The sequence below is a fragment of the Trematomus bernacchii genome, unplaced genomic scaffold, assembly GCF_902827165.1.
Source record: "Trematomus bernacchii unplaced genomic scaffold, fTreBer1.1, whole genome shotgun sequence".
Classification (NCBI taxonomy): Eukaryota; Metazoa; Chordata; class Actinopteri; order Perciformes; family Nototheniidae; genus Trematomus; species Trematomus bernacchii.
In genome coordinates, this window is record NW_022987797.1 from 3,081,599 (window position 1) to 3,217,536 (window position 135,938).

The 135,938-nt window shown below is 40.7% G+C and overlaps 5 protein-coding genes and 3 long non-coding RNA genes across 11 annotated transcripts; 4 read left to right on the forward strand and 4 right to left on the reverse strand.

Moving 5' to 3' along the window:
- The first annotated feature begins 17,503 nt into the window (after nucleotides 1-17,503).
- LOC117497907 (tubulin beta-1 chain-like) lies at nucleotides 17,504-21,990 on the forward strand. The gene is made up of 4 exons (XM_034149941.1): nucleotides 17,504-17,599; nucleotides 20,300-20,408; nucleotides 20,500-20,610; nucleotides 20,701-21,990. Exons 1-4 carry the CDS (start codon nucleotides 17,543-17,545, stop codon nucleotides 21,759-21,761), a joined length of 1,338 nt encoding a protein of 445 aa, XP_034005832.1. The 5' UTR covers nucleotides 17,504-17,542; the 3' UTR covers nucleotides 21,762-21,990.
- A 4,192-nt stretch (nucleotides 21,991-26,182) lies between these two features.
- On the reverse strand, nucleotides 26,183-72,343 carry podxl2 (podocalyxin-like 2). Its single transcript, XM_034149890.1, has 13 exons — nucleotides 72,092-72,343; nucleotides 62,536-62,879; nucleotides 61,093-61,444; nucleotides 39,560-39,651; nucleotides 37,427-37,634; nucleotides 36,161-36,334; nucleotides 35,309-35,526; nucleotides 35,155-35,229; nucleotides 34,124-34,280; nucleotides 33,819-33,880; nucleotides 32,984-33,163; nucleotides 32,040-32,252; nucleotides 26,183-30,326 (listed from the first exon to the last, which is right to left on the reverse strand). The coding sequence occupies exons 1-13, from the start codon at nucleotides 72,120-72,122 to the stop codon at nucleotides 30,264-30,266; spliced, it is 2,169 nt and encodes a 722-aa protein (XP_034005781.1). The 5' UTR covers nucleotides 72,123-72,343; the 3' UTR covers nucleotides 26,183-30,263.
- Nucleotides 72,344-73,374: 1,031 nt separating this feature from the next.
- On the reverse strand, nucleotides 73,375-85,085 carry mcm2 (minichromosome maintenance complex component 2). The gene is made up of 20 exons (XM_034149891.1): nucleotides 85,001-85,085; nucleotides 83,357-83,550; nucleotides 83,101-83,273; nucleotides 82,339-82,469; nucleotides 82,085-82,223; nucleotides 81,904-82,001; nucleotides 81,534-81,655; nucleotides 80,649-80,856; nucleotides 79,914-80,048; nucleotides 79,597-79,788; nucleotides 78,786-78,879; nucleotides 78,618-78,696; nucleotides 78,301-78,472; nucleotides 77,975-78,101; nucleotides 77,155-77,267; nucleotides 76,363-76,527; nucleotides 75,975-76,049; nucleotides 75,343-75,525; nucleotides 75,094-75,249; nucleotides 73,375-74,178 (listed from the first exon to the last, which is right to left on the reverse strand). The coding sequence occupies exons 1-20, from the start codon at nucleotides 85,004-85,006 to the stop codon at nucleotides 74,068-74,070; spliced, it is 2,673 nt and encodes an 890-aa protein (XP_034005782.1). The 5' UTR covers nucleotides 85,007-85,085; the 3' UTR covers nucleotides 73,375-74,067.
- A 795-nt stretch (nucleotides 85,086-85,880) lies between these two features.
- Nucleotides 85,881-94,887, reverse strand: pigu (phosphatidylinositol glycan anchor biosynthesis, class U). The gene is made up of 12 exons (XM_034149892.1): nucleotides 94,730-94,887; nucleotides 93,478-93,542; nucleotides 93,281-93,340; nucleotides 92,280-92,342; nucleotides 91,752-91,861; nucleotides 90,723-90,823; nucleotides 90,029-90,126; nucleotides 89,490-89,644; nucleotides 89,084-89,227; nucleotides 88,858-88,982; nucleotides 88,158-88,300; nucleotides 85,881-87,728 (listed from the first exon to the last, which is right to left on the reverse strand). Exons 1-12 carry the CDS (start codon nucleotides 94,857-94,859, stop codon nucleotides 87,615-87,617), a joined length of 1,308 nt encoding a protein of 435 aa, XP_034005783.1. The 5' UTR covers nucleotides 94,860-94,887; the 3' UTR covers nucleotides 85,881-87,614.
- A 1,656-nt stretch (nucleotides 94,888-96,543) lies between these two features.
- Nucleotides 96,544-100,361, reverse strand: LOC117497862. Of its 4 annotated transcripts, XM_034149894.1 has the most exons (4): nucleotides 99,791-100,342; nucleotides 98,232-98,410; nucleotides 97,905-97,998; nucleotides 96,544-96,603 (listed from the first exon to the last, which is right to left on the reverse strand). In XM_034149894.1, the coding sequence occupies exons 1-4, from the start codon at nucleotides 99,848-99,850 to the stop codon at nucleotides 96,598-96,600; spliced, it is 339 nt and encodes a 112-aa protein (XP_034005785.1). In that variant the 5' UTR covers nucleotides 99,851-100,342; the 3' UTR covers nucleotides 96,544-96,597. The 4 variants fall into 4 exon arrangements, 2 of the variants coding, with proteins under 2 accessions (XP_034005785.1, XP_034005784.1); XR_004557486.1 differs by lacking the exon at nucleotides 96,544-96,603 and having other exon boundaries at nucleotides 97,351-97,998; nucleotides 100,322-100,361; XM_034149893.1 differs by lacking the exon at nucleotides 96,544-96,603 and having other exon boundaries at nucleotides 97,351-97,998.
- A 7,884-nt stretch (nucleotides 100,362-108,245) lies between these two features.
- On the forward strand, nucleotides 108,246-110,024 carry LOC117497913. Its single transcript, XR_004557507.1, has 4 exons — nucleotides 108,246-108,334; nucleotides 109,010-109,051; nucleotides 109,158-109,210; nucleotides 109,974-110,024. It is a non-coding gene; the product is annotated as an uncharacterized LOC117497913 (long non-coding RNA).
- Nucleotides 110,025-110,077: 53 nt separating this feature from the next.
- LOC117497844 lies at nucleotides 110,078-111,331 on the forward strand. Its single transcript, XR_004557477.1, has 3 exons — nucleotides 110,078-110,138; nucleotides 110,227-110,307; nucleotides 111,249-111,331. It is a non-coding gene; the product is annotated as an uncharacterized LOC117497844 (long non-coding RNA).
- A 4-nt stretch (nucleotides 111,332-111,335) lies between these two features.
- LOC117497845 lies at nucleotides 111,336-112,317 on the forward strand. The gene is made up of 3 exons (XR_004557478.1): nucleotides 111,336-111,378; nucleotides 111,494-111,559; nucleotides 112,274-112,317. It is a non-coding gene; the product is annotated as an uncharacterized LOC117497845 (long non-coding RNA).
- Nucleotides 112,318-135,938: the final 23,621 nt, after the last annotated feature.

The following is a 135,938-nucleotide window of genomic DNA, read 5'->3' on the forward strand; positions in this document are numbered from 1 at the left end:
GACTCCAGAAACTACTGGACGCTGTTTTACAGCCTCAGCTTCGGATACACAGAGCAGGTCTGTTCCCTTTACTCTTAATTAACACTTTAAACTCTTCAGTAACACTTTATTATCACATTAATAACACTTTAGACCAGGGCAGCGCCATATAGATGGAAGAGTTACGACAACGGAAGTCCAAAATGTATGGGCATAGATATGTCTCATAATTATTTGTGTGAACATAAAAATTATTTGTGTGTAAATATGTGATTTGGAAATGTAAAACACAATCCACAAATGCATTTAAAAGATTTGCAAACTCACAAATACATTTGCAAATGTAAAACGGATCTGCAAATACGCTAAATATGTTCACAAATATAAAAAAGATCTGTGAATATCTCTTTAACATTTACAACTTTCGATCAGGCATTTGTGAATCCATTTTGTATTTGTCGACCAAAAATGCGCTTGTGGATCTCAACTCTGCTCGTGGATCTCAAATTTCTGCTTGTGGATCGTCTTTTTACACACACACAATTTTGAGACAAACTTTCCTCTGGTCTCAGCTAAAATCTACTCGTGTAATTCGGTTATTTTCGGAAACCACGTGATGGCCTGCTGATGACGACATTTCCGCATGATTTCAAAGTAAGAGCATGATGGCTTGTTTAATGCTCTGTTTTTTTATTATAATGAACAGCGAAACGTTAGATGCATTCTTTTTCACCATCATCATCATCATGTTATGCTGATACAGTTAGTTTGTGTTAGTTTATTGGTTCAATACAGCATATATCGAGCACTTTCGTAGGCATTGAAGTACAGGCTACGCCTTTCTACTGTATATGCATATATTCCTGTCTATTGCTTTCATTTGTATTTCATGTTATTATGTTTATACTTGTTTCCACACATTTCACAATTTGGGATGAATGAAGTATCTATCTATCTATCCATCTATTTATCTGCCTGTCTGTCTGTCTGTCTGTCGATCTATCTATCGACGCAGCGTTCTAAGCCCCGAGGGTACTACCGCCATCTACTGGCTGCAGTGTTTTTGTGTTATGCATTATTGCATGAGTAAAACTAGAACACTCAGTAGCTATAACCTATCAGCATTTGGTTAAATCAGATGAAAGAATATAATTACTTATATTTATATTGACTGTGCGTGGGCCTGGCAGTGGCAGATTCATTTCAGGCAAAAGTGTGCACAATCAACGGTAGGGCATGTATTTTAATTGTTTGAATAATTTATATGGTTATAAAATATAACATCGAAACACTGACGCAAAGAACACGTATTTAGAATGTGTAAGTAAGTTTACTTGACTACAGTCCAGTTCTGTATCCTACATAATAAAATATGACAATCGTGAATTTCTTTGTCTATTACTTTTATCAAATGAATATCCCACATTTGTTTTAAGCACTTTCAAATTATCTGTTAGAAACAAATATTATAGGATTGATATAATATGTACAATGTATAAAGTCCTGTACTCTGCAGGTGCAGATAGATAGATACAGACAGACAGACAGACAGACAGATAAATAGATGGATATGATAGACAGATATGATAGACAGATAGATATAGACAGACAGATAGATAGATATCATAGATAGATACTTCATTCATCCCAAATTGTGAAATGTGTGGAAACAAGTATAAACATAATAACATGAAACACAAATGAAAGCAATAGACAGGAATATATGCATATAGAAAGGACACGATGAATATTATAACATTTAATGTAGCCTTACTATGAAGGCTGACCTAAATACGGTGCTTTTCTACAGATTACTTTATTACTGCACTGGTAAGGTAAAATTAGGCCGATTAATGAAATGTGAAGTGCTTTGTAACTTTGACTGAATACACAAAAAACAATGAAGAAAGAGTTTCCTCTGGGCTGCTTCGCTGCCAGCTGCTCCCCCGGGACCCGAAGTGGCGTAGTCTGTACTTCAACATCAATGCCTACGAAAGTGCTCGATATATGCTGTATTGAACCAATAAACTAACACAAACTAACTGTATCACCATAACATGATGATGATGATGGTGAAAAAGAATGCATCTAACGTTTCGCTGTTCATTATAATAAAAAAACAGAGCATTAAACAAGCCATCATGCTCTTACTTTTAAATCATGCGGAAATGTCGTCATCAGCAGGCCATCACGTGGTTTCCGAAAATAACCGAGTTACACGAGTAGATTTTAGCTGAGACCAGAGGAAAGTTTGTCTCAAAATTCCGTGTGTGTAAAAAGACGATCCACAAGCAGAAATTTGAGATCCACGAGCAGAGAGTTGAGATCCACAAGCGCATTTTTGGTCGACAAATACAAAATGGATTCACAAATGCCTGATCGAAAGTTGTAAATGTTAAAGAGATATTCACAGATCTGTTTTTTTATTTGTGAACATATTTAGCGTATTTGCAGATCCGTTTTACATTTGCAAATGTATTTGTGAGTTTGCAAATCTTTTAAATGCATTTGTGGATTGTGTTTTACATTTCCAAATCACATATTTACACACAAATAATTTTTATGTTCACACAAATAATTATGAGACATATCTATGCCCATAAAAATGCTTCCCGGAAGTTCGTGGCGGGCCAAATCACGATTTGAATGCATTAATAACAGGATAGAAATGCAATTGTTGGGAATTAGTGGCCATTAAAGGTTTTGATTTGCAATATTTATGCAACATATCAATATGTGTATGTAGTTACATCAATGTTGTTTTTTTAAGTAAAATGTGCTAATATTTGAGGATTAAGATAAAATAAGTACTTTATTGATACCAATTGGGGAAATGTTTACACTGCAGCAGCAAAAGACAAGGCATTGTACATTAGACGGTTAAAAGACTAGAGTTAAACAATCGAAAATGTAAACATCTTAAATAGAAATAAAATAGCATTACAAAAAGTAGAAAATATACATAGATAGTGTGAACAGCTATTTTACCTGTTAACATATACATGTTAGGCTAAAGTTGCCTTGGTTAAAGAGCCTGTTGCTGTTGTTTATTGCTTTGAATTCTTTAAAACAAATATTATCTTCTTAAACTTGTATGGTAGTCAAGAACATCACATCCTAATGTTTATTGATATATTTAGAGGGATGGGAAGGAAGGTTTCAAAATTCAGATTAGAATAATTTCTTTCATTCATGGTTTCAGTAATCCCATGGTAATTGAGGACATAAGTAATCTAAATGACTAATGTAATCTTTATGACTTTCAGAAAGGACAGGAGACCGACAGGTGCCTATCAATGATTGTCAACTGACGGCACAATGAGTCAAAGGACTAGCAGCAGCAGCATGATGATGATGTTAAATGTGTTGTTTTAGGAACATCCATTGTAAATAAATGGAATTCAATAAACATTGAATAGCATGTCATGCAGTTTGTCTGTGCATTTTCCTCCGTGTTGTCCTGGCATATAGTCTCCACCATGGTTTGCTGTGCTGCCTGGGGATGCTCCAATCGCTCAGAGAAAGGAGTATGAATGTAAAGTTTCCCCACTGACACAGAGAGGAGGAAAGAATGGCTGGCTCAAGTCAGCTGGAGCAATTTAACTATCACAAAAGACAACAACAGCAACAAAATATGTGAGGTAATCATATTTTTCACAAAACGAAGACCACACCATTGGGAAGCTTAATGTCTGTTTAATCAAAAATAAGGAACAGGGAGAGGCTTGCAAAAACTCTGGGAGTTGAGACTCAGGGTGAGGGTCTCATTGCAGGTCTTCAGGCTCCATTGAATCCCCCCTGGGGTTCTTGTGCTGTAAGAGGGAGACAAAGACAGGAGAAAGGGTTAGATACATCTATATAGCAATCTATAGGATGGGAAATTGCTGACCTATTTTAAACTTACCTTGTGTTTTCACTCTCACTTAAGTCCCTCTCCCTTTGCCATCAATCCAAAATCAGCTGAGCTGCAACATAATACAGACGGGTAATAATCAACAGAATCACAAGGACATTATATGGCTCTACTCACCCATAAATTACGTTTTTATTTACTGTTAGGAAGTCTCAAATATGCACTCTAAATCCATATCAATAGCGATGTATCACAAAAATAGCTCTCTTCCTTATTATTGTGTAACGTTAACTATATTATACTAGCTTGAACTCTAAAATGGATATCCTCATTTCACCACTTCCACCCACTACAATCACATGCCCCAATGTTATATTTAACTCCCTCCACCCCGGATAAAAGAACGTTAAGAAGCTCTTTTTCTCTAATTCCACAACGTTGGATGAAATAACATTAGGAGAACGGATTAATAGGCTGTTCATGGTTAATGTGTGTTGCTAACTTTATCCGGTATCCTAGCCTAATCTGTTATCTGTAAACGTTCTCTAAATCTACTGATTTAGAGATAATCCACTAACATCCTTTAATACACATGTTCATTTGACTCAGATGTGCTGATAATATCCGCAATATAAATCTTTAAACGTCTTCTTACCTTTAAAAGTCCATCACGAACGGTCTATTATGCTGCAACTCTACTGTGCTGCTAGCCGCAGATCGTGGAACTCTCAATAGTTCGCCGGAAGTCAGTGGCAAGCTAACTTCTGGGGAACTATTGAGGGTTCCACGATCCGCCATTGCTGTAAAAAAACTGGTCCATTGGAGTGAACGGAGATGTCGTAACCAGTGGCGGCCGGTCCATAGGGGCGCCGCCCCACCTCTTCCCATATTAAAAAAAATATATATTTTTTTATTTTTTATTTTTAATGAACAAGGTAAATATTATATAATTGGTATCAGTAAAATGTATAATCTACAATAAAATCTCGTTTAAAATTGTGTTACGATGTCTAAAGTTACTGATGAGTCACATGTTTCCTGCCTGGCCTTGCCCGTGTATCATTACCTTCTCTCGTTTGGGCGCTAAGAGAGGAGCCCTCAACCAGTGCAGCAGCAGCCACTAGCAGCTGACTGTTGCTATCTGTAAAGTGTAAACTATGCCGCCGAAACATAATTTCAGCCAATCAGCGTCGTCAAATCTGATGGTCACCGGGTTTGGACAGTGACTCGTATCCGGGTGACGCAGTAGTTGATGAGGATGGCTTCGTGTGCAGGTGGAGTCTCCGGACCTCGGTCCCCGCCTAATTCCGTTCAAGAGCTAATCTCCAATCCTTTAGAAAGGAGAAGTTTGGCAGATAAATTGTTGCTTAAAGACCTTGGACCGGACCAACCCGATTTGAATATATCGCAGCAATCTTGTGAAGAAAAAAAAACGTATACACGAGGCTTCGCACGTAGCTGGTACACCAAAAAGGCTTGGCTAGCTGGATGCAAACAGGTAAATGCTGTCTTTTGTTTCCCATGCTTGCTCTTCAAACAAAGAGTGTCGCTTAAAATCTGCTTCCCATCGGACTAAAACCTCCATGTAATCTGAAGACAGATACTTGAAGTTATTTAAACCTTTTGCAAACTTTATGTTCTTTCTTGCTCTAGCCTTGCCAGTTACATTGTACATAACACATATTATCATTATGCTAACTGGTTGTTCGTGTTAGACGATGTAGCTTTTTCATTTCTGAGTTATTGCTATATGTAAATAAACCTGTTTGTAAATAATCCTCAGAGAAACAAAGAAAAAAACACAATGTATGACGTTTTGTGCTGTGGTTCTTTTTTTTAAATTGCATTTATTCACAGTTCAGTTTGAAATGCTGTAGTGACTTGTATTGAACCACTTAAATATTTATAATTAATGCTACTGAAAAGATGCTATTAATGACCAGAAACACATTATCTACAGTTTTTATATCCCACATGCAGTTCACTGTAAAGCCACTTGGTGGAGGTGTTGGTTCATAAAACATGAACAGTTTTAAGAAAGAAAAAAACAAAGACCAGTTCTGAGAATACAAATTCCTGGTACATTCCTTGGTAGATGTTCAGGTTGATAAATAATATTTTCCACACTGAAGATTATGGAGGTATTGATCAGTCTTCTCATATTTTTAAGCCTCGATTTCTCCTTTCCCCCCCCTCTAACATCACCAGAAGTCATCATTTAAGGGGTTATTTCTCGGAAAATTTTGCCGGGGGACCTTCCGGGTCCGTTTGATTCTATATGTCAAGAGCCCCACCAAAAAAAAAGGCCACCAGCCGCCACTGGTCATAACTCTTCTATTATATGACTCTGGACCAGGGGCGCTGGAAGGGGGGTGCTGAGGGCGCTGCAGCACCCCTAGCGTCAGGCAGGCGGAGCTCCTCTGCCTGCACATTTTATTTTTTTATTTTTTGATATATATTTTTTGATTACATTTCATTGTGCCTGAGATATATTTTATATTATATATTATTATTAAAATGATAATTTTAAACTATATAATACATTATTTAGCTTCAGGGAAGAAAAATTAAAAAAATGTTTTTTTAGTTAGTTTTTAGTCGGCTACTTTTAACGTGACGCACAACACAAGTGACGAGTAACTGACATGGCACAAAAAAGTATCTCGGAATTCTTTCTCACTAAAAACGCTAAATCTGCAAAAAATATTGAAATAGACGATGCAGGGGCAGGGCATTATTACGCAGAATCTGTGTAATATGTAGCCAGGAATTAGCAATGCCTTGATAGCCTACTTCAATTAATGTAATTTCCACATTGTTGGTAAAATCATATTTTACATCTTAAAGGTGGGGTAGGTAATTCACTTCAGAAACACTTTTTGTTATATTCCATGGAATGCTCTTAACATCCCGATAGCAATGGATATATTAAATGCTTTGACAATAAATACATAAAAAATGTCATCTGTGGAAGCCGTGGCGCTGTAAAAAGCACGACCAATCATTTTAGCCGCCCCGGCTAAAATAACTGGATGGCCTACCTGCCTGTCAGCCTTCCATCTGTGCACAAACTTATCTCGTGCCCTCATTGGTCATGTGCGCGTTCGTGTGTGTTGGAGGAGGGGCTCTGTAAGGAAGTGGCAGATTTTTTCCGGCTGTGTATTTTCAAATTCTAGCGCACTCAAGCTGGTTTCTCCAAAATTACCTACCCCACCTTTAAGTTTCCAGAGAAGAGGCCCCATCGTCTCCCCCCCGTAATTATTAGGGGTGAGCGGAAGTACAAAGAGGCTCCATAGCTCTGTCGGTAGAGCCTCAGGTTATAATACAGTTAAGTCTTTGTTAGTTAAAGACGTCATGAGATCGTGACCTTTCGACATCTGAAACATATACAAGTATGGCATTCATAGGGGAAAATGTGTGTGTGTGTTCATTACAGTATGCAATTAATCGTATTTTAATCTCTATTACGATTTTGGCTTGCAACGATTATGAAAACAACGTAATCGAAAAAAACAAAACGATTATTTTGCTGCATTCCCCCCCCCCCCCTCATTTCACCTAAATCAAATGAAATGATGTTGATGGTTAAATTAGCTTCACATGTAGGCCTACTGAGTTCTGAACTTGCCATTTAGATCTATAAAGGCCTTGGGGCTATGTTGTTTGATTGAATTAAACACAATATATGCACTCCACTATGCTGTTGTACTGTATCTGAAGCTCTTAATATGATTGCTCATATTTCAAGCCATCTTTTTCCCGGCCCCTTGCTTTGGATCATTTTCATCAACCGGCCCCCATTCCAAACTAATTGAATAGCCCTGGCGTGGTGTATCTGTGAACAATCCCAAAAAAAATAATTGTTTACATTGCGGCTAGTGCTAAACCAGAAGAAAAAAACCTTTTTCATTTTTAACTGTAAGTGGAAAGGGGCTGGGCTACATGAGGTGAATTGAGCCAACATAATTAGACCATTTTTTCTGACTGTGTTGTGGTGGCAATTCAGCACTCAAAACAGGAAAGAATAAAAACAGAGAGGAATCAATAAAACACAAACACAGATATAGTTGATTAATTATTAATTAGTTGTACAACAATTAATAATAATGAGGAAACATTACCTTGCACACAAGCAGTCAATAGTGGTAATGCTCCAACGAGTACAAGTCTTTCACATCATATATAGCAGCTGTAATGAACGCACGCACCATTTCCCTTACATTAGCCAACACACCCACATATGTTCCAGATGTCGAAAGGTCATTATCTCATGACCTCTTTAGGTGTAATTCATACCCTGTCAGGATATGAACCACCTAACTAACAACACTTAACTGTATTATGCTGAGGAGGGCCTCTTTACACTTCAGCTCACCCCTAATAATTGCGGAAGAGACGATTGGCCTCTCTTCTCTGGAAACTGTAATTCAATAACATACCTAATTATATTGACTAGGTCCAAGACTGATATAACTGTGTTTCCTGTTTCCTGCAGATGTCCAGCAGCTGGTGGTGGTTAAAGAAGAGCCTCTCCCTGACCAGCAGGAGTGGAGCACCGGTCTGGACCAGGAGGACCCAGAGCCCCCCCCACACCTTAAGCAGGAACAGGAGGAACTCAGGATCAGTCAGGAGGGAGAGCAGCTTCAGGAGCTGGAGGAGGCTGATATCACCATGTCCACTTTCACTCCTGACCCTGTGAAGAGTGAAGATGATAAAGAGAAACCTCAGTCCTCACAGCCTCATCAAAGACAAACTGAACACATGGAAACAGAAGCTGATGGAGATGACTGTCGAGGACCAGAACCAGCCAGGAACTCAGATCCAGAGAGCAGTTTACAACCAAAGACTGAGGACGACACTGGAGACTCTTCTGAAGACACTGATGACTCTTCTGAACCTGAGGCTGAACACAGTGCTGATTGGAAGGATACCAGAGAACCTGCCTCAGGCTCAAACTCACTGAAAAATAGACAAGAATCTGTCAGTGATCCCCGACGTAGTGCTGAAAAGAAACGACTCAGCTGCTCAGTCTGTAAGAAAGCTTTTAGTAGAAAAGATCTAAATCGACACATGAGAATCCACACAGGAGAGAAACCCTTTCGCTGCTCAGTTTGTGAGAAAGCTTTTTCACAGAATATACATTTAAAGAAACACATGAGAATCCACACAGGAGAGAAAGCACTCAGCTGCTCAGTCTGTAAGAAAGCTTTTTCACGGAGTGAAAATGTAAAGGAACACATGAGAGTCCACACAGGAGAGAAAGCACACAGCTGCTCAGTCTGTAAGAAAGCTTTTTCACGGAGTGGAAGTTTAAAGACACACATGAGAATCCACACAGGAGAGGAAATATACAGCTGCAATGTTTGTGACAAAAGATTGAAATGGCTTGGTCATTTCAAAAGGCACAAGTGTGTTGGTCGTCAGTCCTCACAGCTTAATGAAATTCAAACTGAGGATAACGGAGAGGCAGAGCCTCCAATCAGCAGCTCAGCTGAACACATGGAAACAGTAGCTGATGGAGAGGACAATGAATAAGTCTTATGACAGTTCACACATGAGAGAAATCTGTCTGACTGGATCAACATTGTTGTACAACATCCATATAAGACTTAAATGAACTCCATCTTTATCAACATAAGTGGGCAATATGTTTAATGTTTTTGTCATTCTGATGTATACGTTAACCACTGACTGTTGATGAACCATTTTATTTTGGATTGAGGGCTCCAAGTTTCCATATAGAAATATAGGATGATTTGATGTATTGTTCTTTATTTCTATATGTTTTGTATCATTGCTATCCTATTAATGAGCCCTGTTTTACATAAATGTACCTGTTATCGGATTGTTTTTGCTTCTGTAACTGTAACGGCCCGTCCACACAGCGGCGTGCGTTGAAGCTTGCCGGCGGGGGGGGGGCTGAAACTCGACCAACAACCAATCACATGAATCTCCCGCCCCTGACACACAAGCAGCGGTTTGATTGGCTAGAGCTTGTACTGGCATATGATTTGATTGGCTGACGCTTCTGCCGAGGCTTCAAAAGTTGAACATTGCTCAACTTTTGCAGCGAGCCACGCTTCGCTTCCCACAATGCAGTTCGGCGAAAAGTGACGTCACCCCATTCAAAGTGAATGGTGAAGCTTTCAACGCACGCCGCTGTGTGGACGGGCCGTAAGGGAATACATTTTCCTATTTTGTATCCTGATGACCTAATGCCGTTACAAGTAATATGTTACTCCCTAAGCCTGTTTTCACCCATCTCCAACCGATTCGCTAATAATCACAAATGTTCATTTCTTTGACCCCTTGACTCGACTATTTCTTGTTTAATAATCGTTACATCTCCTCAGGACCAAGTTCCCGTGTCCTGCCTTTCACCTGCTGATCACCCACTGCTCATTTAAGGTGGTCTGACCTTTACAATGGACCAGCTAGTCTTAGTGTCTTAATGCAAACGTTTTGTAAAATGACGCTAGACCAACAACGTGCTGTTGGGCTGTGTGCTCTCTGCAGGACGGTGTCTGTACTCAAAGATTGTTTATGGTATGAGAGCTTCACTCTGTTTTTGTTGTCCAAACGACGCCAACAGAGCTATACGTCTTCTTTCCAGCAGATGGCATACATGTTACATCATCCAGTTCAACTGTCATCCACATATTAGTGATTCAAAACAGCAATGTGTAAGATATAGTAATTGACTCACAATTTCAACAGAATGCGAAGAGGTTACAGTCTTGCGGTTATGTCCAATATGTTGTTTTTTGTTGTTGTAAGATATAATAAGGATTGATGCAGAAAATAACCAGAAGATAGTCTGGATAGAGCCTTCAAAGAACCAGAAAGGGTTTTGAAGATTATCAGGGATATAGAAAGAATACAAATATTACAAATGATTATACTTTTTGCAGTATTAACATCTAAATACCGAATTTAAAAGTACTGATTTATTAATAAATCATATTTATGTTATAATTATGTATTTATCAATTTGTTCATCATTTTAATATTTAAGCTGATAAAGTTGGAGCTATTTTTAATAACATTATTGGCTATGATGCTTGGTAGTTTATTTTTTATTGAAATACGAAATAATTCACGAGTTGATTTTATTTTGTACAAAAATCTGAATCTGTAAAATAAGCTTTAAAATAAAAATTGTGCCATAACAAGTTCCATATTTTCCTCTGAGATATAATGTTGAGGTGTTAAGTAGCAGAAAACAATTATATAATAAACAATTAGGTATAGTATAAGTTCCTTGAGTAAATAATACAGCAATTGAAGTGTGTACATGTAGAAGAATATACCATTAATCGTCCCACAGAGGGGAAATGTACATTCTGCATTTCACCTATCCTAGTGTTATGAGCAGTGGGCTGCCATATGTACGGCCCGGGTAGCAGTGTCGTCAAAGGTGCCTTGCTCATGGACACATCGGTTGCACTTGGTCTTTCGGGGACTCGTACCGGTGACCTTCCGTTTCCCAAGCCAAGTCCCTATGGACTTCGGTGCTGGACAAAGTATTCCTGGATCACATCAGTTACCCATTGAGGATGTCTGAACCCAAGCCAATACAGTGCAGACTGTAAGTTTGGTCACAGTTCTTTGGTCTGAAGACATGCCTTGGTGATTTGTGGCAAATATAGGGATAAGTTGTGCAGCGGTAAACTGAGAAGGAACCAAAGTATAGTCAGTGTGGGAGGAATCACAAAGCATGGCGATCAGATTGTCCAAAGAGAGAGATTAAAATAACCAAGAATAGGTCCAACAAAACAATGCATGAGGAAGAAGAACCAAAGAAAGGGAAGTGTTGGAGCCATAATGTATCTTGTTTGTTTTAATTTTATCTGCACAAGTTGAATATATAATGCAGTTCCAACATTGAACACAGGATGGAGCATTCAATTTATGAGTGCATCTGTTGTACAGTGTGTAGATGCAGCGGACAGACAGGTCTCAGTTGGTTTGGTGTCCTATGCTTATACGTGTAAATAAAACTTTTGGCCCGTAATTTCAATTCCCCATTTCAGCGACCAGAGAGGCCGCTGAAATGTGTGTGTATATGTCCGCATCTGTAGCCTGTTATTGTCTCATTATACCGCACTGTGAATGCATTAAAAGTAAATATATAAGTCGTCATGAACACAGTTCTGTCCATCAGATAGAGGCCGTTTCTCAATCTCGAGGAAACTGGCTTCCAAGCCAATATTTCAAGGATGCTACGTCATCAAGTGGCGCAGCAGGACCGTTCCAATGTCCAGCATACTTGGAATTCCACCGAGGCCGCGTCCTTGGTTTGGGGGAAATTTCTAGGCTGCACATGGGTAGACTTTGGCCGTGTCTCAATTCAGGGGCTGCACCCTTCGGAGTACGCAGCCTACGCGGTCCACGGAGGACCCAGCCCACGTAGACCGGGTAGGCTGGACCGAGCGGCCTACGAAATGAGACGGTCTAGCCTACGGAGCGCTTCGTATTTATGTCACGTGATACGCGCTGTTCGGTTGCGCTGCTCCAGCAGCCTGCTAGCAAATTAGCTTACAAGCTAACTCAGCTGAAAAGGATCCAGAAACTTTACTTTTACTTTTACATTTTTTGGAGATTGATTGATTGATTGAAAAGTTTATTAACAGCTTGTATATTGGGTACAGTACAGTACAGCTCAAAACATACAATTGTTAAGGGGATGCAGACCAGAGAAAGACTTTCGTCTTGTTTACATCAGGGTCCCCCATTTCCAATTCATCATATCATTTAAGACATATAAGACATATTTGACATACAGATGGCTTATTTACAATTTACATACAGGTGGTTTTTTACATACAGATGGCTTATTTACAATTTTCATTTTAGATTTCGTTCTAATACATCCTAACCGGACATTTAAGACATACCAAGTCTACAGATATACAGTTAGTAACAGAGTCTAAAATGCGAGTATATACATAGATGGGGGGGGGAAGCTGTCCATTGTACGACAGGTTGAGATTTGTACCATTACCGGGGCCAGTTTTGCAATGCTTTCCCCCGAAATCACCGTCGGCGATGAATTAAAGAGGACCATGGCCAGGTAAATAAGATGAAGCTGTTCCTTTAGCCCCCAGTAATGTTACATTAGTAAGTTAACAAGTAAATGATATATAGCTGATGTCATTTAATCATATTATTTATTTAAAATAAGTCTTAATTGTTCTGTACTAATAAAACAATATGTTTTTTAAATGAACCAAAGCATGTTGTATAGATTGATTCTTAACAATATTAGTGTTCTAATCTTAATAGCTGTGATCATAACAGTTTATATTCTCCTTCTTCCCCTAAACCTGCCCAGATGATGTCCCACTGACCCCAGGTCAGCACCTCCAGCAGCACCGTGATCCCCCGCTCTGCTGAAATACACAATTAAACATTTTCTATTACCTATTTTTTGTATTAATAAAATTAAACTGAAGACAGTTTAATGACCTAGAGATATCCTATTATTCCACTGCTTATGTACACATGTTGTAAATAATGGTTAAAACCTCAGTAAATGAAATAAACAATGTGTTTAACAATTACAATTTAATATTGTATTTTCATCTTATCACAAAGTAGAGGTAAGAATATATCCATCCTCTCTCTGCAGCTTCATGTCTTCTATTATTATAACTTTCATCATTGAGACAGAGCAAATCAATCATGTTATTTAACATCACCAGCAGTAAAACAAATATCAGCAAAAGTGTGTTTATGCAGTTGTTTATTTGTATTATATGTGCAGCAAGTATATAGAAGCAGTTGTTTGGGGAATCAGACAGACTCAAGCTATAATCGTTACATATCTATTCAAAGAAAGGACACATACAAAATCATATTCTGAAACTAAGACACACAAGTATGTAGGACGGCAGTAAGCAGAGGTCTGGGTGGAGGATGTTCCTGATCGCCGTTTTGCTTTCTTCAGCACCACGGGGTGTCCAGGTGGATGGCAGCTCTGTCCTGATGATCCGCTGGGCACTTTTCAGATTAGGGGTCCTTCTCCAGCAGATCCATTTCTCCAGAATTTTACTAATTACAGAGAAAAACAAGAGAAAAATTAAAAAGTGAATTAATCATATTAAACACAGGGTTGCAGAAGTATTATTGCAAAATGTAACTAAGCATTTCAGAGTCAGACAAACAATCCCTAAAGGATCATTTAAAATTATGTACTGTTCTGGTTTTTAAAAAACTAAAGAGATGAAATGACAGTCACACGTGCATCCCTTTGACAGCACTGCACAAACTAACATCAAGCAAAAGGCTGCTGTCTATTTTTGATTGTCTTATTATTATGGGATTAGGATACATTAAATCAACTTTAACCTTATAAAAGATGATCAAATCTGGTGGAAATATTTAAAATAGGCTTTTCTTTTAGCCCTACCTCAAAGCAGCATGAGCTGAACACAAAGGTTGTAATGGTGTCCCAAAGTTTAATAAACAGTAAAACATTGCAACATGTCAGAGAAATACATAAAGCTAACAGCAGCTACACGTCAGGGTAGCCTTTTATAAATCCCACCGTACTGTAGGCTATACCGGTCTAAATGTTTTCACTTTGGTCTATTTATGTAATATAAAGTATAACTTATCTATAACAGAGCCACGATCTCTGTATGACTTTAGTAAACTTCTGAATTGAATTAAAAATAAGTGTAAACAACAGTGCAGTACGTCCAGCTAGCTAGTTAGCGTCACATATTTATCCGTATTATTTAACGAAAATGTACGTTTTAATGCCCCTTGGGTTTGACGTGTGTGACGTTAGTTAATTTAACGAAGTCCCTCCCCTTCCGTCCACCGGAAGGGGAGGGACTTCGCCACTCTATAGAGTGGCGAAGTCACGCCCATCTACTTCCGCCCCATGGGACCTTATTTCGGAAAAATAATGTATTGAAGTCAATGGAGAGAGAAAACGTATATTTCGATCCCGTTCGAATTGTGCCATGAATTACACATATGATGTTTGTCAATCTTAAAAAATCATTTCCATGTCAAAAAAGTCACAGTTTGTCGTAAAACTGTTGAAATATAAGACTATGAAAAATATGCAACTAGAAAGACTACAAATCCCAGAATCCCGGTCCTGCATGCTGGCTCTTGGAATCGACTAACTCCCCTTTTGTGTATGTACAGCTCTCAACATGCCCAGACTTGTAGTGATTTTCACCTCTTTTAATACTTTTCGCCTCATTCTGAAAGAAAGAAGTGAAATGTGCCACGTGACGGCCGTCTTGGTATGTGGTGCGAGACGGGAGATGTAGTTCATTGAGCGGTTTCACACAAAAAAAGTGTTACTTCACAGTTTTACAACACATTTTTATTTTTTTGACTTGTAAAATTATCTTTTAAATTGACAAACATCATATGTGTAATTCGTGGCACAATTCAAACGGGATCGAAAGATAATCTTTCTCTCTCCATTGACTTCAATGCATAACTTTTCCGAAATAAGGTCCCATGGAGCTCAACCGGAAGGGGAGGGACTTCGCCTCTCTATCCTCCCTTTCGTCTCCTCCCGCACCCCTCCTCCCTCACCCCTCCTCGACTCCTCCGTGTGCATTTCAGCTATAGAGTGGCGAAGTCCCTCCCACTTACTTCCGGGGTATGGGACCTTATTTCGGAAAAATTATGCATTGAAGTCAATGGGGAGAGAAAACTTATCTTTCGATCCTGTTTGAATTGTGCCATGAATTACACATATGATGTTTGTCAATCTTAAAAAATCATTTCCATGTCAAAAAAGTCACAGTTTGTCTTAAAACTGTTGAAATATAAGACTTTGAAAAATACGAAACTAGAAAGACTACAAATCCCAGAGTCGCGTAAGTGATGTCACAATTGAGACACTACGATACACGTATAATACCGTATATATACGATCAGCGCCATATAGATAGAATCTATCTATATGGCGCTGGCTAAGATAAGATAACTTTGTGCCTGTGTGCTTAGTACCAGGTTGTTATTATACCAGCAATGGGTCTTGCTCGTTCTTTCGCTTCCCGTCTGATGAAAGAGGAGTGTGTGGATCAAGTTAGCTACCTAGCTAGTAGCTAGCACGTTAGTTAGCATTACAGCCTTGTCATTTTTATTAGCCTTAACATGAAGTAACATTAAGTAACCCAAAATGTTAAACAGTAAGAGTAGTAGTCATATTTCGTGAACCCTTTGAATAGTACTGTCACCGGTGTGATCATTCTATAATACACAATTTAAGCCCGGGGGAGAAATGCTAACGCTAACGCTAGCGATCTTCTCTACTTCATGCTATCTGCACAAATGGTTGACATTAAACATTAAAACGACCAGGCAGTTCAGAGAGAATCAAAGGAAGGAAGGCAGGCAGCTTTGCATGACATTCTTCAGGACGTGTTTCATTGTAGTGATAGTGAGGGTAGTCTCTTGTGTTGACAAGACAGTAGTGACGGCCATCTTGGTGACGTGTGTTGTTGACCAGAGATCAGATGTAGTTCTTTGAGCGTTTCACACAAACAAATGTGTTACTTCACAGTTTTACGACACATTCTTTTTTTTTTGACTTGCAAAATTATCTTTTAAATTGACAAACAACATATGTGTAATTCATGGCACAATTCAAACGGGATCGAAAGATAATCTTTCTCTCTCCATTGACTTCAATGCATAATTTTTCCGAAATAAGGTCCCATGGAGGTCCACCGGAAGGGGAGGGACTTCGCCACTCTATTGGGACGTCCTTCAACATGGCGTGTCTTGATCGATTTCCGGGTCAAGTCCCGGAGGAGGGGAAGAGAGGAGTCGAGGAGGGGAGTCGAGGTCCGAGGAGGGGAAATTAGAGAATTGAGAAGCCTTCATTGAGTCAGTTTTGTGGTGCTGTTGCTTTGGTCTGGATCTGTGACCTAACCACGCCCCGTTCATTTGAATATAAGAAATGGAAATGTAATGTGGCATTATGAAATAAAAGTCCCCTGAAATATATATAAATGTGGCATTATGAAATAAAAGTATTTTGAAATAAATAAATGTGGCATTATGAAATAAAAGTCCCCTGAAATAAATAAATGTGGGATTATGAAATAAAAGTCTCTTGAAATAAATAAATGTAGCATTATGAAATAAAAGTCTCTTGAAATAACTAAATGTGGCATTATGAAATAAAAGTCCCATGAAATAAATACATGTGTATTTAAATGTACATTAATATATATTTATTGCCTTATTTATTTATTTCAGAATGTATTTCATAACCATATTTATTTATTTCACAGGCATATTATATATGTATTTATTTAATTATTTATTTAATTTAGGCTTAAACGGCATTCCATACAAATACTTAACTATGATATAAGAAATACATTGTTCACTGTCTTTAAAAGACGCCAAGAGCGGCTGTGAAATGCAGTGGTGAGTGTCGCATATATTTTCAGCCATGATAAGGGAAATCGGCCAACGTCTGCAGAAGAGAAGACACGTTTGAGGTGAATGTGATTGGCAGGCGGATTCGACCAATCACGGAGATGCATTGAAAGCTTTTATTGGTTTAAATGTGTGTCTGTTAAAGATGCGTTCGTAAATCTGCCAATAGATATTCGAGTTGGGGAGAAAGAGGTGGGTCTTGTTTTTGTATATAACCCAGGTTTGAGCCGCTAGAAGGGCGTTGTCTTCTTTGAGATCTCTAACCAATATCCAGAAAGAAATATGAGGGAAATTGTGCATCTCCAAGCCGGCCAATGCGGCAACCAGATCGGTGCTAAGGTTAGTACAATTGTATTAGCCATTTTTCTTCTAAATTGAGTAATTTTCATTCAGAAAGATCTTGTTCTCTGCTCTGAGAGCCGGTGCTTTGTGCTAGTTCGCGTCCCATTGACCCAACCCTTGGAACATTTAATGGGCCCTACTTGTGAACATTGAAATTAAATTATTTATATATTGACGAATTAAAACGATTAAAATGTTTTTTTGACATTTGTCTGTCCGTTTGTTGCTAGCAAACACTAAAACTGTTAACGGTTACCGTTATATCAATATTGGTCGTTTGACAGCCGTTACTGCACATCAAATGGGGCCCTACTTTGTGAAAATTGCATGTCAATGTTTAATATAACGCATCAAGAGAAGTATTATGTCAAGTTTTTGACGAATACAAACTATTAAACTTGTTTGAGATTTAAAAAAATGTTTTGATTGAGATAAATAATTGGCTGTCCGTTTGCTTTCAAATACGTACAAATGTTAACGGTTACCGTTATAACCAGGGGTGCACATAACTGTTTTAGTGAGTTACTCAGATGAGTACCAGGAGACAGCGTTTGGTACTCACCCCACACGAAGCGTGGTGTTAACAAGTGCAGTATTCCTCACTGTCCTCCTCAGTGTCTCCTTGACTGTCCACTATCCTCTTCTTGCGTGGTAGATGATGATGATGCTGCAGTCTTCCTCACTCTCCTCCTCAGCAGTGGCGGTTCTAGACCAATTTGACTGGGGGGGCCAGGCTGGGGCCAGTTATTTTCTGAGGGGGGCACAATAAATGCAGGACGAAAAAGACAAAGACAGTATGAAGTAATTGCGCATAAGAAAACAATGCAATACAGTTATTGGTATTTGTTTCATTACACATATTTATTTCAGATACTTATAGTTACAGTCTTTACGCTCTAATGCTCTAAGGTCTCCAACTTTTTTTAGGATGAGAGCTACTTTCAAAAAATAAAACAAGTCGTGAGCTACTTTTACTCCTTTTTTTTTTTTTTTTGCAGTGTATATATTTAGCACATTTTAACATTATTATATGCTTACCTTTAACCTTTGTGTGCTGTTTGGGTCTGTGGGACCCGTTTGCAGTGTTTACTAAAAGAAAATGTATGCAATCTAATTATTTTAACCTGCTGGGGGTGGACCTCACATCCTCTACGGGGGTCCGGGGGCATACAACCCCGGCAAGATTTTCTTTTAAATGTTGAAGTGAAAAGCATCAATCTGGTGCACTTTGAGCACAAAAGGAATTTATGGATACAGCTCTCAACACTCATATGAAAGAGAGCTGTATACTTTTCAATAATACTCACCTGGACTAAATTCACAAGCTACCCTGCAGTATACAAAGTCATTCAAACTAGCTGCACCTTTACCAGCTTTGATAACACTTTAATGATCAATCATTATAAAACATATCATATATATTATTCTGAAATGGACCAATCTGCACAATGACTACTTTTACTTTTAGTACTTTAACTATATTTTGATGCTTATACTTTTTTACTTTTCCTTGAGTAACATTTTGAATGCAGGACTTTTACTTGTAACAGAGTATTGCTACACAAGAGTACTTCTTCCACCCCTGTCTGATTTTAAACTCTTCCATTAAGACCCTGAGTAAGTTTGCAGCTGTGTGTTTTGCTCCTCCTTTTAAAACTGCAGCAGCTTGACCACAGATCGATTAAAAGTCTCACATTAAGGAATGTTGTGATCAGCTGATTTTGCGCTCACAACGCAACAACAGAATGTGCACAGGGGAGTCTCCCTCCGCAGCCAGTTGGCGTAGTTTTGGTACAATTCTGTTGCAGCCCTGTCTGTGTAAACGGCGGCCAACTCTGTCGTCCAGTGATCTAAGCCTCTGCCTCCTGTAAAGCTTCACAGGTCCGTCGGCTATGGCCTGCGCGGCTCGGCCACGTTCAATCAGTCCAAGAAAGTTTTTATGCAGGGAGCAAAACGCCAAAGTGGCTGCTTAATGTCTTTTGTTTTTTTGACATGTCTAGTATTTTACTCCATTGAGTGTTGACAAGGAACACGTGTAGATGAAATATGTGTTTTGTTTTGATGACCTATCAGGTACGCAGAGTGGCGTAGTGACACAAGTGACATTACGCATTTCAGATGTTTGCCGTGCATGCGTACCAGCAAGGTGAAGCCCCACGCAGTCTGCGTGATCTGCGTGTAGGGAGGGGCGGCCCTGCATACCAGTTATGTGCACCCCTGGTTATATCACCATTGTTCGCTCGGCAGCCACTGCAATGCGTAAAAATTGAGCACTGTCATTGAAAAAGAGAAAAGCACCACAAACTAGTAATGTTGTATTAAAACGTCAATGATATTTGTAGTTAACACTTTTTTTGTATTTAATTGATGTTGTTTACATTTATAACGGGCCCGTTTAATTGAGGCCTACTGGGTTATGCTATACTGAGCTGCGCCGGGCGTTTGCCTGAATTAGGTGGAGTTATTGCATTTTTTCAATTTCATAACACACGAGTCACAACAAATAGGGGATCAGGGCGCGTGTCGAAGTCAGCACGGCGGGAAAAAGAGTTTAATCCATTACCATTTATCAACAATTATAACAGGCTGCAAAATACACTGGTAACTGTAAATACAATTCACTAATGAGGAGTGGACTGGTGTTCCAAGTCCTTTTGTTGGATGTAATAACTAAACATTTTTGCTTCTGTTCTATAGTTTTGGGAGGTGATTAGTGATGAACACGGTATTGACCCGACTGGTACATACCACGGTGACAGTGACCTGCAGCTGGACAGGATCAATGTTTACTACAATGAGGCTTCAGGTAACATCTAAACAGACATGATTTCTTAATACATTTTATGTTGAATCTTAATTTTGGCCATGTTCCCTTACTTCTAACCTGTGGTTTCTAGGTGGTAAATATGTGCCCCGTGCTGTGCTGGTTGATCTTGAGCCAGGCACCATGGACTCTGTAAGGTCTGGACCTTTTGGCCAGATCTTCAGACCAGACAACTTTGTGTTTGGTAAGTGATATTTATTGGATTTGTTCAGAGCATGGCAATTGATTGTTTGCACAGAGTGCCACATCTTAATTTAGGATTCTTGTCTTGCAGGCCAGAGCGGGGCTGGCAACAACTGGGCAAAGGGTCACTACACAGAGGGTGCAGAGCTGGTGGACTCTGTCCTGGATGTGGTGAGGAAGGAGGCAGAGAGCTGTGACTGCCTTCAGGGCTTCCAGCTCACACACTCCCTGGGTGGTGGTACAGGGTCTGGAATGGGCACCCTGCTCATCAGCAAGATCCGTGAAGAGTACCCTGACCGCATTATGAACACCTTCAGCGTGGTGCCTTCCCCCAAAGTATCAGACACTGTTGTTGAGCCCTACAACGCCACACTATCAGTCCATCAGCTTGTAGAAAACACAGATGAGACCTTCTGCATTGACAATGAAGCCCTGTATGACATCTGTTTCCGCACACTCAAGCTCACAACTCCCTCTTACGGTGATCTGAACCACTTGGTCTCTGCAACCATGAGCGGTGTCACCACCTGCCTCAGGTTCCCTGGGCAGCTCAATGCTGACCTGCGTAAGCTTGCTGTAAACATGGTGCCATTCCCCCGTCTGCACTTCTTCATGCCAGGCTTCGCCCCCCTGACCAGCAGAGGCAGCCAGCAGTACAGAGCCCTTACTGTGCCCGAGCTCACCCAGCAAATGTTTGATGCCAAGAACATGATGGCTGCCTGCGACCCACGTCACGGCCGCTACCTGACAGTGGCTGCCATCTTCCGTGGCCGCATGTCAATGAAGGAGGTTGACGAGCAGATGCTGAACGTGCAGAACAAGAATAGCAGCTACTTCGTTGAATGGATCCCCAACAACGTGAAGACCGCTGTCTGCGACATTCCTCCCCGTGGCCTCAAGATGTCAGCCACCTTCATCGGCAACAGCACGGCCATCCAGGAGCTGTTCAAGCGCATCTCTGAGCAGTTCACAGCTATGTTTAGGCGAAAGGCCTTCCTCCACTGGTACACCGGTGAGGGTATGGATGAAATGGAGTTCACTGAGGCAGAGAGCAACATGAATGACTTGGTGTCAGAGTACCAGCAGTACCAAGATGCCACTGCTGAGGAGGAGGGAGAGTTCGAGGAGGACGGGGAGGAAGATCTGGCCTAAATATCACTTTCCAAAAATCTTTTAAATTAATGTAAGAGAAAAATGTAAGGTTGCAAGTCCTTTCAGCATTCAGTGTTATGTCTGCTTTTAATGTTGGCTATAACTGTAATGTTCTTTCAGCTTTCACTGTTCTGCTGCTGTTAATGTTGGCTTAAAATGTAATCTTCCAAATTCTTTCAGTGTTCTGGCTGCTGTTCCGGTTAATAAAGGTTAAACTGTATACAAAGTCTTTTAATGAATTGACTCACTTGATTATGATAAGAACAAAATGGAAGAGGTATTGGAAATGCATGTAGGCTAAGGTGTTTTTTGAGCTGATACACTACACTGTACATAAAGTCCACCTGCCTAACTTCTCCAGAAAGTGCACTCAAGTGTAGCCACAAAGATATCAATGTGTTTGTCTATCATACATATACTCATATTGCTGTATGAACAAAGGAGTAACACAAATGCATTTTTTAGTAAGTAAACCAGCAGAACATGACAGTTTAAAAAGAAAAAATATTCCAGATCACAGTTCACATGCTGCAGCATAAAGTAAACAATGGTTTCCTCGTGACTATTCCAAAGGCTTAGATGTTCTTTAAATAACAGACTTGTATACAATAGTATACCTTATCCCCTGGAGTAATGAATTATACTGATTTCTATAGGTTAATTACCAGAGGTGGGAAAAGTACTCAGATCTTGTACTTGAGTAAAATAACTACCCAAGTGTAGGAATACTACAAGTAAAAGTCCTGCATTCAAAATGTTACTCAAGTAAAAGTAGAAAAGTATTACCATTTCAGAATAATATATATGATATGTTTTATAATGATTGATCATTAAAGTGTTATCAAAGCTGGTAAAGGTGCAGCTAGTTTTAATGACTTTGTATACTGCAGGGTATCTGCTTGTGAATTTACTCCAGGTGTAATTTAGGGTGCATTCACACCTTACCCCTAGATTCCACCGGGTCCGTCTGCGGCGCGTAATAGTCCGCTTCTCTGGTGCGCACCAGACCACAGTTTGTTACATTGTTTCATTTTTCAGAAGGTTCGGTTTGCGTTCACACATGGTTCACACAGGCAAAATTCAAACGGACTATAAACTTTAAACACAAGTCATGTGCTCGGAAATGCTGTTCAACAATTGGTCAGACATTAAGGGGGTAAAAACGCAAATCCCGGCAATTTCTACCGGAGCCTCCACCATGGAGCATCGGCAGGTTATTTTCATGCTGTTGTTAATCTGGAGAGCATATCAACAGCAACGGCGCATATGATTATATAATCAGACAACGTGCGATACAAAACATTATAACACATATAATGAGAGACGTTCTGCAGTAAGGAGGGGGTTTCACCGACGGCAGGTGGCTCTGACTTTTATGTATAGTTTTTAGTTTGATAGTTGTTTTTACTTTACACAACACTGTTCAACACTACATTCTGCTTCACTCTTTCGCTAACGATTTTGAAGACACCCGCGTTCTTGTGACACGTAAATACTACGCCACCTATGTGTTGGTGTGGACTGCGTTCACACCAGCGATGAACCGCTCCAGAGTTCACTAGCAAGCGGCCCGACTCCGAGACCACCTATTTTAGCGGACCAGAGTCGTCTCGGACTGTGTTCACAACGACCCAAACGAACCGCACCAAGCGGCTAAAAGCACCAGGGTTCGATTATACCGGACTATAAAAGGCTGGTGTGAATGAGCCCTAAAGTCTGATTTAAGAGTTCTTTGTATTTCACATCATTAATCCAGATCTGTAAAGTAACTAAAGGTATTAAATACATGCAGAACAACAGACTGCTGCAGCTCCTCTGTACAGGAAGTCCTTCCTGACTGTCCAACACTAACCTCTGACAGCAGAGAACACACAGCTCCATAGTTTCCTATATGTTGCTTTGATAACTGGATTTTTACATTCAAAAATTATAATGTGTCCCTCTGTACATAGTGTTTTCACACGGTACATTGATATTTAATTTAATTTCCAATTTTTTGCACACCATGTTAATAAATATGATACTGCTATATTTTGTTAGCTGTAATTGACCCCGCATAGTGTATATTTGACAGACAGTCTTTTGATTTATATCTTCCACAGTCATTATGTATATATTTTACTTTAAAGTTAAAGTTCTGTTTTTATTTTCTATTTTTAGATGTTTATATTTTATGCTTATGTCTGTTCATTTAGTACTCATTTTCATCTTCACATTGTATGCAATGCCTTGTTTACATGCTGCTTAAACAAAAACATTCCCCAAATTGGGATCAATAAAATATATCTTATCTTTTTATCTTTATCTTAGGGGAGTAACAGTACCTGATTTACCTATGAAGTGTAGTGGAGTAGAAGACATGTAAACACTCAAGTAAAGTACAAGTATCTCAGAATTGTACTTGAGTAAATGTACTTAGTTAATCCCACCTCTGTAAATTACTGATTGACATGTTTTTACACAATTTTAAAAGAGAGATGAAGTGACTTTCGGATGGCAGGCAGCTCACTCCTGCAGTTAGTGTGAACAGTCACTAGGTGGCAGTGCTGGCTAAATCATTCTCTTCCACAGGAAGTAGGTGAGGATGCTGAGGGCCAGCAGAGTCCAGCAGCTCTTCACCTGGCCCTCCAAGCCCTGCTTCTCTCCAAAGCGTGATACAAAACCACTCTGTCAGAAGCAAAAGAGTAGATGAAAGTTTCAAGTGAGAGTTCATATTTCACTACAATATTTACAGTGATATTAGGATTTCTTGTTCAAAGGATACACCATTAGGATCCCATTAAAAACAGTGTTTAGGGAGGATCTGCTTCATGGATAAGAGAGCATTCACATAGCGTGGAGCGTTGGGCATGAACTTATTTGGATCAGTGGTTCTGTGAACATGCAAATAGTGGCGCATTACAAACCTCACAGCCGTCCTCGTCCTCCGTGGAACACTATGGAAGTGTGTCTTCTTTCACATAAGGGTGCGCCTGTGGAAATGAGGATGTTGGGGTGTGCTAAATACGTTGCACCTTTATCATACAGTTACTGTAAAGACACCCTTTACATGAAAACATCTCGGTTTGACGGCCCATCAGAATTTCCACTTTCTTCTGAAGCCTTCAACAAACCCAGGAAGCCATTTTATTTATATAAGTGAAGACTACCGTAGGGCCCAGACTCACTTCAGAAAACCCCAAAAGCACCCCAAAGGGGCCCTGCACATCAAAATCATTAAAGCACAATGTAAAGTGAGATTACAGGAGCCTCATGATTTGCATTTTCTATATCTCGAAGGGAACCTACATCTCTAAGACTATCGAGATTTGTCATCTCTGGAAAAATTACCAAAGTTACTTTACTTGATTTGGCATGTAGATAAATGTAAATTAGAAGACTCTCTGATTTAAAAAGAGAACTATAATAGAGATGTATGCTTTTACCAGGTTCTGAAGAAATATTCTACCCAGTTCCGTTGCATAGGAAGATTCAATGTTTTGGAGCTTGGTCGACACTATGCACTAAAAGGATATTGATTCAAACCATTAAAATACGTCTCTCACATGTTCCTGATATTAATAGAGGTGCATTGTTTAAAGTGGGGTGGTATGAGGTACTTATAGTCAGAGTATCACCCACAGTATGCCTGTCAAGCCACCACTGCATGGAGCTAAGTGCTGGGAACAGGTGCAGCAGGGAAATGTAGTCGAGCCACCAAAAGGAGCTGGTAGGGATCAAGGCAGTGGTAGCCAAGCAATATAGAAAAGTACCAGAAATGTAGTGTACACTGAAATTGCAGTATAGGCTACATTACATTTTCCCCGGGCGCTGTACAATAGCTGCCCACTGCTCCTAGTACTGGACTCCTTGTACTAGGATGGGTTAAAAGCAGAGGCCAAATTTCACTGTGTGTGCTGTGTGCTCTGCATGTGTGACCATTAAAGAGGGTTTCATCCCTCCCTATTCTATTCTATTCTTCTATTCTATTACATAGCCTCTTTGCTATTATGGATAAGTACTTCGCCCAACTCTACATGAAGTTAAAAGAATACGCTTGTGTTGTATTCAAATGAATGGGGCATGCTCTTATTTATTTATTGATAACAATTCAAATTTGGACTCAAACTCCAACTAGTTTGCAATAACATTTCTGTCAATGAACTGATTGAAAACAAACTAACCCATTGTTGATTTTGGAATTTTCAGGGGATCCAATTAGGTCATTTTATATGAAGGAAATGATAGGCCCCTATATCAGAACATAGCATGTTTTCTCGTAGTTCATATATTTATGAATTCTCATATTTGAATTGAATATTTTACAAATGAAAATTACTAGGTTTCATGTACAAGTATAGAAACAACATGTATTGATTTTGTAGACCCAACTAACCAAAATGTTCAGGGTTAAAGGACAAAGAAATGGCAACAAATCACAATTTCTCCCAACTTTATTTCTCACATTTAACTTATTACACAGACAACCAAATGAGTGTGACATACATACATAGAAAAACATTAGTAAAATAAATTAACAGAAATAAAAAAATTGGAGAGCATGATTAAATACTCAACAAAATGTTTGACAAAAACCTAGTTACAAAAGTGACCAGGAAACTAATGTTGTTGTCTTTATTCAGATCAAGGGTCATTGTTTTTTGCCAGAACTTAATGTCAACTGACTTGCACTTGCTAACAAATGCAAACAAACACGAGGTTGCTCTCAGATTCTGTAAAGGAAAAAACATCTGAGAAAACTATTTTAAATCCTCAGAATCAAAATCAGAATACTTATTTATCCGAGGGGGATATTGGTTTCTTTGTGACAGTTGCTCCATTTTGAAAGATATGTCTTGAAAACAACAATTATTTAAAAATAAGATTCAGACAATCATTGATTGCATATAGCTCTAAGCAACACAATTCCTCTGGTTCAAACTGCTTTTCAGCAAATAAAAGTTACAGCTTGTTGCAGTTTTGTACGTTATATTAGTGCTCGCTGCAGTGCTGAAAGCTACATGCTCATTTGTTCTGTTTCCCAGTGGAGGACAATATCCCTTCACTTTTCTCTCAGAAGCAGATCATCTGCAGCAGGGAGTCATTCAGAATGGACAATTGTGAGTTCCTGAACGCTCCCTATATCCCGCTTAGCTGACAAAGTGCGTATCACTCAGCGTAGTTTATAGTGAAGCCATATACAGTATTGTTACAATGAGAAAAGTCAGAGTAAAAGAGCTGAAACACAGGCAACATCTTGACCAAATGTAGATGGGCAACACCTGTAACAGGGATGGAGAGTGACAACTGCAGAAACAAATGTTACATTTATTTTAATTGATAGCATCTATATTAACTTAATATAGATGCTATCAATTGTCTCTCTCCATTTCAGTTAATTCAACAGTATTCTGCCCATTTGATGAGTGTTGTAGGTTTGTGCTGTTTGGAAACTAGACTTTATTATGCCCTGAACTTTTCAAGTCCCATACAAGTCACACATTTGATGATTTATAGAGATAATTTTGATTGAAATGTTGGTCAATCAAATTGTAGTGACAAGGGCATGATCACAACTTTAGACATGATTGTATTTATTTAGAAAAATATTAGTCCAAAGTACATTTTGTCAGTATGACAAAGTAATTGATATGTACATCATTATCACTCTTCAGATTGAGTTTGCCTTTCATGCCCTGCAAGATTGGACTAAGTTGCAAGGCATACTTAACCTGGTCTCCTTACCCTCTCTTGACATAAGATAAGATAAGATGGAACTTTATTTATCCACGTGGGGAAATTCAGGCGTGATTTATTCTTTAAAAATGTTTGAAGGAACAATAAGGTTGCTTATAATATATAAGCATATTTGGTGTTTGTTTGCTCTTTTTTTTGCCGTCTTGCCCAGAAGAGATTTTTATTTTTGTATGGCCTTGAGACCTTTCTGGTTAAATAAAATAAAGGCATGTCTGCAGTGACTGTTATAGGGATGGGACGATATAGCATTTTTATGGGGATCGCGATAAAAACACGATTGGGGCAATTTTGATTATGGGGATGATTGTAAATATCCTCACGAGTGACCATGACCATGTTTTAAAAAAAATACAGGAATTATCATGTTAAGAAACTAAATCACACAATGTTGCTTATAGAACAATTTATCCTTTATTAATGTAAAGGTAATTTATGATTTATGATTAGTTCAGATCAATTTATTGTGTTTCACTAAAAAGGATGTGTGTCCTGTCTATGATGCAATATGCAAAATGTAAGGTGTGTGATTTCCGTGTGTTTTATTGTACATTTTAAGAGATTAAGCATGTTTTGATGCAATAAATGTGGGACAATATTGTGAATCACAATTATTTTAGACAGTATGATCCTAAAATGAAATCTATATATATGGTCCCATGCCTAGATAGTGACTCAAACATGACTGTATTGATTCAGACATGATTGTGCTGACTCATGTGAGTTAAACATGGTTTTAGAGACTCAAACTTCAACATTTAACATTAAAACATAAAAAACTCGGGGCTCGACTCGGGATTATATTTTGATTAATCGACTTCAACACTGTTACTAGTTTTGTCATGCTGTCTGCCTCTTAATGTTGCCCATGTGTCATCGCCTCGAGGAAAAGCCCGTAGCGTACAGCAGCCATTGCACCACTATTGAAAAAAGCATATCAGGCTAACAGGTAGTAAGTATAGCAATCACATGACTGATTGTAGAGAAACATCCTCAGCGGCTACAACCATTCCTATGAGCAAAATAGAGATATCTCAGTCACTGTATGTAATACATTTAACATGATGCAGCATTTCAATGATGATAGTCGCCATTTCCAAGAGGAATCGATAAAGTGCCAAAACCTTACTTCACGCTACAGGTTGTACTTCCTGTTTGGAAAAGTTAAGAGGAGTCGCTGTTGTCTCCGGATTCAGACACCAGGGGTAAACTACTGAACATCTCTGAAGTTTTAATAACTACTAGCAGGGCCGGTTCTAGCCAATTTGATGCCCGAGGCGAGATTTTAGCTGGTTTATTGTCCTATAGTATACATTGAAAATGATTCTAATAAATGAAGTATAAAGTATCAGAAATGTGTAAAATATTGGTCAGTGTTTCCCCTATATACAAATAGCGGCAGCGCAGCCAATTTATTTTCTTTTTTATTAAAATAATAATAAGTAATAATTTGTTATGTGGATTTGTAGTATTTGCTACTGTATGTTCAATAAAGGTGTATTTTGCTAAATCTTGAGACATTGCCACTGTATGTACTGGGCCTCCAGAGCCTTTCTTGTGCTGGCAGACACATAGAAACATATTGGCGGGGCGCACTTTGCACGCGCACACACTAAAAAGTTCCACGCGCTCCACGCTCACATTTTGCTGCCTTAGCACCGCTGCTATGACTCCATCCTAGGGGACACACTGTTGGTACAATATTTGAGTAAATATTACTTGAGTAAAAGTAAAGAGGTGTTGGTAGAAAAATGTACTTGAAGTATCAAAAGTAAAAGTACCTGCAAAAAACTATTCTGTGAAAGTGTTATTTGATTATTATTATGAAAGAGGCCTTAATGTGTTAATAGCCTTTTATCATTGGACTGTAGATTGTGTCAATAATTAATAATTTGAAATACTTGAAATACTTTTGAGTAGTTTCATCAGTAATATTGCACTGTTGTTTGTAAGCTCATCAAACATTTTGTATGTAAAATAATAACAGTACATGTACAGTATTAAGTAGTATAACCTTAAGATAAATATATTGGAGTGAAATAAAATCTGAGTTTGTACGTAGGTCAAATATTTGAAACGCGCTTAGGTACATTCCATCACTGGTTATCAAAGTCAACAACGTGTTCTTCAGAATTAAACCTACATCAGGTGGGAAATCTTAGTAATTATTTTAGTTTCCCTAAATATGTTTTAGCCAATGATGACGCTGCAGCTGTGGACGCTTCAGACTTTGAAGCCTCGTTTACATTCAAATGTTACGGTGGATAAGGTGCTCTCTGCTATGATTGTGTCGCTGGTATCAGGATTATTTTTCGTGCAATGCAAAAAGCTGAAAGCATAAGGCACAATCAACAGATTGTGACATTATCTAACATCAGGTAAGGGTATGCAGCTTTAGGAAATGCTTACCTTTCCCAGAACTTTTAAAGAGATCAGCAAGTTAAATGTCTTTTTATGCATTTCAATTTGAAGCATGAAATAAACCCTGGTGTCTAATAGCCATGGATATGTCAGTGACTCCTGCTCACCTCCTACGAGCCTCTTTAACTCTCACTGGACAACACATCTTCTACTCACTCCTTATATCGTTTATCTCCTATCCTCACTACTTTTTCTTTTCTGTCTCTTCCTCCTCTCCTCTCCACCATTCTTCCTCCTCATTACTCCTCTGTTTTCTTCTTCTTCTTCTTCTTCTTCTTTCCTGTAGGCTCCATTTATCACCTGTCTATCAAAGACCTTCATAACCTGTCCCCTCCTCCTCTTCGTCCATCAGAGATGTGTGTCCTGCTCCTCCTCTCCTTCCTCCTCAGTCACTGCCTGATTGACAAAGACCTGCAAAATGCAGATTAAAATTAGTTTCCATAAAATTGTGATTGTTTTTGTCCCAGCAGCATGTAAACAGGCATGACACATGAAATAGAAATATAAAGAAATGAACAATTATAAAATAATTACAAGGTACATAAACATTATATATACAGTAGGTACGGTAGAACAGATATAAATCAAACAGATATAGATACTCTATAATAGACTAATCTATGACTAAGTGTCATGCGTAAATAGTGTAAATCCTGGTTATGGCTAGTTAAGGAGTTGAGTAAAATTAAAAAATGTAACATCTAAAAACATCCAAATCAGGAGTCTTGAAATATATATTTTTTTCATAGCATACTATTTAATTGAATCCAAGAAAAAAACATGAAATATTCAGAGTTGTTCCCATGGAAAGACTCAGTTTCAAAATAAAAGGAAATAGGTAAGAGCAGCTTTAAAAATGTATGGCAGCCACTGATCAATTCCAGCACAATGTACATTTCCCCTCTGTGGGACGAATAAAGGTCTTCTGATTCTGAAATCTCCAGAGGCTTTTCTACAAATCACTCAGTTAACGATTTGCATGTAAACAACAGTGTTATTACTAACAGTAGTAGTAACCTGTTTTACTATGTTATTAAGCTCAGGCAGTAACAAAGTCATGATGTTAAAGTTAATTTAAAAAATAAAAACATGTTAACTATCAACAACATGCTTTTTCCAACCCCCCAAACAAAAGACAGCAGGCAGTTTACAACTAAGCATTTCAACCTTGACTTATTCATTTATTTCCTCGTCCACATGTTCATTTAAAGCAGGGGTGGGGAACCTTTTTCCTCTCAAGGGCCATTTCAATTTTTACAACATCCTCCGAGGGCCGTACAAATTATTGAACTCAACCTATGCTTAAAAAAACTAAAATCACAGCCCATTCATTTCGCCTTTCTTTCATGCTGTGCAAAGAAAAAGCTAACTTTTAACCCAGATATCTTACCATGACTCGCGCATGCATGCACGTGCACGGTTGTGGCATGACCACCAAAACAGAAAGATATGGACACAAGATGTGTGCAAATGTATTTAGTTTCCTATCGATGTGAACATTATTTAAGTGGGAAGATTTTTTTTAACATGTTGAAGTTAAAAGCATCAATCTGGTGCACTTTGAGAGCAACATTAAGAGATCTATGGATACATCTCTCAACACCCATATGAAACAGAACTGTAAGCAGATTTCTTTTTTTTTATGATCATATAAAGATGTGCCTTTACCTCACTGCTTGTAGAAACAGCTTCTTATATTCGTTGGCATAGCTAGCTAACCAGATGCTAATAACAACAAAGTTATTGACTGTATGATCAGTATGTCAGATGAACAGATCAACTAAAGACACAGCCACGCACAAACTGCGGCATGTGTACGGCTCCTTATGGGTACTGCCATTTTTGGAGCGGCGTTCCGGTGCTCTCCGGCTGAACTGCACCCCCGTCAGACGAGACATATACCACGTGATGACACGTTAGGCTCGTGTTGTGTTCAAGGACCCTGACCTTGGCCAGGAAAAACAGGCACTCGCTTTTTTAATTCTTTTGCAGTCTAGATTTCTTAATTTTTTTTTGCGTGTGTTTATAAATGACCTCGAGGGCTGTATCAAATGGTCTTGCGGGCCGTATACGGCCCGGGGGCCGGAGGTTCCCCACCCCTGATTTAAAGAGTCGTCCAATCACCTGCCAGCGACTGCTCTCCTCCCCGCCTCCTCTTCCTCCTCCAGTTCCTCCTCCAGTTCCTCCTCCCCCTGTTCCTCCTCCCCCTCGTCCTCCTGCGAGCCCATTGGTGCTCGGCTTCTTCTCCTGCATCTCAGACTGGTTGTCATTGGTTACGTCCAGCATTGGGTTGTCGTGGCAACCGTTCTCCACGAAGTGAAGTTCCTCATTGCGAAACTGTGAGATCAAAGAAATATCTTTATATTGCATTTTGTCATCATTATATATTTACAGAGATAATATATATATTTAGCCTTACCAGAATTAGTTAGCTTGTAGCTTGCTTGTGAATGTTAGTTCAACATTTTTACAAAGTTTGACTAACGTTAGTTCAACATTTTTACAAAGTTTGACTAACGTTAGTTCAACATTTTTACAAAGTTTGACTAACGTTAATGCTTTTTGTTGCCAGATCTCATGAGAATATGTTGCTGTGCAAGGCAAATCAGACAAAATGCGATTATTGTGTCAACGTGTTAGGATGATATGTTCCTTGTAAAAAATGTGTTAAATACTTATTTTGGTGACAGTGGGGGAAATAGTCAATTATAATCTTGACCTATTTTTGTTTCATTTCTTGTATTTGGGAGCCATGAGCAAATTAATGAGGGGGACATTATGTTTCAGAATAATAATTACAATACTGGATTATAATTATTAATTCATTTATGTGTTTATCACTTTAATGTTGCAGCTGGTAAAGGTAGAAGCAGTTTTTAGGTACAATATATACTGCTGCCTAGGTTAACTTGTTGTAACATATTGTAATGTATTAGTTAAATTATATGTTGCATTGAGTTATGAAATTAAAAGATAAATAAATGGAGATACTCAATACCAAAAAACAATTGCCTCAAAGTACTTTAGTAAATGTGCTATTCACATTTCCCGCCTGAATGTTAACTCACCGTGGTCTTGGTTGCAGGCAGTCTTCTCTGCCAGCAGATGTAAATGAATCCAGATGTGATGATGACCATGCAGATGGAGCCGATGATCACCAGAACCACGAACAGCTTCCCGTAGTCGCTGCGTGTCTGACTGGGGCGAGACGGGCAGCTGCTGGCCGAGCTGTAGTTCTGGATGCCCAGCTGATCACACACACACACACACACACACACACACACACACACACACACACACACACACACACACACACACACACACACACACACACACACACACACACACACACACGATGTTTACATAAATAAGACACTTTTTTCATAAATTGTTATCTGTGCAAAATGCTGAAAACTTCTGCACATTTCTCAATATGTTTTCGATTTGAATTACCTTTTTTTAAACAGTATTCAGCTCTTATCAATTTTAACACTTACATTGGATACATTTTATTTTTGGAAGGGTGTAGCATGGGCCAAGCTACAATCCATACATTTTTTAAGTTGGAAAATATTTGTTTTACTAATGCAAACAGCGTTGGCAGAGGTTCACATTCTTTGAGTTCCATCCTTGAGGAAAATATTTCTATTTTATATTTATGATTCATGTCTCATGTTTTTTTCTTTCCCTTACAATGTTTTTTTATGCACAAACACAAAAAGTCCATACCTACTTATTGTGATTAAGCTTGAAATTCAACATGCTTAAACAGGTTGAAATCACAATGTGTTCTATATGAGCAGAAATCTTGTAATTGCTTACTTTCATTTATTGTGACAATTGTTTGGGCTTTGCAATACACAGACAGTAGTACATATCAAAAGACGTTACTGGCCTGTGTACCTTATTCAAATGTTTCCTGATTTCTCCCAGCATGCCCAGCACATCCTTGGTGGCTATCACTCCTGGAGGACGCAATACGTGGAACAATGTTAACATATTTTAAAATATATACTGTATATTGTAAGCATGTGAATGTGTTAAGAAGCACTCACAGCACCGTTAAAATCAGAGCACCTTTTACTTAATTATGTACTTTAAAATAAAAAACTGAAAATGTGAATGTGAATAGCAATCGAAGTACCTCTTGCTTTCTGCACAAAAATGTGCATGAATATGTGTGTGTGTGTGTGTGTGTGTGTGCTTACCGCGGTCAGACGCCACGTTCATCAGCAGCTGGTGTTGCTGGTGTGTAGGTTTGCTGAGAGAGATTAACCATGATCCCTCTGGGCTGTTCATTCTCCGAGCGAACACGCGCTCCATGACCTTCAACAACCGTACACCCTGGTCCACGCGAAACTCCTCCTGTAACACACACACACACACACACACACACACACACACACACACACACACACACACACACACACACACACACACACACACACACACACACACACACACACACACACACACACACACACCACACACACACACACACACACACACACACACACACACACACACACACACACACACACACCTTTATACCACAAGCAACAGCTTGATTTGAAGTAGACATTTACAAATTACAGTTCAGTTTTCTGCCTTTAATTCAATCAAATAATCATTCATATATTATGTTGTTGTAAAGAAATATGTAAACATAACAAAGTTATAACATCTATTTCTCTAGCTTTCTCTTTCTACGCACAAATATCACTATGAACACATAGAATATATTCACAGACAAAGTACCAATATAAAGACAACTTCTTTAAAAAAATAGGTGCAGGAAAACAGGAGCACATCAGTGGTGCCATAGCAACTATAAGGTCAGTACGGTGGTGGTGAGGGTTTGTGTTATTGCCATGACGACAGACATTATGATTAAGGTACCTTCCTCTCTCACTTGAAAACTCCAGTTCACTGTCTGTCTGACAGCGTGGGAGAAAAATGGAGTTAAACTTTTCACGACATTTCAACTCTATTTTTGAAATGCTAAATGTTATAAATTATTTCTCATCTCATTACCCATCATTGTAACATTTCCCTCTTCGAGGATGCATCAAATAGAAATATGTAAGTGAAGTAAGAGTACCTCAAACTTGTACTTGAGTATAAATGCTTTTTACTGTACATTCCACCACGTTGAATATTAAATAAAATCCCATCAATATCACAAATGAATCTTGTATTGTTGAAACCTTTTATCTAAATATTTCCCCCGTGTACTTACACAGTTTAGGTTTTGCGTCATGTTGAGGACGACGTACCCACGTCCGACCAGCTCGCTCCACTCCAAACACACCACCTTTAAACAACAGTAATATCAATATGAATGAATTCATTAATAAAGGTTAGAACAGAGACAGATTTAGATTTGAACAAACCTGCCGTGCTTCCTCCATCTCATACACATCGTGGACCTCTGTGACCCCGCCCCCCCTGACATCTGACCTCTGGGTCGGCAGGACAGTGGTCTTCTCCAGTAAATCCCAGTCTGTGGTGAGCGGGACCATGTGTCTGTTGCTTGTTCCCTCCTCTTCCTCCTTCATTTTTCTCCATTCCTCCTCCTTCATCTCGTCGCTTCTGTCTGGCAGTATGCCCCCTTAATCGGGATAACCAGAATAATCCATTTATAATGCATTTATTCAACCCACCCTTTAATTAAAACATTAAAACAGGTAAACAGGCCCGATAATGCTTTTTGGGGTTTCCCTATCCTGAAGTGTGTTCTATAGGTTTGTGTGCATGTAAATGGTCTGCAAAGGCTCAAATCTCTGTGTTCCCTCCAGAGGGAGTTTCTCTCCCACACACTTCCCCCCTGCCTGAAACGCCTCCATTGGACTCCTTTGTTTACTGTAACATAGTGACATCACTATGTAACACTCTTCTATTGGCTAGCGCTCCAACACATTGTACGTGAAAGGCTAAGGGGCGGGACATCTCTTAGAGGTTGACCAATCACAACAGATCTGGCCAGCTAACCAATCAGAGCAGACTTGGCTCTGGTGTCAGACAGAGGGTGAAAAGAGGTGCTGCAGCACAGGCAGTATGAGAAAAATAAAGAGCTTTTTGAACATTAAAGCATGGAAACATGTCACAGGCACAAATACAGAAAAATAATTTGCAAATGACCATAATAAGTCTTCTTTAAGATTAGCCATTGAAATTCTCAGTACTTTCTTTGAAAGTGGGCGCTTGATTTCAAAAGAAAGAGACACAAACAGGCTGTTGCTCACCTTGTGACTGGTGTTCCTTCTCTTCCTCCACGCTGGGCTGCAGAGGCTCTCTGCTGGGAGCCATGCCAACCTCTGCTGCTGTTAGATTCTGGGTAAAAAGGCCTTTGTGTGCAAGCTCCGTTTCTTCCTCTTCCTCCCTCTCTGTCTCTTCATCCTCTGTCTCCTCTACAGAGACTAACCAGGGGAAAGACAACAAGCAGCAGAGACTTCATCTTCATCTTCTTTAATCTCATGTAGGTGGAGTTAAAATGCAGAACAATGATAGGCATGCCACAAAGTATTATTTTCATTAGAAATGAGTTGGCAGATAAAAGAAAATGTAAGACCCTTTTTCACAACTTGATAACATTTATACATTATACAGACCAATACAAAACACGGGAAAGCTGTGAAGCCTTAGTAAACATTTTTTGTTTAATCATAGACAAGAATCCAGTCTACAACAAGAGAAAATACTGTATGTGAAGACAAAAAACAATGGTCTTTGTTTTCTGTTGGGAAGCAGTTTGTCAGTGTCTTAATATCGTCTTACGTTTGATTTCAGCTCACGGTAGAGTAGGGAAAAGCAGCAGCTGAATTAATGATTCTTTTCATTATCATTTAATCTGCAAATTATGCTCTCGATTACCATTGGGGCTATAATTCCAAAGATATCTAGTTTAATATGATACAAATTTGAGAAAATCTAAAATGGTCAATGTTTCAGAGGCTTAAAAACAGCATTTTTCTGACTTTTCTTTTTAAATTAATTATCCAAACATTTGTTGTTTATTTCTCTGTCGATCTACTGAATAATTAGACGACTAATCATCACAGCTTAACAGCAGACCAACGATCTAACGTCAGTAGTGTGAAACCCATACACTGCACAGACCCGACATTTTTCAAACAGAAATAGTTTTTTTTATTCAACTTATTATTTATTTAAGAACATGTTGATGCTTTTACTTTTGTTCAGAGTATGTATGCACTAGTATTACTACTGGTACTCACTGTAGGAAAGTTATTACAATTCATTGTGGTGCCAACATGAATCAAAATTCATGACATCCACCAATTAGTAGATGAGATATTAGATTTAAATCCAAATATCTTCACCTCATCGTGACACCAGAGTAACATTTAAAGGACCCCCACTTTCATTAGAATGAATGCTAAGGGTTATATGAATGTATGTACAAGATTTCATGGCAATCCATACCATATATTTAGATATTTCAAACAATATCAAACTAAGTCCATCAATATTGGCTTTGTTTTGTATACCTCTTGTGTAGCTTCCCAGCAGCCCAAAGTCTGTGCCTGTGTCCGTCTCAGGGGTGGATGTTCCTGCAGCGTCTCCACCAGCAGCAGCAGTAGTAGTAGTAGAAGTAGTAGTAGTCGTAATGATGGAGGAGAGAAGGACTCCGTAGCCACTTGAATGACCGCCTTCCTCCCCCTCTGCCTCCCACAGCTCTCTCTCTAACGGATCCACCTGTAGGGGAGACGTCAGGTAAAGGGAGACACAAGAGGAGGTGACAGTCAAATATGTCATTTCCACTGGAAGGCTGTTTCTGGGGTTTAAACTTCCTGAAGCCACATGAGGTGAGGTGACGGAGTCTGATACACATTTTCAAAAAGCACGCACAGAGATGTTGTTTGGTTCCACTTGAAAAAATATGACTTATCAAACGATGAACTCCAGATCTCTTTCCAGAAAAAAAATATATATCCAAAATCCCAAAAATATCATTATCCTGATCAGGCAATCCTCAGAAATATGTTGACAATAATGCACTAAAAGGTGCGCCAAAAGTACTTAGAACAAGGTGCCAAATAATGTGATCTACTGTATTATAGAATAATATGTCTAATAATGTGGTCGGAAAACTGTGGACCTTCCACCATGTAACCAGAAAACAAAAAGTGTCTCGTCCATTTAAAGGTTACCTATTATGCAAAATCCACATAAATAAGTGTCCCCAGTATGTTAAGATTCGGAAGTTTCAGGAAAAAAGTTTCTCTCTCTCTGTTTGCTCTGATCTGGTCTGAAAATGAGCTGATCACATTTTGGCCACTTTGTGATGTCACATTGTTTTTTTGGGTTGTGCAACCATTAGCCAATAACCAACCCTGAATCTCCTCCTAGAGCAACATTTTTTTTTTTAAACCAATCACGTCACAGAGGGGCGTGGCCAGCAGCAGCTCATTAGCATTTAAAGCTACAGACACAGAATCAGCTCTTTTGAAACAGGGCTGAAACAGAGGGCATGACAATGGCATGCTACAATGATCTGTTTGGTATTCCAACCAAACACTTCAGATTCAACTTGGATCCAGTTTTTATTTGTAAAAAATATCTCTGTCTATTGATTTATATATATAAAAAGTAGTAAGTAGTAAGTATACTACATGTACTTTATATTTAAGTAATTCAGGTAGCATTTTTCCGGTTTTTATGTAGAATATCTGATTACTTTTTCCACGCCAGTATAATAGCTTAAGTAGTAGCATTAATAATACTGGTAGGAATATAGCCCCGTATAATGATAGAAGCACTAGTGATAATCACAGTAGTGTACAAACATACTACTGGCAGGAATAGTAGTAAAATTAGAAAGTTTATAATGGCTATTAACATGAAAAGACCCAATGACTTGCGTAAACTGTCATTAATTTATAGAGGGTTAAAGAGAAACTTAACAAGTCTTCTCTGTGTCTCTTATCCCCATTTGCTCACATGAAACAAAGAGGGGCCACTAATCCCATAAAGGGTTTAAACACTAATTTAATTATTCACTGCAAGATTAGCAGGTGAGCCCTGTGGATTACTGGACCTGATTTACTGCGATCTAATTAAAGACAAAATGGAGCTGATAATTACTTTTTATTCTGACTCTATCTGCTATAATAGATAATAATGTAGTTAAAATAATAATAATAATAATGTAATGATATAACATATAAAAGTGTATCAGTCACAGGAAACATTGTTTTTACTTTTAAAAACGTAGTACAATTTCCTGATTAAAATTACAACATCAAATTTGTAACAGAGTATTATGATATTGTTGTATTAATAATTCTACGTTACATTTAAGTTAAGGATATGAATGGTTACTGCACCAATGATAATATTAAGTGCCTTATTTCCGTGACCCAATAATAAGTGAAAATGTCAAACAGTAAAAGGATGACTTTATGGGGCTTTTAACTTCTGTCATAATAAGGTAATCAAATCTGGACGGTTGTGCGTGAAGTTTTTTAAATGTTCTATCTAATCTTCATTTTTTGTAATATATTTGTTATGGAACAGACTGTTATACTTATAACTACTGAGAAAATATCCAACCCTAACAAATTAAATAGGAAGACATTAACAGTAATATGTCAGTATCCAAATCTTTTGTCCATCCTCACCTCCAGGACGGGGGCTACACGGTGCTCCTGTAGCCCAGAATCATGCACCTCAGGTGGGGAGGAGACGCTGGGCTGGAAGGATGGACTGTAGCCTGTGAGACACAACAGACATGTCAGAAACATGTGTGTGTGTGTGTGTGTGTGTGTCAGCTGGTCCTCTTTGTACTGTTTTCACAAGGTTTTGACATGGTTCAAACATAAAAAAGAAACACGTAGTCGTAGACACTTAGTCCCCGGCGTAAGCATGCTAATATAAAACCCAGTCTCACGGCATTTTGTGTTATAGTCACGACATTTAATCTATTGATTCGTGTTCACCAACACGATTTCCCCCTTTTTTTCGTGTCACACAGAACGATTTTAAAAGCAATGTATTTCTATTGGTAGTATGTTTCGTGCCTGCACCACGTCTTTTTGTCTGGTCGGGTCTTGGAAGACCGGAAGCTGTGTGGTTCATAAAAACATTTTCTTACTCAATATCAAGCCACGATTATTGTTTTTATTTTAAATTGTATAATGTCTCACTTTTTTTGCCGTCCGTGAGGAAAATAAATGGGGCTCAGAATACTGAAATCAGTATTTTTAAAATCTTTTTTTCCTTCTAATTTGTTATTCTTTTCTGAATAACACACTGTTATTTACTCAACAATAACACATAATTATTCTTGTTTTTATTTATTTGTTTAATTCTATAATATCGGGCTTTTTTGCCGTCCGTCAGGAACTGAATTTCAAAATAAAGTCACAGGAAACAGACGTAGGCGATAGAGTGGCGAGGTCCCTCCCCTTCCGGTGGACCTCCATGGGACCTTATTTCGGAAAAATTATGTATTGAAGTCAATGGAGAGAGAAAGATTATCTTTCGATCCCGTTTGAATTGTGCCACGAATTACACATATGATGTTTGTCAATTTAAAAGATAATTTTGCAAGTAAAAAAAAAAAAAATGTGTCGTAAAACTGTGAAGTAACACATTTGTTTGTGTGAAACGCTCAATGAACTACATCTCTGGTCAACAACACACGTCACCAAGATGGCCGTCACTACTGTCTTGTCAACAAAACGATTGACTACCCTCACTATCACCACAATGAAACACGTCCTGAAGAAAGTCATGCAAAGCTGCCTGCCTGCCTTCCTTTGATTCTCTCTGAACTGCCTGGTCGTTTTAATGTTTAATGTCAACCATTTGTGCAGATAGCATGAAGTAGAGAAGATCGCTAGCGTTAGCGTTAGCATTTCTCCCCCGGGCTTAAATTGTGTATTATAGAATGACCACACCGGTGACAGTACTCTTCAAAGGGTTCACGAAATATGACTACTACTCTTACTGTTTAACATTTTGGGTTACTTAATGTTACTTCATGTTAAGGCTAATAAAAATGACAAGGCTGTAATGCTAACTAACGTGCTAGCTACTAGCTAGCTTGATCCACACACTCCTGGTCCTTTCATCAGACGGGAAGCGAAAGAACGAGCAAGACCCATTGCTGGTATAATAACAACCTGGTACTAAGCACACAGGCATCTTGTTAAAGTTATCTTATCTTAGCCAGCGCCATATATATAGAATCTATCTATCTAGCTGATCTTAGCTATCTCTTAGTGTCTCAATTGTGACATCACTTACGCGACTCTGGGATTTGTAGTCATTCTAGTTGCGTATTTTTCATAGTCTTATATTTCAACAGTTTTACGACAAACTGTGAGTTTTTTGACATGGAAATGATTTTTTAAGATTGACAAACATCATATGTGTAATTCATGGCACAATTCAAACGGGATCGAAAGATAAGTTCTCTCTCTCCATTGACTTCAATACATTATTTTTCCGAAATAAGGTCCCATGCGGCGGAAGTAGATGGGCGTGACTTCGCCACTCTATACACACCCACTGAACTGATTACCCAAGATCCTCAGCTATGGTTGAAGCTCTGTGATTGGATGTTTTAGCCGCAATGCACGTTGGGATATGGTGTTTATGTGATATGAAAAGTATCTATAGTAATTCGGCTGACTTTTATATTTGATCCAATTGGTAGATAGGTTGCGGTGCACAGCTGATAGGCAGGGACTTGTAGTTTTTAAAGATATTACTGATTTTCTTTGAATATAAGAATGTAAATACTGAGTTGAGAGAATAGTCAGGGGTTTTGGGTGATGGGAGACACATCTATGGAATCAGAATTGCAATAGCTTACCATTAAATGACGGATATACCTTTCTGTCTGTGATGTTTTACAAATCAGATATTAATGTGTAGAACTACAATATGTGAAATATTATAGCAATATCCTGTAAAGTTATGTGAAAACATGAATAAAACTACATATCTTCAGATGTTATACATACATAAGTGTCCTACACTAATAATAACAAGTATAATTTGTTGTGTTAACACCTTAAACTTGACAGTTTTTTAACCCGCACCGCCTAGTGGTTAAAGCACGTTATTTAATTTGTTGTTGAATATGTTATATTCGATGAAACAAATATTAAGAGTAGAAGGTCAATGATAGAAATACAGAATATAAAATATCAAGAGGATACTGTAAGTGATCTCTACAATAAAACAGTTTAGTGCCGGATGTACAAAGATATTAATAGGAGGATGTGCAAAACAGACAAACTAATTAACCTTTATTAACACATTAAAGAATACTTTAGGTTAAGGTCTTCTTTTAAATAAGAAAAAAGCTTTGGGGGTATCTACAGATACATATTAAGCCTGACAAAGTACTTAACGTCTAATATATTGCTTTCCTGCAATGTTAACTATGTTGAAGCACTTATTTTAACTGATATTATACATATGAATTATACTCTTATAAGATGTATGTAGATAGTATAAGAAATGTGCAGAATATGACAGTATAATGGTGGAGGTATACACACATATTGATAGATGTCTTGTTGAGGAACCTGTGACCCAAGTTTTTCATTCATTGCATAACCACACCGTAGTTGTGTATATGATATGTCAATAAAACTTAGAAAATCTTGAAATCTTGAAAGGGATGTGCAAAATAGCCATTATATACAGTTTTAAATTAACCATTAAAGAATAACTAATGAATATACTTTATAGGGATCTGCAGATAAATGTTTAGTCTTCTCAACTACCAACTATCAAATATCTCGCCTGATTGTTGGCACTTGACAATCACCTTCCCTGAATTTTACTCAGGTGTAACTAAAGTCTGATTTAAGGGCTGTTTATATTTCACATCATTAATCAGAATCTGTAAAGTAACTAAAATAAATGTAGTGGAGTGAAAATACCAAGGTTGGACCCGTTCAAGTCCAGTTTTGGATAGTCTGCCGTGGTTTCATTCCATTTCATCGAGCTGTTTGACGCTCGGCGTAACTTTGGCACACTGCCACTCCAACATCCAATCACAGAGCTTGAAGATTAATCACGGGGTTTGTCAAGCAAAGGGATTGTAGTCCCAAATGATAGCTGAGGATTATGGGTAGTGTAGTGTCTTCGGCCATCCTAAACTGCGAAAAAACTATTTGTTTCTCCGAATCGAAGGGGGAAAACACAAAAGCATTGTACACAATTTAAACCAATCAATGTTGTGTAATTAACAAGGATAAACTGATGTTTTTAGTTGATGAGTACTGCAGATTACTATGCAAACTTCGAGACCGGAAATACTGTTTTCACCCCAAGCTGTTGCCTGGCAACGCAATTCTGTTGATAGTTATTTAATATCGCATTAACACCATATCCCAACGTGCATTGCGGCTAAAACATCCAATCACCGAGCTTCAACCATAGCTGAGGATCTTGGGTAATCAGTTCAGTGGGTGTGTATCGCCTACGTCTGTTTCCTGTGACTTTATTTTGAAATTCAGTTCCTGACGGACGGCAAAAAAGCCCGATATTATAGAATTAAACAAATAAATAAAAACAAGGATAATTGTGTGTTATTGTTGAGTAAATAACAGTGTGTTATTTAGAAAAGAATAACAAATTAGAAGGAAAAAAAGATTTTAAAAATACTGATTTCAGTATTCTGAGCCCCATTTATTTTCCACACGGACGGCAAAAAAAGTGAGACATTATACAATTTAAAATAAAAACAATAATCGTGGCTTGATATTGAGTAAGAAAATGTTTTTATGAACCACACAGCTTCCGGTCTTCCAAGACCCGACTGGACAAAAAGACGTGGTGCAGGCACGAAACATACTACCAATAGAAATACATTGCTTTTAAAATCGTTCTGTGTGACATGAAAAAAAGGGGAAAATCGTGTTGGTGAACACGAATCAATAGATTAAATGTCGTGACTATAACACGAAATGCCGTGAGACTGGGTTGTAATATAGCACTTAACAAAAAGCAAGCTGAGGCTGATGGGAATGTCATTCATTTTGCAGGTAATCAGTGGTGTAGTGGGGATTCTTTTACTGGGTGGACGCTATTTTAATTAGGTCATCCCAAGCAATCCCAAGCAATCATGCTTCAAAAAAGTGGGGGCTCCAAATAAGTGGGGGAACGGCGATCCCCCGCGTCCAACGACCACTACAGGTAATTGACCATAAAAAAATATGTTGGAAAGTTTGATCTGGTTATGAATGTTTATCAAAGTTTTATAATTTATCCTGAGGGGAACATTATTGATTGTACCCACATTTCATGCCAAGACATGAAATGTTTTTTTGAGATATTTCGGTCAGAACCAGAGTGTTGGAACGATAAACCAATATTCAACCATCTCTAGAGCCATGCTGGACGCAAATCAAACATAATTTACCTATAATCCAGCATCTTCACAGCTATTTGTCCTCCACTAGGAGTCTCTATTTACCCGGTAATAAATTCATGTTTAAACCCAATATCTTCAGACTGTTCCAGGCTCTTCCACTTACATAATGTGTGTCCAGCAAAGAGCAGCAGAGTGATCAGTCTGTAACATGTTGGACTGAATCTGTGGTTTTGCCCTGAACAAACATTTAAAGCTCCCATGTCATGCTTTTCCGGTTATTACCCGTCCCCTTGTGTGTTATGAAGGTTTTTATGCATGTAAACGGTGTGCAGAGTCAAAACCCTCAAAGTACACCCTGTAGCGAGTAAAACTCTAACACAGAAAATACCTCCCCAAAACGCCTCGTTGGAGATACGTCACTGCCCATTTGATTCTTCCGGGTACCGCATGATGTCATGCGGTACCCGGAACGAAATGGACCAATCCCGAAGAGCTATGGCCACACCAGCAGCGGCGTGTTCCTCCTCCAGAGGTTCGAAGAACCGGCATTTCACAGACGAAAGCTTCCAAAACATTGCCCAGTTTGAGGCCGGATATGCACAGCTTGTTTGGACCGTTTGGAGCAGGGGAAGATCTGGGTATACAACCTGTAAGTTTGCATTGTTATTTGTGTATTTATCAAACAAGACTGTTTAAATGTGTAAACTGTGTTGGACTGCTAAGCCATTGACACAGTGCTAACTAAGTTGCTAGAGTTTCCATATATCAACTCTAATATCAGCAGATGGCCTTGCATACATGTATCTCATAGCAGGAGAATGTCTGCATTCACACACAAAATACCTATTGACAGTATACTCCAGGTGATTTGCCGGTCAGTCGCGAAACGTAATTACATTATAGCTGGCGTAGCGATCTAACACACGGAGCTAGAGCTAGTTTCGGTCAGAAAAACATTTTTGTGATGCTACGTTGCTAGCGTTTAAATATATCAACTACAATGTCAGCAGATGGCCTTACATGTTTGTCATGGCAGGAGAATGTCTGCAGTCACACACACGGAATACTCATACAGTATACTGTACTGTGATTTACCGTACATTGTGACCGTACATATACTGCATGTAGCTAACGAGGCTAGCTGTATGCTAGCGCAAAACAATGTATTCATGCAAGTTACATTGTATGGTAGCAGAATACCCGTATACGATTGCAATTATAAACACGTTATTGCTAGCCTAATATGAACCACTAGCTTTTGTTCATAGTAGTTTATTACACTGCATTATAGTTGCCTTTCCTCCAAGCTAACGTTCATATCGTGTTAGCTACCAAGGTAAACAAAGCTAGGTTAGCATATTAGCAGGCAAGCTGTTCATTACACAACTACTACTAACTAATCTAAAACAACTAAGTTTCTCTAATATTTTGTGATTTGCATTTGATTTCGTCCAGCCAGATCCTGGCGGACAATCCATGACGGGGAAGGGATTCTACTACTACTGAGGGTGCTAAAAGGCACCGCACCGACTGTGCGCAGGCAAGATGCGAGGAGGAGGAATGAATGATATACCGTGTGTATATATGTATATTTATGTTCATTTTGTACATTTCTAAAAATAAAGTTTAATGGAAATACTTAGTAGGCCTATCCTTTCTTCCCTGAATTCATATATAGCAAACCATGATTTGATTTCTCATCAAACAGTAGTAGTTTATAACGGGTAAAAATAACTTACTCTTTGTTATGAGAGTAGCTCGTAGGCCACAACGGAAAGACAAGGAGACATACACGAGTTTACAAAACCACGGCACATTTATTGTGGTAAATGCAAAGATAGGTGGTTGAGAGGATCGCAGAGTTAGTCTTCCTGCAGCCGCTTTGGAGAGAGACTGTGTCCGGAGGTGTCCGTGATTGTGCTGATTAGCCTCTTCAGCTCCACCCCATCGTAAGACAAAGGCCCTGGGGCCGTCACACTCTTCTATAACAACAGTTAAAAATATATATGTATATAAAATATACCGCTGTACCGACGCCATGATAAGACTGATGTTACGCTGAGAGCAGCCGGGAAAAGCACTGACATGGGCGCAGCCTCTCTGGTGGTTGACTAATCAGAACGAGTGGCCGAGCTGACCAATCGGAGCACACTAGGCTCACAGGGAGGGGGGGGCAAGAGCTCCAACGAGTCGTTTAGTGGAGAAAGTGAATACTGCTGAATACACATGCTTGACAGAGATGCTGTATGCGAAACCAATGTGAGTTTGGAAAATTGCACAGTATAAATCTATTTTAGTATACCTCAACAATGTAATTATGATCAGTGGAAATGGCCATGACATGGGCCCTTTAATAACTTCAAGGAGACAGCAAACATCTTCATCTCAAATGATGCCTGTGAAGATGAAACCTCCCTATGTGTAACAGCAGGTTTTTACTAAAGCTTGTGACCAAAGCTCATAAGGTTGTCTGAGGGTGTTAAGCATGCCCTTGAGCAAGGCATCAAACCAACACCCTGTAGATATTGCCCACTGCTCCAAATACGAGGATGGATTAAATGCAGGGACTACATTTCACTGTGTGTGGTGCTGTGAACATGTATCCAACCAATAGAAAAGGATTTCATTAGAATAAATCGTTTTTGAAAATGGGACTGTTTTGGGATATTGCAGAGAATTCTTACATTTACAGAAATTATTGCAAACAAATGTTTATGTCAGAAGTAAAAAGCTAACGTTAGGCGGTACCACTTTACAATAAGACTACCCTTATAAAGGATTCATAAAGGGTTAATAATTATGGTATTAATTAGGTTGTAAACACTTTATTAATCATTAAGAACCATTTATAAACCAGTTCTAACATAGTTTTCATACATCAACACAGGCTCACTATTTGGCAAGATGACTAAGCCATATTGGCTACCTAGCTTACTTTGTCTTCTTCATCAGCCAACATCCTTGGTATTTGTTGTTCACTGAGTTGATTCCCCCCCCTTCCATCTTGATGTTTCTTGGCATCTCTTTATGACCATTTATTTACGAGTTACTAACATTTATAACTGCCAAAAGGGAGCCTTATTGTAAAACAAATCACCATTTATTTATGAGTTACTAACATTTATAACTGCCAAAAGGAAGCATATTGTAAAACAAATCACAATTTTTTCACGAGTTACTAACATTTATAACTGCCAAAAGGGAGCCTTGTAAAGTGTAAAACACATTCCCATTTATTAATGAGTTACAACCATTTATAATTTGTTTAAGTTATATTAAGCCTTAAAGTTATGCATAAATTAGAGCGTGGTCACATTGAGTGACAGGTCTGTCCAGTGACTGCTGTTGTTAGCTTCCTGTCTCTCTGCTAGCAGCTCCGTGATGCTACAGGGGCTCTGCCTGCTCAGCTCATCCGGGGAACATAACTTGAACTCTGCCGTGTTTGTTGTGCTGGTGCCTTGTGGACTATTCTTCATGCTTATATCGGACTGTTGTGACTTGCTCCGCGATTAAAACAGACGGTGCATCAATGCAGTTTTACGGTAAGTGAAAATCGAGTACTTTATTTATGTGTTGCTTATGTTTTTAGTCAGCTAACGTTTATGAATGTTAAGGCTTGGGTTAGCATGTAGCAAGTGGTAGCTACATCTGTGCTAACGATGCTAATCGTAGCCTCCAAGTTAAAACGTAATAGAGAAGTGTTAAGCATTAAGCTGGATAATGTACTGTAGAATAAACGGCTTCTGTTTGAGGTTGGTAAAATAAGGTCATCCTTGTAAATTAGAGAGATTTTATTAGGTAGGTAACTTTATGCATTTCTAAGGTTAATTTAAATTTGCTATGCTCGATTATGTAGACAAGCTAACGTCAAAGTAGTGTTGAAGAGCAGCGTAGTGAAATTAACCTCACAATAAGATGTGTGTATATTACAAATATTAATGTCATATTTCAAGATGATTACTTAGATATTACAATATGGTTGGTTGAGCTTGAGTTCATTTATTGAGGTTACACGTTAACGTCACAGTCATATCTGAAGAACGAACCCAAACCGTGTTCTTTTTATTAATTGTATTACCAAATTGGTATCAAATAAATAGTAAGCATTGGTAACACCAATGCTGATAAAGTAAACTATTTTATTTGAGTATTTGTGTCTGGGAGAAGGTACTGTACCCAGTTCCTATGTTCGGCAGTTCTATTTCGTCCCTACTGACCGCCAGAGGCGGTGCTTTTAGCACTGGATATGTCCATCGTGCGCATGCGCAGCTCGAGTACCAATAACAACAAAGTCACCTGTGACCCACGTGACACCGGCTATAGCAGCCGGTGTCGTCAGAGGATCTGTTCCTCTCATCTTCTCGCTGCGCGAGAGTACCGTGGCTGCATTCTTGCAGCCTACAGCGTTCAGGTTTGAGCGTTTGATCTGAGGGATTTCTCTGCATACAGCTGGCCGCGGGGAGCTTCGCGACTGATAGTCGGAGCTACGGGTTGTTAACGCGTCCTCCAGGAGCTGTGGCCGGCTGTGCGCCGTGCAGAGCCTCGACGGACAGGTTCGTGTCAACTTGTGGTGATGGTTGTGTTCCCGCACCCTCTCCCAGCTAAGTTGTCCTGATTGCTGTCTTGTTATTGTCGGGCTACTTTCTGGTGACGACAGTGTTCTCGCCTCCTCTCCCATAAAGTTGCCCTTATGATGCTCTTTTGAAAGTTCTGCTTGTGGCGTTGTGCCCGAGCTATCTTTAGCATTTGAGTTCCCAGCTTTCGCTGCGTCTCATTTAATTTGTATGGAAAGCCCACAGTTCATTTCATTTCATTTCAAACCTTTATTTATTCAGGTTGTATCCCATTGAGATCATTGACCTCTTTTTCAAGGGAGACCTGCTCAAGTAGGTTCCACATGAAACATTAAAAACATAAACAGAACAACAAAAGGACATCATACAGTAGCATTACAGGGATTACAAATTACATACTATCCACATGCACAGGTACCAACAGCTTCCGATTCAGTAGCATCCAACCGAGCTTTAAAAACATTTAGTGGCAACAGATTGCTCAGTTTCCATTTTAATTGCAGACTATTCCAGGACAGTGGAGCTGCGCATCTAAATGCTATTTTCCCTAAGACAGTCCTAGCAGTTGGCACATTTAATAAAACCACAGCATGCGATCTCAGGCAGTAGCCACTTACAATTCGCCGTGAGATCAGGGAGCAGATGTAGGATGGAAGTTTCCCTAACATGGCTTTATATATAAAAATGTACCAGTGACTGAGCCTCCGTACAGTTAGTGAAGGCAGACCAGCCCTTGCATACAGGGTACAGTGATGAGTTAATGCTTTACAGTTTGTCACAAATCTCAGTGCACTGTGATACGCAGCATCTAACTTGACCAGGCAATTGGCAGGTGCATTCATATAAATCAGATCACCATAGTCCAGCACAGGTAAAAAGGTCACAGTGACTAGCCTTTTTCTGGCCTCGAGTGAGAAACAGGACTTGTTCCTGTAGAAGAAACCTAGTCTAACCCTCAGTTTTTTAAGCAGGTTATTGACATGACGTTTAAAAGTGAGACAATCATCAAGCCAGATACCAAGGTATTTGTAACAGGCAACCACTTCAAGTTTTATTCCTTGCGTAGTTAAAATATCTAAAACAGGCTCTGGTGTCTTTTTGGCTTTTGAAAAGAGCATTACCTTGGTTTTATCAACATTTAAAAGAAGCTTTAGTTCAGAGAGCTGAGTCTGAATAATGTTAAAAGCAGTTTGCAATTCAACAACAGCCTCCTTAATGGAGGGACATGCACAGTACATAACGGTATCGTCCGCATAAAAATGTAAGGTTGCTCCATCGACATTTTCACCTAAACTATTGATGTAGATGGAGAATAAAAGTGGACCTAAAACAGAACCTTGAGGAACACCATTAGTAATGTTTAACCACTCAGAAGACAGCCCATCAAAATGAACACATTGGGACCTTTCAGAGAGGTAGTTCACAAACCACCCCACTGCATGGCTGGATAAGCCAATACTGAGTAGCCTCTGCTTTAAGATGCGATGATCGACGGTATCAAACGCTTTGGAAAGGTCAATAAATAGAGCTGCACAGCTCTGCTTATTATCTAAAATACTCGCCACATCATTCACCACTTTCATTGTGGCAGTGATGGTGCTATGTTGCTTTCTGAAGCCTGACTGATGTTTAGACAGGATGTCATTTGTACATAAAAAACACCTTTACCTGTTCACTCACTAGGCGTTCAAGAACCTTAGCCAGAACTGACAATTTAGAGATGGGCCTATAATTATTTAAAACAGTTGCCTCCCCTCCTTTCAGCAAAGGCAGGACATACGCTGACTTCCACAGTTTTGGAATTGTGTTTGTGCTGAGGGAGAGGTTAAAAAGAGTAGTGAGAGGTGGAGCAATAAAATCTGCAGCTATCTTTAAAAAGAAAGGTTCCACGTTGTCCGGGCCGGCCGGTTTCTTAGGATCTAACTTGGTTAAAGCTTCACGAACAACATCAACAGTAAAAGGAGTAAAACTGAAAGGGTTTTCCAGACCACATTGTTCAGAGTCACCGACTGTGGTGTTCACAGAAGCAGAGTTAGTCACAGAATCAAACATAGAACCGCAGGACACAAAATGCTCATTAAAACAATTTAACATAGTAGCCCTGTCCGATATAGAGCCAGATGTTGTGGTAATGCACGGAGGTAGCTCATTTCGGATCTCACCGGTGGATAGCGATTTTATGGCTTTCCAAAATTTCGTAGGATTATTTAGGTTTTCTGTAGTAACTGACTGATACCCCTTTCACACCAAGGCTTTTCCCCTTCTAGCTCCGTGCTAGAGCTTTTCTGGTTCAGAACCGGTTCTTCGGTTTAGCGCCGGCTCTTTTCACACCGCTCAGAGCCCGACTGGTGCTGCCGCTGCTGCGTCATGACGTCACAGTTTACGTCGCTGAGTTTCTCCCCAACGGAGCTCACCTCACAACAACAACGGGCCGGGGACTGTGTCGGGTCGATGATCGTGTTGCTTTTAATCATACGAAGCCAGATTAAATTAAATAACGACTTCTCCAACCTTATACTTTTCTCCAGAGTGCCGTAGTTCATTGTTTATTAATGTGTTTCAGCGGCATTTACCGACCGCTGCAGTGCTGACTGCTCTTCAACGGGAGTGTTTTCTCCCGTTAGCTCCGGGTTAGCTCACACGGTTCTAAAGTATTCACTGTCTGACTGTCACACAAGCAGCTGTTACATATCCCCAGTTCCCCTTAAGTGAATGTGTGTCAGTCTGAATTGACGCTGTTTGGCATCACAACGCTGTTATGAAAGTTTCTCTGGTATAACATGGGTGATGTTAGCATAGCAACCGAAGCTAAACTGACTACTTGCTAAGCCGTTTTATACAGGCACTTTTTACCGGCGTATTTTTCATTATGATTCTACTTGTGATAGTCGGACATGACAACCTGTGCAGCCCATGTATTGATTCCATCCGATAGCTGCTATAATAACAAACAAAACGTCTGCCTGCTCTCCACAATGATCAATAACAGCGACCGGATGGTCAAAGTAAGGTACAAATAAACAGAATCACGCGAAGCCTGGTTAGTGTTGCCTGACTTTATAAAGCGTGTTTTTTTTTACAAGTGTGTGGTTGCGTTCTAGTCACTTTGCTCAGCACTACTGCTGGTTACAACTTTTATTTGCCGTACTCGCCTTAACTGTTATCTCAGGTTAATCTCGCCCCCCTCCGACGTAAGCGGTTCTTGCTTCTACACGGACAACTTTTTGGTGCTCGAAACGAACCGGATTCCGGAGCTTAGAGGCTGCTCCGCTGCGGTGTGAACAGGAAAACCCGGTGCTTTTCAAGCACCAGCACCGAACCGGCCCCGAAACACCGTTGGTGTGAATGGGGTAAAATAGTACTTCGACTTAGCACTTTTGACCTGTGAAGTGAAGCTATTTCTTAGTTGCCTAAAACGCAGCCATTCAACCTCTGAGCCTGATTTCCTAGCCTTTGCCCAGGCCTTGTTTCTCTCATGTAGGAGACTGGACAGTTCAGCAGAAAACCAAGGATTGTCTCGTCCCTTTACTCTAAAAGTACGTAGGGGTGCATGTCTATCTATAATTTCCATAAAACCAAGATAAAAATAAGACCATGCAGTTTCAACATCAGCACACAGATCGATTTTTCCCCAATCAAACCCAAACAGATCATGAACAAAACCCTGCTCCACAAAATGTTTTATGTGTCTCTTAATAATAATACGGGGTTTAACCTTTTGGACCTTAGTGTCCCTAATTGTGGCTACAACACAGTGGTCACTCACATCATTTGCAAATACTCCCACAGATGGGTATTTATAGGGAACATTAGTTAGAATGAGATCAATTAGGGATGATTTATTAGGGGACTTAACGTTAGGGCGAGTAGGACTGTCAACAATCTGAGTAACATTCAGAGAGATACAAAGGTTTTTAAAATCCTCTGATACTGCAGTTAACCAGTCCCAGTTAAAATCTCCATGTAGCACTATTTCCTTGTAGTCTAGTTGTGATATAAGTTTTGCTAGTGAAGACAAGGAGTCCTTGACAGCTGAGGGGGGTCTGTAACACCCCACCACCATGACTTGTTGCCCCTTTGCCACTTCTATATTTAAGGCTAAAAATTCGAATTGCTTACTGACAGATTTGGAGATCAATGTGGTTACACTGAACTTATTCTTAACATAAATGGCAACTCCACCACCTTTATTAGGCCGGTCGGTACGATACACATTATAGCCATTTAAGGATATGTCAGAGGCCAAAATAGTTTTATTTAGCCATGTTTCTGATAACACAATGACGTCAGCGTCAGTCGAGCTTGCCCAAATGTGGACAAAATCTAGTTTACCTAACAGACTGCGCACATTCAAGTGGATGAAACCCAACCCAGATCTAGCTTTAAAATCAGCAGGAGTAGCGATCTGACTACTACTACTGGGCGGACCAGGGTTAGGTTGAACATTTCCTGACAGTAATAACAACAAAAAAAACAGGCATCTTTTCCTCTTAATCGACACACACACATTGTCATCTACTTTAGAATCACCGGAAAAGTCTGCGAGAGTGTGATTTGAGCTTAAGAAGCAGTCCTGAAGTACCATCATCGCAGGCAAACAAAAAAGACAAACATATTTTGTCGAGCAGATTGTCTGCGACAAGGTGACCGGTAACTGTTTGTGTAACACATCCGACCCTTTGCAGGGGATGCCTACTGCGGGTGGCAGAACAGACCTGAATCCAGTAGGCTTCTCAGGATGACTAGAGATCTTCTCATAGTCCAGAACAGTTAACAGGCACAGCAGAATCACGATATGGGCCATCCTCCCAGACCAGCACACAATATCCGCGATGTTCCCGGGGCAAAAATCCTCCTCCTCACAGCAGCAAAGGACAGGCGAAAGCAGCAGCGAGGAAGCGCACCGGTCTCTCCGTGGTATCCCCGGGGTAAGAGGTCTCCTCAGCAAGCAGCACACGACACTGGAACACACGACAGGTGGGAGCAGGCCTCCGTAACAGCAGAACCAGGACAGGTGGAGAGCAGGCCCCAGCCGCGGCAAATCCTCCTCCGCACAGCAGCACACGCCCGGTGAAAGCAGGCCCCTAGCCCGAAGCGTGGAGCCACTCTACAGGTGGGAGCAGGCCTCCGTAGATCGTAGATGACCTGATTGTGGTTTCAGTAGTGTGTAGGGTGTGAGAGTAATTCACAGATATTGCCCTAATGCTGCCGCTTATTCATGCGACGAACATCGTCGAGAAAGTCTAAAGACAACGTCGTGGCAAATACTACTGTACAGAAACAGTGCCATATTTTGCCTGTTTTTTGTTAGGTGCAGAGAGTAAGGTAAGTTCTGGCCAGAGTTACTACTGTAACTACGGTCCTAGGCCATGCAACTACGGCATGGTTACTGCTGTAACCATGGCCTATGGTTCTTGCAGGCTGTTCTATTCCTCAGAAGCTAATTATCTGGTCTTAACATTGGGTTTTGACTTGGTCTTGCTGGATTGTTAGCAGCAGCGGCTTGGCTAACACCTTGCATGTACTGTTAAGCTTCATTCTCAGCGACTGCAGTTGCGCTATATTGTTGTATTTACCGCTCCTAGTGCTAGTCTCCTAGCACTAGGATGGGTAGATGCGGAGAACAATCTTCACTGTGTGTGCTGTGTGCTCCGCATGTGTGGCCATTCACCGGCCACGGTTACTTTTGCCATAGTTACTACTGTAGCTACGGTTCTAAGCCGTTTAAGTATTGGCCATAGTTACTACTGTAACTACGGGTCTACGCCGTGTAAATACTGGCCATAGTTACTACTGTAACTACGGTTCTAAGCCGCGTAAGTACTGGCCATAGTTACTACTGTAACTACGGTTCTAAGCCGCGTAAGTACTGGCCATAGTTACTACTGTAACTACGGTTCTAGCCGCGTAAGTACTGGCCATGGTTACTACTGTAACTACGGTTCTACGCCGCGTAAATACTGGCCATAGTTACTACTGTAACTACAGTTCTAAGCCGTGTAAGTACTGGCCATAGTTACTACTGTAACTACGGTTCTAAGCCGTGTAAGTACTGTCCATAGTTACTACTGTAACTACGGTTCTAGGCCGTGTAGGCTGGCCATGGTTACTACTGTAACTACAGCTCTGTTCTCTTCTTTGGAAGCTAGTTATCTGGTCTTAAACATTGTGTTTTTTGACTTGATTTCGCTTGGTTGTTAGCAGCAGCCGCTTGACTAACACCTTGCATGGACCGTTTAGCTTCATTATTTAACTCAGCTGGTGAAGGCAGTGCTCTCGCTCCCGCTCCCGGTAACGTTGCCCTGTAACATATCACTGACTATTAGCAGCGGCCACTTGGCTAACATCTGGCGTGTTCTGCGTGCTGCTTGATTCTTAGCAGCAGCTGCCTGGCTAAGCTGCCCTGTTAAGCTTCTTCGTTTAATCTAGCTAGGTGTAGGCAGTGCTCTCGCTCCCGCTCCCTCTGCTAGTAACGTGGGTGTAGGTCATTCACATCCCTCTCTGTGTTCGGCGAGTAGGAGCATTGCTCTACTCTTTCCGTTCAGCAGGTAGCCGGTGAAGGCTGTGTTACCGCACCCGCTCCCGGTTACGCTGCATCTGGCATTTGTCTCTGACTCAACCAGTGAAGGCAGTGTTCTCGCCCCCGCTCCTGGTAGACGTGTACTCGATTCTAGCAGCAGCCGCCCGGCTAAGCTGTCCTGTTGAACTTCTTTATTTAATCCAGCTAGGTGAAGGCAGTGCTCTCGCTCCCGCTCCCTCTGCTGGTAGCTCCGTGCTTCGTTTACTCAGCTAGGTGAAGGCAGTGCTCTCGCTCCCCGCTCCCTCTGCTAGTAGCCTTGCACTTTCATTTACTCAGCTAGGTGAAGGCAGTGCTCTCGCTCCCCGCTCCCTCTGCTAGTAACGTGGGTGTAGGACATTACACCCCTCTCGTGTTCGGCGAGTAGGAGCATTGCTCTACTCTTTCCGTTCAGCAGGTAACTGGTGAAGGCTGTGTTCTCGCACCCCGCTCCCGGTTACGCTGCATCTGGCATTCGTCTCAAACTTAACCAGTGAAGGCAGTGCTCTCGCCCCCCCCTCCTGGTAGACGCTAAACTGCCTTGTTCGTTAATCCAGCTAGGTGAAGGCAGTGCTCTCGCTCCCGCTCCCTCTGCTGGTAACGTGGGTGTAGTTACATCCCTCTTTGTATTCGGCGAGTAGGAGCATTGCTCTACTCTTTCTGTTCAGCAGGTAGCTGGTGAAGGCGGTGTTCCCGCACCCGCTCCCGGTTACGCTGCATCTGGCATTCGTCTCGAACTTAACCAGTGAAGGCAGTGTTCTCGCCCCCGCTCCTGGTAGACGCTAGACTGCCTTGTTTATTAATCCAGCTAGGTGAAGGCAGCGCTCTCGCTCCCGCTCCCTCTGCCGGTAACGTGGGCATAATTACATCCCTCTTTCTGTTCGGCGAGTAGCAGCACCGCTCTACTCTTTCCGTTAAACAGGTAGCTGGTGCAGGCTGTGTTCCCGCACCCGCTCCCGGCTACGCTGCATCTGGCTACCCACAGAAAGGCTCATTCATGTGGGCTGTCCCCTAAGGTGGATCGGTTAGCTGCCATCATGGAGCAGACAAAGCCGCTCCTGTTGGCCCTTCAGCCAGGGGCCGGTGTGGGGGCTACTAGCTTGCCGCCTGGCCCGCCTTCGGTTGCCACACCTCTGCTTGAGGATGCCATGTCGCTAGCGGCTCCGGCTGAACCTCTTCTTGAAAGGGGGGGGGCGGGGCCCCGCTCACCCCCGAAGAGGCTCCCCACTCCTCTGCTCAGAGCTCTTTGCAGGGCACGGAGGACGGCTCCATGGCGGCCATTATTCGTGCGGCCCTGGTACGCTTGCAGCTTCAGGTTCCGCAGGCCGACCCAGGCTAGCGCCTTCTTCAGGCATAACCCTGCCCCTTTCATTCCCACTGTTCCTCCTTTAGAGGAGTACCTGAGGGAGCTCCATGCATGCTAGAGACACACCAGGGCCCTCTCCCACTCTGCTGCCATGCAGGATCCGGCGAGGGTGGGGCTGGGTCGCTTGCCATCCATTGAGCCTGCCATCGCCTCCCCGATTCTGGCCTAGGATGCCAGGCGCCCTCGGCCTCAGTGCAGCGTCACAAACGAGCTGCTCTGTAAGGCCTACGACGCAGCCGCACGGGAACTCCCTCTCCCATCTGATACTAGCGGTCTTTACCTCTCTGCAGCAGGCTCCGGCTGAGCCTTCTTTGCTGGGCCTCAGTGATGCATCACTGCAAGCCTTTGCCCTAATGCTAGGGAATTGGGACGAGTCATGTCCTTATGGTGCAGACTCGTCGCCAGGTTTGGCCTGCTTAGTCACCACTGTCGGAGACATGTCCTCCGTAGTGTGCCAGTCGAGTCAGGGGAGCTGTTTGGGGCAGCTGCCCTGTAGGCACTGGAGCGTGCTGCCCAAGCTAGGCAGACCAGGCAGCAGCTCTCGGGTCTTTATAAGCCTGTGCCCACTCCCAGCAGGCCCAGGGGCCCCTCTAGCAGCCGCACTCAGCCACCAGCTTACAGTGGTGGTCTGCGCAGGTCCCAGCGGCCCACTCATCCGTTGTGCCCCCGGCTGCCGGCCTTCTAGGCGGCCTCGTGCCTCAGAGCCTTACCGGCCTCCCCCCAGCAGCAGCTCAGCTACTGGGCTGTCTGTACTTCCGGCCCTTGGGTGGTTTTCACCTTAACCCAGGGGTACGAACCGCAGTTCTGGCCTTCGGCCGGGCCAAAATGACAGTCGTCAGCGATCCGGCAGATGCCCTAGCTCTAGCCCAAGAGTTGTCCGTCCTTCTGCCCAAGGAGGCAATCGAGCCAGTAGACCCTCTGCTTAGCCCAGGGGGTTCTACTCTGCGTACTTTCTCGTGGCCAAGAAAGTCGGCGGATTTCACCTGCTCTTGGACCTCAGAGGAATCGACAGATTCCTCTGAGGTGCTGCCATTCCATATGCTGACCGCAGCACATGCACAGGGGGAGTGGTTCGCAACCGTGGACTTTAGGGATGCCTACTTCCTCGTGGGCCGGGCAAGAGGGTGCCTTATATTCAGTTCCTCCGGCCCTTGGGCAGACTGACGGCTGCCTCAGCCGTTGGGCCCTTAGGCCCGCTGTCGTTGTGCCCCATGCAGATGTGGCTGATCAGCCTTCTCTTGGATGCCAAGTGGCACAGGCACAGGAAAGTCAGAGCGTTGCAGCGTTGTCTCCACTCTCTGTCACGCTGGAGGGGCAGGGTCTATCTCCTGATGGGCGTGCCCATGGGCGCCATCCCATCCCGCCAGGAGACCGTCACCATAGGTGCATGTCTCTTAGGGTGGGGTGCAGTGCGGCAGGGCAGGACCGCTCAGGGTCAGTGGTCTGCCCAGGAGGGTGCACGCCATGTCAACGTGCTAGAGCTTCTGGCTGTGCAGCTTGCACTCACGTACTTTCTACCCCAACTGAGGGGCAAGAATATGCATATTCCTTGGGACAGCAGGTACACTGTTGCCCAGACGGCAGTCCCTTCTAGATAGTGGACGTTCTCACTCCACTCTGAATTTATGTGGCTGCTATTTCTGCCCGACATGTTCGGGTCGACGGCGCCACGGCGGGGTGCCTCAGGTTGGTGTCCCTCTTCCTGAAGAGGGGCTTTACGGCAGCGTCCCCCTAGCACCCCGAGGGCTCCGGCTTGGGACCTGCCCCTGCTGCCGGATGCCCTATCATCTCCTCCCTTCGAGCCCCTGGCCCAGGTGGGGCTTTGGTGGCTGCCCACGAAGGCAGCATTTCTGCTTGCCATGGCCTCAGGGAGGCAAGTTGGGGAGTTACATGTCATCTCCATAAACGATACATGCCCGAGGTGGGACTCTCAGGTGTTGCCCTTGGCATTCCTGCCCAGGGTGCTTCCACAAACCCACTTCAATCAGCCTGCCCAGCTGGCACGCTTTGACATTCGGGAGAACGGCACGTCGAAGTTGCTGTGCCCTGTGGGTGCCCAAAGGGCGAATATCGAGGCTACTGCCTGTATACGGCAGTCGGAGCAACTCTTGTTTTTGCCATAGCGGCACTAAAGAAGGTGTGCCCTCTACCAGTGGCTGCCCCACTGGGTTGTCGATACCATCTCACATGCCTACGGGGCCAGTGGCCGCCCCCTGCCATCTGGGCTGAGATACCACTCTGCAAGGAGCATCTCAACATCTTGGGCTGCCCTGAGAGGGGCGCCCCTGGAGACCATCTGCGCTGCGGCGTTGTGGGCGTCTTCTGGCACATTCTCCAGTTGTTATCGGGTTAATGTCGCCACTCCCCATTCTTTGGGCGTGGTCCTTTTGCCGAGCTCCGCTGCTTCCAGTAGTGAGCCAGGGCTTGGATTCTTCATGACATGGTTGGTATAAGTCATCCAGTGTTAAAGCACCGCCTCTGGCGGTCAGTAGGGACGAAATAGAACGATAGTTACGGCTGTAACTACGGTTCTATGAGTCCCGGATGACCGCCAGAGTTTCCTGTCACTCAGAACTCTTGTGTGCTCGCGAGAAGATTCTGGGAACAGATCCTCTGACGACACCGGCTGGTATAGCCGGTGTCACGTGGGTCACAGGTGACTTTGTTGTTATTGGTACTCGAGCTGCGCATGCGCACAATGGACATATCCAGTGCTAAAAGCACCGCCTCTGGCGGTCATCTGGGACTCATAGAACCGTAGTTACAGCCGTAACTATCGTTATAGACTGGGCTTTCTTGTACAAGAGAATACAAAAAAAAAAATCTATATGGACCATTACTGTATAATGATCCTTAAATGATGTTATACAATGCACCTAATAAACAAGTATGGCATTTTGAAACATGATGTGCAACCATTTTTACTGTAATTTGTGTGCATGTTGTTGTTAACTAAGATGATGTTATGATTTATTTTGTGTTAGTATGCACGTGGATGCTTTGGACATACCTGGAGAAGGAAGAAATGGGTCTTCGGAATGATGGGAGTTAAAGACAAATGCGGAGTCTAGTGTTGAAACTAGTGGAGAAACGATCAAGATGCAACCTTGTCCCTCTGATTAGACGGCATGTTAAGTCAGGAAGTAGCATTATTAGTGATGAATGGAGGGCATACAGGAGAGTGCTGAGTAACATGGGGTACAACCACTGCACCATAAACCACAGCAGGTGGTGTGTGAACCCCAGACTGGCAGTCATATCCAACATAATGAAAGAGCTTGGTCGACCGTCAAAGGACATGTCCGTAGACTGAGACGAAACCGTACAGAGTTTGTTGGAGGGACACCTCAAGGTTCTTGAATGGTCATCTTGGCTTTGCTCTGCTCTCCCTGATGGACTGCTTGGACGCTTGTTCAAGGATATACACAAAGCCTTTCCAGTCTGAATACCATTATGTCTTACCAAGTCTTTCATTTATGTCTGAGAAAAGCTTTTATGTTTAAATATGTGTATCAGTCATACTAAACAGTCATTACTTTGAGTCCTAATTTTCTTCATGTGTGAATAAAATGTTTTGCTTGGCTCTTTTGCATCATACTTTGCATTTCATGTGAAAATGTGTATTAGGTAAGCATGAATGTTATAACTCATTCATAAATGGACATGTGTATTAAACTTAAAAACAACGCACCCTTTCAGTAGTTATAAATGTTAGTGACTCATCAATTGATGGTGATGTGTTTCACACTTTACAATAAGGCTCCCTTTTACCAATTATAAATGGTTGTAACTCATTAATAAATGGTGATGTGTTTCACACTTTACAATAAGGCTCCTTTTTGGCAGTTATAAATGTTAGTAACTCCAGATACCAAGGATGCTGGCTGATGAAGAAGGCGAAGTAAGCTAAGTAGCCAATATAAGACTTAGCAGTACAGATAAATGTGGGCTCACTATTTGGCAAGCAACCGGTCACAGTTGCCCTGTTTATCTCATGTCTTATAAAAGTTTATTTATAAAGTGTTCACAACCTAATTAATAAATGAATTACAAACCCTTTATAAGGGTAGTCTTATTGTAAAGTGGTACCCGTTAGGCTATAATAATGATGAAAATAATAAATTGTATAGGTTTTTTTTACAAGACACGAAATAAACCTGTGGTGGATATTTATTGAAGTATTTTATATTTTTTAACACAACATTAAAATCCCTTAACTTGTGGTAACCATGGAAGATGGAACCGGAAGAGCAACATTTGTAACTTTTGTGAACAGCCTAGTTTGATTCGGTGCTGAAGAGAAGATAATTTTTACTAACCAATCAGAGCATCCAGATCTGGAGTTGTGTGGTTGGCATCCAACACATGGAGGTCTTGATCATCTGTTCCTTCTCCCCTCTCCTCTTCCTCTTCTCTGGCTCCTCCCCCTCCTCTCTCTATGTCCTCTCCCTTGTATCTCTCCCACTCCTCCTCTCCCCCTCTCCTCTCTCGGTCCTCTCCTCCCTCCTCTCCTCTGTCTCTGTCCTCCATGTCTGTCCCGAAGAAGCCGGAGGCCTCCAGGGAGGCATCAGCAGCTCCTGGCCCGCCAATGAGCTCCTTGTCTGGGTCGCTGGAGTCTGGACTCCCCCTGTAGCCTTCTGCATCCTGAGGAACCACTAGATGGACCATACGCTGGAAATGGAACAATATTTGTTGGGCACATAATCTACAGTATAATTCGTTGTAATATCTCGTTTTCGAGATATGTGCTCCATTTTCACAACCTAATTCTTCCTGCTGTGATTATGTTTGCACCACGCAAATTCCTTGTATGTGTACATTAACCTGGGAATAAACCTGATTATAATACCGATTCTGATATTTGATACAAAATAACTATTCTCAGAGATCATAGCAAAACTGATTCAGAACTAAAAAAAGTTTTAATAAACTGTCTGTACAATTCAAAAAATGTGTTTTTACCTTCGCTAATAAATTACTAGATTTGTTCTGAAGCTAAACAAAACACTGACACAAAATTATTTCATGTTAATGTTTTTACATGATATCGGCTCCCTTCATAAACGCATTTATTCCTGTTTTTGTACGTTTTTCTGTATGTTGCTTCCATCATGTCATTTGCACTAAATTATTGCACAATTTAACGTATTATTTTCTTTAAAATCTTAAGTATAATGTATTTTGCATTGTTTGAGGAGCCTGGAGCTTAAAGGTAGGGTAGGTAAGTTTGAGAAACCGGCTCGAGATACACTTTTTGTTATATTCCATGGAATGCTCTTAACATCCCGATAGCAATGAATATCTTAAGTGCTTTGACAAAAAATCCATAAAAAATGTCATCTGTGGAAGCCGTAGTACTGTAAAAAGCACGACCAATCATTTTAGCCGGCCCGGCTAAAATGATTGGATGGCCTACCTGCCTGTCAGCCTTCCATCTGTGCACAAACTTATCTCGTGCCCTCATTGGTCATGTGCGCGTTCGTGTGTGTTGGAGGAGGGGCTCTGTAAGGAAGTGGCAGATTTTCTCCGGTTGTGTATTTTCAAATTCTAGCACACTCGAGCTGGTTTCTCAAACTTACCTACACTACCTTTAAGATTTTCTTTTGTAACAACTAAGCTGTAATGGTTGTGCATATAACAATAAAGCCTTTGAATGTTGAATTGTAATAAAGCATGGAGGTTTGCATGCATGTATGTTACCCCAGTATGTTTTAGGTGTGCCTTGTACAGTTTATTACACATCCTCATGAACTTATGCTCACCTCCATCTCGTCTACTACACCAACATTTTCCTCCAAAGCAGGGCGGGTCCTGACTGCTTCTTGACCTGCGGGGGGTGGAGGGTTTATCTGAGAGGAGTTATCAGACTCCATCTTGTCCTGGGAACGGGATGTTTCGTGGATCTCTGGTCGGCCCATGTCGTGAACCAAATGAGGCTGGACCCGCACTAACTCTGTCACTGAGTGGCGCTTGGTTCTGACTAATTCCTGGATGAAGTGTGCCTGGGCTGGGCCTTCATCCTGGAACACCCGAGCCCCGGGGGCGCTGAGGGGGATGACCCTCTGAGACGAACCCACTCTGAAGGCATCGCAGCAGGCCAGCAGTGCTATGGGGAAAAGAGACAAATACATTGAAGATGATGATGCGGTGAAGCATAATGTCTTATTACAATAAAACAGGGATGTACTTTTTGTTTCTTTGTATTTGATTGATCCCTCAGAGTCGATAACATTGTCAGCAGAAGTTTTACAGGGAAAAGAAAAGAAACTTACAAAATCAGTTCTAAAACATACAATATATGATTGAAATTATAAAAAATATAAAGCAAAAACTATCATATCAAAAATATATATTCATTTTAGCTGCAAACAGTTGGGTACACAGGAGAATAGGAAATATCGGAATTATTGAAAACTTTCAATCTTTTCAATCTTAATTTCTTGATTAAGATTAATGAATGGATACATAAATAAGAGAAGGTACTGTAAAATCGAATACAAGCCAATATATTTGATTTCCTTTCAGTTGTTTGGTTAATAATGTGTATTACTCAAGCCATGTTAAGAAATAAATTACAGGGTCAAAACAAATCAAATTAATAGCAAAAAACAGTCAAGGTCAAATTGAGTGGATTGACAGTCACTTGTTCCCTAAACAGATTTAATGTGTTGTGTTTTTGTTACCCAGCAGAGAGAACAGCCATAACACTATGAGCACTCTGTTGTCTGCATTATACATTAAGTGCCTTTATTTCCCCTGCTGCCCTCCGAAAGAAACTACATTGAGCGGTAACAAGCCATTCATTCTCTCATTCTTCCTATACAGTGGTGCAGCGATGACACATGTTTTAAGAACAAGTTAGTATCACAAAGTCTCCCTTGACAAAATCCAATTGATTTTTCCATTGGATTTTAAAATATTACAGGAAATAATAAGCTCTGTGGCAAACATACATTTATGAAATGTACACATTATGCTCAGCCGGATAGTCTCCACATATTAACACCACTTTATGATTTTTGAAGCATAAATGCAAATGATTTCATGTCACCACCGCTACGCTAAAGGCGGCTAATGTTTGCTGTGATGACGTTTAATTGTCTTATTTTGTGGTACAAAAAAAATATTTTCCTGGTTTTAGGACTTATTCTTGCACAACTCTATTCATTCCTACATTAATTTATAGTTGAAAGCTTCAAGTAATTATTTGCAGATTTGTTTAACCAAGGCTGAGAGATGCTGCAGTGTACATTGTTCTTTGTTTGTTTGCTCATAAAAAAGAAAATCATTTTTAAGAGTCACACACAAACGCATATTTCCATGTATATTGTTCTATTCGTTTTTCCATTGATAACATATCACGGCTCCACATTCACCTATTCTCGTGTCCATATTTCCATCACTTATTCCCAGTCTCCCTCATGTTTCCCATGAGGTGCTCTCTGTCTGGGACCACAGATGGCTGTCTGACCTCAGGGTCTGACTGAGCAGATTATCATATCATCGCCAACATGTCTGCAACACACTAGCGGTCACTACAAAGCCCCTCAGACATTACACTTCCTTCCTGCTGGCCAAAAGATCCCCCATCCCCCCTCCCAAAAAGAAAAGGCTGACTGACCATAGCTGATAAGCGTGAAGATATTGTTCTCTGGGACAAGAGGTCGAGGAGATAGAAAGTCGGAGACAAGGACGATACAGATTGTTATGATTAGGATTTGTGGAGCCCCTGAAATGACTCATCATTAGATAAAGAAGCTGTGCAGGATGAATATGAGGAGATAAAGGGGGCTTCAGTGTGGCGGCAGTGTGGACACATCTCTGTGTCCTGGCTGTTAGTCATGGTCAATTCTCCTGGATTTTGCTTCAATGAAACCTTCAGTATTGGAATACATCAGTCTCCACTCTCCAGCATTCTCTTGTTTTCCAGTTTATTGCTCCAAGAATTCACAGTAGCTGACTGCTGTTAAACTGTCTGATCTGTCTTCCGAATGAGAGCAGAAGATATTCCTCAACATCCTCTTCATCCTGTGTAATTTCAGCTGCCACCCACCATTCGTTGATTTAGACTTCGAAAGGCCAGTTTTAACAGGCAAAAAAACGACTGAATTTCTCAGCCCACCGAATTATTAACTGCTCACAATACCCTACTGATGCTCAGTTCAAATGTAACTCCTGACGGCTAATGATGATGGTTTTAGGGATGGGAAACTCTACCTTTCCTGTCACCACGGCATATTTTTATGTATTTTGTTATGTTCTTTGTTCTATACTAAAATAGTCAGTTTATTTTTCTTACAAAAGACAAAGATAAGAGAGATAAGATGACTTAATAGTCTTAAGTCAACAAAAATCTTACATTAAAAAATATGAAGTTGTCTAAATATGATGAAAAGGACATTTGGCTCAGGATTAAGACTAAAAAAGCTAAATTAACACTACAGTAAACACAAATAATATAACTGTAGGGTGGATTTTCATTAAAATTGGTCCAAATGTCCAGCTATTACAACATCAGTTCAATACAGGAAGATACATTAACATCAGAAATCATTTGTAAGCGTTAAGGAATATAAAAGTTGTCTCCACTTTTCATCCATTAATTTCCCTGTTTGTGAAACTTTCAGTCCCACAGGGACCAGTGGACAGGTAATAAACTTTTGTTCCTGTAATGACTTACCCGAGACACACAGTGGGAAGTCATTATCACCAACTGGAACTTTTCTTGAACTGAATTACAGAGGTGATAGGAGAGCATGTTTTAATCAAGGCATCTTGATTACTTCAGGTACGAGAGGACTCAAGAGAAATATGAAGTCACAGCTCTTGTGGCCCTGTATCATCGAGGTGCAGATCTATTTTAAGGGAGGTGTCTTTTCACTGGAAGCCTCTGCTAGGTTAGACCTGGAGTCCAGTCAACACTGAAATATCTCAACATTTATTTGGTGGATTTCTACAAAATGTTGTCCAGACATTCATGGTCCCCAGAGGATAAATCCTACAGGCTTTTGTGATCCTCTGACTATTCCTATAGTGCCACAATCAGAGCATAATGTAAATCTGTCCGATACTGTGACTAAATTCCAGGCGAAGTAACGACTCTCATAACATAGCCTCACAAAGCATTTCAAATTCAAAGTAATCTCAAAGATCAACTAAAACTGAAAACTAAAACAGATATAGGTTGTATTTTTTATTATCTGTTGCATATTATTTATTTATTTGATTTCAATATATTTTCTAAATACTTATGTCTTGCCTCAGTTCTCCCCTTCCTTCTTCGAAATGTAACTAGATGTTAGCTAAAACTAACATTGAGAAAATGTTCCTGCATTTCACATCATTTATTACCTCTGTAAACATTTTCTTTTGATATCCCTATTCTTTAAAGATCACCTATTATGCTATATTTGAAAAATATATTTTAGGGCCATATCTATACAAAACATGTCTCTGAAGTGTTTTGCTCAAAATACCAAACAGATCACCCAGCCATGCCTCATACCCCTCTATTTCAGCCCTGTTACTAAAGTGCTGATTCTGGGTCCGTAGCTTTAAATGTTATCGAGCTGCTGCTGGCCACGCCCCTTTGGAGCGCCATGCAAGCAGTGAGCTCTGTGAAAAGAGAAGTTTCTACTCAGCAGATACTCAGCTAAATGCTGCCGTGATTAAACGCCATATTATGTACCAAATCACATCAAGGATTATTTCTGAAACAGTATGGAGCTCAAATGCTTTCACTCTCACGGGTTTACCACAAGGTGAGTTCCTTTTTATATCCGGCTTCTTAACACATATTCTCTCCAGTACAGGTTAGCTCTGTGTGTTAGCGATGCTTGCTAATGTAAACACAGACCATATTACTTCCAAAACACATCGTGCATTGTTTCTGATACAGCAACGTTTCTGATAGGGTCGTGGGCGTAAAGCCAGCCCACAATTTAGTAATGTCGTCATGATCGCAGCAAACCTGGATCAGCTCCGTTGTACCCCCGTTTTTAGAGATGTGGGTAAGGAGGAAAAAAAGAGAGGGTTGTATTTTCTGACACTTTGCGAGTCTCCTTGCACACCAGGGACACATATTTATATGTGAAGCGCATTTTGCATAATAGGTGACCTTTAAGGTAAAAACAAGAAGAACATCTGTTCACCAACAGCTGATTATCTCTAAACACTGATATCTCCTTGCAAACATATTGTAGACTTGTATTTCACCTTCAGAATGTGCTTAGTATAAAAACCAGTGGCCTATAAAATGTCCCGCATGCCGCACTGATCGCTGTGGATGACTGATCCAAGGAGAAGAGATGGAGGAAGGGAATTAAAGATGGAGGGATGAACAGCAGAAGTGAAGAAGTGCTGCGGTGGTTTAAATTCCTCCCTTTTCCCAAACCCTCAAAGTCAGCACTGTGCCGATATAACTGCACGTTAGTAAAGTCTGCGTGTGCATTTCTGACAACCCAAGGACCAAAAAGCGAAAGGAGATGACAGAAAATCTAGTCGTGTTTAGCAGAGTCCAGAGCTGCTGTCTGTGTGATTATTTTGGAAGCAGCCGATAACACCATAAATTAATGTATCGACTCATTGATGTTTGAATATTTGGCTGAAGAGCGAGGACTTGTAGTGTATATTAAAGCCTGAAGAGAGGGTTTCAAATGTTTGTGCTGATGTAGCTTTCACCTTCCCAATGCGGAGTAAGTATACCCAAGAGGTGTATTAAGAAAGATGGTACAGTACTACTAATGCACTGCAGTGAAATAAAACAACACAAATCAATCTTTACAATGGATAAAAGGTCATAGATAGATGTACCACTTGCCTGTTAAGCTTTACGGAGCATTTTAGCTTCTTTCAGTTGATCATTTTGGTTTTACAGCCAATAACATTTTTTGGTTTTAGCCACATTAGCTTGTTGTTTTTAGCTATAACGCTATGATAAATACCACTAAACCCAACCTTCTAAGCACCAGTAGACAGTCTGACAAAGTTAGCAGCTAGCTGGTGAACCAGTGTTCTGTTAGCCTTTATTTGGGAAACTTTGACCGGAAAAATCAGTTGAATCAGTTTCTCTCATAACAGAAACGCTGTTGTGAACGTATTGGAGCATTAAGCAGTTAAAGAGCCAGAAAGTTCCCTCAGGAGTTGGTGGAGACCAAAACAGAGCTTTAGCAAATGAAGCTATCTTAATACATGCAAACATAATTGCGCCCCTCTACTTGCAAATTATACTATACATCTTTGGCCTCTCTGTTAAACAGACCAGACCTAGGCAGGACATGACATTATGAACCTGTAACACAGAAAACCTAGCATGATAACTTGTCCAACACCTACTCTAAAGTCAACAATAAACATGGTTGCCATGTACACAGTTTATTCAAATGCTGCCCATCGGCAGCAAGAATACCAAGCCATGTGTTTGGTAGACGCCAATTATCGGAAATTAGGAAGCACAATTAGTCACCTGCTTTACTGTAAGCATAGTGTATAATTTTAGGAACAAAAATAAACAGGAAAATATGCATTTAAACAGAAAAAAGCCAGAGGCAAAAATAAATATGATAACCCTACAAATCTCAAAATAGGCTTCCTATGGAGCTCATGCCTCTTTCTATTTGAAACCCTGGCTAATTATCAACATATAACATTGAAAGATAAACCAAATATGAATGTATCATATATGTCTTGTCTGTATTGCACGCTTATGCCTATGATGTGGAACACAAGCACATCTCTCTCATGCTGAACAGTCTTGTTTCAGTACTCCAAAGTCACCTTGCAATGTTTTGTCTACAAAGGCTACTTTGCAGCGTAATAACTTCAAATCCTTCCACAGTCCATCCAGCAGGAGCTGAGTTATCAGCTTCACACAGATACACTCCAGAGGATATGAGCAGCTGCTGGAGGGAGATACTCCAAAGTCCATCAAACAAAACTGAAATGACTGAAGTAGAGAGGAAAAACCCTTCCTTCATTATGGCTGGGAAGTTAAAGCATGGAGAAAAAGAAACAGGAAATCTGGACATCAATAACCAGAAAACACACAACGGTGTTAAATGATTTGTTAATAGCATAAATGTTGTGTATTTATAGTAAGGTTTTAAAGTGGCTTAAAGAGGCCCTATTATACTATTTGTGGTGTTCCCTTCCCTGTAGTGTTATATAGGTTTGTGTGCATGTAAACGGTCTGCAACGGCTAAAATCCCTGTGTTCCCTCCTACATCCCCGCCTGTCTGAAACGCCTCCATTGAACTCCTTTGTTCACTTCAGTAACATAATGACATCACTATGTAACACTCTTCTATTGGCTAGCCACTCCAACACATTGTAAGTGAAAGGCTAAGAGGCGGGACATCTATAAGCAGTTGAGCAATCAAATCAGGGCTGGCCAGCTAACCAATCAGAGCAGACTGGGCTCTGGTTTCAGACAGAGGGTGAAAAGAGGTGCTGCAGCACAGGCAGTATGAGAAAAATAAAGAGCTTTTTGAACATTAAAGCATGGAGACATGTCCCAGGAGAGGAACAACATACAAATATGAAACATGGAAATTAGCAAAATATGTCCTCTTTGCGTGATCTTAAATTTGTTTATGAGAAAAGACGATTATCAGGGTTCTGATGCTTCTGAAAATGTTTTTAATTAATACCTTTAGTGTTCTTAATATTGAACGCATCTGAATGCTGTAAAAAAAGTGTATTAATAATGTCATCATGACATCAAATTAAGTCATTATGTCAAGAACGTTTACAATAATGAAGTCATGACAATTTTGCACATTTTGGCACAATACCATATTCAACAGCAGAGCTCTTCCACTTTTAATTCACATACAGTGAACATATTTTTCCACAGTAATTTGTAATAGACTGAAGGTATTTATTTTTGGGAAATGTATATTTTTGGATCTTTTTTTATTTGACAGTCTTTTTTAAATAAAATACTGTACCTATACTTTCTTTCTACTGTGTTAATGTATTCACTATACACCAAAGCAAATGTGTTGTTTTGAAAACCAACAATTTTGCTCCTGATTCTACTGATCTTGATTTAAAAAAAAAATAATAATAAAGTGTGTTATTTAATAAATGTTCCAACACTTCCAACACCCCTTCATTCACTTCACATGCACAAACTCAACACACACCGAGCAGAAAAAGCTTGAAATGCAAGTGTCAGTGAGTCTTAACAGCAGCTCGTAACATAAAGAAAACCATTTCTGAAAAACAGAGGAAATAAAATGTTGGAACCATGGCCGTTTAAGGCTTCTGTAGCATGCAGCAGTCTCTCTGCTGTATCAGTGTAACCGTGTGGGTCTGTGGACACACAGCTGATCACAGATGTTATCAGGGTGAGAGTCTCCATAAACACTGCAGAAACCTTCAGTTCACATGGACAATCAAATGTGACGCTACATTTCCCTTCCTGCTGTGGCTCCAGCTTTAGTTTGGACTTCAGTACATTATGTTAGAGGAGGGGGTGTTGCCCCTAAAGCCCCCTCAGATCAGCTTATAGTAGACCGGACCCTCCCCCAAATCCCCCTTCACCCCAACCGAGAGACAGCAAGGGTGAAGAGGTTCAGCATCCTCTTCCTCACCCTTTTACCTCCTCTGTTTCCTCAGCAAACCTCCATTTGCAGCCAGCAGCAGGAAGATTTATGCACAATGTTTTATCACGATAAAAAACGTTTCTAAATAGCAGAATTATTTATACTTATTTATGTTTGCACCCTTAACATTTACTATTACTTATGTTTCAATATGCTGTAGGCACTATTATTATCATTATTATTATAGTTATTGTTTTATTCAAATGTATTTTTTATTTTATTTAAACTAATAATAATGTTTTTATCTTTAGACACAATTATTATAATTGTTCTATATTATTTTTCTCTTGCAGTTATTATTATTTTATAAGCATTTTGTTGTTGTTATTCAATTATTAGTTAAAATATGTATAAACAATAATACACATAAACACGTGTGCTATATTTATTTCCCTCAAAACACTATTTTAAGTCCCAGTAACTGTTAGATATTAATATGACTATTATTTTTATCCTTATTTGGTTGATTTTTTCGTACATGTATCATGTATAGATCTGTATTTCACCATGATTTCTTTGTGAATATATTTATATATTTTTATTTTGCCTGTTTCTAACACTGTTGTCCCAGTATATTCACTACACTGTGTGAAGTGTGTTTTCTTTTGACTTGCAGAGGCAGTAATGTTGAATGTACACTTAATAACCAGCATGGAAGCTGCTGTATCAGAGCAGCTTCACAAGCACAGAGGATCTGAACCTCAACATCACATGTCAAGAGAAACAGCAGCATGAGAACATCCCAGAGGAACATGTGGAACTTCATGGAGGCAGATGTGTGCCGCTGCAGATGATGATAATGATGGTGGAACTATTCATCTAATATTCAATCCACACATGTTGCACATATTCAGATGATGGACTTCAGTCAAAAGATGTCCTGGTTCCTAGCTAACAAATGTGATGATTTGAAGCTCTTTTTCTCATACATGATGATAAATTAAATATGATATCGAATGTTTTTAGCTGCAGGAAATTATTAAAGAGATTAAAACATATATTTTCTTACAATTTGAGGTCAAAACAATAAATCCATTGAGTGAAAATGTTAAAAGATAACTTAATTTGTGAGTAAGTAATCATTTAGCTAATTTATTTTTAAAAGAAATCCCGCATCTCAAATGGGACATTTTGTTCAATGTATTTGTTTTATATTGCTAGGAATGTTATATATAAAACAAGAATATATTATAATTGTTTTAATCAATGCAGGACAATAGTTTAGCAGGTATTGAAAACATACAGCATTGTTTTGATTCATCACATAATCAATACATTAAATGACCATGACAATGCAAAACTCCTTATTTATCCTGATTAAAACTAATGAATTGAAGATCATTTTCAGTGTGTGTTTGTGTCAGACACTGCAGTGTGTGTCTGCTGATTTATGTGCACTGCGTGCCTCCCACACACTGCAAGCCTTTGCATCCACTTTGCAGAATTGAACCTTAGGGATTCATTAGAAAAACACCCTGATTCATAACAGAATCACTAACACTTCAACATACTAACAACACTTGTACAATACTGCAACGAGTTATCACAAGTCTGTTGTGTTTTGTAGTGAGTTTACACTGTGTGCTGTTTTTCAAAGTCTCCGAAGATTTCTCTGCTGTATATTCTCAGCGTTTTTAGTTGCGCTATGTGTGTTAGCTGGTTGTGCTCATAGCTGGATGAAATGGATAGATGTAGACATTAAAGCACTCACCAGTCAGGGTGATGTACAGCAGGCCCGGCATGTCTGCTGCAGTGCTGCTCCTCCTCCTTCGCTCAGGACAGTCCTCAGATTCAGCTGCAGATGCTCTCTGGATGCACGAGGAGCAAAAACGCCGAGCTCATGGCCGTGTGCGCGAGATCACTGACCGCCTAATGTCCGTGCAGACAGACAGAGAGGCGGACAGACAGGCAGGCAGGTAGACAGACGGGCTGGGTGACGGGCTGTGTGTGGGGCCGAGCTGCGGTCAGGTCTGCTCTGCTGCACCACCGTCGCTGGAAATAACCGCCAGGCAGCAGCTGTACTTCCTCCGGCGGCCGCTAGATGTCACTGCAGCTGCGACTGACAGATGCGTTCAGGTGCTCCTCGGAAAGTAGTATTACTCCTTATCATTATACTGTACTTTAAACCAAAAACAATACAGAAAATTGTTATCTGGGTAAAAGAGTAATGGAACTGATAACAAATAAACCAAGGGAAATTAAAATATATATATATATTTAGAGAAAATTCTATGTTTCACAATTAAATACTACTGATAACACCAATACATCATTATTTCGAGATTTCTGCCAGTACAAATATTTTTTTTAAATTGCCTGATAGAATTCATTATAGTGAGAAACTTTCAAAATTACGTAGTATCACGAAAATACCAAGAAACCTACTTTTAATATACTAAGTCATTTTGAGAAAGTTTTTCATTGTGTTTTGAAACAAAAATATAATTTAAAGAAATGTACTAAAACATACATACAGGCTTAGAATACAAATTAAGCTACCCAGCACTATACAATGAAAATAATATTAACGCCAATAATTATAACTCAATAATATAACCATTATTCTGAAATCGTTCATTCTTCCTAATGCAGGACCTTGACTCGTAACAGAGTATTTCTAGATACTGGTGTTACTACTTTTACTTTTACCTTCGGGCAGATTTTAAGGAATTTCATATTTTATTATCACCTTCTTCCAAATTATATCAGAGCAATTGGATTAAATATGCTCAGCCCTTTAGTAATTCCAGTGTAAAATATCCTTTAACAAGTAAAACCTCTGTAAAATCAAGCAACAATACTGTTTTTCCAGGTTGGAAATTTAGACACATTTTCTGCACATCCTGCATTCAAGTTTTCTAATCAGTCGAGACATTTATCCGTTTAATATGCTGCATGCAGTCAGTACATTCACCCAGTCAGCAGAAATTAAAGGCAAAACACTGCAGAGGGATCAATTAAAGCATCCTTCATTAATGAGACGGTGACAAAAAAAATGTTTGACAAATATTTAATATCAAATAGACCTGCTTCATTCACTTCACATGAACAAACTCGACACACGCCGAGCAGAAAAAGCTTGAAATGCAAGTTTCAGTGAGTCTTAACAGCAGCTCGTAACAGAGAGGAATCAAGTGAAACCACTAATCCTGTTTCTTGAATAACACAGACGTAAACATGTACATTTATTTACAATCGGCCCCACCTGAGGGCGGCTAAAGAGACGGGAAGATGGAAAATGCAGGGTGATGTCATCGCTGATTGTTTCTGAAAGATCTGAAAAGTTCATTCTGTTTGTTAATTTAGATGTATATACATGTTTTTCCAGTAAAATATTTTCATTTGGGTTGTTTTACAAACATTAGCTTTCACTCAAACTCTTCATCTGGTGAAGTGACTTTCTGTAAGTTCATCTTCTACATCCCCTCTTCCTCAATGCTACTTTAGGATTTAAACAGGTAAGCACAACATTTAAAGCTCCAAAAGATCATGTTTGTGGAGTGTTCATGCTGCATTTTACCACCTTATCTTCTACCGCCTGCTTCCTCCAGCGGAACAATTTCATTCGTTCAGACATAAAAAGTCTAACCCTGGAGTCCAAAAATGTTTCTTCCCAATGACCCATTTTGGGCCATGCAATAAGAGTTCATGAAGCACTATGAAGAGAGGAGGAGTCTGTGAGGGCTCCTAGAACTGCTGCAGGATCAGTTTCTTCTTCCCGTCGTGGCTGAACTTGTTGGAGCGGAAGATGTCGCTGTCATAGAACGACGACAGGTTGTGGATGTTGATCTGTCTAGCCTGGAGGAGGAGGAAGTGAAGACGGGAGATTAGAGCTTGGATTTCTCTTTCAATAAGGACAGCAGAGATGGGAAATAATCTTTGTTTTGCAAGTCACAAGTATCAAGTTTTGGCTATGAAGTCCCAAGATGATCCAACTAATCTATATCAGAATTAGGCATGTGACAAGAACCGTTACTATGGTAACAAGTAGATGTGTAAAACATAGCTTAGGAAACAGTCAGGGCTCGAGAGTACCGGCACTCTAGGGACAATAGAAAATGTGTTTGTGACACAGTGAAGTCACCACAAACACATCCACCTACATTGTGTATCCATGTGGAGAACAGCAGGAGGAGACGTAATGCTTGTTGCTGGTGACAGGAGGTAACAGCATTTTTTTTTTTTTTTTTTTTTTTTTTAATGGTGTGTTAAAGGGTAAAGGTAATTTATAACGATGATGTGGTGATGATATTTTCAACTTTCAAGATTTAAGTTTGGTTAGAAACTTTAATACATTTATTTGAAATGGTTTTAGAATGATATTAAACTTCCTAAAAAACAGAATACAACGGGTAAAAAGGGAGAGTTTGTTGAAGTATATGGGATTTATTTGTCTGTTTTTACCATAGTTAAGAATTTGATCAAAATCTTTCACTACTATTTGTTTTTATGACTTAAATTCTGATATGACATCCTTATTTTGGTTGATCTAAAAAACAAACTGCTTATTATTATATTATTAAGGCTTACGTAAAAGGCTTGTTTCTTTGTCTTGTTTATTTATACTCTGAGTTTGTATTTTGAACAAAGCGCATGTACGGACAAAATAAATCAATAAAAAAAATATATATTCAATTTATTAATTTAGGAGGAAAATCCATTTCTTATCCTTTATTTTATTTTCTATTTTTTACTATGAAAAACCCCTGTTACCTTATCGTGCAGGTCTTTCTCTGCCACCTCGATGGTGTCGTTCTGGACTCCGTATCTGTTCCTCTGGTAGGCCACCTGCTCGGCCATCAGCTGTTTGAGGATGAAGAGCAGCAGCTCGTTGTTGTCCCTGCGGAAGGCCAGGTACCGAGAAAACGTCTGGACGGAAACGCAGAAGACGCCCACGTTAGAGAACTCCACAGTAGGCACAGGTACATTTCTCTGTGCTCGTGTTTAAACCGCCACACTCACCTTCCTCATGCTCCTCATGACGCTGAACTTCTGCGTGTCGATGAAGCTCTCCAGCATCACCCTGATGGCCATGTTCACGTCGTCCTCCAGCACGTAGTCCCTCAGGTGCATCTTGGCGTGAGCCTCGGCCATGCGGATCATGGACTCGATGTGACGCACGGTGATGGGGATGCTGCCCGTCGCCTGTTAAACCAGAGGGACGTTTCATTATTACAATCCAGAGTGCCATTAAAGCCGCTTTTAGTGTAAAAGAAGTCGTTTTATTAAACAAATTAGGTAGCCAAACCCTTTTGAAATGTGCAAATCAGCATTAATATCTAATAAATACTATTGTGAAGATTTAAATGTTATATATATTGTGCAGAACAATTTGCATTTTTACTTTTAACTTTGAATATCTTTAATTTATCTTTTTATTGCACATTCTTACGTTTATATAAATATTTATTGTATTAATTTTTATTTTATTCCATTCTAAAATAGAGCACAAGAAATAAAGTGTTCTGAGGAAGTGCAATATTATACACACAAGTCTTATTATTACACCTTCTTCTACTTCGGTACATTTGTAAGTGACATTTTCTGATCTTGTTTTATTGTCAGTGAAAGGTTGTGGAGTTGGGAGCCCTCACCATGGACTCTTTGCGCAGGTCGCTGTAGATGCGAGCCACTTTGTCCTGATCCATCTGGTTCAGTTTGGGATGAATCTGCAGACACAATTAACATAAACCTTTAGGGCAAAATTGTAGCAACACTTATATTTAACTCAATACATGGAAAAAAATACATTTCATTGTATATTTAACAACATTTAAGAGATTTGTTGTCTCTAAACTTGAAGCAGCGACCAAATATCTGCTTTAAAAAAGACTGAAAGGGCAACTCAAATACTTGACTCCTATTTCAAGTAAGCAGGCACTAAAGGGGGTTTTCACATGTTTTAATAGCGTTTACAGAATAATGATTACCGAAGCACGAAGATAAACATGTATTAGTGAAGATGGAGGTGTTTAATCGTACCCGCTCCTTGGCGTAGATGATGTACTTCCTCAGGAGCACCTGGGGAATGGGCGGCGCGTCGGACGTGTTGGGCAGAATCATTTCCTCCAAGGCCACGCCCGATTCTTTGTTGCTCGGGTGATGCTTGATGTGGGAGCCAACCACGAAACGTGCTAACATCTCATCCTGGTTTAGAGAAGAGCCAATCACAAGAAAGAGGAGAGGAGCAGTGAGTGTCTGATGCCTGATACGTGAAAATACTTGAGCCACTGGTGGTCTTCAATAAAGAAAATGTGTCTTTAACGTTTTGTCAGTTCGATCCTTTCCCTCAGGACCCTTTTACAGGGGGCCAAATGATCAGCAACAAACCAACTAAATAAATAAATGTGATTTTAACCAGTAAAATAATACTATGTATGGTATGAATAAGACTAAAGCATATTCACATTCTCATCCGTTTTCTTATGATGCTGCCTCTAAAGTTTGTTCAGCTTGTCTGATCAACTTTGATCTCTTTGTTTAAATTGTTTTGCAACCTTCTGGGATCATTTAAGTACACAAAATGCATTCTCATGTTCAGATACCTAATGAGGAAATGTTACTTATTATAAGCTACTTATCAATTCCTTTTATATTCCAAAACATGAAATACTAAAGGGATTTGACAGTGAAGGGTGACGTACTGATTAACGTGCTTTACATCTGGCCCGCTTTGGGACTTTTCAACATCGGTTTAAATCAAATTGTATAACCTTGTCTTAAAACACAAGTCATGTCTGTCTACAGTTGAATTAAAGTGATGCGAGTGTTTACCTGCACGGGGTCGACGGTGTCTCGGACGATACACAGGACGTCAAAACGAGACACGATGGGCTCCGTCAGGTCCACGTTCTCAGAGAAGGTCAGCGAGGGGTCGTACCGTCCGCCTGCAGGGAAACAAGACCACAATTCAAATCATGCACAAAAAACTAAAATTCTTAAAATATTTCTAGATGTATTAATACACTTCATACACTTACACAGAAACTGTAGGGCCAATAATAAAAAAGAAAACACGGTACAATGGAGCCCTGTCCATGATTAATAGCAAAAGGATTCCTCTGGGAGCAAACACTAATCAGTCTACAGGATCGTATTTGAAAGATCTTTGATATCCAATGTTTGAGTCGGCTGTAGAAATCAATCTTATAGCAGCTGTTTTGATCATCAAATAATCCATTTACTCATTTATGCAGCATAAATGTCAAATATTTGCATATTCCATCAGTTGTGGATACATATAAATATTAGGATGAATATTCATAATATGGGGATACTGTAAGATTCATCAAATCTCATTTTAGGACAAATGTCGTAGCAGAAAGAAGTGATCCTAACGGATCCATTGACTGAATATCAGCCTTTGATGTTGTTATGAATTCACTTGGCCAGACCCAAAGCAATAAAAGCAAACGTTTCCATTATTGCTTCAGATGGTCTATAATCTTAAATGCTCATGAAACAATCTATAACAGTTCATAAGAAATCAGCTTTTTTATTGTCACAACCTTCTCTTTGATTTGCATCATGAACTAACACATATTTCCCTATCGGTAGCCTGAGTGACAAACAGATCTCCCACAGCGTGACGTACCGATGGGGTTGGAGGCGGCGATGATGGTGCAGCGGGCCTGCAGCGAGGTGACGATGCCGGCCTTAGAGATGGAGATGCTCTGCTGCTCCATGGCCTCGTGGATACTCGTCCTGTCGGCATCGTTCATCTGCAGGACGGACGTCAGTTAGATACTTATTATTCCAACTTCAGGCACTTAACAGAACATTTGTTTAGAAATAAGACAGTGATACTAAATAATAAAATAGCACTTTTTTCCCTTACTTTTTCCTCCTTTCCCCAGCCTTTTGGAAATATTTTCAGTATCCATGGTGATAAATTATAATAAAACATTTAAAAAAGCTCACCTTGTCGAACTCGTCGATCAGACAGACTCCGCGGTCGGCCAGCACCAGCGCTCCGGCCTCCAGCGTCCACTCGCGGCTGATGGGGTGTCTCTGCACGTAGGCGGTCAGACCCACAGCGGATGCCCCCTGACCCGTGGTGAAGACCGCCCGACTCGACACCTTCTCCACGTACCTGTAGAGAAAAACATCAGGCCTTAGGATGATGAGGGTCTCTATTCCAGTGGAATCCATGGATGGATGACATGACAATAAACATATTTTCGGCCCTTTTTTCAAACTTTTGATTACATTTTTCGTCGTAAGGTGTTGATACGTACTTGAGGAACTGGGACTTGGCGGTACCCGGGTCTCCACACAGCAGCACGTTGATGTCTCCACGCACTTTGTGTTTCCCACCTGGAGAGAGACAGAAGAGAGTTTATTGGTAACAGACAGATTTGGGACGGCACCCTAGTAAAGGTATTTCTCTTCAGAAGGGTAGTTACCTGGATTCTTGGGCTCCCCTCCGAACAGACACAGGGCCAGGGCTCTCTTGATGTCCTCGTGACCGTAGATGGACGGCGCCATGCTGGCAAAGACCTGCAGACACGACAAGAGGTGAGATACATCAGTACAGAAAAAACTAAAACCAGCCGCCTTCATTACTATGTTCACATTTAAAAAGCCAGTAAAAGTATTCAAATTAGTGTCAACATAGCTGATAAAGCCTAGGAGATTCAATTTGTAGCGTTTTCTTTCTTTATCTTTTACTATAGAAAAGCTAACCAAAAAATAAATATTCAATTTTATTTATATGTATTAAAGCTGGGGTAGGTAATTTTGGAGAAACCAGCTCGAGTGCGCTACAATTTGAAAATACACAGCCGGAAAAAATCTGCCACTTCCTTACAGAGCCCCTCCTCCAACACACACGAACGCACACATGACCAATGAGGGCACGAGATAAGTTTGTGCAGGCCGGCTAAGATGATTGGTCGTGCTTTTTACAGTATTACGGCTTCCACAGATGACATTTTTTTATGGATTTGTTGACAAAGCACTTAAGATATTCATTGCCATCGGGATGTTAAGAGCATTCCATGGAATATAACAAAAAGTGTATCTCGAGCCGGTTTCTCAAACTTACCTACCCCACCTTTAATATATTCTCAAGGTCTTTGCATATGAAGCAGGTCTAAACCGTGCCTTTAGTCATTTTTTTATTTTTTGTCCAGTTCCTCTTAAAACGTTATCTCCCATCCTGCAGCAGACGTTCAGACTATGTTTCAGACGTGTGTGAGTGTGTGCCTCCCTCACCCTCTCCCCGATGCGCTCGTCCTTGGACAGGGCGACGATGGCCTTCACGTCCTCGTCGGTGAGCTCGGCCACGGCGACGCCCTGGTCTCTGCGGGTGATGTGGTTGGCTAAGATCACCGTAGCGAACACCGGGAAGCCGTTAGCCATGTTCAGAGAGCCGTCGTAGTTGTTGTGGTAGATGCCCGTCAGTTCCTGAGAAGGAGGAAAAAGGTTTTTAAAAACACATGGTATTTAGATATTATGTTTTAGGCAAATCATTTTAAGATTCAAAGGCTTAATTGTTTAAGGCTACAGCGTTAGTTATGTGTTTAACTTACAATCTCGTCTCCGGGCTTGCAGTTGTCCACCAGGTCGGCCAGCAGGATGGCGTCTTTGGAGCGCGGGAGGCGTCCGGCGGCGACCTTACCGGGACTCTCCTGGATGGTGATCCTCTGGTAGTTCTGGTACACGGTCTGCAGGAGGGAGGGAGTGGTTAATTCACTGAGACAAAAAGAGAGGTTGGTTGAACCAGAAAATCCATAAATGCTTTGCTGCACAATGAATACAAATATCAAAATTATAGTAAAGCACAATATTTGGTTAAGGCAAAATATGTGAAAAATCTAAACATAAGTCCCGACCAACATATGGTGTTTTACAGACTTAATAAAAAAAGGATTGGATTTGGAACAATCCTTTTCTTTTTAGTAAACCACAAAATGATCTTTTTATTATATTTTTAATGAAGAAAATATATAATTTGTCAGAATAATTGCAAATAGTGATTTTTTTCCACATCATGCAGCCCTATTTTGTTTGCATATCAAATTAAAATAATTCTGCACATTTGTAAATGATAAAGTGTTTTTATTTGAATTTGATCTTTCTAAAAATTGCACAGTCTTACTTTAACTTATTTTTTTTTTATTTTATTCTATTTAATCTATATTAGATTTATAAAAATAAATGTGTTCTATTTTTATAATTTCTTTGAAAAATAATGTTATTCTAAAATGGAGCATAAAGTATACTCTGAACAATGTTCAACGTTTCCAGCGCTCAGGGCCTCTCACCTGCTCCATGTTGATCTCGAAGGGCCCCAGGGACTGACACTCGGGACAGGAGCCCGGCTTCACCTCCTGGTTCTGGGACTGGAAGAAGGGGCCCAGCACGAAGTTACACTTGTTACAGTTGTACTTCACCATGCCGAGCTGGGGGAGCACGCTGGTGCAGCTGCTCACCACGCCGCTGGTCCGGATCAGCTGGTTCAGGTGGAGCTGCCTGCGGAGGAGAGAGGAAGAGGAGGAGATTTCATTAGTTTACTTCGCCTTCTAAAACCCTATCTGTAGACCTTATCATCTGCATACCATGCGTTATTCACCATTCCATCTGCTCATATTGATTCAGATGTCAGCAGTGCTCTCCGTAGATGATGATGTATGCAGTGTTTGTGTACCTGGTACATAGTAAATCAATATTGTATATATTACTCTATTAGGCATAGAAATCTAAACTGGTTCCAAATTGTCTCATCCATCAGAATTGTATGGTAAAACTCAGGTAAAACAAATCCATGTATTCATGCCAGCGTTCTTTTTAAGGGTTAAAGCGAAATAGCCTCCCATGCAGCTTTTTGTGTTATTCTATAGCAACTACGGACAGCATTTCAATATCAAACTCGTCTGGCTGCCTGCAGAAGTACCTCTTGCTGTTAATGTCTTTTTTTGATTTGAATACGCTGCTACACCATTTATAGTCTTTTTTTTGGGAGTTATAAACTTAGTTATCTTAAAATGTGTTTGTTTTTTCTTAACACAAAAAAAAACATCTTTTACTCTTATAGATCCAATTGTAATGCATATATTTAAAGTCACATGATCAGCTGTTATCCATCAATCATTTTGGGGACATTAGCAACAGAGGACAGATATTGTACATGAATGTGAGTGAAATATGACCTGAGTGAGCGGATCTCCTCCACCAGCGGCAGGTTGCAGATGCGGACATGAATCTCGTGGGCGATGCGGTCGTATTTGGGGTACATGGCCAGCACCACCTCTTTAGCTGCTTCATCAAAAACCTGATGACAAGAGAGACACCATGTTGGTTAAAACTCTGATGGTTTGAATGGAGTCATGAAAAAGAAATATGATCCATTGTTGTTTTTACTTCCGTGTTAAGTCTGCACCACATTTCCTTTGAAGTGCAACAGACAAACTTGACGTGAAAGCAACGTAATAACGGTCTCTTCTTCTTTCAGGCAATGTGCTGGATTAAATTCACACAATAACAGTTTAATATGAATAGAAATAATAAAGTTGGACTCACTTTCAACATCTCAGTTGGAGCCTCTGGCAGGAAGTAGGCCAGGACGTGCTCTCTGGCTGCCAGGTCTTCATAGTTTACAACCAGGCTCTCCTTATTCTCTGGAATAACAGAAGTCAAGTCATTTAACATCAGACATTTGTCAGCATGTACGCACACACGTTTTATAAAACAGTTAAACTACCTTTGCACATGTCGCTGATCTTCTCCTTGAACACGTTGTGGCCGTTCTCGTCCACGTGGGTCCGCAGGAAGTTCTTGAAGCGGTTGTAGATCTCCAGCCTGGGAGCTGCCATGGAAACCCACTCCCTCACCGTGTGGCCCTGCAGAGCGGGAAAACACCGTCAGATCCTCCAACACAAACACTGTCCCAGCCTGACACGAAAAGCTACATCAATGTGTCTGTAATATATAACTCTAAGCAGCAAGTTTTACAACCTTCATGTCCTCCAGGTTCTCGATGCTCTCGATCATTTCCTCATCCTCTCCCTCTGCGATGCCTTCAGCTGCACGTTCAGCCAATCGCCTCCTCCGAGCTGCAGGGCGTTCGTCATCCTCATCTTCGCTGTCTGGATGACGGCAAGTATAAGAAGTTATTCACTCAATCCCCTTCTGCCTCCTTTACACCCCTGAACTGCTTTTAAAAAAAATGTGTCTGCTACTTTGACTATGAAAACATTGTTTTGCAAGTACTGTATTAACATGCTTTTATTTCCTTTCATATTTGTTCTGTTACTCCTCCTATTGTTATTAGTCTTTCCTTTTTAGGGGATCATCATGTTTTAAGTATTTTGGAACTACAGTTCTACAGGGATGTTGCCATGGAGTCAGTTGCAGACTAAATCTTGAGCACTGTTTTTTACATTTTGGCAAACTGGCACCATTAAGTATGCCAAATTAGTTAGTAGTAATCTCCTGTTTTTGGTGTACCCATGTTTGTAGAGATCACTGGATAATTGTACTAAAGACAACTTTAAAAAGATCTGAAGTTATAAAAAGAAGCATCATTTTTTTATGTTTTCTAACTGGATATATGGACATGTATTCATTCATATTTAAAAGATGATGATACATGAGTGAAAAGTCACATTAAATGTAAAAGTATGTGCATCGTGCCTATATGTTCAGATTTGATGGACCAAAGTACTTCAGAACTCCTGTTTTGTTTTTAATATTGGCATTTATCCGTTCTCTTCTCACCGTAGAGCAGTCCTCTCCTCAGCCTCCCGCTGGCGCCCGGCTCTCTGTCCCTCCTCCTCATTGCCTCCTCAGCGGCAGCCCGGGCGCTAGGCGACAGCTCCGACAGATCCTCGTCATCCAGGTCCAGACCCTCCGCCTCGTACTGATCCAGCGCCGGGATGGCTCGGTAATCCCTGAACAGAAAAAAAAACGTGTTAGCATCAAACAATGAAAAAACATTAAAGCAAATCCATTTGAACAAGTCCTTCCTCCTCACCTCTCCATCCCGTCCCCGATCAGCTCCTCTCCGTCCCCATCTTCCTCCTCCTCCACAGTTACTGCTTCATCTCCCAGCAGCCCCTCAGACTCGTCCTCGAAGGGTGGCAGGTCTCGCCCCGGGCTGGAGGTCATGTCTCCTCTCCGGGAGGCTCTGCTGGGGCTGGTGGCCATGTGGAATGACTCAGAGGAATCCTAACAACACAAAATAAAAACAGGTTAGTCTGACTACTATTAACTCAACATGACTAGATGCCAATATATACTTGACTTCCAATATGTATTACAGTGTTTTACTGGGCACCATTATTTTACAGTTTATCTTCAATTAGCTTTTCAGCCATTCAGCTTCTATTGCCAGGTTTTATTTCAATCATATTTTTACTATTTATTGCTATCTATTGTGTTTTGTTAACCCTGCCCCCCTTAGTGTTCTTTTCTCTTGTGACCAAATTTCCCATTACGATGATCAAAATATCAGTTTATTAGATTAAACTTCCACCTGTAGTTAGTTTATTGCTTCTGAAATCCAAATTATTTATATATTAAATTTGTTTGTTTTGTACATTTACAACAGACCTGCATTTCCAAAGGCAGAACATGCATTCTAAACATTAGAATAATGTTTGTGGCATGGGGCAAGCCATCTTTCCCCATACCTCATTATAAAGACTGGACTATTTAAACACAATTATGCATGCATGTCTAACACTGGCTGTCATGAATGGATTGCAAGTTACTCGCTCACTTTTAATTATATTTGTACCTTTTGTGCTCAATTAGTTGTCTCTCTAATGATTGAGTTAACTGAATATTACCATAGCATTTAACTTAATACAAGACGAAAATCCACCAAAAAAGTGTTACTTGCAGGAAGCTGTTGCAGCGTCCTACCTCCTTATATATTAGGGTGTTTTTTTGTTCTCATAATATCATATATCAAAAATATGTCATAATAACCGATAGAGATAAAGGAAACAATGCCTTGCAGCCATGTGGTAAAAACCCCAATCACAATTATAGCACAATGAATAATAAAAGATGGGTAATTTAAAGTGTCATTAACTAGCCTAATTTAACATTACATGAGATAAATGATCACATTATGTGAAAGATAAGTTTCCTTTTAGCAGAAAACATGATATTATTCATCTTATTTCCGTTATTCTGTTAAGCATTCGGTTATTTAAAAATGTACTTTTTATTTTGTCTGTAAGGTTTGCTCCATAAACCATGGACACCTAAATTGACATTCTTTATATACATTTTCAGGAACAAAAAACTCAACAGCCACATGGCAGGTCTTCTTTAAACAGCAAGAGGACAATCAACAGCCATTTGCATTAACACACTAATAATTGTTCATTATAACAACAATGAAAATGGGACTGAATACAATAAATAATTCAAATTCAGATAGCTTGATTTAAAGTGATATTTAATTCAGTCTTCTGAGCAAACCGAAGCCCTAAGCATCTCTGTCATTGTTGTGATGCAGACAAAAGCATAAATGTCAAACGTTTAAACAGTAGAAAACTCAACCTAAAAACTTCCATCTGTTTAATATAACATCGTGCTCCTTTAGTAATGTCACGAGACTCTATAATGAGCCGTTTTATTCGCTTTTTGCATCGTTTTAACTCACCGCCATTGTTCCGCGTCTATTTCTCTCTGCTTCTTGTAAAGAAACTTCTTCTTCTTCCTGCCGGGAGTCACTTTTCGCGCGAAAAGACCATGTGACGCTCAAAGCCCGCGAAAATGAATGAATATTCAAATACAACGCTGACGTTTTATCTCTTTATTGGTCGAGTTGTTTGAAAGGGGCTGGGCTTTAAAGAGAGTGCGTTTGGTTTAATCTACCAAGCAGTGAGCTTTGTCTTTGTGGCGTCTGAAAAAGCCATGGGCCAAATCTTAAAACAAACGCACCCTTCTCAGAACGTGTTGGGCTGGGGCGGTGTTTGTGATGTGTCTTTTTTCCCGGGAATATTTGGGCCGCGTGAGATTCCGTTTCACTGCCTCCTAAAACGGATGGCCACGTCCAAAACATTTTTCTCTTTACTGCAGTTTCTTTCTCAGTTAAAAACAAATCTGTAATCACAAAACATTGTCTGCTCATTAAGATGCTATTCTATACAAATGCATTGTAATTTTGGCCAACTGTGCAATAATTACAGCAGCTTGCTGCTGTCCAGTAGATGTTGAGGTATTTTACAGTATAAGTCAAATCCTTTATTTAAACAGTCTATGGAATAAACTACTCTCCACAAACATTTTAACCTTAAAATACCTAACTAATAAGTATTTTAATAATAAGGTGATGAACGCACAGAACATGTAGATAATTCTTCTTTGGGTTTAAATCTCCGAAATGTGCTAAACGTGGCTGGTTATTATCACATTTTAATTTTGGTATGAAATGCTATAATTCACTCCATATTTTTTATTTTGCATGAACGTGATCAAAAATGATAGTAAAATGGTTGAGAAAGACACATATACATCAGTACTGACAAAAAGAGACCAAATACCAACACCTCAAATTTAATAATCATTATTTATGACATGTTCACTCATTCATCAAATATAACATAGCCCCTTTCAAACCTTGCATTTTAATATAAGTAACAAAACAAAAATAATAATATATATACAGTATCAAAACAACAGTAGAACTCCTTTTTCTTGAAATAAAACAAAAGAATCAAAGGAAACAAATTAAATATATTTGCAAAGTTTTAGTGCATCAAATAAATAAATATCATAAATGACTTTTCACTCATTGGTATCAAAGGGGTTTTAAAAACGTGTATCTGTGTGAGTGATTCACAGTTATAAATGTTTATGTTCTTGTACAGTAATCCAAAATTCATTTCCCATGAAAACAAGCTTACAATAAGAAGCCTTTTTGCTCCTATTTGGCCGTTGACGTAGAAATGATTTGAGTGGGTCTTTTTATGTGAGATTTCTTGTGACATATAATTATTTTCACAATTATTAAAAGGAAAACATTCATCTGTAGACATTCAAATAAAAGCAATCTTTACAACAATTGTTCCAGGCAGGTTAAGGCTTATTTTAAGGGTGTGGGAATGTAATCCATAAAGAAATATTTAGTCAATGTATGTCAGGAGCTTCTATTCAAGGCAGAAATGTTTCATTTAGAGCAAATTAATAAATTGACAGAAATATTATACTAATTAAATTAACTATTGTATGAATCCATTAATCATTTCAGATATGTTCCCAAAGTGAAGCATTTCCAATATTCTCGTACTATAGCCTATCAATTGAGAGTTCCTGCTTTTCTTTGTCTTATATGAATGTACTGTAAACTCAGATTTTTATCATTTTAATTGACCAAGACAGCTGAAGTTTTCACATGTATCTTTTTACCCTTTCATAGACTAAATGCTTATCTACTAATTGATTAACTAGTTAATTAGTGTTTTCTTTTTTCACATTCAATGTTGTCTTTGTCAGGTAATAGGAACTTTAAAAAAACTTCAGTTTTGAAGCCATTACAGTTAAAGGAGTGTTGTTATGTACCATGATGAAGTTAGTGTTCACTTGATATTTAATTTGTTCACTAGGTATTAGAAGAAAGACAGCTGTAAAAAAAAAATGTGTTTAGAAATAGAGGGACAACAGAGATAAATGGACATTTTTAGACAATTGTTCCTAATTAAAATGTATATGGGAAGGCTTGATGTCAGGAATGATCCAAACAGAGGCCGGTTCCCACATTTTTATAGTATTTAAAGAAAAACAAGGCTTCAAAATAAAATCCCCAGCAGCACGATTGACGTTTCTCTACAGGAGAAAAAATGATGCGTAAAGTTGTTGCTTCAAAAGAAAAAAAGCCGTCCAAAATGAGGAGTGTCAAAACAAGATTATTTTGAAAGGCTTCCTAATAAAAGCCATCCTCCCAGGGCGCAGCTTCCAAAGTAAGGCGCTCCAGAGGAGGAATAGTAAAGAGATGTTTAGTTGGTGTTGTTTGTTTCACATGGCAGGAGCAAGATTTCTACATCCCATCTCAGAATCTCAGTCATGTGACATGTTGTGGCTTTTTTGCATATGAGGTTGTACCAGACACACTTTCTGCATGTGTCCAAAGGTTCTGTCTGAGCGTGGCTTTCATCCTCCGCAGCTTGTTTGTTCCCTTTGAGGATAAAAGAGACCCCGAGCAGTCTCCCTTCCTGGGGGCTGCCAGCCAGGTGGTGATGTGTTTGTGAATGTGTGTATAGTTATGTGTGTGTGTTTTATTTAAGGACCAAGGTAGCCTCAGAGCCATCTTTCCTCTTCAGATACAGTCCATAGCAGAGATGGTGTTCCCTCCTCAAGAAGGCGTAGAAATAATCTGACACCAGCAGAATCTGAGAATAAAAACAATATTTAGAAATCCTCAGTGTGTTTAAGAATGAACTAAATCATGAATAATTAAACAATGAAAAAACTAAATCAGATACAAGTCTCCCAACATTCAGTATAAGGAGTATTATTTCAAGGAAAAATCAAATATACACCAGTAATTTATAGTAATAATAGAAGAACAAGGACAAGAAGAAAACCAGTTACAACATCTACATGCATCTGTATTCTTCATGGAGCAGCCCAGTTAGCAGCTTAGCACAAAGGCATGAGGAAAAGCTAGCCTGGCTCCACCTTAAGGTTACAAATCCACCTTGCAACAAGCATCTCTAAAGCTCAAACGATTACCATTTTATAACTTGTTTGTTTAAAAGCAACAACTTGCTGTTTGAGTGCTCCCCCCCACACCACCCCCCCCCACACTCCCCCCCTACCTGTGCCACGTTGAACAGCAGTGTGATGGCGTAGTAGAAGTTGGAGTTGGCGCTGCCGGCGTAGATCCAGAGGTGCCAGAGAACCGGGAACAGAGCGGAGCAGGTGAGCAGCACGCAGCACACCAGGAAGATGTTCCTCAGGACTGGACAGGAGCACAAACCACGACAGCTATGGGTTTTACTCCAATCTTAACATTATTTTAGGTCTCATTTCAATGCAAATATGTGTTATTTGGCATATATTATTTCATTGAAGTGAAGAAGTGAAAGCAGTGGTTTGTTTATTCAAACATAAAAAGTTACATAAATATTCTCTCCTTAAAATCCAATTAATCATCGTGATAAATAAATTGTGATCTCAATGTTGATTAAAACTATTAATAACATCAAGATTATGACGACATGTCTGCTGGTGCTTTGTATATTTTCACTTTGTGTACTGAGCATTTTTTACTTTGGATTGATTCCATTTGATCTCATTTCAGGTTGCAGCTTGAGTGTGCTCCGTGCAGCGGTGTTATTTAGGCTAAAAGTATTGGATCAGAGTATCGGATTAGAATCAGGGCCAGAAAAACTTTATCCAAATATTTCTAGTTTCTAGTTAAGCGTTAGCATGTTAACTTTAATCTAATAAAGATGAAAACCAGGCGGTGAAAAGAAGTGAGCACTAGCTGAAGAAGTAATGTATCCATTGACTCACATCTGTGCAGGTGACTCCACACAGGCAGGAAGGCCATGTAGAGAGCGATGTCTCCCACAGTGGGGTAGGACTTAAAGATGGAGATCACAGCCAACTGCATAAAGATCAGAAACACTGGATGCTCCCTGTGACCAAGACACACATTTCAGAGGATTTAAGTTAACGATAACAATTGAAAAAGACAAACTGCAGTGCTTTATTAACTTGTAAAGGACGGAGGACTTACTTGAGTTTGATGGACAGAGGGATGGTGTAGAAGAAAACATTGATCTGAAAGACGCAGAGGAAGAAGAGGCGGAAGTGTTCAAACATCTCGGCGAAGAAATACCAGAAGAGGCCGATGTTGGGGGTCAGGTCAGGAACTGAGAGGCTGGAGGGAGGGGGAACACATGGTCAGATAATACAAACATCTGCCTACAAGACTTGTGATGCCTACTATGTACTAAGAGGGACATTTAACAGTCAAATAATCCACTTTCTTTTCTCAGAAGAAGTAACAGAGCTCAAATAAATGTCATTCTCAGACAATAAGTTAGTTTGAAGACTCTCTTCAGTCTTGCTTTACAAAGTATTTCAGTTTCTGTGCATCATATAAACAATTGTATGTCTTGTTCATGTTAATAGCGACTCACATGAAGCCGTAGACGGACGGCAGGAAGTCCCAGGAGCCGAGCAGGAAGAAGGAGAGGCAGACGATGACGAAGAGGCTGCCCAGGTACATGAAGGCGTACTGAACGATGAACCACCAGAAGCTGGCACGCCTGAAGTTCACCGGGATGTACTGACGCTGGAGGAGATGCACAGACATGGAAATGTTCATTAAAAAGGCATTGAGAAGTTTGCATTTATTCTTTGAAGGAAAAAAGGGCAAAGACATGATGAGAAGGAAAAGAATGGGGATTTCTTTTTTTGTGTATAGCACTATTCAAAAACATGATTTCAAAGTTTTTCCCAACAGCAAAATAAAATGAATACAATGAGGATAAAATAAAAGCATTAAAAAAATAACATTAACTAAAATACATTATTCAAAAGGATATACAAAGAATAAAACAATATAATTCATTATTAGACATGCACAGGAGGAATGTTATTCTATTAAGCAAAAGAGCCTAAACTAAGTCAAACAAATAGATGGAGGATTAAAACTATAGACATGCAGTCAACAGACCTGCATCAGATAGAGCAGCGCTGAGGCGCACAGAGTGAGAGGATAGATGGACTGGTACGTGGCCAAGGACAGAAATATAGCACTCAGCAACACATTTCCTGTAAAACAAACAGAAAGACACTCGGCATCCTGTCTCGTTTTTTCATTTACATTTCAAGGCTTTATTTATATTTGCACATTAGCTACAGTGTAGATATGGCAATGAAAAACTTAGGTCACAGGCTCCTCCAACAGTGCAACATATATATATAGGACATAGAACAAATAAAACAGATAAAATAGTGCAAGTAAATACAAAAATAAAATAATTGTTACAGCCATTTAAAAGCAGTTCCAATTATCTGTTTATAAATAAAGAAATTACTAAAATAAAACACGGTGATAGCTCCAGTATTGAAATAACCTTTTTTAAATTATTATTTCTTTTTAATAAGATTTTCTTTTCTTTTTTTAAGTAAAAAGGTTGCTGCCTACTCAGGTAGAAATGTTCGTTCTTGATCAAAGATTATACTATTATTTTGTATTCTATGTATGTTGATATTTTGTTAATTTTCTTCTTCTGTAATTTTGAAAAATATAAATTCATTTATTAAATGATTTTCTTTAGGTACTAATGATTGTACTAAACTCTTCAAGCTATTTCTTAGAGACTTTTGAAATGTTTGTGTCCTGTCTGATCCCACTCATTCTTTACCTTTGACTGTGGAGAGGATGAAGAGGGAGAGGACGGCGTTGTTCAGGCCGCAGGTCGACTTGGCCACGCAGGACAGGATGGTGAACGGGTTCAACAGGTAACTATGAGAAGAGACAACACAATCAAAAGAGAAACAGTGAGAGGATAAAACTACATGAGCACTGTTCTGATACTATAGGGAACTAATATGTGGACTAAGAAACTTTGGGGGAATATTGTTGCATTTCCTTCATGACTCTTGAGGTTGCTATCATCCCCAAATCGAATCATTTTCTACAGTCTTAACAAAACGCTTTTTTTTGGAATCTCTTCAAAATAAGTTGAAATCACGCCATAATCATTTAATATGTTTTTCTGTGATGTTGACAATTATGAATAAAAAAAGATCAATACTTCCAGTATCGTGAATCATATTGTACTATCTGTTTGAAAGAGCTAGCTATTTGAAATAAAACTTGAATTAAAAGAGTCAGAACCAATCAGCTTTAAAAGGAAAAGGCGTTTATTGGCATCTAGATGACGGACTGAAAGGTAGGAGAGATAACTCAAGCCGGTTTCATATTTGAATTTTGCTTCATCATCCTTTTAAACATGTGCATTAGTATTCTTCTTAATAGTATATAAAGTTCTGGAGAAAATAATTCTTGAATCTCAACTCTATATGTTTGGCAGACATTCCATTCCACTGTCTGTTGCATTCCAACACAGAGACATGTTGTCAGTAGTTTATAAAATAGAATTAAGATGTTTTAAGTTATACCTATAAATAGTAAAACCAGATAAACTAATAATGCTGCAGTGGTTATTTTTTTCCAGAGCTGAACATGGTTGGCTCCCTCAGCTAATGGGCATCCTTTAAATAAATACAATTTACCAATGACTTGGTCTCACAGCACAAAAGAACGTAAGGCCCCATAACCACCTGATCTGACATGTGACCATCTCTACAGACATAATCTGATATCTGACATATCTGGTGTTTGCTGCTTCGGTAGATGTTTAGTTTGTTAGTTGGTGTGTGGTACTTACAACATAGCGACCTTCAGAGGGATGTAGAACATTTCTTTGGGGCTTCTGATGAGCTCCAGACAGTCGAGGGGATAGCGATCGGCCTCCAAGGCATATTTCTGCTTTCTGAACTGAAACAGCGCATTAAATATGTTAAAGAAAATAAACACCAAACAACATACTGTATATCAAAGTTTCAGTACGATCAATTCATAAATAACAAGCCATGTAGCAGTGAAACAAGATTATATTTGTAACATATCTGTGTTAGTTAGCAGGGCTGACAATGTTGTTGAAATCAATAATTACACATTGGTCAGGGACTGAAGATGGATATAAACTAGCTCAATCTGACACAAATCATCTCTTCTCTTTTTGAGATTCATGTATTTTCATGCATGGTCCTTGTTTAATAAATACATAATAATAATAACATTCAGAAGATAAAATCAGTTTTGACAAACCATACTATTCTTATTTAATTTCACATTAATTCTGTATTCTTTATTATTTTTCTATGTATTTTTGAAGACATTTCAGTTTTCTTACCACTTGCTTGTTGTACTCCTTCACTGTCAGGTAGAGAGCCACAGCGGTGATCACATCTGCCAACTGCAGAGACAGAAAGACAGAATGATCAGCTGTGCTTCTGGAATATAAAACACTCTGCACTCCGAGAGCAAATATCTTCGCCAAGGCCAATGGTGCATTCATGTGCTTCCTGGATTGTCCCGTTAACTTCTGATGTGTTCATGAGCTCTAAGTCTTAAAGTGGAAATAACGTAGACGCTGCTAAGACAATGTGCTTACGTTCATTGCTCAAAAAAACTAAACAATTAATATCTTTGTTGTGTCGACTTTAGGGACAATTTGGATACATTTGCCGACTCAGGAACTGATTTTACAAGTTATTCCAACACAACATGAAAGCAGCAAAAATGCCTCATCTCAGAATGTTAATATTAATTAAACTTAAATAGTATCGGCCCTGTTTTACAGATATGCAAAAAACAAATGGTTTTTTTCTTTGCCCATGCAAAAGATTCCACAAAGTTTCATGGAAATTGAGCAAGGAATTTTTCTGTAATCCTGCTGACAGACAGACAAAATGGACTCAAAACATAACCTCCTTCATGGCGAAGGTAGAATTACCCATGTTTTTTCTTTTCAAATGATTTGAGGCAGAAAGAGCAGTTTAAGTTAAAATATCGTGCTGACTGCTAAAAAAGAAATCACACAAACAAAAAAGCGAAAGAGATAGAAATAGAGGAGAGTTAATTGGTATTCATACTGAGTCCGAAATAGACATTACATTACATTACATGTCACTTGTTAGACACTTTTATCCAAAGTGACTTACATACTCAATACTGTGGGCAATCCCCACAGGAGCAATTTGGGGTGAAGTGTCTCAGGGAGACAACGACATGCTGACTGTAGTGGGGTTTGAACCTGTGCTCCCCTGATCCGAACACCAACGCCCTACCCACTGCGCCACACGCCTCCTTCCTAGACCTTGGAAAAAAATAGATCATTTGTTTTTCACTCACCATAAATGTTATCTCTGCATAGTCCACCAAAAAGTGAAAGAGGTAAATGATGAGTGGGGTCTGAAGAGAAAAAAAAAGGACAGTTAGGACATAGCACAGGCTAGGGTTGACATTTTCACTATTTTATTACATTTTGAAGAGCATACAATTAAACAAGTAAACCAATTTATAAATAAGTATACGTGTGCATCTCTCACCTCATGGAAAACATCTCCAGAGTACGGCGAGACTCCCAAGTCAAGCAGAGCCAAACCTTCAACAACTGCAAACAAACACAACAGAGAAATAAAGCACACCAAAAGACACTTTCCTCGGTCTCTTCTCTCTGATAGAATCAGCTGCACAGCCCTTCTACAGTGATGCAACATCCTGTTACAGATGCCTAATAAACAATTCATGAAGGGACCACCACAGCTGTACAGGCCAAAACGCTAGATATACGTATATGTGCATTTAAACGTAAAAAAAACCAGAACAGATGCCAAAATATTTAAGCAATCCCTTCTTCACATCAAGACAGTCCACATTCCCAGGCTGCATGTTTGTTGATCTGATTATCTTCATCAGATCCATAATGAAGTAGGTTTCTTTAGTGCAATATTTCCTTGGTGAAATATTGCTAAAGTACTGCTGTTCCTTTACTAACAAGATGCCAAATAATGTATACATGCATTCATTTCAAGTAGATAGGACTGATGCTCTCTTCCTAATCTTTAAAAACAATGCACTGATAAACCACAAATAAGAAATCTGCTACTATAGCAAAAATGAGAATGAGGCCTTTAATAATTTGGAGCCCTGGTTTTCAATTAGATTTTTGTATATTCTATTGCTTTTAATTAACCTGCTCTTGCTTTTTGCTGCCTGCTTTTAATCTGTTTTACACTTGATTGCTTGGTGGTATCGCACTTGTTTAGTATGCACTTTGAACTAAACCCCTGTATGTAAGGTGCTATGAATAAAGCACTTTTGTTATTTAAAATATAAATGTTGCATGTAATATCTTATTACAAACTGGGTGCTTCTGGCAGCTTTCATGAATGCACATTGCACACACAGCAAAATCTACAGTAGTTTCCTAAGATCTATATTAACAGACAGACAGTATGAATCCTTTCAAAATGCAAATATTCGAGTGAAGTATACTTTAAAATGAGGAAGGTTTTCCACCTCTCATCTCTTGCTGTTTACTGCACCATCATCTTTGAACCAGTGAATATAATGAAGAATGTCCATTAAAAAGTGGAAGATCACAACGCAGCTCTTATATTCCCCTCAATAACGTCTAAGAGGGGTTTCTGAATATGAACGGGAGATACTGGTTCTTGGTAGCTAAACCGGTTACTGGCTTCACTCAATCACCAGCTAGCAGCGCCGAGGAGAGGAGGCTACCGGAGCGGGGTCTCAGGGAGAGAATTACCCCCCAAAAAGGCGCTAAAGCCCGCTTACCTCTCTTCCAGGCTGTCAGCGGAGATACCACCTCCACTCTTTCCGAAATTAGGTCCGCTAAACTGGATCTGTACAGGGCTGCACGGATAGTAACAGCTACAATCAAAAGTAGTGTCAAAGGAGCCGCCATCTTGACAAGGAAGGAAACCCACTCCGCCCTGCGAGGTGCACGATGGGAAATGAAGTATTTTTGTTTGAAAGAAAAATGAACGGAACTACATTATAAAAATAAAGACTGATAGTAAACATATATATATATTAATAAGTATACACATAATAAGCATCATACATCATATTCACAAATAATAATACGGTATTCTTAATGGATGACTTTTTCTACATTTGAAACCTTCTCGTAGTTAAATAATCACAACATTCATATTCACCAGTAACCTCTGCAGTCGAAGAGCTTGTTACGGCAGGTTTTACAAAGCGGAACGATAAATGCTGAACATGTTTTCAACCCGGGACCCTTTGTGCGTTGGATCAAAACACAAAGCACTGTAAAGTTAGACGGATTCCACCACTGGTTTACCGCTAAGGAGAGCTGCTATTTTATTAAAACACAATTATGAATTTTTAGCAACGAACACGAACACATTAAGAGACCGAGGAATTCCCAGACATTATGAAACCTAACGTTTTTAAAAAGGACTGAATAGAACAATATTCAACAAAATAGCTAACAACTGTTTCCTTACCTTTGTTAAATTATTGTTACACAAAATATATGCAAATCAATTGTAACTGCTATTCAGAATTGAAATATTGTAGACTTTGACGATGATGAGTTCTAGGCCACATGCAGTCAACCATTGGTTTGTGTCCTCAGTTACAGGACTGTGTGTGTGTGTGTGTGTGTGTGTGTGTGTGTGTGTGTGTGTGTGTGTGTCCAGCTGCATAAAGATTTCAGCTCAGTGTAATGTTACATTTGAGTGAAGACTAATCAATCATGTGACTGCTAAAACATCCATTGCATGTGTTTCTGCTGTAAACCACAGTGTAAGAGTAGTTGTTTGTGTCAGACGTGGATGGAGCATTGATCGGTTTGGATAGAGCCATGGATGAGATGGAGCAGACATCTCAACACCATGACGACAACTCATGAACCTTCAGCCTCTCGTGTTCAAGGCGATGGATGAACCTTAACACTTCAATGGACTTGACTGAAATGGCATAATGACTGCTGCTAAAAAGATTTTCATAATTCAATGTAGATTTGAGAGAGGGAGGGGCATGGGGTGGGTGCTGTATGCAGATGCAAAGAAACAATATTTACATGCACACTTCTAAAGATGTAGTGGTAGGGAGAATATTCACCATATTTTGTACTGGCTTGTATTCACTTCTTACAGCTATAGCCTGGTAATCTGGCTTCCCTGTCAGCAGACTAATGGTATGCTGGTTGGCCCTCTGCCTTGGAAGAAAAGTGGAAGAGAGACTTGGCAAAAAGTGTCAAGGAGCAGCGTGGGGGAGGAAGGGAACTGAGGGAGAGGAGGGGGAGGGGGGGGGGTAGGGTCGAAGCTACAGAGTTGAAATCATTTCAGATATAAACATAAAATGGTTAAATATTTGTATTGCCTGTTGCTTTTTGGATTTGACCACCTGACATAAGGACCAATCGATATATATATATATATATATATAAGACAGAGTCAACGAGCAAACACAGAGCAGGAAGCACATCATGATTGGCTCTTCAGTTTGCACACTCAAAGTCATTCGTGCTGCAGAAGAACAGATGAAACGCTGAGAAGCTACCTGACTGAAAAACAAGGCTTCTGACACTTTGTCAAGATATGGTACATACCGACACGTCACGTCCATTGCCAAAAATGGATAGGCAAAGATTTCTCCTCTATACATATTTAAAGCTTTAAAAAAAAAAGTGAGTACAAAGCAGATTCAAGGTAAGGCTTCAGATCTTCTACAAATATTTTAATTGAAAATGATCAAGACAACTACCAACCTTTGAGAAGAAATCCATGCCTACACACAGCAATTTCAACACCTTCTTCATCCAACTTGTTGGCTCGCTTAGGCCACATTTACACGGGAACGTTTGCGTTTATGCACCGTATGCGTTTTCAAAAAAGTCTTCCGTTCACACGCATTAGATTCATTTAACGTGTCTGTTCAGACGAGACCGCTGGAAACGCTGTAGTACATATGCCGGGACTGTAAGTGGCGCTGTAACTTCCGCCACAAAATACACCAAAAGCAGCGAAGAAGACCCCGGAGTATGGTTGCCATGGTTGCCCTTCTGTTTATGCCCCGCGGTGGATTTAGCAACATGTAGTAGTTCATGTAATTCTCCATGTCCACTTGTTGCTGATGGTTGTGGTAGAGGAGCTGTAGATTTTGCACTAACATCTGTAGCATGGTCGAGCTGTAGATTTTGTACTAACATCTGTAGCAGTAGCACTAGCAGTAGCTACTGACAGTAGCTACTGACCATGCTACAGCAGTGAGCAGCAGAGGTGGGGAGAGGCTATCTATCGGGAAATGTTCGTATAGAGGCTACACGGAGCCGTTTGACCCCCCAGAGAGTTCCGTTTGCAGATCTATCCACCTTGGGACCCGTTATCGTTTGCATGGTCCGTTTCTATCGTTTTGTTACGGCCGCGTGTAAATGAAAGGGCTATACGTAAGAGAAACTATGCAGATACAACCTGTTTCGTTCTCGTGTAAATGGTCTCCCTTGCAGCTGTCCAGTGAGATTCCCCACACATTGCTTTTCCTGCAGTCTACCAAAGTAAATCGTTTTTAGAGAATCATTATCAGAAGTTATTTCAAAACACTGGATAGTGGAACCAACTGACGGTATTGTCAAACATATCAACTATTACACACAAGTTTTTTGTGCTCGACTGACAGATTCATCTGGATATGCAACTCCCTGGATAATAACAAACCCGTTTTTGGATAATTGGAAGGCTCCAAATGTGTAATATATTCTGGATTAGAATTTAGCTGTTTTTTCAATCCAGTTTTACAGCAATAATGTTTGTGACAGTTTGACCGCATTGCTAACCTCATCACCCTGTCATCTGGTCTCAACACTTCTATCCCATCTCCAAAAAAATATGAAGGCAACTTTGTTACTACTATTTTAACTTCAATTAGTTATTAAAAAAGGTGAGATACATTTTGCTCTGCTTCATTTAAAACTCACACTTTTGACAGCCCCTCGAACATCCTCCACAAAAGTGGAAACCTCAGAGTCTTGGGCTAAAAACACTCCGTCAAAGAAGCCTGGCTCTTCACTCCTATAAGAAAAGGAATTATAGATAACCACTCTAGTTACAAATTGAACATAGTAATAATAATAATAATTATATTTAAAGAGCATCTTTCAAAACAAGGTTATAAAGTCTAACAAAAATATTTTAGATTCAACAGCTGTAGTTTTAACAGGAAAGAACTATAGCAATCCCAATGTCAAATTAAAATACAAGGACATATATTAAGGACAAGTGCTGTTTCAATGTTAAAAACGTACTGGTTTGTTTTCTGGAACCTGTAAAGTTTCCTATTGCCATCTACTGAAACAGCCAACATTTCAGGGCTACAGGTTGGACAGACATATGGCTCTTTACCCAGAAGTTTATTCTCTTCAAATGTGCAGTACACATACTGCAGAAAGCTTCTCTGAAAAGCATCTGCATTCACCTTGCCAGTCTGAAATAAAAATACATTATATATGTTATCATATTTGTTATCATATCTCGCTCATCCATCCAAAAAAAGGTGTTAGTTAGATCATAGATATAGCTGTAATTTAAACTAGCCTAATATTATAAGTGAATTAAAGTTTAGACCAACATCAGCATTATGAGGGAAAGGTGTGATTCAAATGTTTTGGTATAGGGCATTGATGTTATTCCCTGAGGAGAGCCGGTGCTGAGAGTGCGGGTGGAGGAGTGATGGGGGCCAAGTCTCACACGCTGGGGGCGGTTAGTGAGGAAATCTTTGATCCAGGAACAGGTGGGTGGGGGAAGGCCTAGGTTTGATAGTTTGCAAACTAGAATGTCGGGGATGATTGTGTTGAACGCTGAGCTGTAGTCAATAAAGAGCAATCTGACGTAGCTCCCACGATGCTCCAGGTGGCTCAGTGCAGAGTGGAGAGCTATGGCTATGACGTCCCAGTCCCCAGTTGTCGTGTCACACCCCCTGTAGTTGGTTATGTTCTTAATGCCCTGCCACACCTGCCTAGGGTTGTTGCTTGTGAGGTGGTCCTCAATCCTTTTTTTGTAGTCTGTCTTGGCTTTTGTAATTCCCCTCCTCAGGTCGCCTCGAGCAGCACTGTAGAGAGCTCTGTCCCCTGATCTGAAGGCTGAGTCACGGGCCTTGAGCAGCATGCGGACCCGGCCAGTCATCCAGGGTTTCTGGTTTGGGAAAACCCTGATGCTTTTTACCACAGTGACATTGTTGATACAGTATTTAATGTAGGACAGTACCGTCTCTGTGTTGTTTGCCAGGTCCAGGTGCTGGTGTTCAAATACATCCCACTGGGTGTGTTCAAAGCAGTCCTGAAGCTGAGCAAGTGCATCCTCAGGCCAGATTGTAACAGACTTTCTTGTTGGACTTGTTCTCCGTCTAAGGGGGTTGTATGCCGGGGTCAGTAGCAGGGAGATATGATCTGACAGGCCAGGTGGGGGAGAGGTATGGCTCTGTATGCGTGCTTGATGTTGGAGTACACATGATCAAGAGTGTTTTTCCCTCTGGTCGGACACTTGACATGCTGGTAGAATTTAGGCAGGACAGATTTTAGTTTGGCCTTATTGAAATCTCCTGCAACAATGTGAACGCCACCGGGGTGAGCCTGCTGTTGGTGGTTGATGGGGTTTAGCAGGAGGGAGAGTGGAGTGTTGACGTTAGCTTGTGGTGGTATATACACAGCCGTGACAATCACTACAGTTAGCTCTCTAGGTAGAAAGAACGGGCAGCATTTAACCGACATGAACTCCAGGTCAGGAGAGCAGTGATGGTCAATGATGATGCCGTTATTACACCAGTTGTTATGTACGTACATACAGAGACCCCCCCCTCGGCTCTTACCAGAGTCCTTGTCTCTGTCCCAGCGGAGTAGTGTGCGGCCTGCTCGCTGCACGCTAGCATCTGAGATTTGTGGGTGAAGCCAGGTCTCAGTGATCACAAGTAAACAACAGTCACAAACGTAGGTGTTTCCGGCGAGTTGTAATACCAGATCGTCCGTTTTGTGCACTATGGACCTGGCGTTGGTGAGGTACATACTCGGCAGGGGAGGTTTGTGTGGCTGATTCCTTAGCCTCAACAGGAGACCGGACCGGCAGCCCCGCTTTTGCTTCCTCTCTCTCCGCCGTCTATGCCGCCTGCCTGGCCCGACAACAATCCACGGGGATTCCGGTGATCTCGCTACCTCGTCTGGGATGTTGTGATTGCGGTGGAATTCCCTAAGAATGGGAAGCTTGTGTTGGAAGCCAATATCCAGTAGTTCCTGACGATTGTATCGTATGTTCTCATAAGCGAACACAGTCATATAACATATATAAACACACAGTAAATAGCACAAGACGTGATCTGTCTCTTCAATTTGTGTCAACCACAGACCTTATTTCGAGCTATTTTCCAAAATCCTATGGAGAAATTGCAATTCTTTTTGGCGAAGGAACCGGAAGTGGTAAAATGCTAACTTACTTCCGGATTTTAGGACGCGTCACTGTGGCACTCTATACACACTAATGTTACAATCTGAAGAAGGCCTCTTTACCAAGCTCCAAACTAAGTAAAATATCTCAAAAAGTGTAAAAGATATGAAAAATATAAAACAAGTTGAATAGCTGAATGTCTTGTGATAATTTTAAAGTTGGAATGAAGTCTCGAGCTCTAGTAAAAGAGGATTTGAAGGCTCCTCCCATTGAGTTACATGTTAAAAAAAGTTTAATAAGCTGAATATTTCAAAAAGTATAACATATTTTGAAAAAGTTGAAAGTTTCCCATCATGTGCTGAACAGGCTGAATATTATTAGAGTATAAGAATAAGAAGATTAAAGAAACAGAAGAACTGTAGTGGAATGCTCTAAACCAGTGGTTCTCAACTGGTGGGTCGCGACCCAAAAGTGGGTCGTGGACCCGTTTCGAGTGGGTCGCAGACATGAGTGAAGAAACATGATTGACAGGTCACAGAACAATGGGGGCTATCTACCCTACCCACAATTTAAAGTAATTCACACAGACTATCTCCTCTTTGCTCTTCTCTCTGTGTGGAGCAGCAAGTTCAGCTGTCAGAACTAAGTGAAACACAAACAATGGCATCAAATATTTTAATATGTCGGGTAGCAATAGATTTATTTATTTTCTTAGAGTGTACCAGAATGTGTTGTTTATATGGTAGTATTTCTAAAAATCTCCTGGGGGACAATCCCCCCAGACCCCCCTTCTGGGGTTGGGTTTTCAGCATGTGTGCCTTTTTAATGTTATACAGTTCAGCTTTGATTCCATCATCTCATTAAACCTTTTTTAAAACCATACTTTAGTTCTGTTAAGGGATATATGCACTGTACTTCACTTTAATTAATATTGTATGTTGCAAAGCGTATATATTACAGCACAATTTGTTTTTGAATAGATTTCAGTGGTTCGAAATTTCGGGTCGTGATCTATTGACAAAGGAAAAAGTGGGTCCCTTGGCCGGACCAATTGAGAACCACTGCTCTAAACAGCATTCGCACTAAAGAAGGGACAGTGATGTCATGATAGTATGTGATGACATCACATACTGCGAGCCATTGCAACCATGGTGATCTTCAAAGCCTCGGAATGCGATGACATCACGGACTAAGAGTTGCAGCCTGAGGTGAAGTGAGATTCTTCTTCAGCTTAACAGAAAATACACACAGAAACACCAGCGAAGACTGATTTACCAAACACAGGATCATTTCCTCTCACATAAAGTCACAATGAAGCCTTCCAACGACCGTGAAGCCAGGATTGTTGCCCAGCAGGAGGAGATAGACAGGTACAAAATCAATGAGAAACATCTGATGAACCAGAACGCAGAGCATAAAAGGAAGATCTCTCCCATGGTTACAGATGAGTTTAATCTGAAGAAAGAGAAGAAGAAAGCTGACCTGAAGTGTACTGTCCAAAATCCGACGCGCGCATTACAAATAATGAGAGAGAAACTGCACGAGTCGAAAGTTGAAAACCGGCATCTAAAAGGTGACGTAGCGAGTGTGAAGAAAGTCTCTGACGAGAACGCTGTCTTCTACAAAGGAAAGTATCTGGAGTATAAGAACAAATTCGGTGTGGAGAAGTCTCTCCGCCAAGAGAAGGAGAAAGAAGCAGAACACTTTGGAAACCATTCAAAGGAGAACAGGAGGCTGAACATGCTGGTGGAGAAACTGTCTCATGATGTGGAGGAGCTGACCGGCCATAAAAACTTCAGCATAAAAAAAATTGAAGAGCTGGGACAGGTTATTAGGAAGAAAAAAAAGGATATGGCAGCCGTTGAGAAGGATGCAAAAAACTCTAATGAGTCTGCATTCAAATACAAACTAAACTGTCAGACTCTGAAACCTTACTGTGGAAAAGTGAAGGTTTTGACAAAGGAGTGTGAGAGACTGTCAGAGGAGCAGAAGAAACAGAGAAGACAGGACGATGTTAACAACAGCACAATACAGGATTTAAAAAAAACGGTAGTGCACTTGGAAAATAAGTATGCAAACCAGGAAGTCGACATGGAAATAGTGCGGGAAGAAAACAGAGTCCTCATCAAGGCAGCAGAAACGCACGAAGAAGAGACGAAACACATGGAGTCCGAAGTGAAGAAGATGCGTGATCTGGAGATTAAACTCCAAAATCAAGAGAGGAAGACGAAGCATGCAACTGACGCCCATTTCCAAGAAATCATCAAACTGAGGGCCGTTAACGTGGAGCTGGAGAAGACGCTAACGCAGATGATCACCCATGCTGACGGAGTGGAGGCGGAGAGAAACCTCCTCCTCCAAAATCAAGAGAGGATGTTGAAGCATGCAACTGACGCCCATTTCCAAGAAATCATCAAACTGAGGGCCGTTAACGTGGAGCTGGAGAAGACGCTAACGCAGACGATCACCCATGCTGACGGAGTGGAGGCGGAGAGAAACCTCCTCCTCCAAAATCAAGAGAGGATGTTGAAGCATGCAACTGACGCCCATTTCCAAGAAATCATCAAACTGAGGGCCGTTAACGTGGAGCTGGAAAAGAAGCTAACGCAGACGATCACCCATGCTGACGGAGTGATGGCGGAGAGAAACCTCCTCCTGAGAAAGCAGCGTGAGGACAAGGCGCAGCAATCTAAGCTCAAGGAAATGATTGATCAAAAGGATAAGAAACTCCAAGATAAGACCTGCGAGGCCGAGGTTCAGAAGGTGCAGATGGCCAGGTTGATTGAGACGCTGGAGAAAGAGCTGCAGAAGAAGAAGCGTGATCTGGAGATTAAACTCCAACATCAAGAGACGGAAGACGAAGCATGCAACTGACGCCCATTTCCAAGAAATCATCAAACTGAGGGCCGTTAACGTGGAGCTGGAAAAGACGCTAACGCAGACGATCACCCATGCTGACGGAGTGGTGGCGGAGAGAAACCTCCTCCTGAGAAAGCAGCAATCTAAGCTCAAGGAAATTATTGATCAAAAGGATAAGAAACTCCAAGATAAGACCTGCGAGGCCGAGGTTCAGAAGGTGCAGATGGCCAGGTTGATTGAGACGCTGGAGAAAGAGCTGCAGACACGAGGGGATATGGAGGTGCAGCTGCAGCTGAAACTCAACCAGGCGAGAAGCAGCCAGGACGCGGACAGACTCACCATCAAAGAGTTTGAGGCCCATAAAGGGGACATGGATAATTATATCAAGAAACATCAAGAGGCGTTCATCCCGAGGATCGAGGGGCTCCTGAACAACTTCTCTTCACGGGAGTTGCACCACTTCGGCTTGCACTACAATTGCCAGTGCAAAGAGCAGATGGCAAGCCTCGGGGTGTACCAGCCGGAGTATGACAACCTGAAGGAGGAGAACCAGATAGTGGAAAAGACCCTGAAGATGGACAACTTGAAGACTAAAGAGAAACTCAGGAATTCAGAGTCTGGAGACATGAACCAGCTGGCGCCCTTGCCCCCCAACTCCCAAAACCCCCGATCCCCCGCTGAGGAAACCGCCAGGGACCAGGCTGTCTCCGGCTACAAACCTCAGCCAAATCGCGTCCTCATCAAGTCCAAGTGTTTGCCAAAAATCCTAAAGACCGTCCCCCTGCCTTCCATCGGCACCGTGAAACTCCTGCCTCACCCGCCTCCCAAACCGCCGCAGCATCCTGCACCGCGCCGCAGAAGATAAGTTATCGGATCCACCGAGAACTGGGTCGCCTTAAGAGCAGTGGGCACAAAGTTTTAGTTTCAGTGTTATTTAGTTAAATTGGTTTTAGTTCGTTTTTAGTTTAAAGTTATTATAGTTAATAGTAAGTCAGACAAGTTTTGATTGATAGTTTTAGTTAGTTGTTTTAGTTTAGTTAGTTCGTTTTTATTGTTAGTTAGGTTAGTTAAATTGGTTTTAGTTAGTTTTTAGTTTAAAGTTATTATAGTTAATAGTAAGTCAGTGAGTTAAGACAAGTTTTGATTGATAGTTTTAGTTAGTTGTTTTAGTTTAGTTAGTTAGTTTTTAGTGTTAGTTAGGTTTTAGTTAAGATTAAAGTTATTATAGTTAATAAGTTATAGTTTATAATAAGTTAGTGCATTTTCAATTAGTTATTAAGATAAGTTTTAGTTGATAGTTTTAGTTTTTATAAGATATGCCTTCCATCGGCACCGTGAAACTGCTGCCTCACCCACCTCCCAAACCGCCGCAGCATCCTGCACCGCGCCGCAGAAGATAAGTTATCGGATCCACCGAGAACTGGGTCGCCTTCAGAGCAGTGGGCACAAAGTTTTAGTTTCAGTGTTAGTTAGTTAAATTGGTTTTAGTTAGTTTTTAGTTTAAAGTTATTATAGTTAATAGTAAGTCAGACAAGTTTTGATTGATTGTTTTAGATTATTATGTTAAGTTATTATAGTTAATAAGTTATAATTTATAATAAGTTAGTGAATTTTCAATGAGTTAAGATAAGTTTTAGTTGATAGTTTTTGTTAGTTTATATAGTGTGTTAGTTTTTATAAGATAAGTTTCCTTTTATTTATTTAAAACATGTTTTTCTTTTTTTAGTTATAGTCATAGTGTGGTCTTCCAAAGTATTACGTCTGCTAAGGACATTTTAGGTTCAGTAAGTCTACTTTTGTCAGTAGGGATGCTCCGATCAGGGTTTTTGGGGCCGATCACCCGAATCAGAATCGGCCGATACCGACGTTACATATATCAATCACACTGTTAGCGAAATATAACAACGTCTTATAACTCGAGTATAAGCACTGTTATAACTTGGAGTAATGACATTTCATCACGAGTGTAAATGGATCACATACCAGTACTTAATAAACCTTAGAAAACAGAAATGTATGTGTCCAAAACTGAATTATTTATATACAGGAACCAACCTTTTCACATCAAAGATATTCATCAGTTTTCAGGTTTTTAACTCTTTCAATAGCAGTTTATTATCACAATGCCACTAGATTTTTTTGTATTAAATACCATGGGGATTTATTTTTCACAATCTGGTATAAATATATATATACTAGACCCTCCAGAAAAACGCGATTATGCGATCGCATAATTTACCGCATAATCAGCAAAATGGCGCAGATTTGTAAAAGGGTGCATATTTATTAAAAGGGCGCATAATCCCCGCATTTTTCCACACAAAGTTGAATTAAAAAAAAGTGAACTCGTCTTGACGTGAAGTAGTGATGATGACGCGACGTCATCAGCTCGCGCATCACAGAAGGTGAGGTGTGAGGTGTGATTGTGATTATATGATTATATGATTATGTGATTATGTGATTATGTGAGGTGTGATTATGAGGTGTGATTTGTGCCAAAGAGCGAACTCACTGAGCAGACAATCGTGTCGGTCGTCGTCTACCATGCCGTGAACTATGCCGCGAGAGAAGTAACGTGACACTCTCGTCGCCACCCCTCTCGTCTGAGAAGCTACGTGACGTCTGCGTCTGAAGTTACTTTACTTAGTTATCACCAAATAACCCAGTAATGTTACAGCTACGTTGCTGTTCAAGCTAGACTCTATTTCAATATAGTTTTGGTATTAAAATAATGTTACACCTCTTGTATGCCCTGAATGCAAAAAACAACCACAGACAAGAATATATATTTTTAATTATCAAAATTATAACAAAGGCTGAAAAAACAGGAGAAGCCTGTCTTCCCTTGGTCTCCAGGAGAAAACTGTATATCACCAAGTTTTCATATAGTTTTGTGTGTGAAATAGATCGCTGCAGTGAACACGACTTTATGTATTTGTTTATGGTTTATTTGATTTGGAGGGATGCAGTATACGGGTCATTCCAGAATTGGAGGACAATTTAGACAACAACATTTTTGAAAAATGAACCTTTCATTTTATTATTTTTTGTTATGTATTTAGGAAAAACAGATAATAAACCATCAAAAAAAGTGATTTGCCCAGCTAAGGCATCAAATGTATATTTTCCAATGAAGAATTAACCCTGTTACTCTAATTATAGTAACAGGGTTGCAAGTAACAGGGTTGAAAATCAATGCTAATTTTAGCTTTTACCTCAGGAATTAATGCTAGCTGCACAATGTAATGCTATTGTCAAGGAATGGACACACTTAGATATTTAACTAAAGAAAGATACATTTGAAATTAATTTGTTTTAGTCTCATAATTTGAGTAACAGGGTTGCGTTTGTATGAGTGCCACACTCCTTCAAGAGTGACAAGATTGGAAATATATTACAAATAAAAGAGAGGACTTAGTTTTGGTCTACCCATGGTAGTAGCACATGGCTTGCTGATGTCCTTTCCACTGTGTCATGCGACAAACAGTTTTTTCACTTCCTCTGCCAAGCTAAAAGGTTTCGGTAACAGGGTTGCGCGTATGTTGAGGGACACACCTTCTGTGCAAAATTACTGTTATTTAAAATGTGTTTATGATTTAACAAATTGATTTTACCATTACAAGACATATATATCAATAGAATAATACCAAGAAAGAGGTGAAATGTGCTAACGTGACGGCCATTTTGGTGTTGGTGACGTGTGCAATACCAGAGTTGTAGTTCATTCATTGAGAGCTTCACACAAAAAAATGTGTTACTTCACAGTTTTACGACACATTTTTTTTTTTTTTGACTTGCAAAATTATCTTTTAAATTGACAAACATCATATGTGTAATTCGTGGCACAATTCAAACGGGATCGAAAGATAATCTTTCTCTCTCCATAGAGTGGCGAAGTCCCTCCCACTTACTTCCGGGGTATGGGACCTTATTTCGGAAAAATTATGCATTGAAGTCAATGGGGAGAGAAAACTTATCTTTCGATCCCGTTTGAATTGTGCCATGAATTACACATATGATGTTTGTCAATCTTAAAAAATCATTTCCATGTCAAAAAAGTCACAGTTTGTCGTAAAACTGTTGAAATATAAGACTATGAAAAATACGTAACTAGAAAGACTACAAATCACAGGGTCGCGTAAGTGATGTCACAATTGTTTACCTCCACCATTCAGATACCTAAGATCAGCGCAATATAGATATAATCTATCTATATGGCGCTGGCTAAGATAAGATAACTTTAACAAGATGCCTGTGTGCTTAGTACCAGGTTGTTATTATACCAGCAATGGGTCTTGCTCGTTCTTTTGCTTCCCGTCTGATGAAACGACCAGGAGTGGCTTGATCAAGTTAGCTACCTAGCTAGTAGCTAGCACGTTAGTTAGCATTACAGCCTTGTCATTTTTATTAGCCTTAACATGAAGTAACATTAAGTAACCCAAAATGTTAAACAGTAAGAGTAGTAGTCATATTTCGTGAACCCTTTGAATAGTACTGTCACCGGTGTGATCATTCTATAATACACCATTTAATTCCGGGGGAGAAATGCTAACGCTAACGTTAGCATCGGCGATCTTTTCTACTTCATGCTATCTGCACAAATGGTTGACATTAAACATTAAAACGACCAGGCAGTTCAGAGAGAATCAAAGGAAGGCAGGCAGGCAGCTTTGCATGACATTCTTCAGGACGTGTTTCATTGTGGTGATAGTCAATCGTTTGTTGACAAGACAGTAGTGACGGCCATCTTGGTGACGTGTGTGGTTGACCAGAGATGTAGTTCATTTAGCGTTTCACACAAACAATGTGTTACTTCACAGTTTTACGACACATTTTTTTTGTTTTGACTTGCAAAATTATCTTTTAAATTGACAAACATCATATGTGTAATTCGTGGCACAATTCAAACGGGATCGAAAGATAATCTTTCTCTCTCCATTGACTTCAATGCATAACTTTTCCGAAATAAGGTCCCATGGAGGTCCACCGGAAGGGGAGGGACTTCGCCACTCTATTCTAGTGTTTACGTTTGAAGCTGTGTGGAAGGCAGTTACCGAGATATACAGTATAGTTACCGTGACCACAGTTAGCGAAACGCGAAAGAGTTCAATTTACAGTAAGTAGTGCTTCATTATAATATATCTAAATACAAAAATAATAATATATAAAGTTAAATACCTAAGATATTTTTGGTGTTATATTAAGTTAAATACTAAATCGGTTTGCTTTATGTATACTCTGTCAGATCAATTGTTTTTCAGCTACGGCTAACGGTAGGCGACTTATCGTTTATGATACTCAAAATATTCCTTTTTCTAATGTTATTACCTTCTCTGGAATCAGTGGTGTAAAGCAACAAAGTAGATTTATTCAAGTATTGTAGGCCTACTTAAAGGTACTTGTACTTTACTTGAGTATTTTAATTTGTTTGCTACTAAACTTCTACTCAACTAGTTGTTATTGTTTGAACTATGTAGCAACGGTAGGAACTGCTTCGATAGCGTTTTTGATTACAGATTTGAAAACATCCGTTGCTTGCTTTAAAAGTAGGCACTTCAAGTAGCAATTCATTATGTCAAACCTTGGAAAGTATCTAGATATCCCTGCCCTAATACTTTTCTTCTTTCGTATGAGTAACATTTTGATTGCAGGACTTTGACTTGTAACAGAGTATTCCTACACTGCCTTCCCTTGTCTGCCTAGAATTGCCTCAATAGCTCTGAATTGTTACCGTCCTAAGTATCTACTGTAAAAAATAACTATAATTATAATAATCTAATGCTTCTTTCAGACATGGATAAAATGGGGCAGAAGACAGTCCTAAATGAACAAGGTGGTTGAGAATAAGATCAGAGAGCATGTTAAATGTTGCAGTGGCATTAATTATGACTGGAATGATTGCTGACTTCATATTGCAATTATCTTTCCTCCATTCTCAGAGACAGAGAGCGATGAAGAAGAGTACAATGAACTCAGGAGAAAAGACTATGAGGTAAATGACAGACGCAGCAAGACTTTTGACAAATACCAGAAGGCTAGACCCCATCTCCCCTGTTTTAGTCTCTCTTCACTGGCGACCTGGTCTGTTTTACAATTTGTTTTAAGATTTCACTGATTACTTTTAAAGCTCTTAACGGGTTGGCTCTGATTACCTCCCTGACTTGTTGTGCCCATATGAGCCTGTCCGCAGTCTCAGATCCTCTGGTAGGGCTCTGCTGGCTGTTACCAACACCAGGCTAAAAACAAAGAGTGGTCGAGCTCCGCAGCTCTGGAACTCCCTGCAGAATCAGTGACATCTTTTAAATCACTTCTTACAACTCATCTCTTCATTAAAGCCTTCAATGATGCCACTACTTGATTTTACTCAACATCCATGTTTTATTTGTTTTCCTTTGTTTTTTCCATTTGAGTATTGCTGCTATTGTTAAAACGCTGTATACTTGGTGGTGGGGATTGTATTATTATACCTGCTACACCTGCTGTTCTACTTCTCGCAGCAATGCTCTGTGTGAGAAGATTAGGGGGGGGGGGGGGGGGTAGATCAGAGGACGTCTCTGATTGCTGCCAGGGTTTAACTAAATGTTTCCATAGAGTGAAGCGAAGCTATACTGTGCTGGTGTTCCTATGTGTTCAACATAATCTCAATTGAATGAAAATGATCAATTTAACATAACGTGTTAATTCTTCCCTGATGACCCCCTCCCTCTCATTAATGAGCTGCAACTCTCTTTTGCCCCTCATCCTTCCATCCACAGGAGTCTCTAAAGACCGGCAGGTCAAAGGCTAAGAAGTTGACGGAAGCCTGTCCTTAAAAAGAGGGTACAAGTGGATCTGGTTAAATATGACTTTATAGACGTGAATTACCTCTCTGAACAGTACCAGAAGAAGTTTGAGGAGACATCCGAGAATGCCAGAATATCGTGAGCAGCAGTGGATTCCTCTGTCATTGTAATTTAAGACTGGATACAATATATTGATCTAATGTTGTAATCTTGTCTCCGTTATCAGTTCTGAAAGACAAGGCAAGGCCAAACAGGAGATGTATTCTACCAATGAGGAGTTCACCGATAAAATAAGGACTTTTAAAAGGTAGGCTTATGCTAACATTGTGAATTTAACATAAATACAGTATGTGTACATCTGCCCCACGCTGTATGTGAAACAGTGGAGGAAGAAGTATTCCAACCCAGTCTCACGGCATTTCGTGTTATAGTCACGAAATTAATTTAATCTATTGATTCGTGTTCACCAACACGATTTTCGCATTTTTTTTCGTGTCACACAGAACGATTTTAAAAGCAATGTATTTCTATTGGTAGTATGTTTCGTGCCTGCACCACGTCTTTTTGTCCGGTCGGGTCTTGGAAGACCAGAAGCCGTGTGGTTCATAAAAACATGTTCTTACTCAATATCTTACCCTAAGCCTAACCCTATCCCTTTTTATTTTAAATTGTATAATGTCTGAGTTTTGTTGCCGTCAGTGAGGAAAAGAAATGGCTCAGAGCCTCAGAATACTGAAATCTGTATTTTATGTCATCTTTTTTTCCTTCTAATTTGTTATTATTTGGTGCAGGCACGAAACATACTACCAATATAAATACATTGCTTCTAAAATCGTTCTGTGTCAGAATACTTAAATCTGTAATTTTTTTTATTTAAATAATTTGACTCTTGTGACTTAAAGAGTAAGTCCACTAGATACCTTTTTAGAGATGCATTTTGTTAAAAGCAGCTAAAGCTTTTCAATAAATGTAGTGGAGTAAAAGTACAATATTTCCCTTTGAATTGTAGTGGGGTAGAAGTACAAAGTAGCAACAAATTGAAATACTCAAGTAAAGTACAAGTGTCGCAAAATGATTCTTTAGTACAGTACTTCAGTAACGTGACTTTTCACCTCTGCCCATGGTGTGTATGCAAACAGATATGAACCATTAGGTGCTTGGAAAAGGTTTTATAAATAAACACGAGCTGTTTCAGACATACTCATCTGCACTGAACATAGATCCAAACGTACTCTTTCTTCTTCATAGGGAGCCTCCCATGTTTGATGAGATCTGGCCTGAATATAACAGATACCTGAACATCCTGTTGAAGCGGCCGCCTTCAGAGTGGCAGAGGCTCTGAGAACTACAGACCTCAGAGAGCCAGCGAGGGTGCAGGGTAAAGTGTTACAACTAAGTGAATCAACATCAGTTACAATATGAATAAGGTATTATTTAAGGTATACTTTTTTTTAAATCCCCTGACTTTGGTTTGAAATCATCCCTGATCACAGACTCGGAGGGAGGTCTGGACTCCAGTGCAGGTGGAGTCGTCCCCCCCCCCCCCACACTGACACGCTGTAAGGACACATCAACGCTCACATCCACCACAATCACCGCTGCAAGTGTTGGTCTAACCCTATGCTGTGGTTCAGTGTTTCATTCTCAAAGATTTCAAAGGCTTTATTGTTATATACACAGAAGCTACAGTGCAGATATGGAAAATATCCTAAGTGCCAAGCTCCTCCAACAATGCAACATAATGTATACAGTGGAGGAAATAAGTATTTGATCCCCTTGCAGAACATGTGTCAGTACTTGGTGGAGAAAGCCTTGTTGGACACACAGAGGTCAGACGCTTCACGGTTATATGCAAATACATTTTCATCTTTTATATAATGTCAATTTCTGGATTTCTTTTGTATATTCTTACTCTCGCTGTTCAAATAAACCTACCATTAAAATGATAGATTGTTCATTTCTCTGTAAGTGGGCAAACTTACAAGTCTGCAAGGGATCAAATACTTATTTCCTATATAGAACACAAAACAAAAACCAAGTAAATGCACGAGACATATACATGTAAATAGAATAAGATAGACAAGTAAAGAAATTCAAATGAAATATTGTACAGTGAAATAAAATCAAATGTATTGTTTATTGTAGTGATATATAATAAAATAAATAAATGGTCAGATGCAAACAGATGAATACTTTAGGTTATGAAGGCACTTCACAGGGCTCGGTGCATCTTCATCTGTCTCCCAGCACAAACCCTGTCTTTGGCATTGCAGGGTCACGGATGGTAACGTGGATGGCGACAGCTCCCAATCTGAGGTCAGTTTTCCTGCTGCTCTACCTCATTGTGTCTTGAGTGTTTATTTGCAATGTTCACAGTGTACTCCCCCCCCCCCCCCCCCCCCTGCAGATAAGCTGGAGCTCTCTCCCCACCAGATACTGGACCTGATGACAGAGTTGAGGGAATCAGGTCTTGTCACTGACTCGCAATTCATCCAGGGTGGATGAGCTGCTACTGAAGGAGGTCGTGCAGGACATAGAGACCACCTCTAGGAAAATGTAAGCATGATTTATCCTGAGGTTAGTTTGACTCTAGAAAGGAACAGCCCTAAATAATATGCAGAGGCTAAAGCATTAGCTAGATGGATGTATGGACGGGGGGAGGAGGGCGGGCAGACCCGGACGGATGGACGGGTGGGTGGATGAATACTTTATTCATCCCAAATTGTGAAATCATGTTGTCACAGCAGCAGTGTTATCATGCATTCGACAAGTTACAAATATAAAAAAGATAGAATAAGATACAAATAAAATTAAAAGTGACACTAGCAGCAAGTATATACAAATTCACAATAGAAAGGACATATATCACTGAGTATTTAAATAATACACAATATAACGAAAATATAGAATACATTGAATACTCTAAAGTCTACAATATACAATCTCACTAAGCTACAGAATATATAGAAATGTACTACAGACACTTATTGGCATGGTATTATATATTAATTACAACTGTGCAAAGCAGCTGTGGGTTATAGAAAAAGAGACAGGTGCACTCCCAAGTACCTGTAGTCCTTCACCACAACAACGTCCTCTCCCAGAATGCACAGGGGCTGTTGAAACATCCTCTTCAATGAGCTTTAACAAAAGACAACAAACTAAATGTATTTTTAAGACAAAAAAGAGGCATGTACAATACAAAAACATGTAAAGTAAAAAACGGGACTATGGGAACATAAAAAACCCACAAACCAACCAATACAATTGAAAAAGATCAAATACGGACTTCCGGGGACGCCATGTTCTGAGACACATGTCGGGTGTTCCCAGACTGAGATGACAGTCAATGCTCAGATAATAAGGTTCAATATCTTAGTGTAACTTTTCATAAGATCAAGAAATGATAATTCCTATTCCGTTGTGAGGGATGTGAAGCAGCCAATCACACTGAGTAACAGTTATGATTTTGTTTATCAGTAAATACGTGTTTCGCCTCTCCTCTATTACTAAGACCCAGACAGGACATCTTTTTTTACTCCTTACCTTTTTAACACAATTACCGGTACTTTCTACTTCTGACATTTGAAAACAGGCTTATTACTTTAGTTTGAATCTGCATTTTGTGGCGTTATCATTACTGTTTACAGTCATTGAGCTCATATTTCAACATAATATCATAGAGAAAACACGACTGGTGTACATATGACAATGACATGCATGTACACAGCTACAGTTGGGATACCTTTGTTATTATGTGTACTCTCATATTGGAAGAGGACATTCAGTATTTTCCCAACACTTTACCATGTTGTGTGAGACTGGCTGTCAAGGAACTTGTTTTAATAAATGTTCAAAAGAAAAACATGAAGTGCTAGATACTAAGCTGTGACCAGCATGTGACAATAAAGTGATGGATGTCCTCTCTCCCCTGTGTGTGTGCAGGGAAGAGGATGATAAGAAACTTACGCTGCAGCTGGACGAGATGAAGGACAGGATCGTCAGCGACCGGGAGAGATCCCGCCACGCTGAAAAAGAAGGTTCAGCTCCAGGACCACGTAAGGAAGCCCAGTGTACTGTACGTTAGATACAGCAGAGTAGAACTCTGAAGGATGCACTTTCATTTGATTTAACCTACAATTTAAAAAGCAAGAAATCATCTAAAGTGGTATCCTATCTCACCACAGCACACATTCCAGCAGACTCAGGGACAGTTTCACCCCACCGGCCATTAGACTGCTACCACTCTATACCATCAATCTGTTTGCATCTGAAATATTGATCTATTATTACAATAAACAGTATTTTATTTCACTGTACAGAATGTAATATTACATTCTGTCTTTTAGCTCATCTTATTTGATTTGACTTATAGTTAACTTCTCCTGCATTACTTGCACATTAGTCTTGCAACATTCTCTTGCACTATTTGATTTCTTCTCTGTTCCTTCCTGCACTACTTTTTATTGTTTTGTTTCGTTTTGTTTTATGTTGCATTGTTCGAGGAGCCTGTGACTTTAAGGTCGCCTATTATTCAAAGTCCACTTGTTCATGTATTTTATACACACATGTGTCCCCTCTGTGTTAAGAGACACAGAACGTTTTCAGGAACAAACAGTCGCTCTCTTTCTGTCCTGATCCATCCATATCAAATGTAAAAATATGAAAAAAGACTTTGCAGAGGGGTGTGGCCTGCAGCATCTCATTGAGATGTTTTCTATGTGTTTCTGTCTGTTCCCTACCTACAGGATACGATGTTGGATGCTCTCGGTGTGAAGATAACTGAAGTGTATCGCTGCTGCGTGGACTCCCATCCGACCAACCTCAGCACCTTGGAGAAGCTGGCCAGTGTTGAACACCATATATTTTTACGGTTCCAGCTCTTGGAGAGCATCCCGAAAGAGAAACTGAAGAGACTGAGGCTGAGCAAGGACAGCGTTAGGAGGGGCAGGTCTGTGTTTATGAGCCTGGAGTTAAAGGTGGATCCCAGTATGTATGCTTGAATGAGAGAGTGTATGAGGGGTCTGGGGCCTCATTTATAAAGGGATATACGCTCAAAAAATGGCGTACGCCAGGTTTCTACGCAATGTTTGCGATTTATAAAATACTAACTTGACGGAAAAATGTGCGGTCCTCCACGCAAACTCTAACCCATGCGTACGCACTAAGCACGCAAACGGGAGAGACGAGAAAACTGCGACACCGTTGGCAGAAGGAAGAATGGAGAGAAATATGTTGGAATAATACCATAAATAAAATGTTACCTCTCATTTATCAAATATGAAAAATTCATTTTCAAACATTGATTAAAGCCAATCTTAAAATGATTAAACAAACGCCTGTTTGAGACTCCTCAGTGCACACAAAAACATAACTTGGAGAAATAAATAAATACGGATATGTGATTTAAAACCACCTCGAATATGTTGTGTTAATGTTATGAAATGTTTTCTCATAAATGATGCGGTAAGCAGGAGGACAGAATTACGTCTAAACTGACGCCGTTTTGCATTTCTATAGGTTGTAGATACGAGCATGGTTTTATATACTATCACGTTTAATCGTGTTTTATGCCGTTTGCCAAGACTTGATAAGTCGCTCGTAAAACACAGGAGGTATGGAAAACCACCATATGTGGTAAATTGTACAGCTAATATAACACAACACCTTAGTTGTATTTCCTTTAACTGGTGGATTATGGATATATAGTTGCTGATCGACAGCTGGAACACAAACCACCAAATACAACAAAATAATTCAGATCCAGTCGTCATGACTCCACTCCGGAGGGATTCCCCGATCATTTCTTACAGTTTCTCATCAAGGGGGTGTCTCCTGTCCCGGGACAAAACACGCCTGAGGAAGGTTATGTGTAATTTTTTTGTCATTAACTTTTTTCGGACCACTTATTTATTTATTTTGGTGACGATCCGACCTCCATGCTGCTACTCTGGTTCAAACTGCATCCACCAAACAATATGATTTATCTCGACCTCCCCACAATAACCAAATCTGACACGGTGTGAGATGTCTTTTTTAGCTGTTCTGTCGTCATTTCCTGCGATCTTCTTCATGCAGTCAGTCAAAATGAATGAATGAATGGGCGTTTCTTTGACTATTTATAGGCAAATATGGGCGTTACGAGTCGATTGTGATTTATAAAGGGAAACAGGCGTAGGGAGTGCCGTACGCACTTCCCTCGGCGGTACGCAATGTTTTGTGAATCGGAAAATGGCGGAACATTTATGTACCTATTTTTGTGCTTTGTACTACGTAAGCAACCTTCCTACGTCAATCCACGCAAGGCGTTATAAATGAGGCCCCAGGTCATATATTTCACCCAAACATGTACATAATCCTTTGTTTCCTTTTCTGAGTGTTTTACTATTTGCACTAGAGTATTCACATATGTTGTAAATGGAAATGATATGACATTAAACCTTTTCAAAGGGTGTGTTTGGTATTCACTGCAGTTGATATGATTAGTGTAGTTGCCAGCAATGTGAACCTGGACATTTCTGACATTGTCAGGTTCAAAAATAGCAGTTTTAACCAGAAGGTGGCAATATGTGTACTCTCTGTGACAGGCTGGTTATTATCCCTACTGCAGACAATTTATCTTAAATATGCAGTCTGTCCTATCCAAATGATCCAGAGTCCCCTAAATCTTCTAAACCCACCCACAATTAATCAAATCAGCCCACAGAGAGTACAAAGATTGGCATTTCTGGTTAAAACTGACATTTTTGATCCCTGAAAATGTCAGAAATGGACTCCTCAATAACCCCCAAAACCACTCGGAAATGTTCCAAATCTGCCCATTTTTTAACATAGTGTCTGTACTAAAGTTAGCATCCGGCAGTTTGTATGTGCTGGGGACCCGTACTATACATTTCTAACAGAAAACGTTGTGGTACTTCAATATTTTACGGGTTCACAATAGGACTCTATGATGTGGCAACTAGACTAATAACAGAAAGTGCAGAAAAAAATGGGAAGTTTGCAAATGAGCTTTTTTAGTGTCATATGTTGCAGGCCAGTCACTAAAGTAAATGTTTTTATTAACAACGTGTAGAGAGGTGTGGTGTGTGATGAGCTCTGTTAGGTTAAACCTTCTTCTCTTGTACTGCATCATATTCCAGCTGCGTGAGGAGCAGCTGAGACTGGAGAAGGAGAAGCACTTAGAAAATGTGCAAGCTAAGATCTAGGGAGGAAGCAAGAAAAAAGTGAGTCTTCTCTCCAACAGGAATAATGCCATATTGGAAACATTATACACACATTTTAATTTAATGCAATTAATCAGGATCATCCTCCACTATAAGATGTATTTCTATAGTACTTTCTCATACACCAGGCGCAGCTCAAAGTGCTTTAAACACAAGGCACACATCACAATTAAAGCAGAGAAAGAGAATTTCACATCAGGCCAGACGTTAGAGCCTTTTAGCACATATGCCGCATAGCAACATGATATAATAGTTCAACACTTTAAGGGACACACGAGGTAAAAGGTATATTAATACAAAATAAATAATCATTTCATCAATATGATGCCTCGGTAAAATAAAGGAAGACAAAACCAATAAATACGATAAAAATATAAAAACCTATAAAATAAATTAATTAATAAAAACAATAAAATAATATAATACATGTATAAAACTTTGGCATCAGGTACGATTTGGGAAAAATCAGCTTGAGTACATTACAGCACAAAAAAGTTAATGTTACTTTAAAAATACATTTTTGAACAGTTTGAACTTTATCCTTTTTTTCTCCAGACTAGAAGAAAGCTCATGCCCAGTGCTTCCCTGTTGAGCAGAAGATCAGAGTCAGTGAGGAGGACAACTACCTGCCGAGGAAGAACATGCCTTCTTCTTCACCATTGAGGACGACGAGTAGAAAATAAATCAACACATGCCATGAAAAGCCAAACATGTAGAAAATATGTGTGTCAAAAAGGAATGGTACTGAAATATTGCCACAAACTACTTTTTTATTTGCACTAAAAAGTGACACAGTATTGAAAATACACAACCGGAGAAAATCTGCCACTTCCTTATAGAGCCCCTCCTCCACACACACGAACGCGCACATGACCAATGAGGGCACGAGATAAGTTTGTGCACAGATGGAAGGCTGACAGGCAGGTAGGGCCATCCAGTTATTTTAGCCGGGCCGGCTAAAATGATTGGTCGTGCTTTTACAGTCCTACGGCTTCCACAGATGACATTTTTTAATGGGTTTTTTGTCAAAGCACTTAAGATATTCATTGCTATCGGGATGTTAAGAGCATTCCATGGAATATAACAAAAAGTGTATCTCGAGCCGGTTTCTCAAATTTACCTACCCTACCTTTAACCTAATCTAGATTTCTTAAACTACAACATTTAGTCTTAAACTATAAATCTTGAAATGACAAACTATTACCCTTGAGAACCAGTCTCTGATTCTGACAGAGTAATCCTCAACAGAGCATCTGATGTATTATTCTCTGGGATTATAAAGTATATTGTTAAGTAAGAACTTTACTGCAGCCTGACATCCTCTTGTGTGTTGCTGATATTCTCCAGGGGAAACATTTAATTCCGAAAAGCGCCAACACTCTGCCTCCGGGACTCGTCCTTCCAAACCTGCTGCTGGATGTTCCAGGGTTCTTGAATCTGATCCCCAAACTTCTAACCATCATCCCACCTGCTGACCTATCAGTTTGGGATGTTGGATCAGACAGAAGCTGTGGGAGAGACTGAAACAGTCCATTAAGAACGCTCTGGTGCATGAGGACGTTTCACACTGGTTTGTGTCCATCCTTCACTTTATGAAGCGGATGTTTTGGGAGAACCAAAGCCCCAAATGCTCAAATAAGATCAAATCTGTAGATAATACTGATTTGTTTGTTTTAGGTTTAAGTTTTGGAAGTCTTTAGTTTTAGTTTAGCAGTTTTAAGACGCCACACAACAGATTCAATATTTTTCTTTTTATCAGTGCTCCTCTGTTGACAAACTCTTGAATCCAGCCTCTCAAGAGCAACCAACATCACCTGCCAGGACCCGCTCCACCCTCTATCTGTCTGTGAGATAACTCCTCAGAACCTCCACCCTCTGCCAGCAGCTTTCTGCACCCACCTGCAGATTCTGGGTAGCTCAACAGTATATTAAAGCCCCCAACCTCCACCTGCAGACAGCAAACAACTCGGCACAAATTCTCAAACTTCACTCCTCTGAACTCAGGTGGTTGACGCATGTTATTTCAATATGTAACATCTTCTTTGGTACATATGGAGAAAAACACAGATGATCTAATGCCACAAGGACCATTTACTTCTACAGAAGCTGTGTACCGGAGATCTTCCTCCCCATCCTCAGCTCCTCCTCCCTTCAAACTGAGAGCGCCCCCCAAATCAGTTTCTCCCCTAGCATTTAAATGGATATCTGAAGGATGCAGAGACTTTAGTCTTTGTATTGTTCATAATGATCTCGATTCATTAGCATAACAAAATCTGATGGCCATCACTGAGACCCCTGCTGGCTAAAAGCAGGCTTTGCAGTGTGCTAATAATTAGAGCATTAGGGACATGTATCCATCCTCACTGGCTGTGTTCAATGTAGTCCCAATCTAGGAAAATAAAACGCACTTGGGTAAGATATCTATATGTATATGAATTTTAAAAAACGAATTATAAATAGCATTTCCTCCCTACTTGGACTGGGGTGACGTGCAAAACATACAAGTGAGTCCCTAAAATGACACATCACAATGGTAGTTTTCAAAATACATTACCATCATGATTATTTTATTATCAAAATGCATTACATCTCTTGCTTCTTAAACCTTTTGGAGGGGAACAATTGAATAGTTACTACTATGATCTGTGTAAAAATAAAACAAAGCAACAGATGGTCTTTACAAACAAAGAGAATGTTGAGTCTGCTGTTTGATCAGACCTGATAATCAGCTTCCAACCGTATGACAGTCGGTCACTCGGACCCTAAAAAGAAATATCATGCGATATATTCAGTGTACTATATTTTCTCCATACAAGTCTATATCACATTTCTTTCTATACAAGTACACATGGTCGTACATATTGTCCTGTTGTGTCTTTCAAGGTGCTGGTTAATTTTGGGTCACAACTTTATTTTTTCAATCCGTCAAACATTCATGAAACATGAGTACCCTTCTGTGTTAGTGGGCTGTGGGTGTAGTAGTGGTGGTGAAGGAGGGGTGGGGGGGGGAGTCATGACTCGATCCTTGAAGTCTTCCAAACAGTTTTTAACTTCTTGTCCAAATAAAAGTGCCAGAGGGAGGAGAGTCTGAGGTCCCCTACGGCGCCAGGAGGAACGCCTCTTTGTTACGAGTCAGTTTGTGAGGACAAAAGTGAAAAAGAAAAATACAGCATTCTATGGGAGGGAAGCAGCTCTCACAGGAGAACATAGCAGCTTTTTACCTTAACAATCCCAACACTCCCTCAGATATCACTTCACTGGTGTCCCACGGAATGCAAGGATTGGTCAGAAAAACATGTATATATATATATATATATATATATATAAATTGAAAGAAATCTGCCGGATAAAACAACCCAACATTTTATATAGAAATTAAGTTAGATTATTCGAATGTCTTCCTGCATCCCAACACTATGTATGATAGATAGGAACTTGGAGAAAAATAATGAGATTTAACCGATACAATGAGAGGATGAATGCAGCCATATGTGGGGAACATAACTGGATTTCAAATTTATTGGAAAAAACAAGAATGCAGCACCATGAATCATAAGACCGGTATGTCGAGGGAGCGGGCGGCGGTGCGTTCAGGGTCCTCAATAAATAATCGGCCCTTTCTGCTTCGACCCCCCACGGGCGAATCTCCCCTTTACGGGGAGTTTTGCGGCGGAGCGGGTCATCAGAGAGTATCACAGCTTTATAGCTGCGGCCCCACAGCTGAGGGCTTGCCCATTAAACACAATGTTATGGGGAATGGAAACTCAGCTGTGTACTGACAAGGTGGATGGACAGGACGCTGAAACGGGGCTATTCACTCCAGTTTTGCAGCATCCCACCTCCTTTTATGGGCATGCGAGAGGTAAATCTGTCTTCCCAGGAGGAGATGGGTTTCCTCTCAGCAGAGATTCAGGCTCTGGTGCAGAAACAGGCTGTGTCTGTTGTGCAGCCTCAGCACAGAGAGAAGGGTCTTTATTCCGTGTATTTCCTGGTTCTCAGGAAAACAGGGGAATTCAGACCTATTCTAGATCTCCGATGCCTGAATCGTCATATTTCCAGCAGGAAATTCCGCATGTTAACTGTGAAACAGTTACTAGGGCTTGTGCAGCCAGGCGATTGGTTCACCACCATCGACCTGAAAGACGCGTACTTTCATGTGGAAATTGTTCCAGAGCACAGAAAGTATCTGCGTTTTGCCTTCCAGGGAACAGCCTACGAGTACAACAGGCTGCCGTTCGGTTATTCCCTATCCCCACGCACATTCAGCAAATGTGTGGCCACAGCGCTTCAACCGCTGCGCGCACACGGCATGAGAGTTTTATTTTACATAGACGACCTCATAGTCATGGCTGGGTCCCGGGAACAGACAATGTTTGCACAGCACAGTTGATCACACACCTAACCAAATTAGGTTTTGCGATCAATTGGAAAAAGAGCACCCCCATTCCTCGCCAACAGGCGTTGTATTTGGGTGTGGTGCTCGATGCAGACGCGCTGCGTGCCACCCTGTCAGAGAGCAGACGTGCGTCCCTTCTCAGGGCGGCGCACAGGCTGCGACAGGGGGCGACAGTGACAGCTTTAACTGTCATGCAGACTCTGGGTCTCATGGCGGCTGCTCACATGGTGGTCCCGCTGGGTTACTACATATGCGCCGCCTGCAGAGGTGGTTCCCCAGCCTGCGTTTGGAGGCACAAACGACGGCTGGTGACCATTCCTCCCCCCCTCAGTGGGGGCAACCTCCGGTTTTGGGGGTCTCCGGACCACCTCCGGAGGGGGTCTCCACTGGGACGGGTGACCTCCTACATCACAGTGTTCACGGACGCGTCCGGAACAGGATGGGGAGGGACCTGCCTGAAGAGAGCTATAGGTGGGCGCTGGGCTCTGACAGAGTTTCGATACAGCAACCTCCTAGAGCTACGGGCAGTAGTGTTAGTCCTCCGACATTTCATGCCCCTAATTCAGGGGAGACATGTAATGGTCAGGTGCGACAACAGCACCACAGTGGCTTATATCAACAGGCAGGGCGGGGTCCGCTCCGCCTCCTTGTTGACCACAGCGGAGGAGCTGTGGTTATGGGCCTCAGAGGTGGTGTTATCTCTGAGAGCCCTCCATGTCCCGGGACTGGAGAACAGAGGGGCCGACCTCAGGTCGAGGGGCGGCCCCCTGCCAGGCGAGTGCTTCACCCGGAGGTGGTGAAGCAGATCTGGGCCCAGTTCGGGAGAGCAGAAGTGGACCTGTTCGCCAGCCGGCGCAACAGCCACTGTGCCCTGTGGTTCTCCATGGCCCTGAGCGACGACCCGCCCTTGGGGGTGGACGCGTTTGCACACGAGCCATGGCCAAGGAAGCTGCTATACGCCTTTCCACCGCTGCGTCTCATTTTCCCTCTCCTGGGGAGAGTGAGGCGAGAACGTCTGGCAGTCATTCTGGTAGCACCGAATCGCGTCAGGGCTCCGTGGTACTCAGAAATGACACAGATGAAGGTGGGCCAGCCCTGGGCGATCCCCCAGTTCTGGGGGGCGATGTCTCAAGGTGCAGGTGCAATCGGGGCGTTACCCACTCTGGGCCGTCCTCTTCAGGCTGGCTCCTGAGAGGGACAGGCTGAGACAGGGTGGATTGTCTGACAGCGTTATTCAGTCTATCCAGGCAGCTAGAGCAGAATCCACCACAGCCTGTTACAGGCCAAAGTGGCTGAGATTCCAGCATTGGTGTGAGGAGCGGGGAATAGAGCCCCTATCTTGTGAGTTGGGCTCTATTTTATCCTTCTTACACTTACTGGTGGACAGAGGGCTGGCGCATTTCACAGTGAAAGTGCATGCAGCAGCCATCTCGTCCTGTCGTGAGGGTTTTTGGTGGCAGGTCAGCCTTTAATCAACCACTGATGTTGCGGTTTTTACAGGGGGTTAGGAGACTGCGCCCTGTAGTGCACGTCTCCACCCCGCAGTGGGACCTGCCCCTAGTGCTCGAGGCTCTGGCCTCGGGACCATTGAGCCTCTGGAGCTCTCCCCTCTGAAAGCATTGTTGTGGAAAACAGCTTTGCTTCTTGCCTTAACGTCAGCCAAAGGAGTGTCCGAGTTAACTGCTCTGTCGGTGCACCCGAGTTGTTTACTAGTTCGGGGTGGCCGGAGCGGCGCGACACTTAGACCGAACCCCTCCTTTGTGTCTAAAGACCTAAGGAGTGCGTTCAGGTCGAGGGCTATTCAGTTAGGGGGTTTTAGTCTCCCCCTCCATGGGGGGCCAGGGAGGCTAAACTGCACCTCCTCTGCCCGGTGCGTGCGCTAGCATGTTATGTGGAGCACACGGCTGCCCTTAGACGCACCGAACAGCTGTTTGTGTGCTTCGGGGGCGGGGTGATCGGGAAAGCTCTGTCCAAGAAACGCCTGGCAGGCTGGCTCTGCGAGTGCATTGCACATGCCTACGGTCAGGCAGGGAGAGCCTGCCCCACGGGGATTCGTGCGCACTCCACACGGGCTGTAGCTGTGTCAACAGCCTTATTCAACAGTGTGGAGGATTTATGCACAGCGGCGTCTTGGTCGACGCCAGGCCCCTTTATAAGGTTTTATCTCTTGGACATGTCTGGCTCTTTCTCCTCGTCTGTGCTTGCTGGGGCAACACAGAATTGTAGGGAGGGGGGGGTTGTGGGTCAGTTGGCATCTGACCCCCTCCCCGGACGTGATGCGCCTTCACCTTTCCTGGGCCCTCTGAGGGTCCCGGGATAGGCAAGAGGCGCGCTGGCCCGTTACGGGCGGAGGGGCTGCCCCCCTCCTGCCGAGAGGCAGGGGGAGGATAGCCCGCCCACATTTTTTGTCCTCTCACATTCTGCATGGGGTCAGTGCTTGAGTGTGAGGCATGGGCGCTGGCGCTCTCCCTGTTATCCTTAGGGATTCAGGAAGGCAGGTGCGTAGTAAGCCCATACGGGGCCGAGGGGGCTCTCCCCATCCGTCTAGGGGCGGAGAGGGGGGGGGTCCCCCGGCACTGTTTGTTGAGCACACTTTCTGCGAGGCAAGCGCAGCAGGGTGTGCTCTGTCAGCCGCAGCCCAGATTTCTCCTCGGTCACAACCGGGTTAAAGGAGAGGGGGGGGCAGCAGCTGCTGACCAGAAAAGCCGGTCAGGGGCAGTAGGGTGGATTGGTGTTGGACGACAGTGCGCGTATACATCAGGGCTCCACCCACTGTACCCATAGAGTCCAGTAGAGGGCGGAGCCTGTGAGAGATATAACGCCGGGTTACGTATTGTAACCCTTGTTATATAAACACAGGCGGAGCCCTCTACTCAGGGCACTGTCTGTCCTGCCGCTCGCTGAAGAGAGGTATAGGATAGCAGTCAGGAGGCGAGGCCTCCTTTTATACGGTGTGATGCGCGCGCATTCAGGTAGGCCCGCCCTGGGCCGGCTACGTCTATAGAAGTCTCAGTGGGAGAATGCACGCGGGATAAGGTAGTACCCATAGAGTCCAGTAGAGGGCTCCGCCTGTGTTTATATAACAAGGGTTACAATACGTAACCCGGCGTTATCTGAGACTCTCAGTCTGACAGGAGAGAGTTCTCCCTCCACCTTGTTGTTGAAAAAGCTCCTTATATGCGTTAGCGTAGCTAGCACCAGATGCTAACCACAACGATCTCCGGTACCGGTGCAAGCTCTCTCTCTCTCTCGCTCGCTCGCGCACACACGTACACAAAATGGCCCCTGCCACACACACACACACACACAGAGCAGAGCTTGAATGAAACACAGAGACCTACTAGAGGCTACTTGTACTGTACTGCAGCATATTATTTTCGAATCAATCCTTTTTCAAATTATGAATTTCACACACACATAAAAAAAAAAAAGACACATACATTTCTTGGGGGTGCTTAGGGGGTGCTATGCTATGGCATGGGGGGTGCTTTAGCAGCTAAACCAGCATAGCCCAGCATGGATGTCATGCTGGTCTATGCTGGTTTTAGCTGGTAGTTAAGCTGGTCTATGCTAGTGAAGCTGGTATTTATGCTGGTCTACCAGCAGTCTTGCTGGCGAAACTGAAACAGACACAGACAGACAGAGAGGGCGGGACGGACACGGGGGAACGGCGAGACGGCAGTGGTTGAAACAAATCAAATCAAGTTTTATTTATATAGCACATTTAAAAGCGATTTTTGGTCGAGCCAAAGTGCTGTACATGTAATAAAAACACATTACTACAATCACAATAAAAGACAATAATTTACAACAGAAAATAAAAAACAAAAACACAGGGAATAGTCAGGAGTCATGCTCCGCTCTGACTAGAAGGCCAGGGAGAAGAAGTGAGTCTTTAGTGAGGATTTAAAAAACCCTAGTGTCTGGGCCGACCTCACATGGAGGGGCAGACTATTCCAGAGCCTGGGGCCAGCTACTGCGAAGGCTCGGTGCCCTCGGGTTTTGAGCCTGGTCTTGGGCACTATCAGCAACAGCTGGTCAGCAGACCTTAAAGCTCTGGCTGGGATGTAGCGATGGAGGAGTTCGGCTATATAGGCCGGAGCCAGCCCATTTAGGGCTTTGAAAACAAATAAAAGGATTTTAAAATCAATTCGGAACTGAATTGGAAGCCAGTGCAGTGAGGCCAGAATTGGGGTGATGTGGTCACGCTTTTCATGGCCAGTCAGAAGACGTGCAGCTGCATTTTGGAGTAGCTGCAGGCGTTTAATTGAGGCCTGGTCCATACCCACATACAGAGCATTGCAATAGTCCAGTCTTGAGGTAACAAAGGCATTAATCACCCTTTCTAGGTCTTTAATAGATAAATACGACTTGGTTTTGGCCAATAGTCTTATTTAAAAAAAGCAGGATTTGACTACGGTGCTGACCTGCTTGTCGAATTTAAAAGTGCTAGTGAAGGTCACTCCAAGGTTCATGACAGAGGGTAGGATGTTTTCATTGAGAGAGCCCAGAATATCAACCGGAGAGGCTGGAGGTTGGGGTCCAAAAAGATGACCTCAGTCTACCTTGTTGAGGTAGTTTTTGCTCAGCCAGGATTTGTATCTCTATCAAGCAGTCCATCAACTGCTGTAGTGAGTGTTTGACATTTGCTTTTTGAGGCAGATAGATCTGTACATCGTCGGCGTAGCAGTGGAAAGGAATATTGTGTTTAGTGAGAATTGAACCTAGGGGCAGTATGTACAGTAAAAAGAGGATGGGGCCCAGGATAGAGCCTTGGGGAACCCCACAGGTAAGAGGGGCTTTAGCAGAGGAGAAGGCACCTAGCTGCACTGAGAAGCTACGGTCTCTCAGGTAGGACCTGAACCATGCAAGGGCAGAGCCTGTGATGCCTGCAGACTGTTCAAGCCGTGACAACAGGATGCTATGGTCCACAGTGTCAAAGGCAGCTGTCAGGTCTAACAGCACCAGGACAGCTGGGCTACCTAAGTCGGCGGCTAGGAGCAGATCATTAAAAACTCTTAAAAGGGCTGTTTCAGTACTGTGCATAGGTTTGAAGCCAGACTGAAACTTGTCATGGATGTCATCAGTGGCGGCGCTAGGGGGTGGCTACTTGGGTGGCTACTTGGGTGGCTACTTGGGCTCAAGGATGTCAAATAGCCAATAAAGTTATGGATATTAGAAAGTTATTTTCATCGAAGCAGGCGCCACAAGCTGCAGCAGCAGCAGTATCAGCAGCTGACAACAATGTCATCACCAGCAGTGAATACATGGATGATGTTTCAGGTTTGTGAATCTTATTTGAAATTTTACTTTGCTGGTTTTCTAACGTTAAAGTGAATAACAGGCTAATGGTGATATCTGCACTCTGGCTGACTGAGCAAGAAGTGAAAAAGAGTGATGTAACGTTAATATTATAGCTAGTAAACATGGAGTAACCACACTAAGTATGCCCTTATATGTTAGTATGTATAGAACATGACTCAAAATTATCCTAAGATGTAACGTTAACCCTTCATACCTCAGTCTACTTTTAAGACACTCAAAGAACGTATTCCAATTTTTATTTAGTTTTCGCGCGTGGAATTATACTGGCTCTCGTTTCAGTACACATAACGGAACCAATAGAGCAGGGGTGGGGAACCTTTTTCCTCTCAAGGGCCATTTCAATTTTTTCAACATCCTCCGAGGGCCGTACAAATGATTGACCTCTGCTTAAAAATACTAAAATCACAGCCCATTCATTTCGCCTTTCTTTCATGCTGTGCAAAGAAAAAGCAACCTCTTAATCCAGATATCTTTAGAGTGAGGAGAGTAGGGGAGAGTAGGGGCTCAGAATACTGAAATCTGTATTGTTTCATCGTTTTTTCCTTCTAATTTTGTATTCTTTTCTAAACCACACATTGTTATTTACTCAACAATAAGACACAATTATCCTTGTGTTTATTTATTTGTTTGATTGTATAATGTCGGACTTTTGGAGTCCGTCAGGACCGAGGGTCGGAGCAGCTCATTCGAACACAGGAAGCTGTATTTTCAAAATAAGAGTTCATTTTAATATTATGTTTGATAATATATGTTTTATTAACTTGACCACTGGGTCATGTTAAGACCATCTTTCCTGTCAGTTTGGTGTTACAAATATAAAAACAATATATGTGTGGATAACAAATACATCCATCATAAACTAAACTGGAAACAGCAGTATATTTTATTGTGTTAACACTGTAAACCTGAGTGCTTTAACCGCCTAGTGGTTAATAATAATAATAGCACCTCGGCTCCGGCCAGGTGTCCGTGATCGCGCTGATTAGCCTCTTCAGCTCCACCCCATCGTAAGACAAAGGCCCTGGGGCCGTCACACTCTTCTATAACAACAGTTGTAGGTACAGTTCGGTTAGTTAGCGTATAAATATACGGCTGTACCGACGCCATTATAAGACTGATGTTCCGCTGAGAGCGAGCCGGAAAAAGCACTGTTAGACATGGGCGGAGCCTCTCTGGTGGTTGACTAATCAGAACAGAGTGGCCGAGCTGACCAATCGGAGCACACTAGGCTCACAGGGAGGGGGGGGCAAGAGCTCCAACGAGTCGTTTAGTGGAGAGAGTGAATACTGCTGAATACACATACTTGACAGAGATGCTGTATGCGAAACCAATGTGAGTTTGGAAAATTGCACAGTATAAATCTATTTTAGTATACCTCAACAATGTAATTATGATCAGTGGAAATGGCCATGACACGGGCCCTTTAAAGCATGTTATTGGATTTTTTTGTTGATACGTTATATTTGATGAAAACATAAAAATATTAAAGGAGAGGTGTCATGGCCATTTCCACTGATCATAATTACATTGTTGAAGTATACTAAAATAGATTTATACTGTGCAATTTTCCAAACTCACATTGGTTTCGCATACAGCATCTCTGTAAAGTATGTGTATTCAGCAGTATTCACTCTCTCCACTAAACGGCTCGTTGGAGCTCTTGCCCCCCCCTCCCTGTGAGCCTAGTGTGCTCCGATTGGTCAGCTCGGCCACTCTGTTCTGATTAATCAACCACCAGAGAGGCTCCGCCCATGTCTAACAGTGCTTTTTTCGGTTCGCTCTCAGCGGAACAACAGTCTTATAATGGCCTCGGTACAGCCGTATATTTTATACGCTAACTAACCGAACTGTACCTACAACTGTTGTTATAGAAGAGTAAGTTATTTTTACCTGTAATAAACTACTACTATTTGATGAGAAATCAAATCATGGTTTGCTATATATGAATGATATTTTATAGGAGCAAATAATTCAGTGAAGAAAGGATAGGCCTACTAAGTATTTCCATCAAACTTTATTTTTAGAAATGTACAAAATAAACATGCGTAAATATACATATAACACTGTATATCATCCATTCCTCCGCTTATAGGCGTTTTCGGCATCTTGCCTATCGCAGCTTTGTAAGCGGCTGCCGGGGCTTTTTAGGACGAGGCATCAGAGTGGGTCATCCCGTGTGTGTGTTGTCCGCCAGATACGCCAGGAGTTTCCTGATCTGGCTGGACGAAATCAAATGCAAATCACAAAATATTAGAGAAACGTAGTTGTTTTAGATTCGTTAGTAGTAGTTGTGGTAGGAGTGTGTATCTATCTAATCTATCTATCTATTCAACACAGTTAGCTTGCCAGCTAATATGCTAACCTACGTTTGCTAGTTGTTCAGTGTAATATGCCAATCTACTATGAACAACAGCTAGTCTAGGCCAGCGCCATATAGATAGATCTCTCTATATGGCGCTGGTCTAGGCTAGCAAGAACATGTTTACAATTGCAATCTTATACGGGTAGTCTGCTACGTTCGGTCATTCATTGTAGCTGGCATGAAAACAATGTTTTCCCTAGCATGTCTAGCTCTAGGTAGCCTAGTTGTTTAGCTATGTAGCATACACGCTATGAACGGTAGCTTGGTAGCATACACGCCAGGAACGCCAACTATAATGTACTGACCGTACGGTAAATCACCCGGAGTATACTGTCTATGAGTATTTCGTGTGTGAATGCAGACATTCTCCTGCTATGAGATACATGTATGTAAGGCCATCTGCTGATATTAGAGTTGATATATGGAAACGCTAGCAACTTAGTTAGCACAGTTAGCACTGTGTCAATGGCTTAGCAGTCCGACACACGTTTACACATTTAAACAGTCGTGGTAGATACCTTGTTTGGGAGACATTCCTAACGAAATGAAGTGCCAATCACAAAATATTATTGAAACTTAGTCGTTTTATGTTCGTCAGCTTGCCAGCTGGATTACAATGCTAACCTACGTTTGCTAGTTGTTCAGTGTAATATGCTATAGGCTACTATACTATACTACTGTATGAAAAACAGATAGTGGTTCATATTAGGCTATCAAGAACATGTTTACAATTGCAATCTTATACGGGTAGTCTGCTACATTCATTGTAGCTGGCATAACAACAATGTTTTCCCGAGCAAACTCATGTCTAGCTCCGTTGTTTAGCTCGGTAGCATACACGCTAGGAACGCCATGCTATAATGTAATTACGTTTCGCGCTGACCGTACGGTAAATCACCCGGAGTATACTGTCTATGAGTATTTCGTGTGTGAATGCAGACATTCTCCTGCTATGAGATACATGTATGTAAGGCCATCTGCTGATATTAGAGTTGATATATGGAAACGCTAGCAACTTAGTTAGCACAGTTAGCACTGTGTCAATGGCTTAGCAGTCCGACACACATTTACACATTTAAACAGTCGTGGTAGATACCTTGTTTGATAAATACACAAATAACAATGCAAACTTACAGGTTGTGTACCTGAATCTTCCCCTGCTCCAAACAAACTAGGAATAGCATCGTCCTTCAGTTTCAAATGCTGTGCATATCCGGCCTCAAACTGGGCAATGTTTTGGAAGCTTTCGTCTGTGAAATGCCGCGCACACAGTAACGTTCTTCGAACCTCTGAAGGAACAGTGTTAAACAGAAATTTCAACCACTGACTTCGTGTGGTTCTTCCGTCGGTTGGACAAACAGCTCAGATTTCTCCTCACATTGCAGGAAACAGGTCCTTGGCATTGGCATGACTGGATCGATTGTGAACTGAACCAGAGCTTCCAACAGTAAATGTTAGGCTGGCAGAGGGTGCGGCCAGCGCCGCTGGGTGTGGCCATAGCTCTTCCGGATTGGTCCATTTTGTTCCGGGTACCACATGACATCATGCCGTACCCAGAAGAATCAAATGGACAGTGACGTATCTCCAACGAGGCGTTTTGGGGAGGTATTTTCTGTGTTAGAGTTTTACTCGCTACAGGGTGTACTTTGAGGGTTTTGACTCTGCACACCGTTTACATCCATAAAAACCTTCATAACACACAAGGGGACGGGTAATAACCGGAAAAGCATGACACCTCTCCTTTAAGAGTACATACTTTCATAGGGGGAAAGTAGAAGGTCAATGATAGAAATATAGAATATAAAATATCAATAAGATACTGTAAGTGATCTCTACAATAAAACAGTTTAGTGCAGGATGCACAAAGATATTAACAGGAGGATGTGTAAAACAGACAAACTAATTAGGCTTTATTTAAACATTAAAGAATACTTTAGGTTAAGGTCTTCTTTTGAATAAGAAAAAAGCTTTGGGGTAACTACAGATAAATATTAAGTCTGACAAAGTACTTAAAGTCTAATATATTGCATAATTTGTTTTGGGACTTGACAATCAACTTTCCTGCAATGTTAACTATGTTGAAGCACTTATTTTAACTGATATTATACATATGTATTAAACTCTTATAAGATGTATGTAGATAGAATAAGAAATGTGCAGAATATGACAGTTTAATGGTGGAGGTACACACATATCGATAGATGTCTTGTAATACACTGTTGAGGAACCTGCGACCCAAGTTTTTCATCTCTGACCTTGTCAGGTATTGAACATTCAATAAATAAAGAACACAGAATTATTCAATATAAAACACAGAATTTGTGTGATTATACTAAATGATTTACAAATAAACACCACTGCATATTTACAACTGTTACACATGCTGCTGTAACGAAAAAATGTCCAACTTGGGATCAATAAAGTATATCTTATCTTAAGACGATCGATGGCTACTGCCATATTTGCAAAATGTGCCTCCGAACCTTGACAAGTGCATGTTTCAGGCTTATCAATTAACAACAGGAGGGGTCACAGACATAAGACCAGCTGTTAAATAAAGCTCTTCTGACCTTAGCTGTCATGTGGGTATATATTAATGCTGCCCATTATGGACACAAGCAATTTTCACCCATTTATTTATTAATGATATGTTTTAAATGTGAGTGTTTCCTATCCCCTAAACCTCCAGGGATGTACACAGTTTAATACTGGCAACTTCTTATTATGGGAAATACGAAAACGTCTTTTAAAACTACAATTCCCAGTAGAGACGTGCCATAGAACATGTTGCGAAACACACAATAGCCAGCATGTGTGGTTCTGGGGACGGGGTGGGGGAGGGGGGGACGGGGTGCGTTCAAATCCAGTTTTGGACAGTCTGCCGTGGTTCCATCCCATTTCAAAGTGCTGTTCGACGCTCGGCGTAACCCTCGGCGCACACTCAAACATCCAATCACAGAGCTTGAGGACTAATCACAGGGTTTGTCAAGCGAAGCGGAGAGAATACTACTTCCGGGTGTAAAATTCTATAAAGCAACTACTATGAGCTGCTCCGACCCTCGGTCCTGACGGACTCCAACATGTGTTTATTAATCAAACAAATAATAAACACTAGGATAATTGTGTCTTATTGTTGAGTAAATCAGTGTGTGGTTTAGAAAAGAATACACAATTAGAAGGAAAAAACGATGAAACAATACAGATTTCAGTTTTCTGAGCCCCGTACTCTCCCCCTAACTGACAGCAACAAAAGCCCGAAATTATTCAATTCAAATAAAGAAGTAAAAACAATAAGTGTGGCTTGATATTGAGTAAGAAAAAGGTTGATAAACGCTGTGAGAATCGATCTGCGGAGAGTATTTCGCCGCGATCCCAACTCGTCTATTACCAACGTTCAGGGAGCTCTATGCAAGTCAATGGGATGGTTGAAACTCGACGCTAAAGGGCCCCCGTTGCGTTGGAAAGTGATGACAGGGACCCTGACATAACGTCAACATAGGCCGAGTTGGGAGTGAGAATGTGTAGACCAATCAGAGCACACTGGGCTCACAGGGAGGGGGGGGGGCAGGAGCTCCAACAAGCCGTTTAGGACAGAGAGTGAATACCGGTCAGAGATGGAGTACTCGAGTCCTGGACTCGGACTCGAGTCGGACTCCAGTGTCGATTTTTGGGACTCGTGACTCGACTCGGACTCGCGCACTGATTGACGCGACTCGGACTTGGACTGTGAATTCTCGCGCACGATGACTCGGACTCGACTTGTACATTGACGCTCCGACTTGGACTCGGACTCGAGCAAGTTTTCTCTGGAGTCTGATGTCCTCTATCCTGGCGTGTGCACCTGCAAGGCGAGTTCACTACTGGGCCCCGCTATTCCAGTCTAAAGATGTCTAGAGACACACCCCGCATCGTGCTGTATGCTTTCACACATTCTGCTTCCACATTGGAAAAGAGCAGTGCAAAATGCTCGTTATGTGGAAAAAATATTGAGAGAAGGCTCCGTAACACATTACTCTAGGGATCGAGTTCAGACATATAGGCTGTCTTGAACACTATCATCAGAGTAACGTGATCTAATCAATTAATAAAGATTCAGCCGATAACACGAAAGCACATGGCTACTTAGCATGCAGAATGAAGTCATTTTGCATGCTAAGTAGCCATGTGCTTTCTGGGGCTTAATCTTCATCAGTAAACCGATTTAACCGGTAAAAGTTCCTTCAAAATAAGAGTCCCGATCTTATTACTATCAAAATAAAAGTGCAAAACGAAAACTTACCATAGGAAAATATTGGCATACAAATATAATCACTTCTCTAAAAGGTAACTCATTTTAAATATAGTTAGAATATAGGTCATTTACAATAATAATGATAATATTAATATTAGTAATAAGCTTTATATTTGTATAGTACTATTACAAGAATTGTAGCCAAACTCGCTTCACAGCAGTTCAATAGACATATTAGTATAACATGACAGGATAAAAGCAATGTAGAGGAGCAGCTACATTTCAACACATATATCCACGAAGATTAATAAATGAAGACTTGTGACTCGGACTTGACTTGGACTCTTCTTAGGTGACTCGGACTTGGACTCAGACTCGAACACAGGTAATGATGACTCGGACTCGACTCGGACACTCCTTGGGTGACTCGGACTTGGACTCGGACTCGACTACGACTCTCCCTTGGTGACTCGGACTTGGACTCGGACTCGAAGAGTGGTGACTCGAAGAGTGGTGACTCGAGAGTGACTTGGACTCGTGAATTGGTCACTTGACAACACTGATACCGGTGAATACACATACTATACAGAGATGCTGTATGAGAAACCAATGTGAGTTTGGAAAATTGCACAGTATAAATCTATTTTAGTATACCTCAACAATGGAATTATGATCAGTAGAAATGGCCATGACATGGGCCCTTTAAACTAACCACGCTGTCTGTCATCACATTTGATTATTTATTATTTATTTGTCACAAATGAGATAACACTTTAGTTAAAAAACTTAAAATAGTAACACTAGAAACAATCTCAAATCTAAATCTAAATGGAAGCTTTAAGGTCTCTGAGAACAAAACTGTAAAGTGTTTCAGGTTTTAAGGTTAACAACTGCAAATAAAAGTCACCTGTGCAATTTACTTATTTTACTCAAATAACCCCTGCTCAGATTCCTTAATATTTTATGTTTGATAAATCACATGACTATATTTATGGTGATATTTTTTGATAAAAATGATACCAGTAGGCCTACATCTCTTTGTGGAATGAATGTAAGTACTTAAAGGCCCAAGCCCCTCTTTCAAACAGCAGATATGCTTGATTAATAATTGAAACATGGATCTTTTAATTAATTTACATTCCTGAGAATCAGGCCAAGATGCTCAAGGGTGGCTCTCCCTTTGGGATTGAATAGAGCTTGAGTATCTCAGGATGATGTCAAGAAGGAGGCTCATTAAATCATACTGTCTCAGATCCAGAAGTAGTAAAGTATCAGGTCAATGAGCTCAATATGTTTCAAGCCAATATTCATTGCGGGCGGCTTTGGTTTATTTTTCTAATAAAATGTTATTACTGTACCGCATCATTTTTATAGCTTAGTTATAATCTGTTGCAGCATGAGTTCGTTCAGGTGTAAATAAGCTGGTGTCCACAGGGTGGCAGTGTTGCACTGAGCAGATCAGCGATTTTGAGGAAAAAATAAGTTTCTACCATGGTTTCTACACAACTGGAGCTGCAGATTGAGTACCATATTATTGAGTATGGAGAGAAAAGATTGAGGATGCATTGAAAATACTTTTTCTTTTTACTTTTAGTGCACTCCTCAGCTGCCCTTACAAAAATATATACTGTATTACATTCTACCTTGTCCTAACGTTAGCGCCTTAACCTTTGACCCTCTTGATCAAATAATTGTCGGTCAGCGTAGCAAAAAGTGCATGCTCTCTTGCATAAAAAATGCAACTAAATGCAGTCTGACATCTTGGTATGTTCGGCTTGCTTAATATGTATTGTAACATACTTAATCTATTTCTGGCACGTTAGTATGGTAGTATGAGTATTGCAACACAGGGTACGGTAATACACCATTAGTCTGATTCATCTAAAAATACAAGGATGCCCGACTGCATCTGGTTGCATTTTGCTCATTCGGAAGCGAGCATGCTTTTCTGGTTTTTCTGACCCACAATCCTTTGTGCAGCAAATATAAGATTAAGTAGGTTAAGGCGCTTTGTCATGAAGAAGTAGTATGTCCCAATTGTATGCAAACTGCCTGCAAGAGTACATACTTTTTGTGGGCAGTTGCAGTTTAGTGAAAGTAGAAAGATAAATGTTGGATTTGGAATGCAGCCTCTAATTTGAATGATGTATAACACAGAATACATTTAATTTTTCATTTGAATTGTTTTCACTTTTATTGTCATTACACAGTACAGGTACTATGTAACGAAATGGTTTCTCAGCATTTGACATCCTAGTGTTAGGAGCAGTGGGCTGCCATTATGTACGGTGCCCGGGGAGCAGTGTAGGGAACGGTGCCTTGCTCAGGGACACCTCGGTAGCACTTGGTCTTGCCGGGACTTGAACTGGTGACCTTCCAGTCCCTATGGACTTCGCCA

What these genes read in the sequence shown, in the direction of transcription:
- LOC117497907 (XM_034149941.1), top strand. Translation starts at nt 17,543, where the DNA reads ATGAGGGAAATTGTGCATCTCCAAGCCGGCCAATGCGGCAACCAGATC. An exon ending in TTACTACAATGAGGCTTCAG is followed by an intron (nt 20,409 to 20,499) that starts GTAACATCTAAA and finishes TGTGGTTTCTAG; the next exon opens with GTGGTAAATATGTGCCCCGT. An exon ending in ACCAGACAACTTTGTGTTTG is followed by an intron (nt 20,611 to 20,700) that starts GTAAGTGATATT and finishes CTTGTCTTGCAG; the next exon opens with GCCAGAGCGGGGCTGGCAAC.
- podxl2 (XM_034149890.1), bottom strand. Translation starts at nt 72,122, where the DNA reads ATGCCGGGCCTGCTGTACATCACCCTGACTG. An exon ending in GTGTAGTAGACGAGATGGAG is followed by an intron (nt 61,445 to 62,535) that starts GTGAGCATAAGT and finishes TTCCATTTCCAG; the next exon opens with CGTATGGTCCATCTAGTGGT. An exon ending in TGCCTGCAACCAAGACCACG is followed by an intron (nt 32,253 to 32,983) that starts GTGAGTTAACAT and finishes TTGATCTCACAG; the next exon opens with TTTCGCAATGAGGAACTTCA.
- mcm2 (XM_034149891.1), bottom strand. An exon ending in GCAAGCCCGGAGACGAGATT is followed by an intron (nt 79,789 to 79,913) that starts GTAAGTTAAACA and finishes CCTCCTTCTCAG; the next exon opens with GAACTGACGGGCATCTACCA. An exon ending in CGCCGCCTCCAACCCCATCG is followed by an intron (nt 77,268 to 77,974) that starts GTACGTCACGCT and finishes GTTTCCCTGCAG; the next exon opens with GCGGACGGTACGACCCCTCG.
- pigu (XM_034149892.1), bottom strand. Translation starts at nt 94,859, where the DNA reads ATGGCGGCTCCTTTGACACTACTTTTGATTGTAGCTGTTACTATCCGT. An exon ending in GCTGACAGCCTGGAAGAGAG is followed by an intron (nt 93,543 to 94,729) that starts GTAAGCGGGCTT and finishes GTTTGTTTGCAG; the next exon opens with TTGTTGAAGGTTTGGCTCTG. An exon ending in TGCTGTTCAACGTGGCACAG is followed by an intron (nt 87,729 to 88,157) that starts GTAGGGGGGGAG and finishes TTTTATTCTCAG; the next exon opens with ATTCTGCTGGTGTCAGATTA.
- LOC117497862 (XM_034149893.1), bottom strand. Translation starts at nt 99,850, where the DNA reads ATGCTAGCGTGCAGCGAGCAGGCCGCACACTACTCCGCTGGGACAGAG. An exon ending in GGACAGAGACAAGGACTCTG is followed by an intron (nt 98,411 to 99,790) that starts GTAAGAGCCGAG and finishes TTTTTATTTCAG; the next exon opens with ACTGGCAAGGTGAATGCAGA. An exon ending in AGGTTCCAGAAAACAAACCA is followed by an intron (nt 97,999 to 98,231) that starts GTACGTTTTTAA and finishes CTTTTCTTATAG; the next exon opens with GAGTGAAGAGCCAGGCTTCT.